Raw genomic sequence first — 144,179 nt, 5'->3', positions numbered from 1 at the left:
TAATGGAAGTGAAAGTGGATGAAAACACAACTTGCCGCAGGTGGGGAACGAGCCCACAACCTTCGCATTTCGCGTGCGATGCTCTTCTAATTGAGCTACCGCGGCGCCGTGTCCCCATCCACTTTCTTGGATATTCACGTTTTCTAGTAGAACTCTGGGAGTGTTAGCCAGCGCCACCACTCGCAGACCTTGGCGGAGGTTGTGGAACATCCTTTCTGCCGCAGGCGTCACGAGAACGGGACAATGCGAGGCGAGACAGACGGCACCAGACGGGACGGTGAACGCTTATTAGAAATCTTTCGGCGCAGCAGGAGAATGCACGCGTGCGCCCAAGACTTTCCGAAACCAGCAATAAAGAAAACAGGCGCAAAGCAAGGAGATGCGGCAAAACTTGCCAACGCGCGCACAATCTCTTCATGAAATGCGATAAATGAGAAGCATGCGCACTCTGTCAAATGGTGGGACATTCGAATATACAGCTCTAATGGCAGGCCACGAAAACATATTTCGCGCCTTTGAGATCAAAATGACGTCACTTCTGTTTTTATTGGATATGGCGTCACATTGTTTTTTCTTCCGCTGGAAGTGATCTCTCCTCGTACAGGTGGCGCTAAGCCCCATGAACGGCCGATTAACCGCCTTGTTTTGAACGTATGGGCTTCTATGGAAGCTTCGCTACCAGGTATATTTACCTTGGTATTTCCTTTCCCGATTACCCGTTACGCGTTTGCACAGTTGTGCCAACATACGTGGCGGAGAAAACACAAGCTCCACTCCATACTTCCCTGCGACTTTCCTTGAGCAGTACGAAACATCTTGCACATATGGCAGAACCTCGAGCAAACGCCTCTTCAGCGGGGTACCTCCAATGTTTCCCGCAGACTCTTTATGCAGCTGACTAAGCAGCATTTCTGCGACAGCTTGAAGAAGAGGACGCGAGAAACCAGCGGGCTGCAAGCTTTCTAATTTGTGACAGAAGCTTTCCGTACAGAAGCTTTCCGACAAAGAACAGCACAGCAGAGCAGTGGAGTGTAGTGCTGGAAAAGTTGGTACCTTTATTGACGAACATTGAAAAACCTTCATTTCAGTATTGCTGTGAGCTTGTGAGTGATTGGTTTTTGCCAAGCGTTCTATATCAATGGTTGGATTTTGTGTGGTGTAGCGGAACTTGCTTTGCAATGGTCGAGTGCCGAGAAAAACTTGTGCACAAGTTCTTCTAGATGATCGATAGCTGAAAATACCGAAAATAGCCTGCAGTAACCTAATTATCCTACGCTTCGCAACACCATTGGGAAATTACCGTACACCCTGTGAAAAATTGTCAGACATCCGTATGGCTCTACCAAGGCGTCAAAATGCGGAAAATAACCTGCAGTAGGGTAATTGCCCTACCGTTGGCAACGCTGTTTCAGGCTACCTATTTGTAAATTTGGCTTCATGATAAATTCGTACACTTAATACATTACCCTTAAGCTGGCGTACGGGACCGAGTAGCAACGTCCTACCACGTGTGAAAGACGGCCATAATCTCAGCGTGGAACCAGATGATAAATCAGGTTTCTTTCTGATCTGATGATACGTCACTGATTACAACATAATTATTCTGAATGTACACGTGCTTAATGTCAAACCTGTGCCTTTTTTCTGCGTCTTTCCGGCACCATCTTGTGGCGCAGCCAATTTCACAAAGGTTAGGTAATGTTCCTTTTAACGCGATAGCGTTAAGGAGCTCGTGTCGCAGAAAAGCCGGTGTCGTCGGCGTCGGTGTCGGCGTCCGTGGCGTTGGCCGTGAGCGATAAATCACGGCAGGCACTTCATAAATAAAAAGCAACTTCCAAGATGGGCTGGGTGGGAATCGCACCAGGGTCTCCGGAGTGTGAGACGGAGACGTTACCACTGAACCACGAGTTGGATGCTTCAAAGCGGTACGAAAGCACCTCTAGTGAACGCGGTGTTGCCTTAGAAACGAGCTGTTTCTAAGGCTCAGGCGTGCGTCGCTTGCTCAGGCGCACATTTCGTTGTCGCGCCGAACGCTGCGTTGCTCGACGCTCACCGCGTCCGATGCGGGGCGCGTAGTCGTTGCGCCGTAGCCCATTGTCTTACACCCCTTGGCGGGTCGACGGGAACGCTGTCGCGTTCCACTCTTGAAGGCGAAGCTTAAGCGTCCTCCAATTTTTTAACTTGTTTTCTCTAAAGCGGCTCAGTTGCCGCAACACAGTCTGGACTCTAATCCTGGCAGAGGAAAAAGAATAATTATGCACATCTGACCCAAATCTGGAAATCCAAGTGAAATGAAGCGTTCGTGAACCGGTTCATCAATTATGGCAAATGTGCCCATTTCATACCCTCGACTATGGCGTAAAGGAAAGTGGCGACCGCGCGTTTTACGCAATGCTACACACGCGCTGATCATCTCAACTAGCTAGTCGGCTTTGACATGCTATAATTAGGCGTGCGAGTATGGCCTAATATGTAGAGCACCAGGACGCTGTGCTGGAGGACTGAGGCTTGATCGCGCACGTAATTGACTTTTTTTAAGCGTGAGCTACTCGGCAGGACTACAGCAGCACTCGGCGTTACCGAGCAGCGACGGCCAGGAAGGTTCCGGGAGCGTTCGCAAAGGTAGCTTGACTGTTAACTTACTTTGTTACGAAATTTAAGCTGATGTATTGGTCTTGAAGTCTTACAAGTTTGCGAGATGTACACATTTATAGAAATTATCTTTGAATGCAACGTGCATGCGAAAGTATGTCACAAAATGTGTGACATCAGTTGAGCTGAGCTAAGTTTAACAAAATTCAGGTCAGATGTAAATATACTGGTTTGGCGAACGTCAACAGGTCGAAGTGCCTCTATCAGGCCATATGGCCTGTAACTGTTGGTAGTATTTCTGAATAAAACTATAAACTGCCCTACTAAAAAAACTCCGTATTCCCCATAACCCCCACATCCAGTGACATCATGACTTATGAGACAAACTGGTCTTTATATAGAATTCTACACTCATCAAATCGGAGTATTGGATAGGAGGCTTAGGGGGCATATGGTTTCTTTTTTTTTTCTCACTAAGGTCAACTGAAATAAATTGAATATATATGGCTAGAGTCTTCTGATATTGATTCAAATGAAGACTCAAAAACTAACCCACCTATCTTTTAAAATACGCGATATTGGCTTTGTTCCTCATTACCAAAATACTTATACATACTGTGGATAATCGTCTACCGCGTGTAACCTAATTTTCACTAGGTGCCTCTAACTCTACTGCTTGTTTTCACGTTCTCGTTTTTCCACAGCAGGACGTTTTGCGCCAATTTTACTGCATTATATTTGCTTGACTAAGAAGCAGCGAAGAAGTTCATGTGCATGCCAACAGCAAGTGTGATGCGTTCCACTGTGTCTACAGAGTTGTTTTTGAGGTACCAATAGAAAGCGTTCACGTGAATTCACTTGGAAAATAAAAGATAGTCATACAAATAGTATAACTTACAAGGATGACCACTGATACCGCAATGCCCTTTTATTTTGTTTGAAGAAGCTTCAGCACGGTAAATCTAAGAAATCGCCTGGATATAAATGCAGGCACGTGTGAGAGTACTGTGCACTCGTAATCAGCATGGGAAGTGACGTTTTGCATATTTATGCAATATATTCTTGGACTTCTCGTCCACTGGCCGAATAAAATGGGCCTATGCCAAGGTTCTCGCCTATACAATGCTTTATGCAACTGTATTAGCATTTACTGCATGGAAATGAGTTGTCAGCGCTGCAAGCTGTAAATGTATCATTATGCAAACATATCGGTTGCCGATAATTATAGCACCTCAAAACACACAGGCGCCTGCTGTGCACTGCCACCGAAAGGCAGAAAGAGACAATCTTTCTTCTGCAAATAAAATTTGTGTATAGTGGTTGTAATATAAGAAGCATAATAGGTTAGAGAGCGCAGGTGAACAAATAAATGGGAGTCCTGTCCTGAAATCGCGCGCGCATACTGTGCGGAATTGAAGCTCAAAGAAGGCTGTTAATGCCAAACCACGTTCTCAGCGTCGGTATATCGACGAACAAGGATACTGGGTTTCGTTTTCTTTGTGATTTTTTAGCGCCATTCGCCTTCTAGTTTGTAAGACCAAGCGTGGGCAGTCTGCCAAACGAGATCAAACGATGGTCGGAAAACCAATTTCTTTTATTAGACGCTCGTTCCGTCTACATGGCGCACTGTATCGTCCAAGTGTGCCTTTGAAGTTCAGGAAAGCCCACAAATTAGGCAAAAGCTGTTTGTACAGGCGCTGCAGTGCGAGGAAGCAGTCCTTCAGGTATTATCGCCGCAAAAAATTCAGCGAGAACCTACTCCAGAGGGAGAACATAATTTCACACTCATTGCAGCTACTCCGCCAAACAAATATTTAAAATAGCAAGAACCACAGCAAAGATACAAAGAAGTACAGAATAACAAATAATACTACGCTTACCTATAGCGTAAAATGCAAAGCAGGGTAATTGATCGTGTGGGAACCTTGGCCTCATTTAACTTATGAACTGTACCGCAGCCTTCGGTACACACTTCTCGAGCAGCCGCGACCTATTACTTTATCGAATTTAAGAATTATCCGATCTGATGGTCGCCCTTTAATAATATGGGAGTATTTGCATCGTTTAAATATTAAATTGATGCCAAAATAGGTGCAATAGATATCGCCTGGGAGCACTGAGCACATCGTGTTGTTGTTAAATTATTGTTGATCACAATCTTATGAAACATATAGACAATGAAATGAAGGGGCTGTATTGCTGCATTGCCGTGTAAGCGGACTATTTGGAAGGCCACAATCTATGAATGAACATAAATAAATTACTTGCTTCAAAATAGAGCGAGCCTCAAAAATTTGTATTGCCACCTCGCATATATATCGTCTAGTAACCATTTCATGCACACCTTCAATGATATTACGTTAAGCACAAGGTAGGAGTTCACCCGTTTATTGATTTATTATAACACTTAAAAGTATAACAACCTAAGCCCACATTTACATTCACTCTTGTATGTTTATCATCTTGTTGCTAATTTGCTCATGAAATGTAAAAACCCACACTGAAGCTTGATGCTAGAAATCACTTTGAGGACCTTAACGAATTACGGAAGTGTCTGAATGTCAATCATTTGGCACGTAGAGTTGATAAACAATAAGGTGAATTGCGAAAGAGGACTAAACAGTAAAAAAGAAAGGAGGCGCAGCAGGTATGCCTGGTGTCCCGGTTCATGATTCCGCTGTAAGTTTTGCAGACATAATATAGCTATGGAATTTTGCTGTAGCCGCCTCTGACCAGACGGTTTCGTAGAAGAGCTGCGAAAGACAACGGCATTAAGAAGCACTAATTTTTTTTTTCTACAGTGGTGTCCAGTGATGTTTCAGGTGAACTCTCGTGGCTGTGGCTGTTATAGAGTGAAAATTAAAGCAATCCACCTTTACGGAAAGCAACAAAGCAATGACGCATGTTCTATATTATTAAACAATTTATTTACTTTTATAGAGCATCATAAGCTTCATGGAGGGAAATAACGCCACGCAGGATCATCCTGCGCACATCCTCGGTGCTCTTACTTTTCGTGTTCTTTCCGCAGTTGTGTTGTGACACCGTAATACGATTTTCTAAATCAATGACATTCTGATGGTAGACACGCTGTCACCGCTCCGATAACACGTGACGCGGCTGACATCGATAGAGATAACATAAAAGACCACGCGTCGTACGGGATGTTTTCCCTTTTTGTTTTTTCATATCACACGTAGTAGCGTGCCCCGCCACAGAATCTAGCGCCGGAAATCAACTAAGAACTTGGAAAACAAACAAGTGCTGTAGCACTGTAAGTGAGCTATGCTTTCACTGTTCCCCAATTTCAATCGAAATAAAGACCTGGCATTTATATTAGCGTAAAAGAGCGAATCTTGTTGGGCAGAATCAGCGGCCCACTATACTTGGCGAACCATGTGAACCATAGCGTACCGCATGGGCAGGGTTGTTGAGCAATGTTCAAGAAACTTTTTGCGCTCCTTACAAGAAGGGTGCAGCAGTGGAAATTTGGTATGCGAATTCCTGAGTTTGAAATTAAAATATTGAGCGCACTCCAAATGCACCCACGGCGTCGATGCAAACGATGTGAGTAGGTGAGGTTGAGTAGATGGTGGCGCAGGTAAGAGAGAGTGCTCGATGACAGAGGCTACGGCAAGCAGCTCCGAGTTCGCATTGCCTGCTATTTCTTACTTTCCTGTCCTGAATTGCAGAGAGACCCGCATTACTTTGTGTGGCTACTAGCTCACATAATAAGGATTCTAAAGAAGAAAGTGAGCTCTTGAACATGAGATAAAATACCGCAACCACTGTGTTGTTTTCTCTAAACAGGGTACCAGGATTCCAGGAACATGAATTACTAAAATATCAAAATTAAAAGAAAAGTTGGTGCTTATTTGATCACATTGATCGCTGCACTTAAACGCATTCACGACCTCAGTATTGGAATTGGCCCCTGACATGAAGCGTCGGTTGAGGCCCTGGGAAGAATGCATGCTGTTTCAGTGAGTGTGAAGCGTCTTTGTGTTCGCTAGTTATTCCCGAATTTATCGAGAGCGAGTTTGGTCTAAGGACTACCTAAACTTTGGAATGGCTATCTCAAGAGTACATACTTCGAAGAGGCCGGCGGAAACCGATGAGGGGTGACAACAGCGCTACGACAATGAACGAAGCTGCCAGAGCGAACCTCAATGGTTTCATAATTGAAATAATCACGGAAGCAACAGAGAAATAACGTAAGAGCATTATAACACGTGCAAGGCTTCGTGAACAAAGAAATAGGATATAGCTTCAAGGGCTTGATGTTGACGCAACTGGCCAGAACAAGGAGGTGAAGAAATATTTGGCGGACCAAGCAACACACTATATGTTTACGACAGGGCGAAGATGGTGTGTGTTATACATTTTCTCGTTGTGGCCCTTGATGAAGAGGTATTCCTGGGCCCACGATGTCAAAGCTTTCGGGCAGCGCAGAACGTGTCTACCTTTAACACCTGCATTTCGAGGGACTTGAAATGCCAGCGCGTGTTCTAGTACATTACTCGCTAGATTTCAGGTAGACTGCTTGCTGCGCAACTTCTTTTGCCGAACCTTTGGCACATTTACTTTGACTTAAGTTTACTTTGACTTAAGCGTTACTTAGACCTAAGTGCAGAACGCAAGTGAAGAAGTACGACGTAGAGAAAATGCGAGGAGCAATCCGACAAGCTTTACTCTGTGTGTTTCTTCCTACTGCGAATATTCTCGTGTCAGAACTGTTATTAAAGGATCAATAAATCTTGTTTTATGCAAGGAGCAATGGGCTTGCTATAAAAATATCTTTCATAGCAACATTAAGAAAAAGAAGCGAACCATAATCTAAGCTTATTACGCGCGAATGGTATTAAGAAATGAGATAAATTAATTAGCGACAAGGTACCATTCAGAACTGGGATGTAATTGGCACAAGTAAATACCGTGAAAAAAGTGCAAAAGCCTTGTCGTGCATGTCTGTAATGAGACCCCTAACGCGATAGCGAAGCATATACAGCGACGAAAAAGTGATGGACGATGTCTCAATAGAACACAAACACAATGACCACCTGCCCACCACGGTGGTTTTACAGAAGTAAGTCTAGAATCTTTCTGATGTTGATGCTGCCTGCCTATTTCGTGTATCAGTGCTTCGAAATCCTCTTGGAAAAAGACCATGTAGAGCCAAAAACTAATGATATTTCGCATTGGGCTTGACATAAAACATAAGAGAGAGAGAGAGTAAATGATAAATGAAAAGGGGAGGCTAACCAGGACTGAGCCCGGTTGGCTACCCTACACTGGGAAAACGGAAAAAGGGACGGAAAGATTAAAAGAAGAAGAGGGAGTCCACTGCGGATATCGTTCAGTCACTCAATCAGGATCACAGACGCTGACTCAATCCTGTAGCTTTGAAATATCGCAGCAGCGCTTTTGTCGCCTTTTGTAGCTGCGATATGCGAGGCTATGGTCAAAGATCTTGTTCAAGGTGAACGGTTTCCTATCTAACTGGTTGAGAGCTGTGCAGAGATCTTATCTTTCATTTTCAAAAGATGGGCAGTAGCCCTGTAGAAGGTCTATAGTTTCCTCGACACCGCAGGCACTGCACTCGGTGCTATCAGCCATTCCAATCAAAAAACGTATATGCATTCGTGAATGCGACGCCCAAGCGTAAGCGGCACAGCATTCTTTCTTCATTACGCGGAAGCAATGGTAACAGCCGCGGTTGCATAGATGGATCGAGAAAATGCAATCGATGTTCAGTGAAATCAGGTGTGTGCCACTTCTCCATTGTCATACGGTGCGCTACCTTGCCTAAGTGTTGGGCTGCGTCAGTTCGCGATAAAGGTGTAGAAACAAGGGTTGCGCCTTCGTTTCGTTTCCTAGCAGCTTCGTCAGCGAGGTCGTTGCCGGAGAAACTGCAATGGCCAGGCAGCCACTGAAACACGACGTCGAGCCCTTTCGCGATCATACGATGGTGCATTTCTCGTATCTCCGACACGAGTTGTTCACAGGACCCGCGACGAAGAGATGACAGAAAACACTGTAAGGCCGCCTTCGAATCGCAGAATATTGCCCACCGATTAGCCGGTTGGTTAATATAATCAACGGTACCTCGGAGGCCAACAAGGTCCGAACCTTGTTGTCAAGTGTTCAAAATGTTGTCAAGTGAGAAATATTGTATCGGATGCTTAGTGATCGTGATGGTATAACCACTGCGCCGGTGGAGCAGGTCTGGGTGGAAGAGCCATCCGTATATATCTGGACTCGGTCAAAGTAGAAAGTGTGCAAACAATCCAGAGCTGCTTGCTTCAAGGCCAAGGTAGGCAGGTCGGTTTTCTTTCTTATCCCTGAAACCGTAAGACGCACTTGAGGTTGTTTTAAACAGCACAAAGCTGAGGTTTAACGTGCTGAGGGTGTGAAGCCCGATAGTAGGGACGCACGATGCTTGCTGACCTCGTTGGAGAAGGATGCCTGTGGTCGTCGTTCTGGAAAGCAGGCAAAACAGCTTGATTGCATCCGTGAAACATGACGAACATGGGCCCTAAGCGCGTCGGTGCTGATGTATGACGTGATCGGATGGTCTTGAGCCATTATAATGGTTCCTGCTGTGGAGGCGCTCCGCGGTAGGCCTAGGCAAACATGTAGTGCCTGTGCTTGCACGCTCTTAAGTTCTCGAAGACTTGACTTGCATGTTTTAGCAAGCACGGGAGAGCTATAGCGTAGGAATCCGATAAAAGTGCTTGATATAACTATAGCATGGAGCCCACTGACGATCCCCATGTTTTGCCGGCGATGAACTTGAAGACGTGAGCAATAGATGTGAGCCTCTTCTTCAAGTGGGCAACCTGAGGCCTCCAAGAGAGGTCCCGGCCAACAATGACACCCAAAAACCGATTATTTTTCTTGTAGCAGATAGGCTGGCCATTGATGCATACTGGATAAGCAGACATCGCTTTTCGCGTAAAAGCGACTAACGCACATTTTGTGTTGAGATGGTAAGGCCTTGTGTGTGAAGATAGTCAGATGCCTTTGTTGCTGCTTTCTGTAGCCTTGCGCGAACCTGCAGGCGAGTGACCGCTGATGTCCAGATGCAGATGTCGTCGGCGTAGATTGAAACACTCACTGTTTCCGGTAGGGATTCGGCCAGCCCAAGAAGCACGAGGTTGAAAAGGATAGTGCTTGGAACACCGCCTTGGGGTGCGCCTCGGCATGTGTAGTGGTCGGTAGTCAGACCATCTTCCGTACGCACGAACAAGGACCTTTGTGTCAAGTAGTGTTTCTGATCCATCGATATACTCGCCCTCCTAGTTCAACTGTGAGAAGTGCGTCTAGAATGGTTTGATGAGAAACGTTGTCGTAAGCGCCTTTCTCGTCAAGAAAGAGTGCTACTGATAATCGCTTCCGAGATTTTTGCTGTTCTACAGCTGATACTAGATCGATGACACTATCAATCGATGAACGGCCTCGTCGAAATCCCGCCATTGAGTCAGGGTAAATTTTGTTGTGTTGAAGGTACCATTCGAGAAGCATGAGGATCATACGTTCCATATGTTTTCCGACGCAGCTGGCAAGTGCTATAGGCCGATGCGATGCCAGTTCGAGCGGTGACTTTCCTGTTTTTAGTAGCGGTACCAGGTGGCTGCGTTTCCGTTCCTGTGGGACGACACAAGAATACCATGAATCTCGCCATGAACTATTAAAAAGGCTGAGGAGTTCTCTTCGTGCTTCTTGACCTAGGTGGCGCAAAGCAGTATATGTTATGCCATCGGGTCCTGGTGAAGATTAACAGCTAGAGAGCGCCATAGCAGCTTCTAACTCTTCCATAGAGAATGGAGCGTCCATACTTGTATCTCGTGTAGAGCTGTGCACGGGCTCGGGCCGGCCCAGAAGCCCGGACCCGGCCCGGCCCGCGGGCCGGCCTCGGGCCATTTGGAGATTCTCTCACTCGGGCTTGGGCCGGGCCAGGGCCAGGCTTTCTATGTCTCAGACGGACCGGTCGGGCTCCCCGATGTCGACTGCGTACCTTATGTGAAAGTATGCTTGTCGTCTCGCATGTAGGTACAGCAGGAAGTGCAATGTATTTATTCAGCAAAAATGGAATCTACAGGGACGGGAGAAAAGTACAAGCGCTAACAAAAGGCAAACGAAAGCTAGCGGGGGCTCAGAATGCGTTTTCGGTTCTACCAAGTACCGACCCTGTGGAAACGCCGCCACTTGCAGGCGCCTTTCAGTAAAAAGGCTGAGAAGGGAAGCGTTTTGGAAGCGAAGATAAGTCTGCGTACGGCGCACGCGGGGTCGTCTTTGCCACACATACAAATTAGCCAAGCGGCGGCGTATAGGGGACTCTTCCAATGGGCAGTGGTATTGCTTGAAGACTGGTCGTTGACCGAAGTCGACAGGAAGCAGACGTCGTCACTGCCCATGCTAGAAAGGTCACTGTTTTCTTTCAGCAGCACCTTAGAAACGTGTGAACTTCTTCAACTTGCCGCTGTCGGCACCCACAAAAGGGGACGATAGAGTGTTTTGTGGCATTCTCCGGCCGAGGCTTCACAAAGCTCCGAAGACGCGCGCTCCGGAAACGCTTGCCTTAACCCTTCAACAATGGACAACTTGTTGTTTTTGCACAATAACTTAGAATAACAATTGCGTGCGCGCGCTGCATCTGTATATATTCACGATTTTGTCATACGGAATGCTAGGGTTCAACATTATAAGGTCATTTAAATAATCTGATTTTCCTGATATTGTTTCTTTTTGTGTCGGCGTCGCTTTATTGCAGGTTAGGCCGGGCCCCGGCTCGGCCTTAACCCGGCCTAAGGCGGAGCCGGGCCGGGCTGGGCGAACTCAGGCTTCTTTAGCGTCGGGCCGAGCCGGGCCGCCTGTGGTAGTGTAGGGCCCGGGCCGGGCGCGGGCTCAGAATTGCGGCCCGTGCACAGCTCTAATCTCCTGGACCGGGAATGTCACCTAAAGTCATGTCAAAGACTGAAACTGTGCCGCCAGCGACTTTCGCACAATATTCCTCTGCAACTTCTATCTCACGGCGGTTTTGATAGAGAGCAAGGGCGTTGAAAGGGCGTCGTTGCTGGGGGCTTGAGCTAAGACCCCGTAGGGTACGCCACACACGGGATAATGGTTTGCGGGGGTCCAGAGACTCGCAAAAGCATTTCCATCTTTGATCCGCTAGTTTATCCATTCGGCGCTTTATCTTCTTTTGCACGCGCCGAGCTTCTCTGAGGTCAAGAATTGACTTCGTGCGCCTGTACCTCCTGTCAGCTCGGCGACGTAGTGCACGAAACCTTTCCAACTCAGTGTCATTCTCTCTGCGCTTTGATGAATGTGTGAAGTGAGCCTCTTCTTCAAGTGGGCAACCTGAGGCCTCCAAGAGAGGTCCCGGCCAACAATGACACCCAAAAACCGATTATTTTTCTTGTAGCAGATAGGCTGGCCATTGATGCATACTGGATAAGCAGACATCGCTTTTCGCGTAAAAGCGACTAACGCACATTTTGTGTTGAGATGGTAAGGCCTGTACGAGTGGCCTGCAATCTTGCATTGCGTCTGCAATTATGCCTTCTAATTTGCATGCGATATGTTTCTTGCATGTGCCTTCTACACGAGCTTGAAAGAATGACCAGCCGATTTGGAGAGATACATGTAATGGCGGCGTCTAGTCCACCGATTCTCACATAGGTCGGAATGTGATCACTTTCATGGGTTTCATTATGAGTGAACCACTACACGCTCGAAGCCAGGCAACGTGACACCAAAGTCAAGTCAAGGCAGCTGCTGTACGTTGTTCGTCGCAGAAATATCGGGCTTCCGTCATTTGGAAGGCACAGGTTGTGGCCTGATGCAAATGATATTAGTGACCTTCCCCTGCAATTTATCCTGGAGCTTCCCCGTATATGGTGGTGAGTGTTGAAGTCCCTTGTTATTATCCAAGGACCAAGAGTAGCAGCCATAATATCTTCTAGTCTTTTGCTATCAAACTGATTTGTTGGGGATAGGTAGACGCCAATAAGAGTAATAGAGATCTCTTCTTTTTCACAGTAACACAGACGTATTGGTTACCGTCGTGTGGCGCTACGGGTTGGGAAAAATACGTAAGCTCTTTGCGAATGGAAACCAGAATTTTACTACTACGGACACACGTGATCGAAACAAAAGGTTCATATCCTGATAGTCTTTTGGAGGCTGATAAGTTCGGTTCACAGATCACCAGTATAGGAAAGTGGTTGTCAAACACGAACTGTCGCAACTCCGAAATACGTGACCTCAGGCCTCTCGCATTTCATTGGAATATGCAGGCACTTATGACAACATCCCGGAACGATCGCTGTTGTTGTCGACGAGCCATGCTTCTGCTGTAGAAAGTCTCCAGCACTGGACTACTGAAGGCTCGCAAGAACCTGATTGATGGCATCCAGCACTTGCAATGCACTTCGAGCTGTTGGTGTCTAGCTTTCCTAGATATACTCTGCGGCGCAAAATACATTTCTTGAAAAGGGACAGAAGAAAGGAAGACAGTTGGCGCTTCACTGTCTTCCTTTCTTCTGTCCCTTTTCAAGAAATGTATTTTGCACCACAGAGTATACCTAGGGAATCTAAGCACCAACTTGCCCAAGAAGAAGTCCTTTTCGAATGTCTGTAGCTTGTTTAGAAGAACACGAATAGCACTCATCAGAGAGCTAATCATAACAACTTGTTGATCCTGGTCCGACAATTTATCAGGAACAGACGAGGTATCCCTTGCTTTGGAACTCTGATTTCGCCCAGTAGGGGCATGTAGCCTCGGGAGTGCCGGCCAAGCGTCAGCAGCCGTGCTGTTCGATGCACATGTGTCCTTTGAGCTGACTGCGTTTGGCCTGGGCGGAAAAGCGGGTGGTAATGTACGTGGCTGGCGTTTTGCTGAGGCTTTGGAGGTTCTTGAACGACGTCGGCGACGTGATCGCCGTCGCTTAATAGATGCTGCTGCTTCTCGGTGAGACGAGTGGTCTCTAACCATTTTTTTTTCAATATTGCCATTTCCTTTCGAATCAAAGAGGATTCCTTCGAGGATGCATCGTGAGGGCCGCTACAGTTTGTGCACTTAAGCACATTAGCCTCGCACGTGTTAGCGGTGTGGGGCCCAGTGCAGCGAGAACAGACGGTAGTGTTATTGCATACACTACTCACATGGCCAAGCTTAATGCACTTGCAGCACTGTAGTGGTTTTGGTATAAACGGGCGAACTGCATGTTGAAAGTGGCCCACTTTTACATGCGATGGGGGGGATTCGCCCTTAAATATGATCTTAACACACCGTGACGTGCCGAGACGAAACGCGTTTGTGATGGTGTTTTCTGTAGCCGGCTTGATTAAGGTCGACTGGTCAGAGTTGACAATGGTGTCGTCAACATCGTAAATTACGCCAGTACTGACTTGTTTGCCCAGCGGAATATGAGGGCGGACTTTCATCCCGTCAAGTTCCATGACTTTTCGCAAAGAATCCAACGCAGCCGCGTGTTCTACGTCAATCGCTAGGACGTTCTTACGGTTGTTCACTCTGATGTCTTTGATTTCATTCGGAACCAGCGCCTCTATATGTGAAGACACGGCTTGCCTGTTGAGGCGTCTCAGGTTGTCAGTGGCGAGAACTGGCGCGAATAGGATGGTGAGCTCCTCGGTATTGTGCGAAGATCACACGGTGGACTCACTCGAATTCGATGATGCTCTGAGAAATCTTCGCTTTGCTTTACGACTCCGCACCAGCTCGAAGGTGTCGTCGCAAGAATCTTCATTGCTGACATAGTACTGCATCGTGTCGTCGCTGTCAGTGTCGCTCGCGGTGCCGTTGCGCTTCCTGGAGGCACCGCCACGGGCACTGCCGAGTTCGGCGGACGCGCGTGAGACTCTATCTCCATCGCAGTTAAGGAGGAAACAGCAGTTCAAGGCAGAGTCTAAGAAATTCACAAAATGAGTAGAGCTGGATGACTCGGCGTTCTGCCTGAAAGGCACTTCGTCTTCTTCCGCAAGATCGACTTCGACGTAAAACATAAAGCAGCGAACAGAGCGTCATGTGTCAGGCGTTACCATGAAATGACTACAGCAGGATAGTGCGGTGAATTCGCATTGCTGACCCAAATTACACCGCCTGAGTGACATGCGTCATCGAGACTGACTGGGGTAGGTTCATACACGTGTGTTCCAGGCAGACAAAGTTGCCTTCGGTGATGGTAGATTACGGTAAAGTATGCCAGTTCGTAAACATGTACGTGTAAGTCGACATCAAATGCAAAGTGATGACAAATGTGCTGCTACTATGTTTGTAAGCACGAACGGGAAATGTGAGGGATTTTAATGAAGAAGCTTGTTACTTCGAACTTCGTGTATCTTGCCAATTAGTTGTTTTATTTTTTATTTGTTATTTTTCCGGTGGCAGTGCATCGTTAAAGGATAAGTATGTAGTAGACGAGGTTGAATACGTTTCTCGTCGGCTAATGTTGATCCTAATCTCGTGTGCAATGTGTCCTTATAAAACTAATACTATGCTTTCGACAACACTCAGCAGCTCAGTTGCAGTCAACCATTTCCTAGTGTTAATCTTTGTGGGTCACTCAGGTTACTAACGCCCCTGCTATCCGCTTGAGCATAATTTGTGGGTCCGTCGACTATTATGTAAACAGCTCATTTGCATCCAGGCGCATATACGTCTGAAGGTTGAATTAGGCGTCATATCGACGACTATTTGATGGGAAGCGGAACAAGCGTCGACAATACATTTTCTTCAATCTCATTGTGACGTTTTCTCTAAGACGGCCAACTGCATCTGCCGAACAGGGTGCTGTATTAATTGAGAATAAGTAAACTCAGGACACACAACAAAAAGACGTAGGATGCTGCGAATCTAGATCGAACATCGATATTGTGTAGTTTATAAAACCTTCAAGGGTTCAAAAAGAACCACTGTTCCGTGTCCGGTGTTTAGCGCGGCTTTCCCCCTAATTATCAACGAACTAGCTCACCTATAACAGTGTTATTGCTGTATTAATGATCTGCCGAGGAAGAGCCAAACATTCTTCTACACCGCGGACCCCTGACCCAGTGCGGCTGAAATGCGTGTTTGATAGGGCCTTTATTATTGGCCGCATTTGTTCGGCGAGACAGCTTCAAGAGGCGCATCAAACTAGGCTAGACATTGCACACGGCATAAATGAAATTACACGTATCACAAATGCATCCATGCATCTTACTGACAGAAAAATCGCATACATTTCCGATAAGTCCAGTCGCACTTACGCTATTTGCTATATGAAATTGTGCCTAATAGGGTTTTTACAGCTCTATTACTTTCTTATTTTTCATGCCCTTTTATAGTTTATATGCGATCTTGAATATAATAAATCTTTAAATTGGTTGTCAGCAGAGGGTCTTTTCTTTTTTTTTTCTCGTTCTGTGTCCAGCGTTTAGTGCGGATTCCCCCTAATTATGAAAAAACTAGCTCACCTATACCAGTGTTATTGCTGCACTAATGATCAGCCGAAGAAGAGCCAAAGATTCTTCTACAGCGGGGACACCTCACACAGTGCGGCTGAAATGCGTGTTTTGATAGGGCCTTTATTATTGGCCGCACTTGTTCGACGAGTCATCCAGACATTTTACAAGCATGCCACATTAGTAACTAACCTGACCTTTGGGTGCACCTCCCAGGAATCGAGATAAAAGTCTATTCCTACTCAAAAAGCGCGAGGGATGTTTTTGCAATCATTTGGGTGTGACTGCAGCGCGTGTTTCGCTTCCTTCCTACCAACTTTCGTTGAAAACATTTATGGCGTGTTTCATGCAGCCGCTATTTTGTTTCCTCGCTTGTTGTGTATCTTTCAGGGCTCCTTTTTACTGCCCTTCCTACATCCCTCACCAACACATATAGGTACTTTATTGCTCCTGCAGTTAAAACGCTTCAGCTGGGTTTGTTGTGTTCGCTCGTTCTTCATCGCTGGCGATGGCAGGCTTCGTCTTCAGGCCAGTTTCTTGTCATCAACTTGAACCTCGCCATAGAAAGAACAAAAAAACAAAAGACTGTCCACCACCACCAGTAAAATTCGAATTCATGCGCTTGCGGCAATCTGCGGTTGGGAGGTGGATGTGCTGGTCACGTGATACCGTCAAATTTGGTCCTGTGGTAATTCGACCCATGTTTTGCACCCCGCAGGGACTTTGAGAACTGTGGTGCCTCTGCATGTATTTCAGAGGCCGCAACGAGTAACACCGTGGCAGACGAGTACTACGTTTTGTGCATTGCAAATACACCTCTTGTCAGCAGCACTGACCTCAAGAAGAAAAAAAAAACACTTATTCACCTTACAAGCTAATAATATCACGTCAAAGAAATCCTCTTGGCAATTTATTTAGAGCTGCCTCCGTTCCTGGAGCTCATGGAAACAAACAGCGAAAGCTTCATACGAAGTGCTATTCAACACATTAGTCAAAGAAGTTTTGGTTGTTACCACGTCCTCATGACGCTACATCTTCAGCGAAAGTTTGGCAGTGGTGACGCATATTTCTGTTCCATTTCTGATCTTCTATTATCATGCGCACAGTAACGGCATTTATGACACCTGACTTCAAGTCTAACTTTTTGTTCCTTCTTAGCTTTCGTTCATGCAGTTCCGGCTTGCTATTTCATTTTTAGCAAAATTCAATTCAGGCCTAATTCTTTGACTGCTCTTTGCTCAGTGACTTCCGCGTTCGATATATTATTTGTCAAAGCTATGTACTTTTCGAATATTTCACATATACGTGTTTCCGTATTCGCTCTTGTTATCGTGTTCCGGTCGCTCTTCTGTGTGCGTTTTTGTGGGCGATGTTTGTTCTACCAACGAGCAAAACTCCGCGTGTAGGTGAATATTCATAGCCGAGTGCTTGGGAACTGCTGAGACACAGGTGCTTTTGCAGTGTGTATGCGTACAAAAGAAATTCCGCCTCTATAGTGTTCTTTTCGTTTACATTTCATGTGTATTGCTTTTCTTGAACACATTTATGAGATCACCCCTTACCGCAACGTGTATCATATATATAATAAGCATAGAACAACTTCTACAATACCAGGATAAAAAAGGAAAATTTTATATATTTACCGGGAATCTATATCCTTTCTAGCAGTGACATTCATAGCGACTTTAGCGCTAGAAATGTTGTTTGAGTCATATTTGCTTTGGAATATGTATGGAAATAGCTCCTAACACAGCATGCACGAAGTTGAAAATTAAGCAGGTTATTTAACAACTTGGTACGCTTGAATCAGTGCACAAAAATATCAGGGTGTTTGCTGACTTTTGATTAGCCTACTCTAGTATTTTTATTAAGAAATGGGTTCGTGTGCTTGTATGATGCAAGCAATAATTGCTGTAACATAAATGATACCGCATGCAGTCATGCGTTGTTCTGTGGAGGGCAGCAGAGATATGTTTCCTCGAGAAAGAACAAATTTGACAGGAAAACTTTTTTTGCACAAGAATTAAATTTTTTAATCATTATTGGGTAAAAATAGGTAATATAGTGAAAATACGAGCAGTTTTCACGATGAGCATAGCCTGGGGCCTGCCATGTTTCAGTATCTGATAACAATAAAGGAAGAAATGCGAAGGAAACTCATAGAGACTATGCAAAGCAGAAACCCGTATAACACCAAGGCCTACAAATAATCCGACCGATATAGGAGGTTATGAGTCAACCACCCGCCGTGGTTGCTTAGCGGCTATAATGTTGGGCTGCTAAGCACGAGGTCGTGGGATCGAATTCCGGTCACGGCGGCCTCATTTCACTGGGTGAGAAATGCGAAAACAGCCGTGCACTCAGATTTAGGTGCACGCTTCAAAACCCTTAGGTGGTAAAAATTATTCCACAGTCCCTCACTATGGCGTGCCTGATAATCAGATCGTGGTTATTGCACGTAAAACCCTATAATATAGCTTAATTTATTTTAGAATGAGTCAATCAGAAATGGCGTCATCCAATTATAATGAAACGTGCACTATTAATACTACTAATACAATCCATCTCTTAAAGCAATGTGTCAAGTTTTTTCAACGATTCAGATACTTTTGGGACTATTCTGCAATTTTAAGTCTCATTTTTTTGCGCTCCTCTCCTCAAGAAAGGAATACCGATTACCTTGCCCAGCAAACCATATGTCTTTTTGCATGACCAAAAATGTATATTTACGTGCAACCGCATGGTACAGGGTGTCCCAGCTAACTTTATCGAGAGTGTAAAAGCATGCCGATGCACTCGCGACGCCACCAAGTGGATGTTGCTGACTATTGTACGGAGTAATTCACACTATCTTTTTGTAGTCTGCTTAATTGCACAATCAGTCAATATTAATCAAGCAACTTCTGAAGCAACCAAGTTAGGCAAAAAATTCTAATCAGAACGTTGTAGAGCACTTTGTAAAACCTCTGAATAAAGAGTTTCTAACTTTATATCTATTAGGTATTAGCGTTTTTCCTCTTTCTGCAGATGCCCGCAAAATACAAAAGAATACAACGTGACATACGCGCTTGCATCTCTTGATTGCAGCGCTCTCAAGCGTTTCTCGTACAAACGAAGATAACATCTAGCAAGGTGTGCTTGCGCTTAAGAGGCTACAGCGCAGTGACGCAGGCGTTGGCTGTGCGATTTACGCCACCGATGTGTTTCCCTCGCGGCGGTTCATGATAGCGATAAGCAGGCGCAGCGGCAGCACACCCGGCTAAATGCTATGTTCGTTTGTACGCGGAGCGTTTGGGAGCGCTGCAATCACAGCGCGCAAGCGGACATGTCACGTGGTACTTTTTTGTATTTCGCGGTCACCTGCAATAAGGGCAAATACGCTAATGCCTAATATATAGAAAGTTGGAGTCGGACAGTTTGCAAAGCACCCTAAAACTTTCTAATCTGAATTTTTTGCCTAACTTAGTTGCTTCCTAAGTTGGTTAATTAATCTTCACTCATTATGTAATTAAGGCAAATACAAAATATAGTGTGAGTTATTCCATACTATAGAAAGCAACATGCATTTGGTAGCGTAGTCTCAGAGTGCAGCGGCTTATTTTTAAACTCTGGCTAAAGCTAGCTGGGACACCCTGTAAAGACGAGTATGACATGCGCGACGATTCTTGCTGATAAATTTTGCAACTAAGCGTTTATTTTAAAAAGCGACGTCGGTTTAGACATATCTGACTTATAGAAAAGCTTGTATAATTTTTTCACAAGAAAATATAAAAATTCACGCAGTGAAATGGCAACGCGAGTACCCACGCGGTGGAGTCTAACAGGCCCCGACATCTCCTTGAAATCATTGCATCAATAATGGTTTGACATCAATAATATACAAACAAGACCCCACATCTACGCATATTGGCTCTATATTTGAGACAAAGGCAAAAGCAGATATTTAAAACTGCTCAAGTAGCCAGCTGTGTTTTGTTGCTTTCGCGAATTTCAGTCAAACGCATGGCCAGAAGCAGGCTATTGCTTTAGTCGGTGAAATGCAAGCGAGGGGAACGCTTACACTTCCGGCTACCTGCAACAGTGCGCCCCAAGTTGTTTTTCTTACCTGGAATATTCGATTAGCGTGGAGCCACTATTCTAGTGAATGAGAAGGCAACAACTTTCGTACGCCTTGCACGCAACGACGCAATATCTTCAGAAACATCGAACAAGGCACTGACGCTCCGGGTGAGCTCCATGTGGTTTCCTTGGTGCACGTGTGCGTGCGGCGCGCTCGCCGCAGCGAAGAAGAAGCTGCAGCACATTTGTAGAAAGTTAACGCATGAGCTAATGCTAGCGTGCACTCCTGTTTCAGTGTGGTCTGTGATGTTTGTGCTTCGTGGACATCACCAGTCACATATGCAACGAGGCTACGGCGTGGCTCAGCTTACCATATGGTCCAACTCCTCTTTTCCCGGAAACGTCTCGATAATATGCACCCCCCTTTTCCAGTGTTTGACGTGTTCGCCTCAGCAGGTTCTCCCAGCGTACGTCATCACAGCAAACAACTACGACAAGGATCTGTTTCGTGTGCCTTCCCTCTAAAAATAAAAATAAAAGTCAGTGGCCTGCGCAGCACACGCTGCACAGTCACAGTGTAAGCTGGAGGACCGGCTCTACGGCAGCTCCATTTTTGGCAGCGCGCAGAGAGCCTTCGCGGCAAAGTCTCTTCGCGTCGTTCTAAAGAGAATGATCTGAACGGTCCTCCCCGCGTCGATAGTGAGTTGGAGCTGCGGCTTGTGCTGCTACCGGCACAGCGGCCTGCTGAGCATGTTTACACAAATATGCTAGAATGAAAAACATGGTATACACGTTTTGCATTCTAGAATTTTTGTATACATGCCCTTAATCTTATTTCTCTTCCTCAAGCCTTCTCTGTCTACCTTGCGCCACTACCTATGCAACTGCTACATGGCGTGCCACCTGGAGCAATAATATGCAACTGCAACGCAAAGTGTGCACGTATCGACGCTGCGCGGCGCGCATCTCACATCGCATGACAAGTGGCACAACACGATGCTAATGATGATGATGAGAGAAATCAAGGGAAATATAAGATAACATAGTGTGTTAGGAAGGTAAAAGAAATAATTATTAGCGCATGTTGTTTTGTCGGGAAGTAGAGTAGAGAAACTGAATAAGCGGAACGCAGACCGAAATGACGTTGTCAGAGTGGTTGACATTTAGGCTTCCACGCGGAATCTATGACCACTGAACTAAAATGCTCAAACATCAAGTATAAGTTCGCTTTAGTAATCTGTTCATGCATCTGGCGTAGACAGGCGAGAGATTACCGTTCTAGCAGCCGTTGTCATCTTCCTCGTCCGCTTTTTATTCATGGCGCACACCGACGCGTGTGTCTCGTGCCTCAAGCTGTGAGCTGCGACAGTAGAAAAAAGAAGTTAAGTAGAATAAAAGAGCTTTCTTCTGCTCAGAAAATAAAAGTTTTGCTCTCTCTCTCTCTCTCCTGCTATCGTCGGAACGGTACTCAGGTCTTTCGCTCGCCGACTCACTCATTGTTGTAGTGGACCTAAACTCGGTCCCTACAACGTGGTGACCAGGACGTGATTGTACGACGAGCACGATGTCATTGATGAGGACACGAACGAGAGACCGACGACCAGCATAGAGGGCCTCGCCACGGTGCGGATTCACCTGCCGTTCGTTTGGTCATCAAATAATGGAGCCTGGCTTACTCAGGCTGAGGCCATCTTCGACCTTCGGCGCATTATATACCTCGCAGTGCGCAAAGTTCCACCACGCTGTCTCGGTACTCCCTACAGAGGTGGTCGAGGAATCCCCAGACGTTACAGGGACCGAGGTTAAGTCCACTACAACAAGGAGTGAGTCGGCGAGCAAAAGGCCGGAGAACCGTTCGGACCGATAGCTGGAGTAGAAGCCCAGCCTCTCTGTTATTATTCTTCCTTCTTTCTTCTAATTTCGCAGCTCGCTGTAGGAGGCAAGACACACACGCGCCGGAGCGCGCCATATATAAAAGCGGCCGAGGAAGGTGATGATGGCTGCTAGACCATTGTTCCGATTGAGGCTCTTTTTTATTGTCTGGATAGTCAAAAATTCCAAAGTTTTTTTTCTGTATTTTGTTCTTTTCCCCTGTGATAATTGAAGCCTAGCCCCAGTTGATATGATGCGTGGCATCTGAGTTTCGAGCGAGGGCACTAGGGGCGAACTTCGTCGTCTTGACATTGTTGACATGCTGCTTCAAGCACCTCTCGAAATTTCCACTTTCACCAATCTAAACATAATCACCCTCCGTGCAGGGTATCGTACAGACCACGCCACGGAAATTCTCTTTCCTTGGATTGTCCTTGATGTTCATCAGCTCGGGGTGTAAACTAGCCCACGTGGGACGTTAGCTAAGCGCCTGCGGCGGCCCTAGGAGTTTCATCACGATCTCGGTACAACGCGCGTTATGTTATTCCGAACCACGCGCTTTCCCCGCGCCAACGACGCACCCCAATTTGTTATGTGCACATGTGCTGCGCCGCTATAACGTGCAAATAGCCCCACGTTACTTCCCGCAAGATACGCTACGAGTTCATGAACGTCACGGACAAAACCAAGAAAGTTTCCCTGTGTTGGTGTATAATATAGCCAACGCGACTGCGATTACGTTCGCATTGGTGAAAGTAGCGATTTCGAGAGATGCCTATAGAAGCAAATCAACAATGTCAAGATAGAATTATGGCAGAAACCATCTTAGATTGACTGTTGACGTTAATGCGATTAGCATCCTAGTAATGTAGCGAAAGGCCCCGTTGTCATCACCAAAACGCGTCCCGTATAGGCGCGTGCTGCATCCGTGCTCCTCTCTAATGTTGCCAAGCGGACACGCCGTGCCACCTAGTGGCGCCGCCGTCAACTCGGCACAAGGCGCGTGTTTTATCGCGTGTTTTAAAATTTATCAGGCAAGATTGTCTGAAAAGCCATTGCGCTACCGCTGATTCGTTAGGCGCCAGCTGCCAAGTGCACAATACCGAATGGTTACGAGTTCGAACCCCGATGACAGTAGCCGGCTAAGTTTTGTTTCTCTTCGCCCTACCATAACCGTGCCGCCGAGAAGAAGTGTGGCGAAAATGTCGCCTTGAAACACGCGACACAACGGAAGAGACCCGGAGACACAAGCGCCAATGCTTACAAAAGAGCTAATCTCACGGCGAAGGCACGTACGATAGCAAAGACAGAAACTGCGTAATGACGATAACAACTGCGTAATGACGATAAAAGCTGCGTAATGACAAAAGCTTACCAGTAAAAATGACCAAAGAGACGCATACAGCAAACCCAGTTTGCCGCTTTTTAACTGCTATCGCAACAAAATGACTATTAAGGAAATGGGCTCAAAGCTTGTAACTGTGTTATTTATTGCCCGGGGTATTACTTTATTGCAGCTGTGAGATTTGTCATTGAAAACGTAAAAAGATATGGTATGGTCCGACATTCAAGGAGTTATAAAACAAGCATTCACTGGCAAAATAGGAACGGGCAGGAATAATGATATTAATAATAATTATAATAATACTGAAGTGGTATGAACCTTCGAATAGAAGATCAAGAAGCGTGGGAACCGGGGGGGGACAGAGGAAGAGAAGAGAGAAGTGAGAAATAAATGTAGACGAGATGGACGCCAGTTCCGCAGCAATTCTTTACGTCTACTGTGTCCTTTAACTAGGAACTGTTTTGATCCGCACCGATGGTACGATCTGTTGGGAACTCGGCGCTGACGCCCGTGGTTGTACCTGGGTCGCAAGCCCCAAGGGTAGCGTTGGCCTGGCGGCCTGGGGTACAACTGGAAGCATCCGAAGGTCCCGGCAAAGCATGAGTCGACTGGTAACAACGAAACAACTTGTTTATTTTAACATTGCAAAGAGTTGGCGGTCAGGTTGACCGAAGTAGAGAGACGGGAGAGCACTTCACTCAACAGAAGAAATCGGAGCCCTCCTCTTGGCGTCCGGGGGCAGCTGTTTTTATACTCTCGCAGTTGAGGGCAAGAAGGAACCCCTCAAAAGACGAGCACGTGTATGTACAATGGGCTAATGGTGACGCACACTGTCGTAGCGATGCCGTAGCACCATGTCGAGCACGATCTCGTAGCACCCTGTCGTGGCGCTGCCGGTCGGACACAATGACTGTAATGAGAGGATGGTCCCTGCTTTGGCATCGCCTGTTTCGGGCACAATGACTGGAACGAGATCCCTGCTTTGGCATCGCCTGTTTCGGGCACAATGACTGGAATGAGATCCCTGCTTTGGCATCGCCTGTTTCGGGCACAATGACTGGAATGCGAGGATGATCCCTAGGCGGTCGCATCGCCGCAGTCGCGCCTGGAAACACCTGGCGATGAGTGTTGCGGCGACGACGATCGGGCCAAAATGTCTGCCGCCCCGCCGCAGTCGCGCCGGCAAAACCACGTGTCGCAGGCGAAACGCAACAGACCGCCCCGCCGGGGGAAGGAGATCCCGATGGACAGGGGACTGCATCCGCTGTCCGGAGGGATGTCGCTCGATGATGCTCATAACCGAAGTCGGGCGTCCCTCGACGTTTCTTGAGCGCAGCGCACAGAGAAGTCCTCGTTCTCTCGTTCAGGTTCGCACGGGACACTGCAAAGTGACCTCGGGAGAGTGCACATTTTTGTTCTCGTTCCCGGCAAGCGTTAGAACTACGCTGAAACTCAACCGCTCAGTCAGCAAGCACGGCACAACCCTCACTAAGCCCTGCCAGGCTCTTTCCCCTTTTTATACCACTGCCTAGTTCCTTACAGTAGTCTAGCATCACTCAGAACGCGTCCACAAATTGAAAAATTGCACTAGAAAGCATATCATCACTTTGAAACACTAAACAAAAGCAATATGTTAAAAAAATCCTGCCTCAGGAAGAAAAACACCAGTAACAAACAATTTTGAGGCTGATTCCTACGTTAGGGGCTTCGACTTAAGCCATCGGCGTTACCGTTGAGACTCCCCTTTTTGTAACGCACCTCAAAGGAATATTGTTGTAAAGCGAGGCTCCAGCGCAGGAGGCGGCCATTTTTGGGAGAGATGGTCTGCAGCCATTGGAGAGGGCAGTGATCCGTCTCAATGATAAACCTCGCTCACTAGCATCGCACTGAACAACGAACCCTTTTGTATAGTCTGGCGATCGTAGCACAGGCTGGTTTGTTAGGGCACTCTTTAGGGCGCTAAAAGCTCTTTCCTTGGTCTCGTCCCAGACGACTGTTTGAGGCTCTGTCTTTCTTAGAGCATCCGTCAGGGGAGCCGCGATATCAGAGTACCTAGGGATGTACCTCTGATAGTAGCCGGCGACACCCAAGAACGACCGAATATCGGTCTTTGTGCGCGGTTGCGGAAAGTCTCGCACAGCGGCCACTTTTATTTCAGAGGGGCGGCGACGACCCTGACCAATCACGTGACCGAGGTAGACAACCTCGGCCTGTGCTAACTGGCACTTAGGAGCCTTGACTGTCAAGCCCGCTTCGCGCAGGCGGGTTAGCACTGCCCGCAAGTGTGCCATATGCTCAGACCAGGATGCGGAGAATATCGCTACGTCGTCTAGATACGGTAAAGCGAATTCTTGCTGTCCCCGCAACACTTTATCCATGAGGCTTGAAAAACAGTATGGCGCGTTCTTCAAACCAAAACTCAACACTTTAGGACGGAATGTTCCCATTGGTGAAATGAACGCCGCATACCTACTAGCCTCTTCTGTGAGTGGAACCTGCCAATAACCCCTGACAAGATCTAGGGTGGAAATAAACTGAGCGCTACTAACTTTCTCAAGGCGCTCCTCGATGTTAGGGATCGGATAAATTTGATCCTTAGTGATGGAATTAAGCCTGCGGTAGTCGACGCAAGGACGAGGTTCCTTGCCCGGTACCTCAACTAAAATCAAAGGGGAGGTATAATCACTCTCACCTGCCTCAATAACACCGAGCTGTAGCATTTTCTTTACCTCAGCCTCCATAATATCGCTCTGGCGGGGTGACACCCGATACGCCTTGGATCGTACCGGCTCTGTGGAGGTAAGTTCTATATCATGAGTAAGTACAGAAGTCCTACCAGGCCTCTCAGAGAACAGACCTTGAAACTCTTGTAATAGCTGGTGTAGTTCGGTTTTCTGCTCAGGCGACAGCGGTGCTTTACTGATAAGGTCACTAATGACTTGACCGGTGTCTTCCCTGTTCGTCACTGAGCCTAGTCCCGGAAGCTCGACCGGAAGCTCTTCAGGAACGTTTACCATCATGCACACCACGGCTTCCCTTTGTCTATAAGGTTTGAGCAGATTACAGTGGTAAACTTGCTGTGCTTTCCGCTTTCCTGGCAGACTTACCACGTAGTTAACGTCCGACAGTTTCTGAACAATTCGCGCTGGGCCCTCCCACTGCACGTCTAGTTTGTTGTTTAGCGATGTGCGCAATATCATGACCTCATCGCCAACCTCAAAACGACGGGCCCTGGCTGTCCGATCATAATAAACCTTGGCCCTCTGCTGGGCCTTTGTCATTGCTTCACCTGACAACTCCTGTGCCCTTCTTAAGCGTTCGAGGAGCTTAAGCACGTACTCCACCACGACTGGGTCGTCGCCCCTACCTTCCCATGATTCTCGAAGCATGCGAAGCGGAGATCGAAGCGAGCGACCGTACACCAGTTCAGCTGGCGAAAACCCCGTAGCCGCATGCGGCGCGGTCCTTAAAGCAAACATCACCCCAGGCAGACACAGCTCCCAGGCAGTTGGATGTTCAAAACACAACGCTCTCAACACGCGCTTCATGACGGAGTGGAGCTTCTCAACGGAATTCGACTGTGGGTGGTACACTGAGCTGTGTAACAGCTTTACCCCACACCTTTCGAGAAAAGTTGTCGTCAAAGCGCTAGTAAACACTGTGCCCTGGTCTGATTGGATTTCCGCAGGGAAACCAACTCGCGCAAATATGGACAGTAGTGCATTAACTATCTCAACTGAGCTGAGTTCTTTAAGCGGCACTGCTTCAGGGAACTTTGTCGCTGGGCAGATCACAGTCAAAATGTGTCTGTACCCCGTGGCTGTTACCGGCAGAGGTCCCACAGTATCAATAACGAGCCGTCTAAAAGGCTCCGTAATGATAGGTACCAATTTCAACGGCGCCCTCGATTTGTCCCCTGGTTTGCCCACCCGCTGACAAGTGTCACATGTCCTCACGAAATGGTCTGCGTCCCGAAAACACCCTGGCCAATAGTACTCTTGCAAGAGACGGTCCTTAGTTTTCTTAACTCCTAGGTGTCCGGACCACGAACCCCCATGCGACAAGCGCAACAGATCCTGACGATAGCATTGAGGCACGATCAGCTGATCGAACTCCACTCCTCGGCGGTCTAGATACTTCCGGTACAGGACTCCACCTCTTTCCACAAAACGCGCAGTTTTCCTGGCGATACCTTCTTTGACATTGCAGCGAATGTTTTCTAGGCTGCCATCCTTCTTTTGCTCGGCTATCAAAGCCGACCGGCTGACTTTTAGCAACCTATCAAGTCCGTCTGACGTAGGCGCGATGAGCAAATCAGTAGATAGCTCTTCTAACTTTCCCGAATCGGGATTTTCCTCTCCAGTATCTGGCGCCTTCAACGCTACAGACTCAATTTTATTCAGTTCGGGCGTGCTCTGAATATCAGCTTGCTGCGCCTCTGACCCTTTTTCGTTGTTTGATAACGTCGGCCCCGCAACTACCGCCTTTGCAGCGAGCTCCCGAACCTTCGATCTGGTTAAGGCCTGAACACTAGCTTCACCAAACAAAAGCCCCTTCTCGCGCAGGAGGTGATCGGACCTGTTTGAAAATAGGTACGGGTACTGGGGGGGCAGCATAGATGACACTGCCGCCTCCGTCTCAAGCGCTCCGAAAGGTCCTTCAATAAGCACTTTTGCTACCGGCAGACACACGCTATGAGCTTCCACGGCTTGCTTGATCCATGCGCACTCGCCCGTGAACATATGGGGTTCTACGTAAGACGGGTGAACTACATCCATCGTTGCTGCGGAATCGCGAAGCACTCGGCACTCTTTCCCGTTCACGAGGAGGTCTCGCATGTAAGGCTCGAGAAGCTTCATGTTCTCGTCAGTGCTGCCTATTGAAAAAAAAACAACTTTTGGTGTTGTTTCCGGACACTGCGCCGAAAAGTGACCCGGCTTCTGGCACGTATAACACAAGCGCGCTCGCCTCATCTCGAACCGCTTTCTGCGTTTGGCTGCCGCCGTCTCTTTACGTTTGGTCGGACTGCTTTCGCTCGCATCCGCACTACGCGTGTCCCCCTTTGCTCTCATGGGTGTGAACTTCGGCCTCTCAAACTTCGAGCCAAATTCACCCTTTTGACCGTCCTTAGCTCCGCGAGCCCGACGCGTCACAAACTCCTCGGCTAGCTCAGCGGCTTTAGCCACCGTACAAACGTCTGGCCTATCCAAGACCCAGTATCGCACGTTCTCCGGTAACCGACTATAAAACTGTTCTAGCCCGAAACACTGCAGAACTTTATCGTGGTCACCAAACGCTTTCTCTTCTTTGAGCCACTCCTGCATGTTCGACATAAGCCTATACGCAAACTCTGTATATGACTCACTTTTGCCTTTCTCATTTTCCCGAAACTTCCGACGGAACGCCTCCGCAGACAGCCGGTACTTTTTTAGAAGACTCGATTTCACTGTGTCGAAATCCTCTGCCTCCTCTCTATCCAAGCGAGCGACTACGTCGGCCGCCTCGCCGGGTAACAAAGTGAGCAAGCGCTGTGGCCACGTTTCCCGAGAGAACCCCTGCTTCTCGCACGTTCGCTCAAAGTTAACCAGGAACAAACCAATGTCCTCTCCAAGCTTAAACGGCCGCATCAGGTCAGTCATTTTGAACAATACTCGTTCTCCTGCACCGTGTGCCTGACTTCCATTACGAGCGCGTTCCATCTCTACCTCGAGACGCTTCATTTCCAAAGCGTGTTGACGCTCTTCTTTCTCTTTCTGTTCTTTAAGTTCGCGCTCCTGTTTCTCTTTTTGCTCTCTAAGTTCGCGCTCATGTCTCTCTTTTTGCTCTTTAAGTTCGCGCTCCTGTCTTTTTGACCTCTCCTCAATAGTCTCAAGGCATTCCGACAGCTCGTCATCCTCAGCCTCTAACTCAAGAATAGCCTTTAGCAGTTCAGGTTTTCTTAGTTTGTCTGAGACATCCAGACCCAACTCTCTTGCAAGCTCCAACAATTTCGGTTTGCGCAACGACTTCAAATCCATGGCTGCTCTGAATGCTGCTTTCTCTACTGCTTACTATTGTCTTGCCGCAAACTAACCCGGCAGCAACGACAACCACAATTACCAGCTCTGTTTCTAACACTAACAAAAACCTGGCAAAGCTCAGAAGAAGAAAGTCCCGCACTCACCAAACCTCGCAGGCAGGAATTCCGCGCAGTCGTTCCGCTGCAGGCAACCAGTCGTCACACAGGGCTCGTTGCACTGCTCCCGGATCGTCGTTGAGCTGCTCAGCATACTGTCAACTGCATCTCTTTGCTGCTGGCCTCCGTTGTCGCGATCTCGCCGCTGGCAGACAGTTGTTTGAAGTCGGAGGCGATCTCACCGCTGCCAACCAGATGTTTGGATCCGACACTGCTGGTACGATCTGTTGGGAACTCGGCGCTGACGCCCGTGGTTGTACCTGGGTCGCAAGCCCCAAGGGTAGCGTTGGCCTGGCGGCCTGGGGTACAACTGGAAGCATCCGAAGGTCCCGGCAAAGCATGAGTCGACTGGTAACAACGAAACAACTTGTTTATTTTAACATTGCAAAGAGTTGGCGGTCAGGTTGACCGAAGTAGAGAGACGGGAGAGCACTTCACTCAACAGAAGAAATCGGAGCCCTCCTCTTGGCGTCCGGGGGCAGCTGTTTTTATACTCTCGCAGTTGAGGGCAAGAAGGAACCCCTCAAAAGACGAGCACGTGTATGTACAATGGGCTAATGGTGACGCACACTGTCGTAGCGATGCCGTAGCACCATGTCGAGCACGATCTCGTAGCACCCTGTCGTGGCGCTGCCGGTCGGACACAATGACTGTAATGAGAGGATGGTCCCTGCTTTGGCATCGCCTGTTTCGGGCACAATGACTGGAACGAGATCCCTGCTTTGGCATCGCCTGTTTCGGGCACAATGACTGGAATGAGATCCCTGCTTTGGCATCGCCTGTTTCGGGCACAATGACTGGAATGCGAGGATGATCCCTAGGCGGTCGCATCGCCGCAGTCGCGCCTGGAAACACCTGGCGATGAGTGTTGCGGCGACGACGATCGGGCCAAAATGTCTGCCGCCCCGCCGCAGTCGCGCCGGCAAAACCACGTGTCGCAGGCGAAACGCAACAGAACGCTACAAATAATAATAATAATAATAATAATAATAATAATAATAATAATAATAATAATAATAATAATAATAATAATAATAATAATAATAATAGTTGTGCATCAATGCGGCTCTGAATCTTCTTTTGCATCCGCCTTGCCTCTCGGAGGTCGTGAATGCATTTAGTTCGTCCATGCCTTCTTTCAGACCGTCGGCGAATCGTTCGTAATCGCTGCAGTTCAGCTTCAAAGACAACCATGATATGCTGATTGAGGCGGAGTTTCCACGTGTGTTTTCGCCAGGAAGCTGTGTTCTAGAGCGAACTTCGCGCTGCTTCCTGGCAAGAGCACGCGTAGAGGTTAGTGTATTTCCGCCGTTAATGGGGTCACGATAATAGGCCACAGGACGTGGAGTATTGCAACCACGCCAGCAAGAGCGCTATTACGATGGTGATGCGTTTCCTTACACACATTATAAATGCGGCTAGGAATAAAAAGAATATATTAGCTTTCATTGTGCTATTTCGCATGAACTGTGTTTGCATGCATGATATCTAGAACTCTGCAGCTAGCCCTCGTGCTGTAAGTTCTAGCGCACAAAGCTGCGCAACGCTAGAAAAATTTGAACGTTTAGCGCAGTCAAATACTGAGAGGTTTTTGGCAGCGAAAGCGTACAGTATTTAATGGCACATTGGCCCAAAATTACACGCGGCAGGAAAGGACGTGTACCAGCATTTCTGCTCTTTGTCCCTTTCTTTCGATCATTACTTTTTGTTCAATGGGAAGATATTTATTACTATTATTGCTATGATATTTATTTGGCAAGAAAGAAAGACAGGACCACGAAAGTGTAACTGTTAGCCGCAAAAACATGACTTCCGCCTGCCGCTGCTAAGTCATGTAATGGAAATGAACAAATGAACAGGTCTTACGTATAGTGCACTTTGATTATATTTTCGCGTACTTCCAGCTATAAGTGAAAAATGTTCGCTAATATTTTCCGCTTACGTATAATAAACGACGTTCCACATAAAATCACGATATATGTGGAACGGGGTTTCATATGTGGGATTTTGTTTCTTTTGAAGGACAGATAAAAGAAAATATGTGGAACTGTGTTCCAGTCGACCAGCCGCTGTAGGCGGCTATATCAAATTGATGCGGAATTATCGCAAATGCTGACGGCAATATTGCACTTGGGCGACTTCAACGCAGTTCTGCATGCGACTGACTTTAATGCAATAAATTAATATTGGCATGACAGATGAATATTTTGTATGGTTGCTTTCGAGGTAATCTCGAGAAGCATTAAATGCGAGACACCCAAGTGTGCAGCAATGGCCCAAATAGATTAATTGGCACATTGTGCTAAGCCGAGTAGCCTAAACGTCTCCTCATTGCTGGGCCGTTGCACATCACAGACCCGTAGAGATTGAGAACGCCGAAGCTGCTGCTACGAGTTATCAAAACCACGAAATAATCATTTTGTTAGCTCCGCAAATTTTAATCAGAGGGTCAGCTTAACTAATCTTTTTTTTTCTGTAAATAGTAATGACAGGGACAGGAAAGTCTACTCATCAGGCGTTCGCTGTCCCCATTAGCTTCAGTTCCTTTTGCTCACGTCTTCACGTGTTAGACACGTAGAGCAGTTGCAGTGTATCACTTCCTGACATGCGCATTTGAGACGTATGTGGGATCTCTCCAATGAGTGCTTCCAGCATCAAAGTATTTGAAGAGAGAGGATGGGTACACGCGATGCGGAAAAATACACATTCATGAAACAAATCTTACTACGTCCGCTTTTCCGCTCTCTCTCGGTTCGCGTCTGCTTTTTCCTGGAAAGACAGCAACACCTCCGACCTCTTTCTGGCAGCCAATACCACCTTCCTTTTCCTGTTTATTTTTTTAACACTCCGGCATCCTGCCGGATTGTTTCTCGGCATCCTGTCCCTGTTTAAAAATTATGGAGTTTTACGTGCCAAAACTACTTTCTGATTATGAGGCACGCCATAGTGGAGGACTCCGGAAACTTCGACCACCTGGGGTCCTTTAACGTTCACCTAAATCTAAGTAGACGGGTGTTTTCGCAATTCGCCCCCATCGAAATGCCGCCGCCGTGGCTGTGATCCGATCCCGCGACCTCGTGCTCAGCAGCCCAACACCATAGCCACTGAGCAACCACGGCGGGTCTCCTGTCCCTGTGAGTCAGGAAAGTGTAGCTGGAAGCCTTCGCCACAAATGCATCGAAATCTAAAAAAACTACAGGAAAGGACAGTATTTGAAATATATTTGAATAAGTTCAGTTGACGTGTAAAAATACAGATAATTAACTGTGGGGTTTAATCATCCCGAAATCGCACAGTGGTTTGTGACGGACGGCGTAGGGGAAACCTGTGGGTTCATTTTGACCAGCTGGGCCAGCTGCGCCGAAGTACACAGAACACGTGACTTTATTGCGTTTGGTTCCCGTCAAAATGCGGCCACTGCGTCTGCGAATTGAACTCACGACCTCGTGTTCAGCGGCAGAGCCACTGAGACACCACGGTGAAATAATAAAAAAGTGAGCAAGAAAACGCTACACTAGTCAAAGATAACCAAATCACTTCGGTGTGGACATCAGGAAATTGTGATGCGCCAAAACAATCTCAACTTTATCAATGGTAGTATGCAAGTACGTACCCGGAGGGGGGGGGGGGGAGAGGAGTGTAAAGGCCAGTTTTCTCGTCGATTAGGTGCCCGCGCGATTAACTCGAGGTGCGTTATGTTGTCACTATAAATTCAACGTTCGCGCGCTTCGCTGTTGCTTGGTTAGTTCAACCTTCTTTGTTGAGACTGATCCAGACACCAGGAAAGGGATTCAGTTCGTAGTTAGCTGATCTGTATGCTCGTAGAACGAGCTGCCGCCGGAAAAGACGCCAGTTGCGTTTGACTTTTCCTTTTGCTTTGTTATTTCCTCGAGTGATGCCGCAGGATCGAATTCCGCCCCCGGCGGCCGCATTTCGATGGAGGGGAAATGCGAAAACACCCGTGTACTTAGATTTGGGCGCACGTTAAAGAATCCCAGGTGGTCAAAATTTCCGGAGTCCTCCATGACGGCGTGCCTCATAATCAGAAAGTGGTTTTGGCACGTAAAACCCAATAATTTCAATTTCAATTTCATTTCCTCGAGTGAAGGCTCGCCGCGATGCTGCCAGATCCTCGGAACCATATAACCACAATATGGGTTATATAATCCGAAAAATAAAATAATACAAAATAGCGTCCATTATCAAACCCTGCAATAACCGCAAACCCATAAGCAACATGAATGTCATCCGCTATCTTGTCTGGTTTTTTCCAATTATACAGCACTTTTCGTACAAAATTAGCAGTTGGAAACTAGAGTTACAAGGAGTTGATAAATTAAGCTATCTCTAAGGGAGAGAGCAGAAGCAACAGTCAAAAAGGAATGAAAAGCGAAAATTAACCAAATACCTACGAATCAACATCTTATTTAACAAGGAAATAGAAAAAAATGGCGCCGGAAGTGGAGAATAATTCCGTGAATTTTGAATGACCCTTCCACAGTTATCAGGCGAGCCGCCTGACGTAGCCACTTCTCTGCTGTGCTTATGTTGGTGTTTTTCTAACTTTCTGCGTTGGGCACAGTGCGTCTGGAACCGCTGCGTCCAGCGCTCTACACGGTTATACGGGACTAGCGGCAACGCATTCTTACGCAACTTCCAAAATAACAGTACGAGTAGGTTTTGGCACTAAACTTGGTAGAGCAGTAAACGAGGGATACAAAAGAATTGTGATTGTTCCAGAAAAATATACTTCTCTATAATTCTTCCACAGCTAATTCAAAAACTCTACTAGAAATCTTAATTTTACACTTTCGCTTGTTTACTTGTTCTTGGCAGTGTTCTTCAGGTGCTTCTTTCCTGAGCGAGACCATTTGGTGGGGTTCCTTTTTTTTTGCCAAGTAAAGGCGAGGTGTATCTCACAGGCGTACCTGCATTATTCATATCTGTGCTAGTGGAGGTAACACCCCCCCCCCCACCTCATTGGCATCATTGGCATAGAAAAGTTGCCTTGAGTTGCCCCCCCCTCCCCCCTCCCCCCGAGCCTCCGAAAAGAAATCCCGGGTACGTGCCTGGCAGTATAAATTAACACACCTTTGACAATGCGAGAAAATTGTCGTAATACCAAGTTTTCTAGACAAAAGCATAAGCGCTTTAATCAAGTTAGTCTAGCTCCAAATAAGAAAAAAATTCTGAATATGCATATAACTTTCAAGCAATAAAATTCGGAAGAGGTCCTTGACATAAGAACGTACCAGGCTAGCATGCTTTCTGCTAGAGTCAAATGTACGTACCTCGTCAATTGTAAACCCATCTCACGATGACTGTCAACGTTAGCATTCAAGCAACGTGGCGACACACCGTATTGCCACCACCGAAAAGCATCATGCACTCGTGTGATCTGATTTATGATTTATTAACATCCCCCTTATGAAGGGGAAGTGACGATCACCTGCCCTGCTTGAGCTAATTGGGTATGCCACACATGCTTTCTGGTCTTGCATTTTGTGCACATCTCCTTAGTCTTTTTTCTCTTCATGAAATCTTCTACATATACCTTGTACCATTACCTGTGCCTTGTAACAGGTCGGGTCTATGAATCTCAGCTTTGTTTTTTTTCTACGAATACTCTAAACATCTCTTGGTCATCTCGACTTCTGACCGGTTGATGCTTGGGTATATTTTAACTCCCAGCGTTTCTGGAAGGCGTACGTGATGATGATGATGAAGTTTATCGGCATTATCTTTGAAATGGGGTGGGGCCATATAGTCTCCTAGCCTGCTAGATTTGATCAAATTTTACTATATCTACCGCTATATAGCCTTTTGCCTATCTGATCTCGATCTTAACTTTCGTATTTAAAACCTCTATTACTATACTGTACCATTACCTAAGCTTGCAATGACTCCGGTTCTATTAATCTCTTCCTTGGTTTTATCCCACCAATACTGTCATCGTTTCTCACTTATCTCGATAGCTAACCAGTTGACCCTTCCATGTTTAAGATTAGCCCAATGCTTCCGGAAGGTTCGCAACCAATGGGTCTCGCTGGATCAATATCTTGGCATTTTTTTTGCAATGTGCCTAGTCGTCCCCGAGATTTTTTTTAGGCACACACATGGCCCATCCTGTTTCGCATATTTATTCCGGTATGTCATTTTTCTTAGCTAACCAGCTTAGTCCTTAAATAGCAAGGTAATTCTTTTGAATTATCATACAGATTTTACTTCGGGACTTCTTTCTTGCCGCCTTTTGTAAATATCCACGATCTATTTTGTTTCCATCCTCCGCAGCCAATTCACCATCCTTATTTCTCTCTCTTTCCTTTTTTGTTACGCCTGCTTGCATATATACACTTTCAATCCCCCTGAACTTGGCTGGCAACTTTCTTGACCTCTTCCTCCATTATGCGTCTCCTTTTTTGACGTATACATAAATTTGTGCACATTAGCCGGCCATTTTTCATCCATGTTCTATAGTCTTTCTCCAAAACTAATCTTGCTCGGCGCTAATCTGGCTCCAAAAGAAGCCCAACCCCCGTCTTCTTGCGTTGCTTCAGTTGTGGTTTTACCATGGACCCCCAGAGGTAGTCGGCTCACCGCCCTCTCGCTAAACTTCACCGCCGGTAATATTTCTCATTTATACCACAGAATTACATTCGCGAACGCTAGCGTTAGAACGATTACACTTTTCTAAATTCCTTGCACCCCCGCATATTCGTCAAAGCCCCAAAATGGCTTTGTTTCATTGTTGCAACATTTCACTCACGTTTCATTATTAAATTATCTTCATGGACATTTGAGTAAGTCTTTCCTTTGTTTATGTGTGTGAACCCAGGTATTTACATTGCTTGACAACTGGTACGACTTCCTGTTGAAGCGATGTCGCTACTATTCTTCTCCTTTTATTAAAGATTATGATTTACGATTTCTCTGTGCTAAACTTAAGGCATAGATTCGCCATTGTACTGCCACTTATATTCGCTAGTCTCTGTATGTTCCTTGCATTCTCCGCTAGTAGCACAATGCCGTTGGCTTACATGAGTCCGAGGAACTTCTGTTGTACTTTTCGCCCATTACGGATGTAGCATAGATCAAAACCTAATTCACTGCATTCCAGCCGTCCCTCTATATCCCTTTCATAAAGCATGAAAAACAATGGACACAGGGGACAGCCTTGCTTCAGTCATCGACGAATTTCCACAACTCCATTGCATTTCCAGCCTTGCCACACGATTTGTACTTGGTTGTCCCCATATATCGTGCTCTACACCTCCACGAAATCGTTGTCCATTACATCTGGCTTGAGAACATCCCATAGCGATTCCCTGTCTACGTTGTTGTTGTCATTGTTGATGATGATGACGATTATTTATTGGCATCCCCTTCGAAACGGGGTGATGACAAATAGTCACTTAGCCTGCCAGGTCACATCCTGCAGCCGGGCTGCGCATCTAGCGGCGGGCGCCTGAGACCGCCTGATTTCATGGCCTCAGAGATGGCACCGGCGGCCCGCGGAGGCGCTCACGCTCAGGATTGATTCCTCGTTGCCTACGGGAACTCGTAGCCCAGCACCAAAGCGTTGAGCTTCCGGCTTCCAGGTGCACTGGCGTGTTTTCTGTAGTAAAGCACCCAAATGCAAATTCCAATGTAATATTCATTTCGGCCAAGCAGCTTATCGGAATCGCGCCTTCCGGTATGATAATTTTTTCCTCGATAAGCAATCATACTTTGCTTCGATTTCTATTAACGTAACTATGTTCGGTACGCTTGGCAATATTCAATTGAGTGGGAAGTAATCGGGAATGGTTTAATCTTACATTTAGTTAAACAAAATGTGCTGTAAACAAATTTATTATGTATACAGCAACACGGTGCAAACGCCACAAGTATCGCACAAGTTGTGTTTTGAAAGATTCATTTACGTGCTTTGTGTAAATACGATGACAATGTACGGCTATTTCATTTCATTTATTATACCCTAATAAAGACCACAAAGTATTACAGAGGGGAGTGGGGTAAAAAAATTATACACAAAAAAGAAACAAAGCAGGCAGCAAGTGACGTAGTCATAGACATGTGAAGCCCGAAGCGATGGTGTCGATTATGGCCGTACGAAATCGTAGGTGGTCTTCAATAGCCATCAACGCGCCAGCAAGGTGGTTCCATTCTTGACATGCTCTCATTTGATATGAGCGTCAGTTTTTAGATTAATCGAGAAGATGCCGAATATACATATAAATAAGCGCTGTTTTGTTGCATGCTACATTAGAAGCACATATAACCCTACGAAATGTATAGACACTACCCGGTATGTTGCTAATGACACGCAACAAGGGACGCAAATAAAATGAGCACGTGGCAGCACCCACAAAATTGTATCACTGGACGGCAATATGTCACTCACTGGGCATCAGCGCGTGCTCTATTTGGCATCAGCGCTTTTTGCATATAAATTGGTGTGTTTCCGGCGTGATCACTTGCAATCTTGCATTGCGATTCAGGTATTGGAACCAGTTCTTTCTTCCTTATATATCAAATGTGGACACATTTTCCGTCAATAAATTAACATTTTCAGAGCCAGTAGCGTATCGAAATTGCTTCTAGAAGCTTAGCACAATTAATTTCGAATGCAGCAGTGGCTGAGCTACTGAAGGAATACAAATTGTACACTGTAGCCTGCACGGAGTGAAACTCAAGCTTCAAACGAGCCTCGAGATCTCGGTGTTCAGTAGCTTTCCCAGTGCGACCGCTGCTTCGGTTTCGCATGCGTTGTCACAAACAATATGAAAGCAGAAGTAAATCGCGCCTGTCGCACTTCTCATTCAAACGACGACAAAATGATGTTGCGGGCAGCCGCGCACGGTGCGAACACAGTCAAAACTTGCTCGACTATGGGCTCGGCTGGTTTGCTCGCGATCGCCGCATCACATGGTATTCGCAAAGCTATATAGCGCTAATTCTTGGTTCTTCTTATTCCACATTTGATCAGACCTTGTGCAACAGAAGTTTATGAGGCGCGGAATCGCCAGCAGCGTACATTTTTTTTCAACGAAAGTATCGCTCTCGGCGCCTACTGCGGCGCCATCACTGGCGGGAACACGAAACTGGGCTCAGTGCACGGAGCCTGTCTCTGCGTCGAACTTAGCAGATTGCCTGTTCGACAGGTTATTCTGGAGGCGAGTGTCTGTGAGTGCAGAGTGAAGTGAGATGAGTTAGGTAAGCCTTTGTGGGCGTTCTTCAGGCGTTCCGTTACGCAAGGTTTGCAAACAATTAATGCTTACGCATTTCAGTTGGATCAACCAATTGATGGGTCATTAGTTTCTATGTCTAATAAATAGTTCCCCAAATCAATACTTCCAAAGTGGAACACACACACGCCCGCACCATATAAAAAAAGCTTACGCTCTTGGGGCGTATCTTGCCCCCAAACAATAGTCGTCATTGGCCTCTCGGGACATTCCTTTCTTTAGCACTGCGCGCCCAGTACATCCAGTTCACGGACGGAATGCGCGTTTCGAGCGTGAGATAGCATTCTTGACAGGACAGCAGCGAGCTTAAAGTTAGCAAAAAAAAAAAAGGATTTAAGGGAATCTGATGGCGATTATCGTTTCGGGACAACGTATGCCCCAAAGGGTGCCAACTTTCTTCAGAGTGTAATTGGGAGGATTAACGCCTCGAAACAGCACAGTGGATCATAACAGATGCCATGCAGGAGGGCTCACAATTTGTTTGTCCACTTGGCGTTCTATAACGCGCACGCAAAGCACGGTATACACCAACCTTCTTGCATTCCCCGCCCCCCCCCCTGTAATGTGACCACCGCGGCAGGGAAGCGAACCCCCGACCTCGTGCTAAGCAGCAAAATACCATACCGACTGTGCGGCGGCCTTTCCTTGGCCCTTGTGTTTTGGCTAATCTCAAACGGGCGTTAATGTAAATCAAGCGAATCGGATCCCCTGAATCTCCTTGTTGCCCAGAGGCAGCTTTGCATATGCCAGCTATAATGCCTCGAGGTAGCTTGCAAGGGCTCATCGGTCATGCTTGGGTCGTCGAGATCACGTACTACGTGACGTAGCGCTTCGTAGCACGTTGCACAACCGCTGCCAAGGTTCCAAACGCCTTCAACCGGCTAGAGTGGCATTGGCGACTATTCCGTGGGTAATTTTGTGAACACATCTTCACAAGTACCAAAAAAAAAAGTGCAGCGAAGGACAGTCATCGCCATAGCTCAGTTGCTATAGAATCACCGCAAGGCTCATGCGGGCATTGTGGGTTCGGACGCAAGCGGCGCCAAGTTGTTATTTCTCACATTTTTCAAAGCGAACCTTTCTTTGCAAACTATCCCAGATTTTCCTGACTGTGACTGCGGGGTCTCTGCATGGTGAAGCTGGTGTCTTGTTTTGCCAAGCAGTTCATACTTGAAGTTATATATATTTATTTATTTAAAGAATACTACAGTCATCAGGAGGCCCTAGCAGGAGTGGATATAAACACATTCGACTAATACCAAGATACATGCAAATGGATCACTACAAAAAGATGGAGTATTGTAACAGCAACGCCAACAAATAAGGTATAAAGTGTGATAACAGAAACAGAAGCTAAAAGAGGGTGCTTTTACACGCCCATAGGCTCAATAATAAATGCCAACGCGACCCCAACGCGCCAATGACAACGCGGCCACCACAACTATTCAAGCACCCAAAAGTTGCGTTAGGCTATACAATCAGACCAATAAGGAAATGCATGAAATACCACAACAAAAGCAAACCAACAACATACCAATCACAATCAAGCAAATGGAGACGCATATGCATAAGGTAACAAGGTACCAACAAAATGGAAGGGTACCAACATAAGTTACCAACAAAACAGAAAAGAAATAAAGGTACCATTACGCCCTATTCAACCATTTGCTCGATTATCTCAGTGCTGTGCAACCATGCCGATGGAATAACGTTCCAGTTATTTATCGTGCGTAGAAGAAAAGGTTGAGGACTGGGCGTGTTGGCATAGCATATTAGAGGTTGGATTGCGCAACATTTTGACGAGACACACAGAAGAGAAACACACACCACAGAGCGCTACTTGCAACTATCGTTTTATTCCCTTGTCAGTGAAGTAAATACAGGAAGATACTCAAGGGGGAAGGCGGTAGCGACAAAAAGGGGTAACAGACTCAGCATGGCGATGCCTTGTTTCTCTGGTGAATAGGGGCGATATATAATGATCCGGATTTAAAGCTAGTTTACTGTGCTTCAGCTGAAAAAGAAACTTCAATCTCTGAATCTTGCGCCGAAGCTGCAATGTTTTCGTGTGATGTTGACGCATTAAGATGGTCAGGGAGTCTGTCTGCAAATATTTTAAACGAATAAACCCAGGCTTTCTGCTGCATCCTTTCGAGTGCGCTGATATTAAGTTTTGTGCGTGGATATTAAACGATTCCAGCATATTCAAGCTTCGGTCGAATAAGCGATGAATATGCTAACCATCTTGCCCCAAATGGTGCTTGTTTCAATTTATGTCTGAGGAAACAGAATTTGCGGAAAGAAGAGGCACAAACATTCGATATGCGTGATTTCTATTTCAATGTGTTTGCTATAGTTACTCCTAGGTATTTGTAGCTTCTGACCTCAACTAGTGGCCGTGATACAAGCGAGTACAAAAAGGTAAAACAATAAAATTTTCTGGTTATATCCATGAAAACAGTTTTCTAGGCGTTAAGAACCATGTTCCATTGTTCACACCGTTTATGAATTTTCTGTAAATTGTGATTAAGCAATCCTTGATCCTCAGAACATCTCACTTCATTAAATATCAGGCAATCATCAGCGAGAAGTCACATACAATGAGGCGCACTAATTCCATCTACAAAATAATTCATACATACTGAGAACAACAAGGGACCAAGGACCCTTATTGTGGTAGACCTGATCTCATTAGTAGCTGCCGTGAGCAATGGCCATCAATATTTACAAACTGCACTCTCTCACTTAAATACGATGCAACCCAAAAAACTATAAATTCTTGTAAGCCTAGAGATCGAAGCTTTAAGAGGAGTTTTGCTTGCCATATAAAATTATATGCCTTCATAAAATCGAACAATATAATGTCAATCTGACCTCATTCATCAAGAACCGAGGCGAAGCTCTTAACAACTCTTGTCAACTGGGTGACTGTGGAGGGCCCCTTTATAAATCCATATTGAAACTGTCTTGTGTTATTATCAGTTAAAAACTTATGTAATTCGCCATGACATGCTCCACAATGTTACAGCGTGACGACGTTAAAGAGATTGGTTCATAATTTGTTAATATCATGCTGTCTCCTTTTTTGAAGACGGGAATGATTCGTGCAGTTTTCCAATCTGCAGGAATAGATGATAGGGAAGCACGAAAAATAACCAGAAATTTAGCAAGTACCTTGGTATACCGACGAAGAAAGGGGTTCGGTGTATTGTCAGGCTCAGGTGACGGATTAGTCTTTAAGTTTAGTAACATAAAAAACAACACCGGGTTCTGATATAAGGGCGGATATTTGATATAAGGACTGATTTTCAAAAAAGAAGAACACTGAAAGTATTCATTGAACTTTGCAGCTAAACTACGCTTGTCATCTATAGTCATGCCATCGTACATAATGCGATCAACTTCCTTATTTTTCGTGGACAAGTGTCACCAAAGCTTCTCAGGAGAGTTTTTAATAAAATTGGGGAACGTGTAGTTGAAATTATGGTGCTTAGCCTTACGGATTGCCTCGCTTAAACTTGTCAGTGCCATTTGCCCTGGGTTATTATTAAACGTTGCTTGCTTTAGTCTTTAAATTTTTCGTTGAGGTGCAGTATATCTCTCGTTATCAAAGGGTTGTTTTTGCTTGTTTTTTATTTTACTCGGCACGACATTATCAAGAGAATACGTGAAAGAAGCGTTCCACAGTGATTCGTCATCATGTCATTTAAAGTTCTCTAGGTTATGAAGCAGGTAACCCAGAATACTTGCGTCTTTAGCATGAGAGAAGTCTTTAATCAGAAATGGAGTGACAATTGTTTTTTGCACCCCGAGGGAACACGTAACACATTTCATGCGGTGGTAAGAGATACCTTCCTCTTGAGTTATACTGTAATTTTCAATCGAAAGGCTGATGAAGATAAAATCCAGTAGTGAAGCGGAATTGCTTTGGAAACGAGTTGGTTGATTAAAAATCTCTGAACGTTAGCACTCAGCATAATATCAGCCACGTAATCAAGATGCTCACATTTGTTACTGTACGAGAATGGGCGATTGTAATGATATTCCGAAGGTTAAAATCCCCAACTATACTAATTCTGTCATCCTTAAGGCTCGCCAAGTAATACCACAAAAGATGCCAAAATTCAGGGGGCGAATCGGGTGCACGATAAATTGCAATCGTAATTAAAGAGCGTTGCCGACATGATAACTTCAACGCGACACTTTAATGGTTATCAATTTGCTGCGTCAGTAAAGCCGGTATATCCGTTTTCACAAGCACTGCAACTCCCCTCTGGTCAACGTCTGTCTTTCCGAAAGACTTGGTATAAGTGGGGAAAAACTTTTACCATCAGTATCGCTGTGCAACCATCTTTCGGTGATTACAATAACGTGGAGAAGATAAATTAGAAGGATGGACTCAAGTTCCGTAACTTTGTTTACAAGACTGCGTGCATTTATGTTTATCAGCCGAAAGTCAGGTTCGTGGAGACTACTCTTGTCACTTTTCATAAGAACTTTTCTCGCGGCTCTACATTTTTACTCGGCAGTCCACAATTTCATCCCAATAATACAAATCGCCATCGATTCGTAGTTTATCATCTATAAGTCTTAATCTCCTGCTTTGTTCCTTTCCGCTTTTGGCGCTGTTCCATAAAATCTTTCCTTTCATGAATGTATTAGGCGAATAGTCATTTTGGATGGATAATTTTGTTCCTTTGAGCTTATGTGCATTTTCGAGTACTTGTTCTCTTTCATTATAATCCTGAAAGTATACTATCACAGGTCTCAACTTGCCGGCCTCTTTTAGGCGGTGAATTCTGCCCACTGATTTGCAGGACACATTTAGCTTCTCGCAAAAAACCTCAGAATTCACTTTTGTTTCAGGTCCTCATCTGTGTCTTTTGAATTTTGACGGTGAACGAATTTCTCACGATGAAAACTAGCCGCTTTTTTTCATGTTCATCAATACAGGCAGTTTTTTCTTTCTACTTCAATGAACCGGAGGTTAAATTAAGTAAACATGTTCTGCAAACTGGTCTGCTGGGTTCTTAGTGCTGCAAAGTCAGCAAGTAGTGGGTTCTGGCCTTCCAGCCACTGCCTTAGCATCTGTTGAGTAGTAGGGCCGGGATTTATTTCCACATCCCCGCATAAAAGCAGCCTGCACTCGCAAAACACTTCACGAGCAACGTCAATGCTCTACATGGGGCACGACAAGACCACAGCACCACAGAAGTCGCTACTAATAATAAGTTTCACCGACCTGCGCAAACGAAAATAGGTGCTCGTAAGGCAACATGCCGACGGTCAGCCCGCCGTGCCAGCTGAAGTGAATATTCGGCGATGCGGCTTTTATAAAAAGCTGATGGGACATGAACAGCTCAGGAGACGGCGCTTCAGCGATGCCGTCACAGGCCCAATGGAGATAGTGGCAACACCTCACCTGCACTTCTTAAAAAAATTAAATTATGGGGTTTTACGTGCCAAAACCACTTTCTGATTATGAGGCACGCCGTAGTGGAGGACTCCGGAAATTTTGACCACCTGGGGTTCTTTAACGTGCACCTAAATCTAAGTGTGTTTTCGCATTTCGCCCCTATCGAAATGCGGCCGCCGTGGCCGGGATTTGATCCCGCGACCTCGTGCTCAGCAGCCTAACACCATAGCCACTGAGCAAACACGGCGGGTACCGGTGCTTCTTGTTCGTAGCTGAACGTGTGAACATTGCCGTGGTAGACTGGTGAATCGAGATGCGCGGCAGTTCCAGCTTGAAAAAGTAAAGCCTGCGAAAACCAAAAAAGGTGCCCGCAAGGCAGCATGCCGATGGTTGGCCCGCCGTGCCAGCTGAAGTGAAGATTCTGCGATGCGGCTTTAAAAGAAAGTTGATGGGGCGTGAACAGCCCAGGAGAAGGCACTTCAGCGATGGCATCACAGGCGCAATGGAGATAGTGGCAACACCTCACCGGCGCTTCTTGTTCGTAGCTGAATGTGTCAACATTGCTGTGGTAGACTGGTGAATCCAGATGCGCGGCAGTTCCAACTTTAAAAAGTAAAGCCTGCGCAAACCAGAAAAGCTGCTCGTAAGGCAACATGCCGATGCTTGGCCTGCCGTGCACACAAGTTGAATTACGACACCGACGAAGTGGGTTATAACCTCGTTCCCCTAAGCGAGCCAGCCCGGTTCACCAACCAATAGGCTACAATTGCGCGCATACCAATGTCGATCCAAATAGGTCGCGAAGCTTCGGGCTGATAGCGGTTCAGCACAAATTGTCACCGACATCAGCAAGGATGGTTATGGGTGCAGCGTATGAAGCGCGACTATGTTTGGGGGGAACAAACATTGGCAAAAAAGTTAAATTATGGGGTTTTGCGTTCCAAAACCACTTTTTGATTATGAGGCACGCCGTAGTGGAGGACTCCGGAAATTTTTACCACCTAGGGTTCTTTAACGTGCACCTAAATTAGGTACACGGGTGTTTTCGCATTTCGCCCCCCTCGAAATGCGGCCGCCGTGGCCCTGATTTGATCCCGCGACCTCGTGCTCAGCAACCCAACACCATAGCCACCGAAACATTGGATAAGAAAAACGGCACTTTTATTTTCTATTTTTTTATTATTTAAGGCAAGGCACAGTTAAATTCATTCGACGAAAATAAGATTCCTAATCAATTTTACATATGCATGACGAGTATAGAAATTACATTTCTATTTTATTTTAGCATTATAAATAAATACCGTTTTTTTTTAAGCTTCGCTATCGCTTGCAAAGCGATGTAGCTTGTGAAGTGTGCAGAAAGGGGCGCTCCCAAAGTTTAGCTCTGACAATACGCCCCCCTCACACGTTGCGCTTTTTTTGCTTGTCAAAGTTTGTGTAAATTTGGTGACGCGGGCAGCTTCATCGCTTCTTAACATGTTCAGTGAAAAGTAGTGAGTTACAACCACCAGATAATCGTGTAGTTTTTTTATTGCGAAAGCAATACAGCTCGCACTTTCGGCCCATCGGTGGTCGTGGCGCCTCCTTACACAGCTGCGTGTCACGTGACCGTGTGACGTCAGGCCAGACCGATAGACGGGGCCCCAGCTCGCGGCATCGATGGTGGAGGCGAAGCCATGCGCGCCGCTGCTGCGGCGCTACCGAGAGAGGCCGCTCGCTGGTGTGACGTCACGCTAGGAGGATAAATTGGGCTACAGCTCGGCTCCTCGCAGTGGCCGGCGCGCTGCCTTGAGCTATGTCGGATGATGTACAGCCATAAGTTTAACAAAGGGCAACCATGTCCACACCATCAGCCGAACCAAGGCGCAGCCAAGGGTATTGCTTTCGCAATCTTCCAGGCTTAACCAAGCTAAGCCTTCAGCCAATTTTTTTTTCGTGCGACTGCGCTGGCCGACGGGCTTGGCATCCGACGATAGTATTAGCACTCTAGACCTAAAGCTTTCGTCGGCCTACAAAGAAAGCATGTTGTGTTCAGGGGTGCGATTTTGACACGCGTATGGCTGGCCTTTTCTTCCATCGCTTTTCGGGCTGAAATCTCGAAACGCCCATCAAGTCGAATGGCGGGGCATTCGAATATAGTGCTCTAATGGCAGGCCACCAAAACATATTTCGCGCCTTTGAGATCAAAATGACGTCGCTTCCGTTTTTAACGGATATAGCGCCACATTGTTTTGTTTTTTTTTCTTCGGCCGGATGTGTTGCCTCCTCGCACAGTTGTCCCTAAGTCCCATGAACGGCAGATGAACCGCCATGTTTAGAATGTATGGGCTCGTATGGAAGCTTCGCTACCAGGTATAATTATTTACCTTGCACATACGCTTCAACCGTGCCAACACCAAGTGACCCTTTGAGCGGGTCGCCGCATGCGTGACATAGCGTAGTGCGTGTGCGCAACCGTGCGTGCACACTCACCGGTTTTCTTTACAGCATAGGCGCATGAATGAAACGGACAAGTTTCAAGCAATTCCCTAACAGCTTCACGAAGGCTTCGCTACACATGTATTTCAATATGTCTGTTGGATTCACATGTTCTTTTGCTTCTCTTCTTCTCTATTAATATATGAAGTGTTTCCCAGATCTTCACCTTCGCCCAGAATCAGTTCTACAATTTATTATGAACATCGAGCTGAATGCACAAAGATTTTTCTTTGTAAGCATTTTTTGCCATTGACCGATTGCCGTAATTAATAACACGTTGTCTTTACGTTGCAATTAATTAATAATTGCCTGCAACGCGCAGTTTGTGCCTAAGAACACTTTTGTGAATGCGAGCCCAGATAATTTTCCCTATTCTTTCTTCTTTTGTCTTCATTGTCTATTGGCTTCGAAAGGTTGCCAGAAAGCATTTATTGCTCAGTAATATGTTACTCTACGCATTCTGACGCTGTCCATGTGGAATGAATCCTCGAGTATTTAGGATGAAGAATCTTCAATTTGCCTTCATTGCTCTCAGCCAGTGATAATCGTTCATGGTGTCTGGAGAGGAACCCCATAACATCAAAAAAAAAAAAAACATTTGTGTAAAATTTAAATACAATTCGCCGACGCAAACACAATCATACGCGAATGTATTCCTGCTCACCTTCCTTAGAAAAGAGAGCTGAAAACACTCTTGTTCACACAGAAAATAAGCTAATTTGTTTGTTCTTCAAGAGGAGTGAAAATATTATTAGAAATGAATGGTTAGTACCTATACGTTTCCCTCTATGCAGACGTTCTTCACGAATCGGCGGGAACGCAAGTGTTCATTCGCTCAGCGAGCATTTGATACCTCTGGAGAACGTAAAAACTCGGTCAACAAACACGTGCTCGTTGAATGGTGTGTCAGTCTATTGCCTCCCTCTTTCACGAGTCACGACACACGCGAGTGCCATATTTCCTCCGTATGAGTTTCAATTCCATCTCTCCTCTGTGCCCATTTTGCACTCAATTACGAGAACCAGCTGCGCATCGTTCACATCGGTCGCTTGGCGTCCCGAAGGCTTTCGTTCCTTTTTTCTCGTGGGTGTCCATGCAAGTGCGCATCGCTTCCCCGCGCGCTAAGCATGTTCCGCGCATATATAATCGACATACGACACTAGAAGAAAGGAGGAGAGCCGCGTAAAGGAGTCCGCACTCTGAGAACCGCGCACCGCAATTAGAGGCGGAGTCCCTTAAGCCGATTACGCCAGTCATGTGACCTGTCGTGCCCCCCCCCCCAGCTTCCCTCGCCCTTACCCCGTAGCCACCTTAGGGCCGAACGCCTTTCGCAAGCCTCGGAAACGCTTGTCAAGCTGCGTATCTCGGATCGTGGCGCACAAGGAGTCAGTCCAGTTGAACAGACCAGCCACTCGAAAAGGGAAAAAAACGACCGCTAAACTTGGAGCGGGGCGACAGAAGCGTTTCGCTCACCTCACAACGACAGAGTGCATCTCGAGCGGCGGCCGCGCGGCGTGCGCTACCGTCCTCCAGCCCGAGCGGGTGACGTTTCCTCGTCCAAAGGATTTCGTAGACTTGGAACAGGCGCTCGTTTTCAAAGGCCTGGCGTAGGTCCAGCTCAGAGGGACTCCCGCCTCGCGAGAGCTCTGTTCTCTCGGTTCAGAGAGCGCGCCGGATCGTTCTCGTCGGGGTTTTGGAACGACCAGGGCGGAGGACGGTCATGGCTCAGGTGGCCGAGTACGCGGTGTTCGGCGCTCTGATGGCGCTTAATTTTGGCATCGGACTCTACTTCTCGCTTCGGCGAAAGGCCCGCTCCGCGGACACCACGGCCGAAGTGTTCCTCGGTAGCCGCGCCCTGCGCTCGTTCCCGCTGGCGGCGTCGGTTGTGGCGAGCCTCATCTCCTCCACGGGACTCGTCGGTTTCACTGGACACTTCTACGCGTACGGCTTCCACCTGATGTGGAACGGCCTGAACACCATAGCTGTGGCCCCACTGGTGGCGTGCTTGTTCCTTCCAGTGTTCTACGCCCTGCGCATCACATCTGTGTTTGAGGTAAGCTGGGATGTAGCCCTTTCATTTTCACTGCGGTCACGTCAGGCTCTCACCCTATTAGGTAAACGCAGAAGCTTGGAGCTATTGGACGTTGTTCCGGATTCTTGCGTTAGCCATTCTTTTCCATAGCCAAACTATACGCATCAGACATTCCGAAACAATGACGATATGATTCTTCGCCTATAAATGTAACTTACAATTGCAGACTGCAGTCCAGACTTGGAAATGTAAATTTTTCAGTGCCCTCCTAATTTGGTTTGGTACTATGAACCAGGAATACAGTTTTTTCTTTCAGCGAACATGTTGTCCGTATAGCTGCGCTAGCAGTTGTGCGAATTTGGTGAACTCAGGTCAATCGGACTCTGGCCGCGCAACGTTGAGCGGATCAGTGCGATTCACTGATAGTAGGATGCTCCTGGAATTTCAGCTGATGAATAGTTTGACCCATGCTGGGTAACAGGGCCGCCGTTCTTCGTACTATCTTGATCTTTTTGAGCGTGAACACGGGTGGCCGTGGCATTCGGTACTATCAACATAGTCTAACGGTGGCGCCGAAATGTTTTGTGCATGCTCAGTGGGAGCGTAGTGCAAAGGAATCATCACTTCGCGCGCATGTCATCACGTCATCGCCCTCGTCGCGGGCTACGCCTAGTTTTGCGGCAGCGAAACAAAATATTAACTTCTGAAAACTATATATTGGGGAACTCGATCGGAGCCGTGGTGGATCGTCAATTTATTCTATGACTGCAGACTAGTGGTGCGTATTTGTTCGCGAAAAGTTGATAGATTTGAGAGCAAACATAAACTTCGTGCCTTCTCTCTACAATTTGCTCTAGTGTAGAATCACAGAAATTGTTCCGGCCAATGAGTATTTCAGCAAGGGTCGCGATGCAAGCAGTGGATAATTTTGTCCAGCGGCTTTTGCGTTAGTAATTGTGACTAAATTAGTTAAAAACGTGAAGTAAAGGAAGAAAATTGTCTGTAACTTCTTTCGGATGCCCTGCTTCTCTCTTGGTTTACAAAATTCATTATGAATAAATCTGCGGGCAGAACAGACAGCGAAATAATACGCTAAGGTGTTTAGGCCTGACCGCCATGTTGAGAAGCGCATCGTTTGACCTTGCGGTTGCGTAGTGTGGCCTATGACAACTGCGAGCCGCACTGACGGAAAGAAAAGCGCCTAGCAGGCGACATGGGAGAGCTCGGATAACGTAATGCGCGCGAAGGAAGGCTACTCTCATCACACATGCGCACATAAATTCTGCGGTGCCGCTATAGGCAGCGCTCGTAGTAGCGAAAGCGAAGTGATCCCGTGTTCACGTTCACGTTCAAAAATATCAATATAGTAGGTACGGGCAATGTTTCCTTACAGTGCGTTCTTTATCAACTTGCAAGTATCTCGAAAAAGTCTCTCACCACCCTGAAAAAGCTTCCTGAGCCCGAAGTTGCTTCAGGACATTCACAAATTGCTAAAGAACCCCAGGTGGTCAAAATTTCCGGAGTCTTCCACTACGGCGTGCCTCATAATCAGAAAGTGGTTTTGGCACGTGAAACCCCAAATATTATTATTATTATTACATTCACACATTGTGCCTTTCCGTTGTGCATCTCCACTGTTGCTCATTTACACGTTTCTTTCACCGTTGAGGCAAGGACTTCATTTATTAACTGCGGACTTCATTTATTAACTTGTAGACGTTTATGAGCCCCTTAGGGTGCATCCGATTAACAAGTAGTATTCATGAATGCCAAGCGAAGGAAATTTCAAAAATAATAGTTCTCTTTTCCTGATGCGATTAGCAGTCATAATGACCCTACACTCCAAAAAAGTTTGCACCCTTTGAGGCGTATCTTATTCCACAACAATAACCGTCTACCTTGCCCGAATTTCCTTTTTTTAACGCTGCGAGCCCGGTACTTTCAAGTCGCGAACGCATGCGCATTATCAGCGTGACATAGCATTGCGGCAGGAAAGTAGCGAGCGCATCGTTTTCAAGAAAGGAAACGCAAGCAAGGCACACGGCAATTACTGTTGTGGGACAAATATACACCCAAAAGGGTGCAAATGATTTAAGAGCGTATTGTTAAGAGGAAAAAAAAAACAGCTATTTGCAGGGGGCGGGGGGGGGGGGGATTGCAGTCTACCTAGAGTTGAAACCGACATGTGGGGTACGAAAATGATACGGAACGCAAATGAAATAAAAAATCTAAGCCGTCTCACGCATATTACTATGCGAATCGACCGCATAAGGGATGTGTAGCATTAATATCGGGGAAATTCAGGGTTTCTTTGATTCTGCGAACCAGAAGCTTCATGTAGTTAATGTACGTGCTTGTCGACCGGCCCGCTCAAGCGGCGAGGTGCGAGTCATTGCGAGCATAGATTTTATGCGAAGCATAATACGGGGAAAGCCCTCGGCAGCATCTGTATGCACCGCCATTCTTAAAAGCCTGGCTGGTAATTATGGGCAGAATATAGTCTTGCATAATTTTCTTTCTTCTGATTTTGAATTACGTTGTTGGTGTTTATATTGTCGTCAACCATTCTGCTTACTCTATATTTTTCGTAGAGCAAAAAGTTATCACTTATCCTATCGGTTCTACTATTTCATGGATTTCGGAACACTGTAAAGAGGAACACTATTTGAATTATAAAAACGAGTCCATAACGCATATATAGTTAAATATACGCTACTTGTTATGCATCCCGGTGATTCAGCGCATCAAGTGGCCATAAGTGCCGTGTTCTTTTAGGGCCCAAAAATGTTTAAAAAAGGAAAACAAACCAATGATATGGTTCTTACTGGTGTTCGAGTTATTCCTTGTATTCTTTACATAATGCACTGGTATCGCGACTGAGCCTGCTGAGCGTTTCAACTGAGCCTGCTCCTTATATAATTTGTCGAGGGATCAAATACTTGAATAATACCTGCATTGTCATTGTCAAAGGTGCTGCAAACGAATTCTTGAACGCTACGCACTGTCAAGACATGCAAAATTTGTATTTTTTTACTAAAGTAATATATGCGTATGTCCCCCCCCCCCCCCCAATTTGTGCGATAAATAACTGGTATCAATGCTCCCACCTTTTTCTCTATTTAATAAGTGAAGAAAATATTACGCGAACATTATAATTATATCATTTCGAAACCAGCAAAGCAGTGCATGCCGCTGATACGCAAAACGTGAAAGTCATGAAATGAACAAGTTGAGGACAAATATTCTAATGAAACTTTGTCATTCAAGAACCTTCTTTACATGTTTGTACATATTCAACTGCCAGGAAAAAAAATCTGTCACGCTGTCCTTTGCTACAATCTATTACGCATGAGCAGCTGTCACCGACCGCGTATTGTGAGTCATTTCACCAATACTATAATCGCAACAGAGTTCTGCAAGAGCAGGAGTTCTGTGAAATATACATTAGAAATGCGTAGATACAATAGATTATACAGATGCTAAGATGCAGCTTGATAAAGGGCAAAAGAAGTGTCGATGGAAACAAAGTTCACTGCATGTATACACAAAATCTCGCAACATGATTTTTAAATATACGTATAAGTCTGTAATAAATCTACGTATCCAAGCAAAAGTCACTGTATATAATGTGTCAAACAGGGCAAATAAACCTGTTGCGCAATCAGTCACAGATCACACAATGTTAGGGTCCACCCTCCTCCCTCAACTCCGCCTGACATATCGCGCACGACGGCTGGCGGCGCGCTTCCTCCCCGCTTTTCTCCCTTGCGCACACAAGAATGTGCCCCCATCATCCGCTCACTCATTCCCCCCCCCTTCGATTTCACTCGCACACACAGCAAGCGTCGCGCGGTGACGATGTTATCGTCCTTGGAGTTCATACCGGACGGGACGGCAGGAATGCGCCTGGAGAGTCCATATACTTGCTATCGCAACAATATAATAAGAATATCCGGCAACTGAAGTGTCCTGTGGCCAATTACTTTCTGCAAAAGAAGTAACAAAATCGAACTTTCGCCATGCGATAATTCGCTGCGCCGCAACAATGTTATTTTTTGTGGGACGGGGGCGCCAAAAAAAAAAGAAGGCAAAAACGCAAAGGAAGGCATGTTGAACGCGCCAAATTTGTGGAACGCGCCAAGAAATCTTGAATTATAACCTGCTTTAACGGGACCTCTTCGTAGTCTGTGCCAAATTGAAGCGCGGATTCTTAGCTTAGGTTTCTTTGCAAGTCATCGCTGCACGTCTCAAAAATCAGACGTAGTAGTAACAAAGCGCTGACACTAGTGCTGATCAGCCTGGTCCAATGGTAGCAAGTCAGAATGATCGTGTCCTGCCGAAAGTTGGACGCACCCCGCGTAATTTTCTTGTCCTTTCGAGCGAAGCTGTCTATGGCTAGGATCTGGGAAAAAATGTGTCCCCCCCCCCCCCCCCGAGATGCGGACACAAACAAATCATGATGTGCGCCGATCCTGGTGATAGTGCAGAAAGGGCAGGTACACCTGTGGGCTCGGTACACCAGTTGAGAAATACGCAAGCACTTTTCGCGAACACCACGGATACACTAAGTCTACAAAGACAGCTATAAACAAAAGAAAATCAGACTATAAGCTACAAAAGGCGGCTCATCTCTACCCGTTTTAAGAGTTCATGTACACTGTATATACTAGGACTATAAAACACAAAAGTGATCTCTCGTGCAGTGCCGCAAACAAACAGTCAATTCGCAGAGAGTTAATATATTTCTACAATTTAAAGTAAATAATAAGACTGCTGGTAACCAGAATATCTCATGCTCAGCAGAAGAAAGCCATAGTCACTCAGCCACATTCGTGCAGGCTCATCCGCGAAAGTACACAGCACCCGTCTAAGTCTCGGGTAAGGTCCTCATGGGAGCACGCGGGATAATTACGTGTACGTTATATAAACATATGAAGTTATATGCAGGGAGGAAGTCGTTGGAGGAGCGGGCCACCTGTCAGCACATTAGTAAATTTGTATTTTATTTAACAGGAGGGCGTGCAATATATGAGTATCATGTACCGGCTGCTTACTCGAAAATATAGTACCTGTTTACTCGGAATATGTACCGGAATACTTGGAAATACACTGAACCCGCTGCCACTGTGCACAGCTGTTTCGACGCACTTCATCGCCTAATGAGGTTAGCTAGCTGGGCATGGCTTTGGACCGCATGCTAAAGCAGCTGTCACAATCGCCGCTGTATCGCGCTATTCTAGCACAATGAATATGAACGGGATGTATGCATCATCCCGGTGAACGTTACAGCTTTCAATGTAACCTAATAACGCCGTCAGTGGCAGCGGCGTGCTCAAACGATTGTCTGATCACGGCAAGATTAAGACACCGTGCCTCGTATGTTTTTAAAAGTCAAAGAGTTTATTCGGACAACGTATGGCGCAGTCGCCTAGGGCGCAGACCAAAAGGCAAATGGTTGCCTGACAAGGAGTCTGAGCCCTTCTTGCTCCCATTCGAGAGCACAAGACATTCAGTGCATATAATAAACACTAAACGAGATAGAAATACAGAGTCGTTGGAAACATTGAAACGGGAGTTATTTCATATTGAACATTTATGTACAATTGGGGAAAATGCTGTAGGAAACAACAGAAAAAAACAAAACAAAAGGAGTGGTCACGCCTGCAGTGACAGTAGATACATAGATATGTTGTTTTTGAAAGCTTTGAATGATTTACTTTCCTGGATAATGTTTACAGCAGGATGGTGATCGTTTAAAAAACTGGAAGTTCTGTAGCTAAGTTTCTGGGTGCCGTAGTTCATACGTATTTTTTCCTTATTGTAACATATGTGCCGTGTGTTTTAGGTGTGTGTTTTTGTTAGATACTGTTGAAAAAAAGCCGTAGGATCGGAATGCATTTGTAGGTAACTAGCTAACGCTATCTTTTTGTTTATAACATTCCACAGTGTAGGCAGTTGATGTTTTCTAAACAGCGGGGCAGTGTGGCTAAGGTATGGTGCATTATCAGCTAGGCGCAAAAATTTATTTTGTAATAAACATATGTCTTCTATGCTAGTTTTAGGTGTTGTGCCCCAGACAAGAAGACAATAGTGGTAACGCGAATGCACCAGTGTGTAGTATAGTTGTTTCTTTAAGCAGATAAGCAAAAGGTCCTTTATTTTATACACGATACCAATGGACCTAGAGATACCAGTGCGAACTTTTTCCATGTGAGGTGACCAGTCAAGATGCTCGTGAAATATGACACCAAGAAATTTATGTGTTGCTACACGTTCGATAGATTCATCGCGAAATTGGATAAGTATTTCTTGTTTTATACACTTGTTACGAGCGCGGAATATGATGTACTTAGTTTTTTTAGTGTTTAACTCTAGTTCATTACCGTGGAGCCACGTGGACAAATTTTCCAGCCATACATTGATTTCTACTTGGAGGACTTCTAGGTCTTGTCCGCAGAAGAATACATTGGTGTCATCAGCGTACATTATTATTTCTGGTGTAGAGGGCACGTTAATTATATCATTTATATAAAGCTGAAATAACAGCGGCCCAAGGATTGATCCTTGTGGAACTCCATAATGTATCTGACCTAAGCTGGATTTTGCATTCGTAATATTCGTGTACAGGTGACGATTTAGGAGGTAATTCATTATTAATGTGAGGGCCGTTCCTCCAATGCCATATTTATATAACATGTACAGTAAAATAAGGTGCTTAATGGAGTCGAATGCCTTTTTAAAGTCTATAAAAACACCTATTGTATATATTTTCTGCTCAAAGTTGTCTATTATCTTGTCCTTAATTTTTATTAGCGCCATTTCAGTAGATTTCTCTTTCTGGAATCCGTATTGCTGCTCGGCGATGATATCGTTTCGCTTGCAGAAGTTTAGTAGCCTGATGTTTATAATTTGTTCAACTACTTTCGAGAGGACTGGTGAACTGAAATTGGCCTATAATTATTTATGTCATTTCTATCACCTCCCTTGTGTATGACAGAGATTCCTGCAATTTTTAATTTATCTGGAAATATTCCAGTACTCAAAATCAGGTTGCATATATGCGTAAGTGGCTGACTAATCATGTGACTGATGGATTTTATAGGTAGAACTTTAATGTCGTCAGCACCACATGCACTGTTATTTTTAGGTTTTTGATTACTGTACATATTTCTAATTCTGTAGTTGGAAACATGAAGATTGAGTTTTCGATGTTGGACGTGATATACGTTGTGAAATCACAATTACTTGCCTGACGTTTACTTGAAGCCCCTGATATAAGAAAGCGCTCATTAAGTTTGACGGCAAGCGACGCCCCTGTGTAAGGCACTCCATCTATAACGAGTTCAGAGATGCCGCCTCTTTTGTTGTTGGACATTAGCTTGTTTACAGTATTCCATACTTGTTTAGGGTTGTTGCAGATATCAGTAAACTTATGTTCGTAATAACTAGTCCTGGCTTTTTTTAATATCGGAGCTTAATTTATTACGAATTTGTTTGTATTCAGTCAAACAGTCCATATTTTTCGTTCTGATGAAAGAGGCAAATAGTCTGTCACGTTCTCTAATTCTTTTTAGAAGGTCGGCATTTATTCATGGCTTTCTGGCTTTTTTACACTTTTTGAATTCTACGGTATGGAAGGCTTGATTGTAGAGCTCAGTAATTGTTTTAATAAAGACGTCATATGCTGCGCCGGGGTCAGATAGTTGAAGAACATCTGCCCAGCTTGTTTCTGCTATTAAGTTTGTAAATATTGTGGTCTTAGCTTCATTAACGGTTCTGTATGTAATGGGTGCACATGTTCTGGAATGACTCTGTGGTGTACAGTAGGGTTTAAAGAACACAAAAATAGGTAAGTGGTCACTAATATTAGCTATTAGTACACCTGCTTGCACATCATCCTTTATGTAACTTGTAAAATACACATCTAATAAAGTATGGCACATGTATGTCACTCTAGTTGGCATATGTATTACATTTTCACAACCAAACGGGAGAAAAATACCTTGTCGAGCGAGGTGAGCCTCTCTCTGTATGGCTTTCATAGATTACGAAAAAGCATTTGATTCAGTAGAGATACCAGCAGTCATAGAGGCATCACGTAATCAAGGAGCACAGGAGGCTTACGTAAATGTCTTGGAAAATATCGACAGAGGTTCTACAGCTACCTTAATCCTTCACAAGAAAAGTAGAAAGATGCCTTTAAAGACAGAGGCCAGAGAGGGAGACAAAATCTCTGCAATGCTATTCACTGCGTGTTTGGAACAAGTATTCAAGCTATTAAATTGGGACGGCTTAGAAGTAAGGATCAACGGCAAATATCTGAGCAACTCTCGGTTTGCAGATGACATTGTCCTGTTCGGCAACAATCGGGACAGGTTACAACAAATGATTGAAGACCTTAAGAGAGAAAGTTCAATAGTGGGAGTGAAGATTAATGTGCAGAAGACAAATATAATGCTCAATAGCCTAGCAAGAAAACAAGAGCTCAGGACCCCTAGTCAGCCTCTGGTGTCTGCTAAGGAGTACGTTTGCCTAGGTGAAATACCCACAGGGGACCCTGAGCATGAGGAACCTTACATCAAAATAAAAATGGGTCGGAGTGTATACAGCAGACATTGCCTGATCCGGACTGGAAGCTTACCATTATCATTGGCGCCAAGAAAAAGGAAGCGTAGTCAAGGATAGACTATGTGGGTGATGAAATTAGGAAATTCGCAGGTGGTAGTTGGAATCGGTTGGCGCAGGATAGGGGAAATTGGAAATCGCAGGAAGGGGCCTTCGCCCTGCAGTGGACATAAAATGGGCTAGTGATGAAGAATTTAAACTCTGAAGAAATTACAAGGTTTAGCATGGTTTCGGCTTGCTTCAGCAAGCACCACATGAAATCTGCTTCTTCTCTCAGCCCAACCTGCTGTCTGCTCACATGTAGACGTTCGCGCGAAGAGATATGTGTATTCTTAACAGATAATGTAATTCTTTTTCGAAACATTTCGCCGAATATATTGGGCGATAAGCTTGTGCACGTGTCTTCCTTAACTTGTGCACGACGGCGAAATTGTTTGACACAATCTAATGTGCATATAATTTTCATGTGAATGTTCTGAAAACCATAAAAGCATGAAATCGTAGTCAACAACAGCTGATTTTCGGCCACTGGCTTCTTCTGTAAAGAACATTATTGCGCAAGTTATCCTAAAGGATATTGTTAGGTGGCAGAAACATTACAAGCCTGAAAATATAGATTGGACTAGTCAATGTACAATACCGATCAATCCCGAGATGGCCGAGCCGTCGTAGTAGCAGCCAACGCAAACGCAATGTAATAAACAGTTTGCGTATTCTATAAAGCCAAGCATGCGGACACGTCCGTGACAATGATTCTGAATAGGCGCCGGGGTGCCATCACCATTTTCACTCGTTATTCTGCGTGCCACGAGTCGAATAGACGATGTCGCAAACATAAAAGCAACACCGGGCAAGAAAACTAATAATCTTTCTTACAAAATTCATAAGCGCTTCAAGATATGCGAGCGAAATCTCGCGACACGTTGAAAGGAACATGCAAAGAAACGGCGTCTCATTCAAGGTTTCGTGTGTATATAAACGCGGTGATTGGGACAGCCGCGAGTGTGCTTATCGTTATCTTTTCTTTTTATTTTGTTCAATGAGCGCAGGTGCGCATCTGGCTTCCTCGGCTCATTATTAAACTGCTCGCGTGCATATCTAAAATAATTACGTAACGGGGTCGTGTTGAAACCTACGCGCGGTCTGATTTCCGGGAAGGCTGAGTGCCAGCATCGAGCACGCGTTTATTGCATGAAGAAGTACGCCAAATATTTTGTTTATCTTTCCAATCCCATTCGGACGCCAATAATTACTGTCCATTAAAAAATTTAGTGTGTATTTAGTTTGTTCATGAAAAGCTTAGCGCTCCGAGACGAGTTCTGAATTTTTAATTTATCACTGAGTTTTGACAATTTTGCTGAATGCGGACGCCTCGCGAAAGTTCTCAACAGGAACGTCAGACATTAAAAAAAATCTGCTATTTCATGTCTATAGCATGCTTAGAAAGCACCTATTTAGCCAGTGGAGAGAGAGAGAGAGAGAGAGAGAGAGAGAGAGAGAGAGAGAGAGAGAGAGTACTTTATTAGAACACAGATAATTCTACCGGCGTCTGTAAAGCCGTCTGTACATGCTCCTCTGCATGAGGGAGGAGAAGAGGGATCACGTAATGTTTAGTCTGCACGGAAATGAGACACTGTTTACCTCCCAAATGAAGCAGCTGTTGAGCTCAAGAGATATATAAAAAACATACTTTACTAAAAGTGGTGCATTGATGACGGTGAAAAGGAACTCTAGTGCAGTAGGAAACCGTGCCTGGACGCAATGAATTCACCAGCGTATACCTTTCCTCCACTGTGTATACCCGGACTTGAGTCGAAGCTTTTGGATTAACTTCCCCGCTAGCAAGAAACTTTGCATCATCGTCTTCGCCTGATCATTGCATTCACAAAGAGTTGTTTGCACCGCCTCGAACAATCTACCTATGCGTAATGCGACGCTTGTGGCGCTGTACAAGCGGTACAGCGCATCCGGTTAGGATGCCCGGCCTATACACATGAAATGACATTTCATGAAAACGGAATACATAAAGTTAGTCAGGCACCACTAATGCTAAAAAGCGTATTAGGTCCTATTCCTTGTCCTTCAAAGCTATTGGAAAAATTTGCACGATGGTAACAAGCCTTGTGCGTAGAAATGACAGATGAGAACAGAATACATCAAGAGAAACTGACAACGAACGCGCAAACGCCCAGCTGTATGACTTCCTGCTTACTGAAATGCAAGTAGTACTAAATCTTGTAGTACGGGTAAAATCACTTTGCGTTTCACAAAGAGACCCGATAGAAACATGTCACTATACACTGTAGAAATCGAGAGTGCTCACTGATGTGGGATTATTACGTTTTTTTTCCGAAATGGGGACATGTGCACGCGGTAGGTCACAGAACCAGCAGAAATTCATTCTGAAGAACAAAACTGCGTGAGAAGGTTTGGAGAAGAAGACTTCCTTGTCCTTTTTAAACTAATAAATTAGGTTTCTTTCCTACATGAGCCTTCTGGATATTATATTAAACGGTATACCGGGGTTCCCAAATAACTTTAGCCGAACTTCGAAATATACCGATGCACTCTAAGACGTCGCGACCACGCATGTTGTTGGCTGTTGTATGGAACATATTACACTATTTTTTATACTCTAACTGCACAATTAGACAATAATTATTGACTAACTTCGCGAGTATTAAGCTTAGAACAACAGTTTCTAGGAGAAAGTCGTAACTACCTCTCGGAAACATATAATCCAGCCGCGTTGAACGTCCTGCTTGTTTCGTAATTATTTTTGTTTCTGTGTTTTTTTAAAGAAAGTGCGCTAACTATAACGAAAACACACGTGAAATACCCGCTAGCACGCAGTCATTGAGCACTCAAACGTGAACGAAGGGTGCATTAAACTTGTCGCTTAAAAAGTCACAGGGCAGCGACGCAGGCATAGGCCGCTCGATTTACGCCAGTGGTGAGCGTCGGCTCATCGCAGCCATAGAGTTTCGTACTATTACAAGGGGGAACTAAGGCCGTTCAGCCACTATAGGATTGATACGTGGGTTTGCCTAATCTTTGTGCTTGGGCCTTCAGACTTTCTCGTGGCTTCGTTTATTACGCTTTATCTGGGCCTAAATTGGACTAGATTTCGGAGCAGTTTATACTCTTTTTTAATGCGGAAGGTAATAAGACTCTGGAAGAACGCAGTGTCGCTGCTAATTGCAGTGGTTCAGCTTTTCCATCCGTCCATGGAGCAATCGTTTTAGTATAGGGCTTCTGGGCTAAAGGTTCGGTGTTCAAATCCTGCCGTCTGACAATTTTAATACTGGTTATGTAATTATTGCCAACGCAGTACTTTCTTATAATTGATCTCTGAGCAATGTGGTGAAGTCATTTAAAGCCAGAAAGGCGAAGGTTAGGTGCAGTCATGTGCCACCCGTCTTTCCTATGCTAGCTGAACTGCCCTTCTTGCAGTTCCCGTAGACTCTAGCGCCACAGACCCCTCTATAGTAATTGTATGAAGCCCTATGATCGCCGCACTTAATGGACAGCGATAAGCAGACACCTGCTCCCTTGTCCCGCTTTTTGAGTGACAAGCTGAGTGTGCAGCACGTTCATAGGCAACCTGTTTGAGAGCACAGCAATTGTGGCGCGAAGCGGGAATGCCACGTGCTTTTGTTTTCATATAGAGCGGGTTTTCTTTTTGTCGCAAAAAAAATACTATTTCGAAATAACGAATTTAGAAGCTGTTGAATTGCATGTTTCAAAGAGAAGGCTCTACAACTTTACCATTGGGAGTTTCGCGCTAAAGCGAAGTCGGTTAACTAATCTTGAATAAATACGCACTTAAGCAGACTACAAAACTAATGCGACTTGCCCCATACAATCCCTAACAACCTTCATTTGGTCTTGTCCTCCTAGAGCGCTACGGCAAAGCTTAAACTCTCGGCTACGATTAGTCGGGATCTTCCGTATATTCTGTGACCTTTGGAAAAACGTTTGGTGGAAGGAGAGCCAAGTTTGTTGTACCTGCTTCTTTTCCTATGTCGCGTACATAACGCGCCCTTATCAATTCTGTAACAAGGTGTTGCTATTACCTGTTGCCATCTAGATAAGACATTTTTTTCGTGTAGGTACAAAGAGGGTATATCCTCTTTAGCTCACATAGCTCGTACCTTCCTTCTTTGTGTGGCAGTGACTCTCCCTGTTAGAGGACCGTGTAGTCTTCTCTCAGTGAAGGCCGTCCGGAGCTATTACAGAGCCGAAAATTGAACTCACAAATACGTGCTCGTTCTCGCCACACTATATACTCGCTGAGCTGCTGTAGCCAGTTTCATATGTTCTAACGGCGTTTTACGTGAGCAAGAATTTGGTTTGTTTCAAGTCATTACTTCTATCTTACCGAGATGTATTGTGATTCTCTCGTTGGCTTCCTCACTAGATTGGTAGAAGGGCTGGCAAAAAAATGCAGTTGCTTAGAAACAATGAATGTGAGTCCGATTTTACATTCAACTTTAATGTCGCGAGGATTCAGTGCTTATATTGCTTGGTATAGCGGCGGAGAACACATAAACACTGTCAATACTGTTACTTAAAACGTCAACTCACTATTGAGCGAACTTGTTCGCAGAAATAAAAGCACTACTTCGAATTATGAAAACACTAGCACAGCTTTTTGTCCTCGCAAAATATTCGACGGCCGTCGCCTGTGCTCGAGGCTATCGCTGTGATTTGGGTATTGCCGGTTTTTCTGTACACAAGTGTGGCCTAGTAAAGAGTTGTATATTTACCTTACAGTGCTGGAAATGTTTTGCTGTATACCATCGCTACAACGGGACAATACGAGTATCAACGAAGTGTTAGGGTTAACTAGTGTAGCAGGTTGCATTTCTTATTGTGTATCTAAAACTTTTTTTGCATCCTTAAGAGACTTGTTAGCTCGTTGACAAGCGCCCTTAACCGTAAGGGCTAAGAAAGAATCGTTGACGCAGAGAAATGAAGTTTCCCTTTCTTGAAGCCTTGTGGAGGTAAGTAGACATGATGATAGCTGCCACACATGACACGAATATTTCATAAAGTAAGCTTTCATAGCAATATACCTGTCAAACTACTGCGTTAGATGTGCGCACAGTAATTAGCATTCATACCGTTTTGGAATGCATGGTTTCCTACATAATATCCGTAGTTTAAGCGCGCTGTGGTGTATGTAGAGCGAACTTAGTTTACAGTCTTACTGATAAGGCTGTTAGGCATACGACAAAGTAACAACCTCAAAAACGCAAAGTTGTTTGCCGCATGCATGGAGTGGGCTCTCCTAGATGTGGGAACCCAATGCAAGCCGGTATTCGAACAAATATTACGGATATATTTGCGCACATCATTCATACGTCACTTAAATTCCCGGAACTGACTCCCATGTCACAGCCTATGCGACGCACAACGCGACTTTTGATGCTCGGTCACTTATGTTGCATCAGGCGGACCACTCATTCGAAGGACGCTATCACAAAGCACGCACCAACTCTGTGCGTGACGGTGTTCGTCAGTGTGACTACGTCGCAAACATGAGAGGAAAGATAGTGGAGGAGGTTACTGCAAGTTTCACAAAACTGGCACACGAAAAGTCGAAAACAAACAGGCAGGTCTGTACATATGTTGTCGCTACAAATCCTAAATGGCGGCGCAAGTCGGTACTTTTTGTTCGAGACAGAGGCATCAGAGACAGCTGCTCGTGCGTCGAGAACATTGTGTTCATTAGGTGCATGCGTTTCCGTCAGCTTTGCTTGAACTTTAGTGAAACGTTTGTAGCGCAAAATGACTCACACAACAGAGTCAATCAATATTAGGAACACATGTAACAGGCAGAGGCGTAGCTGCCCCACACAGTCATCAATCTTTCAAAATACCTAAAAGCGAACTCCCTCGTGTGTTATCAGGCAGTTGAAGTGTGCCTGACGGTGTGCATGACGGAAGTGTGCCTGACGGAATAGAAGGCATCCTAAGTGCAATGTGTCACAGAATGTTAGGGCTTCTGGCGTAACTAGGATGGCGTAAGAAATACGTATTGAACTCTTGCTTTTTTTTGTGTGTTTCTGTGTGGCACACGTCGTATGCCTGGTGATCTCAATGAACGAAGCGGGGTGCTATGTACGTGATTACTGAAAGTATGCGCCTGATATCTATTTGTGCGCCGGCAAAGTTCGAAGTGGGTGCGGAAATTGCAGCCTTTACAATAAATTTTGTATGCAAGCGCACCAAAGCGTTATTAGCATTTTAGGAGAGCGTTCGATTTGACGCCTTTTCCTGGCAAATTGACGCATGCCGCAGTCATAAAATTTAGCGCTAATCGGGGGAAAGGCGATGGTAAAGCTGCGTGAGAAGTAAAACGCTTGTGGAATTGCAACTGTCTTAAAGAAAGAATATGTTACGCAAATATTTGAAAGTATCATGCGGCCGTTATTTCCTATGCTTACTAATGTTCCGACACAATTTTACGTTACACCAAACCTACGTCTCGTGCAAAGGGGGTCTTGTTAGGTCCAGTATTCTTGGCTTGATTAGATGTGTTGCAGATATTTACTAACTCTCATCTTCTCTTTTTTATGCATTATGCGAGGTTCGTAGTACGTTTCCCCGGTGGTCTGCGTGAGCTAGGAAGGGAACTTGTTTATATTTGTTTCGATGAAGGGCAGATTTTGGAAAATATGTGGACGAAGTTAAAGCGCGAGGACAAATCACGGCCTTACTAATTAATTAACCGCGCAAGCTTTACGGAATGTACGGAGTGTGTGTGTTAAGAACAACACTGAATGCAGCCTCCTGACCTGGGAGAACTACAAATAATACTAGCATCACACCTTGTGAAAATTAAGGAACGTATTGGCCAGTGCTCTCACCATGTGAAATGTGTGTGGATGAATTATTGCCTTTGCAAAAATTAAAAAAAAAGAACTGTCCGAACGCACTATGGGGAAACGGAAAAGTTATAAAGAAGCAACGTTTTAATTGGTGGGATTTGAATACAAGCAACTGAATCTGTTATTGTAGCTAACTGAAAGGAACAACTTTGCTGGAATTTGGGTTGCGATTGTGCAAGGTCGAACATGTCTGTTGTCTTTTTACCTGACCAATAATTAACGTATACATGTGGTTGCAACAGTTATTCAAAGGTTACTAAATAAAAAAAAACGCGACACGACTGACTGCACGAAAATAGCAATTTAATTACCTAGTAATTACAATAATAGACTTATTAAAAAATGCGCGATGGATCTTTCTAAAATCTTTAATTTTGTTTAGTGGTGTCCACAGCACCTTGAAATAAAGGTGTGTAACTTTCGCTCATTTGTTAACAGCGTATATCATCATACGCGACTAAAGGGGATATTCTCTGTCGCCTATGGCGTAATATGTAGGGGTGTGCGAACAATTAAAACTTTCGAATAACAAATCGAATATTGGCCTAATCAATTAGGTCTTCGAATCGAATATTCACTTTTCATAATTTGAATATTTTTCAAATAGTTTTCGACGCTTGAAATCTCTAATTGGGCACGATCAGCATAAAATTAGCCCGCGATCAACATTAAGGCAGACCTGAATCCGAGAAGTTGCGCAGTGCAATCAATGAGGTCGCTCAAGGGCCGAGACTTTTACGGCTAAACCACCATCACGTGCACCAGCAATGAGTCCTGAATATGCAAATAACTGCTTGTTTGCTCCCAATGCTCCTTTGCGCTTTTATTGAACATCGCTATACGATTGCATTGTAATGACACAAGTTTGGTAACGGTGTGAATACGAGGATGCCAAAAATTTTTTACTGTTAGAAAAGCATACGATATTTGAACGTTTCGGTGTGGGCGAGGTGCAGAAAACACACGTCCACCAGGCACTTTATGAATAGCTACTTTATTAATTGATTTATTTGTAGTGGTGGTGATTTTTATATTTTATGTCATTCTTGTATATTTTTTTACGTTTAGCTGCACGATGTTGATCCCCGATGATTGCGCTCCTTGTAGTATGGATTTTGCTTCTACCGGAGGAGACGTAATTTAATGTCATTTCAATCTTAATTTATATTGTCCCTGTTCGGCAAAGATGGGCTACCCTCACTGGAGGTACTATCAAAAAACAAAAAGCAACGACAGTACAATATGGTGGACTGATAATTATCAAAATTCAGTTTGTTTGGAAGCGGCTGACTTCAAACAATCTTTCCTGTGAAACAAAACCTTAGGGCTTTCCAGTAGAGAGCACCGTTTCAATATCAGAGTCACTTTGTATCTCAGCCACTAATCTTCAAAATGCGCCAAAGTGTTATATCCAGGCGTTTACGTATTCACATCCGCCACAGGTAGCTCAGGAATAGGATAGTCTACGTGTGTGTCCGCGGGGATTCTCTCTTCTGTCTACTGAGAAAGCGACATATTATCAGTGCTAATTACTTCGCTTCCTTAATAATTCGGCATTGCAAAATAAAAAAACTGCCATAAAGGAACAAAGACGGCTTGCTTACGGGCCATGTACCGGCATAGTCATTGTATCTGTGACGAGCTAAAGGTATTACGCGCTTATTTCTCAGAATCTGCGCCGTATTTCTGTGTGTGCCTTTTCCAGAAAGAGAACAGTTCTTCCAACAGCCTGTTTCCTTTCATACATGTACATACAGGCAACTCTGCAAAGCGTACCCAGTAGAAGATTTCATTTACAGCAGAATGGGACCTTTCGCATGTTGTTGTCAGTGCTGTGGCGTCGGGTGAAGCTCTTGAAGGTGGGCGCTCTGGCCTTTTCAGAAGCAGGGTATGCAGGACTTGATGCGGATACTTAACTACGTGGGACGATCTCATCACATAAGTCTAATTTCGGGTACAGGTGGGTGGACAAAATGTTCCGGATATGGGCACGGGGAAGGCTTTCGCGTATAACTGTAGCCGTTTCACTGGACCACGTTTCGGCATATTTGCTGTTGTGCACATTTGAAAAGACGTTGAAACATATAAAGCGCTGCTCCATAAATTATCTGAATTCATGTGGAGAGCTATTCTATTTGGCTAAGTAAACGCGTTTGCTGTACATTTGCCGCTTATAGCTGGAACCTACATAGAACGAGATGAAGAGTGCATACTTCTGCAAAGTGGTCGAGAAACTAACACTTGTGTGACAGGCCCGTTTGCTTTCCCTGTCTTCGTTGAGGTATGATATATAGCGTCCTTCGGCCAAGTGTCGGTTCTACGAAAACGGACGTTACGTTCCCTTTGTAGGTTGTGGCATAAGAAAAAAAAAAGACAAATACCGCATTGCCTCTCGTTAACGGTCCTCGCTTCTCTGGAAAAAGTAAATGTCCGATAACTGAGTGGTTGATGACCTATTTTATGTGATACAACGCTCGGTCATTGCTCCTAATCGCGTGGCAAGTTGTGTCGTATTTTAGGACAGCCTGAAGAGCATGTAGCGTGCAGGGATGCAGTTGGTGATACGTTTACCGAGCGTGATGTCCTATAGTATTTATTTATTGATTTATGGTTGATATTCTGTGTTCCTTCGAGGTGGCTTTTACCCTTTTGCGTACGTAAAGTGCCGTTAACTTTTAAACAGAACACGCCCCGATTTGCGCCTGTCACTTTTCCTACACTACAGCTGGAAAGTCCGCTATAGTAGAAAGCTGACATCATTACCAACCACATGTTGTACTATGCGAAGGCGGTCATTTCCGCACTTGCTAGCAAAAAAAAAATTATATCAACACGTGCTGTGCTCTATTCACTCATGTGTTCCCTTTAACAGCCAAACACCCCGTAAAATTTCCTCTGTAGACATCACCTATGTTTCTGTGCTTGCTTTTTTATTATAGTTGCTTGCAGTTGCCCGTGTGCTCCAGTATACCAATCCCATCGAGGTTGTTTTTCATTTGAGCACAGCAAAATAATAATAATAATAATAATAATAATAATAATAATAATAATAATAATAATAATAATAATAATAATAATAATAATAATAATAATAATAATAATATAAGAAATAAAAACAAATAATGGGCGGAAGATGGAAAATAAGAACATTCTAGATATTTTGTAACACGTTTTAAATCAAGCAAGTTTACTGTCTCTCTAGAGAATCCAACCCCTTGGCTAAAGAGACAATACATTCACGTCGTCTGTAAGGGCACCTCCTCGCCACTACGTTTAGACGGCACTCGGCACCACGCGGATACGGAATGTTTTGGATGTTCAGAGATGCCAAGACGTTGCCATTTCAGGTCAATGAGAAGTCTGTGCTTTCAGGAAATATTGTCGCTGAAGAACAAGTAGAACATGCGTAATTGAAAGAAAATTAGTGCAATTGTGTGAAATAAGTATTTTGGTACAGTTTCATGTCCTTAGAAACGCGAAAATTGTTACCACACGGCTTTAGAGAGGGAAGCAACTGCATTAAAGAAAATTGAGTTATATTTCTGCCGAAACACCTCTCGTGCGCCTTTTTTCTGCTTCTTGAAGGGACACTAAATATGATAATCAATTTCTATTAGCTGATTAGCCCAAAGGGTAGAGGTTTAGGGGAGTTGAGAAGTGAAGTGGACAAGCAGTAGAGATAAGAAGAAATAAAGCAGACTTACTCTATCTGGTCGTGTTAGAGTCTCAGAAGAAACAACTTGTGGGAATTTTCACTTTACAAATGCAGAATTTGTTACTGGGTGAATATGAAAGGTACTTCCTTGGCGTTCGCTTAACACATGAACGGGTGCGTGGAGGGTAATTCAAATGCACTTTTCTGTTTCAGTACATTCGCCTGCGCTTCAACTCGGCGATATCGTTAACGGCCTGCGGAAGCTACCTGTTTCTGACGGTAAGAGAAATAAAATATTTGACCAGCATGCTGCGTATTCGTGTACCACCGGTTCTGGCTTACGTTACAGTCATCTTGAGCAACCTCTGGAGCAGAGTGAGACGTGCTTTTCAAGATTGTTAAAATACGGGCCCAACGAAGCAAGCATTATAGTTCTGTGCCCCCAGGTTTCTCAACTTTTCCGCACAGCACTCAGCCTCGTGTGCTTCTAATAAAACACGCGAGAAGAAAATGTTGGTTGCAACTATCAGAACTGCTATCAGATAGACATTACCTTAATGAAGCTGTCTATCTGCCTGTGTGTCAGCACCGGTATCAGCATATAACGGTGGGCGTTGCGTATTAACTTCAAGTTTGTTCCTTGGTGTCTGAGTCTGCAACGTGAATGTCTGTCAGTACGTCTCAATGAAATTTGCGCTAATTCTTTGTCTTCTTCGCGACTGAGAGGGTTTTACGAATAACACAACCAATGACTCTAAACATCTTTCCAGTATAGGGCGGCTATGAACTTCACTCAGAAAAGCACAAAAGACGCATGTCCAAAGGAAATCTTCATAAAAAGAAGCTTTTCCGAATTTTTTTTTTCACTGCTCATGCATATAGGAAAACTTCTATTTTTGTAGCATGAGTGCCGCAACCAATACCATAGTCATATAGATACTATATCATTCGCGTAAGCAAACAACGGTGGCACAAAATTCCATTTTGGACATAATTCGATCAATAGAATTATACTTGAAGAAATATTTCACTGTATTTCAGTGCGCCTAATAGTTTCCAATCGATAGAAGTATAAGAAAATGTCAATGAACACGTTGAAGCGAACGTACGCACGTGCTGCGCTGTAGTTCGGCCTTCAAGCGCTTATCAAAAAAAAAAAAGAAAACCCAGACAGCGCAAATAACCTTCGAGCAGAAAACACCCGTCACAAACACGCCGTACGTCGAAACGCTGCCTGACACGATGTCCTTTCTAATGTCGTCTATAAAGCGTCCGCGATTGTTTGGCGTGACCTTATATGTCAACCTGGTTCATTTTCTTGCGGAAGCAGTTGATAATGTAGCGACAGAAACAATCAGATGTTTTGATATGCCACTCCGAGTTCCCTAATATTTGCCGACTCGTCCTCCATATATATATATATATATATATATATATATATATATATATATATATATATATATCTTTGGTTTCATAGACTCATTTCATGTCTGAGCGGCTATCACCTGCTTCACGTCTTTCCCACTTGCCTCGGGCAACTCATTTCAGACGGGACACGTGCGGCGTAAGCGGCACTGTACGACGGTTCCGCCGCTGATAGCGATCCTTTTTTGTGGCAATGTCACTGGCCCTTCCAGCTAGTTTTCCTTTGCTTTCCCTCCCGACAAATGCCCTTCGAAATCAATCGGAGCATCGTTCCACAGCAATCTCGTTCTATCACCAGTGATTCGTGGGAGAATTGTCGTACATGCGATAAAGTAATATCATTTGCGTCAGAACAAAGAAGGCGAATAAAAAAAAAAAGGCCAACTAAGCACGTACACTGAGCCTCCTTTCCCATTTATCTACAATAATTAATCAAGAACAATACCATCGGAAAGAAGACTTTTGTCAGCTCATGCGTGTTTGTGTGCGGAGTGCGTTCGCGCGTGTGTCAGTGTCTATGTGTGTGTATGTGTGTGTGTCTGCATGCGTGCACGCACGTGCATGTTAGAGTCGCGTATATCTCAGGCCTAATTATGCTTTTCAGCGCAATAACGGGCGTGTTAATCAACGGTGAATGAAAATTACATGTCAGCGTGCATGGATGGAAGCAACATTATAGTGCTCAGTGGCTATGGTGTTGGGCTGCTGAGCACGAGGTCGCGGGATCGAATCCCGGCCACGGCGGCCGCATTTCGATGGGGGCGAAATGCGAAAACACCCGTGTGCTTAGATTTAGGTGCACGTTAAAGAACCCCAGGTGGTCAAAATTTCCGGAGTCCTCCACTACGGCATGCCTCATAATCAGAAAGTGGTTTTGGCACGTAAAACCCCAAATATTATTATTATTAAGCAACTTTATAGAAAATCCGCTGAAGTTTAACGACCCGGGCTCAGGTCCCCCATGAGGTAACTTCGAGGCCTTGCCTCGTCGCCGTCTGTCAGGCCCACTGGACTGCCCACTCTTGAGTCTTAAGGTTGAAGCTGCGCAGAGCGGCGGCCCACTTCGACACAAGAGCCTCCGGAGCTACTGCCATTTTAACCGCTATGATAGGACACTCTCACAACGTGTGTGAGAGAGTTGCTATAGTTGCCTGACATAGCTTGCATAGAGCACTCGGGTATTGCGCGGGTAAAATGCGCCGCAGTCACACCAGACTGGCGAAAGTGTGTGTCTGCAGCTATCGCCAGACATGTGTGTGTGTGTATATAGCTGTCACCAGGCGTCTGCCTGGCGATGTTTCAACTTAGGGTGACGTAGGGGCAATAACCGATTTGCCTATTTGGTAGTGCTTGGTGATGTCATTGTATCTGACCAAGCGTTCTCGTGTGTTTCACACGAGGAGGCCCGACCTCGAGGAAGGGGTCTCAGACTCTGCGCGGCGGGTCATTTCTCGCGCAGACCGGTGTGCTACCTCGTTCTAGTTAGGGGGACTCTCGTCGGTGGGGGAGGCGACGCGCGCTCGGAACCACGTGATTTCGGTGCTCTCGAAGTGCTGTCGACCAGCTTTCCTTAGGATCTGGCGAGCTTCAGAGGAAATGCGCCACCGCGCGTAGTTATAAACTGCGTATTGTGAGTCGCTAAGAACTACCTCGCAGAGGGGGTCGGTGAGCGCAAGCGCAATTGCAAACACTTTCACTGTTTCTGCGTATTCCTTGTTCACACTACGCGCGTGCGTAAGCCCAGAGTGAACGTTTACGACTAGAACAGTGAACTGGTGTACCAAAGCACCACCGTGAACCACAGCAGCGCTGCAGTGCCTTGACACGGGCCTGCCATCGGCCCCCATTATGTTCGCGACGCATGTTTCGAGGGATACGGGCGGCGATCAGCGTGCCGTTGATGTCGTGTGGGATGACCTGTTTCTGACCTTGTTAGGCGTGCTAATTGAAGCCGAGTTGTTGCAGGATGTACCGACCCGTGGCTGTCAGGGACATCCGTTCGAGTTGCGAGGCTCTTTGCGCACCCACGATTTCCTTAAGCGTGTTGTATACCCCCGCTGTAGCAGACGAGCAGTGCTCGTGGACTCGGGTGGGCCAAGGGCGATATTGTAACTCTTGCTTATAAGGTTGCTAGTTCCTCCCTTTCGGTGACATTCCAGTTGTGGAATGCAGCCACATAAGTAATGTGACTGATTGCGAAGGAGTGTATCAGGCGCATGACTCTGTCCTCCTTCGTGCCCGTGTCCTTGTTTGTAATGCGTTTGATCAGGCGGGTAGCCGCTGTAACCTTGCCTTGGATCTTGCGGATAGCTTCTGCATTTGACCCGTTGGCTGCTAGATACATTCTGAGGATGCGTATCTTCTGGACTCCGGGAATACAGGAGCCGTTTTCCGTGTACAGGAGTACTTCCTCACATTGGCGCGACTGGCCGGTATACGCTTGGGCCGGTGGCTTTGGCGGTTGAAGAGCAGCTCCGATTTGAGTGGAGATGGTGGAGACCGCCGCTTGTAAGGTACATTCTATCTGACCGTCACTACCCTTGTCGATACACAAGGAGATGTCGTCTACATATAAGGAGTGATGAAGGCCCCTCAATCTCGTCAAGGTGGGCCGGGAGACCCTGCATCATGACAATAATTTGGGATAATAATTTTGCAAGAGCGGTAATTAGACGATCGCTACGAGGCCAATTTTCTATGTTTATTACATACCGACTACTATAATTTATGTTATTCTGTTCCTTTTCTTATGTTACACATGTTTCTGTGCTGTTCAAGTCACATTACCATAGCTTGCACGTGGATCACGGCATAGGAATGTGTACATGGTATTAAATTGTTCGTATCAATTCGTGCTCCCCAAGCATGATAAATCGAGGTGATGAACACCGAGTACGTTCAATCTGTGGGTCGGAGAATACGTGCTGAGCCAAAGACGGGACGTCCTTCCGGCACATATTTAATATAATTCCACGGCGGCCGCATTTCGGTGGGGGTGAAATGCGAAAACACCTATGTACTTAGGTTTAGGTGCACGTTAAAGAATCGCAGGTGGTCAAAATTTCCGGAGTCCCCCACTACGGAGTGCCTCATAATCAGAAAGTGGTTTTGGCACGTAAAACTCCATAATTTATTTTTTTAAAAATAATTCCAAGTATTCGAGTAAACGAATTGACCATCAGTCGTTCCCGAACCACTGCTCTCTCTCTCTCTCTCTCTCTCTCTCTCTCTCTCTCTCACTGGCCTGAGGTGACTGTTAGAAAGATGACGGGCTTCATCGTGTCTTGATTTCCCTGCCCTCTTCAAGCTCTTACATGATTTTACACACGTGGGACTGTAAGCGCCTACAAAGAGGTGACACTGAAAATTGCGTTCCGCCGATTTAAGCCGGTGGCACGTCGTTGATCCATGCCGTAGTCGCGAAGACGATCGATTGACCGCCTCTTTTCTTTTTTTTGTTAAGATGTAATATCAAAACAAAACAAAGGTTGAAAAAAAAATATCGTGCAAGTTTAAAGGGGGCGCCGAAGCTGAAAAAGCATAAAAGCCGGTTGAAACGAGATAGAACAGCGGCACAAAGAAATGTAGAGCTTCGTAGGATCTTCGCCGCTTCCATAAAACATGCCGTTGTGCCACCATATGCCCTCATTATCTCATCACAAAGCCTGCGATCTAAATATTTCCGTAAAGCTACATCCAAAATACAAAGCTCTAGATTAGGTTTGCTCAGATCCCTCGAAATATACAGCGCACAGGTGCGATATCGCCACCCCTTTGCCCTTCCACATGTGTCTCTCATAAGCCGCAGCTGTTGGTTTTGGCAAAGGGGTCGCGATATGCCGTCAATGTCTACGCAGATTGCTTTTTTGTTCGCAATCCGCTCTCGCATTCGATTCGAGATCGTAGCGGCTATGTGTCGATATGAGTGGAATGAAAAGCGCTGACGAATGAGCCTATATATTCCGCGAGAGATAGCCGTCTTCGTCAAGAACATTCTTGACCCCCGCTAGGCTTTATCCACCCTCGCCGCGTCGCAATGCGGTGCTATGCTCTTTGTATACTCTGCTTTCACTATCTCTCAGTTGTCTCTCCCCCAGCTCGAAGATGCTGCGCACAAGAGAAACCCAGCGGGCTTCTAACAGCCCCACTGTAAAAATGCATATCCTTTGAAACTTTTCGCAGAAAAGGTCCTTTCGGCAGTGCTTTTCATACAACTCATATCGAAATTTATCACACCCTTACATCTATGAAAAGAAATCTGCTAGGGGTGAGTTATCGGCCATCGTAAACCCTTATTTACTCCTAAGTGTGTAAATTACTTTACAATATACGCTACCAATACTGCTTATTAAACAATGTGTAACTACATAGTTCATTGTCCTATCACATCCTCATGTATCATTTACCTCTCTCTTTTCCTGTTTGTTCGCCTTACCTCGATAAGAAGTATTACGATAGAGGCACACTTTTCCGGCTAACCGGTTATAATTTATGTTCAATGAAACCTCTATTTATCGATAACTTTTCCTGTGTGAGGCCAGCTTAGGCTCAACAGAGTGATTAGTGGGATTCCATGGAGATTTGTTAACGTAAGGGTTAGCGCAAGAACATTGTGCACACAGAAAAAGGCTGTGTAAGATTTCGGAGTTTCGTAAAAGCACCTAAGAGCACCAAATGTCATCTGGTGACCCCCTAAAGTGGTTCTGTCATAGCGCAAGTTCAACTGGGGCACATGCAACCCTTGGTTTGTTCGCTCCCGTTTCCCGTTTCCATGAAGACACCTGAGCTGCATGCATATATTTAGAGAGGAAACAAATGCCTCAGAGTTGGCCACGTGTCCTCAAACGGGATTAATCAACGACAATACTCATTCTGTTCTCAACAGCAATACAATTCATGTGACCGAAAAGCCTTTGTTTCAGGTTTTTGTGGCTTCTGTGTGTAATTTACGTTCACGTGTTTCATATTACCGCTCTAATATTTATTACGCGCCTTCATCAACCCAGCTTGTTACTTTCTATCAAGGAAACTTAAGCTCAAAATTCTGAGTTGGTGACGTAATTGGGCGGCATTCACGCTAATATATTTACTCATTCATCTACCTCTCAGGCTCTAGAAGGAATACTGCGTATGGGGGACGTTGTTACATAATAACAAAAAAAGGAGCAAAAAAGAAGTTATACAATGCTATATATTGACAATGGCGTCACCATTTGCTTTCCTACCTCACTTCAGTTATACCTGTGTATGTGTACATGTATTATTGGGTACATGGAACATGTGCGTATACATATATCCTTCGCTAAAAGTTTTAAATGCTGAGCACGAGGTCGCGGGATCGAATCCCGGCCACGGCGGCCGCATGTCGATGGGGGCGAAATGCGAAAACACCCGTGTGCTTAGATTTAGGTGCACGTTAAAGAACCCCAGGTGGTCAAAATTTCCGGAGTCCTCCACTACGGCGTGCCTCATAATCAGAAAGTGGTTTTGGCACGTAAAACCACAAATATTATTATTATTTTAAAAGTTTTAAAGCTGTTGTTGTTCCTGCCAGAGAAGCCGTCATCCCACGCACGTAGGTGTCCAGAAACATTTCTCTGGTCGGAAGTGCAGGGAGCCGAGAGATCGTAGTTACGCCTCCAATAAACATCAAAACACTTAAACCACAACAAATTGTGTTCCGCCGAGTGGCTTCAAAACATGTGAATTTAACTGCGCTACCATTGTAAGTCAGCACCGGGGCAATAAAATAGATACAATTGCGCGCACAGGGACACTGCGGGCTAAAATGCGGCCATCACCATCAACATCGGCCGTTTTATTCTTCTAAATACTGGCTCAATCGCCGCACTTTGCCAGTCGCATCACTCTATACCCAAGAAGAGACATGGTATAGCCTTATGCACTACCACTCAGAATTCACGTTAACTCTGCCGAAACCATCAATATCATGAAAATATTACCTTGAAATTTCGTGTTGCTTCCGTTAAGTGCGACCGCCAGCTTACGCTAAATTTCTGTTCACCCAAAGCTCCTACACACAGTCTCGAACACACAGGTTACTTGCGAGTGGTGTGTCTCTGTTCTTCACGTTAAATTGAAGTGGCCGCTTAATATTCAATCACGTCGAAGAACCAGCTGGCCCACTGCAGCGTCTTATCGTTTCCTTATTCTTGTTTTTGAATACTATTGGCTTCTAAACGTTCTCTATTGTCTTACTATTGAAACACTTATACTCTTCAGGTGCACTCCTAATCACTTGTTAGAACATGTATTTAAGTCTTAAAAAACAGGTCTGAAGATTATTGCCTTTTTATTTTCAGCAAAGCATAGGCGCACTGTCCATCTACGCAGCCAGCTTGACCATTGTCACAAGTAAGTGTTCACACTATAAGCACTAGAAGGCAAACCTGTTGGTTTAGTCGGTCTTGCATGGCTATGCAAAAAAATACATTACCGCAGAACCCATAAAGCGCCACAAACACAAGCGTCCTCATTCGTTGTGTGTTTAAGCCAGGGAATTTGTCACGTCATGAAGGTAGCATAAGTTATTCCTGTACAGTAAGCAGTTTCTCGAGTAAGCACGAACCAACAGGCATAAACTGTTCTAAGACTCGTACACGAGAGGAGTACAATATTACTACTGATAAAATGTGCGTACACTTTATTGAAAATATAATATTAGTCCCCTCATTGGGCCGTTACGGGGTATTTCCTTCATCTTACAGGCAATTTGGGTAAATCGAGCTGTGAGCAAAACCTTGTCACAGATCATTTATCATGCACATTACCAGCGTCTGCTGTACTAGCAAAAGCGACAGCGAATGACAGTAAAACGAAAACCTGACGCGTGTTGATGTTGGATCCTAAGGCCGAAATGCCCTGCTCGTAAGGTCATGAAGCTGACAATGTAGTTCTTCCGACGGGGAGTCGATAATCGAGGCTTAGGAATGCTCGGGGTTTTATTTCCTTTTTCATTACCCATGTTCATGAGATTTTTTTCTCCTAGCTTTGTAATCACTGTCATCCTATCATCTTGCGCCCCTCTCTATTAACTCGACGCTTAGTAATTCGCAAGAAGACCCTATTTTACGGTTATTTCTTACTTTTTTATTCCAATCTGGTTCTCTATCTGTTTCTCAGTTATTGTCTATATAGTAGACGGTTAATTTGACGAATACTAAGGTCTCCTGCTTTCTTGATGCCGACGCAATGCATGTTCCTGACTGGGAAAAGCGAGTGCATAATACCCGTGCAATGTTCTTTCGTTTGAGAGCTTTCCTTCTCATTTCAGTTTTTGGAGCACCCCTGATCTGGTGTAACATCGTAATCGGAGTATGCGGAACTCTCTACACGGCACTGGTGAGTGTTCCTGCACCGTAAAGCTAGCGCAATACTATCATCCTAACATGACCTGTCAAACTGTCACTTAATATCTCAGGAATAGTAGGCGCGTGGCATTATCTTGAAGTGATGTGGTGCAGAATTTCTTAAATTATGTTATTTAATAACCCAGTGGACAGGAGTAGCCGTCAGCAGCGTACGGAAACAAAGCCTCCTATATTTATTTTCGCCTCAATAAAACAAAAGCAAAAAAAAAAGCGAAGTAAGACTAGCGTGGTCAGAAGTATTAGCTCTGTGTTATGACACCCTAGGAGCTGCCGATTGTGCGTTGAGTGTAAGCCTTGACTTTCCTGTCGAATGCAAAGCAAGCTAGTGCAGTGATTTAAAAAATTCTGTATAAAATGGCACTCCGCTTTATTCGTCTTTTTGTAGTGCACCGCAAGAAATTGTGTTTATTTCCGTCTACAGTACCAGATATACATATACGTATAAAGTGCAAGAGTAAGTACGATCTGAATAGACAACGCGAGAAGTAAACAGCGGTTGGTGTTTTATGTTCTTGATGATGGACAAGTGCAAATGCGAGGTGTGCATTCAGGCACGCTCTGATTTCAGTCTATTGCCAGAAGAAGAAACGTGAAAGCTGGGGTGGAAACTGTTTGCCTTTATTTGTGCAGAAACGGCGCCATAATTTTAACCTTGAAAAATCGACACGCTGTAGAAATACCAGAGCAAAGCTTTCTATCTCTCTTTCCCCTAGTTTCGCCTGTCGTTCATTGGCTTGTTGTGCCGGGTAGCACCATGGGAGTTGGTGGTTTCGTATACAGCACACACAAAATAGTGTCATCTAGATTACCTCGGTTCTGCCTATTAAAACAATAAACAATAACACAAAACCCATACCTCTGATGCCGGTTTCTTTTAGGTATGATTAAAGCACAGAGAATACTTAGTAGAATAGCGCAATATATATATTTTTTTCTTAGAGCACACTATATTTGGCCTATACCATTCTTGGGCAACTGGGTATGTACCCATTCTCGGCCGATCCAACAGAATATTGGAATGTGCCACAGTGATACAGGGGCTATTGAGGCCCTAAATGTATTCAAACGTGTGTCGTACTTCTCTGTGCAAACACATCATCTCACTATGCTTCCATCGACAAGCATCAAACATCACCTTAGTTCTAGTGACATCGCTGCGTCCACCTCTAACAATATGCATCCACCTGGATCGGTGCTTGTATAACGGCATAGCGTAAGAATGGTGCAGTGGTCAAGCAGAAACACTGCGTTAGATAAGAGTTGACCAAGATTACTCGTGGCATAAGTTCAAAAAAAGAACCGCGTAATTTTACACGCATCTGATTACATTGCATAATAATTATGTAACCGCTTCATGAAGGCTTCCCTTAATATTATAACTGCGAGTCGGCCTAGTTGGAACAGATTCATCTTAACACTTTTTGTGCACAAACAAACAGGGACGAAGAATAGGGGCAACACAAGGACGAGTGCTTTCTAACAACTGGTTTTATTTTTGAAGAACTACCTGCTTAAATACCGCCAGATCTGCGCGATCTAGTCAACAAAGCACGCCTATAGCGCATATGATACCCGCAGATCTGCGCGATCAAGTGAAAAGAGCACGTCAATATTACATATAACACTTGCGATAAAAAGACGTGGACAAAAGCCACCCGGTCAAACTGAAAACAGCAAGGTGCATAAAACAACCACTTACAATAAAATGCGTTAAAGATGTGATGATAGAAGCGGATTTTCTTTATCTAACAATGAAACAGAAGGATGGCTGATGCATATTTCTTTTTGTTTTTCAATCCAGTGTGCTTCCACGATTTCCCTAGCGGTTTGATTCTTATGCCTATACAAAATGTCTGTGCTAGTAAGACAAGGGGAGCAATCATGTTCTTGGCAATGCATTGCCAAATGCGTACTAGGGCGACCTTTCAGACTACCACAAGTGCTCCCTTAACCTCGTCTTAATGCATCTCGCAGTCTGCCCTACGTACACATGACCACACGTCATAGGAATCTGATACACAACGTTCTTCGCGCAATCAACAAATTGGTTCTTGCGCGGATGTTTGACACTGCATTATTTCTTTACATCATCCTTACTTTCGAACTTCTTTTTAACCTTAGAACACACACTATCTATTTTGTTTTTTGCCGAAAATACCACTTTTACTGCATAACTACCAGCCACCTTTTTAAGTCTGTGTGAAAGGCCGTGCACATACGGAATCACTGAAACATTGGAAGCTACATCCTTCTGCCTTTGATTCTTTGTGCATTGTCCTTTATTCTTTGTAAGTTCTTTCATTAGTCTAGTGCTCGACGCCAGCATCACAGCGAGCGGGTACCCAGCCTTTCTCAACCTATCAACTTGCTCAAAAAATAAAATCTTTACAGTGTGGTGACATGACTTCAACAACGCTGACCGGAAACACGAAATGACTATCCCATTCTTCAAAGGCATGGAATGGTTTGAGGCATAGTTCATTAGCGGTTTTCCGCTAATGAACGGTTTTCCGCTAATTCCGTTTAGGCCGATTGTGTCCGAGCGAGGGTGTTGGCAAGTTCTGGTCGCGGAGTTCCTGCAAAAAATGTTGAATTCCCTAGAAGTGCAGGATCCGTACTTATTGAAAAACTCTGAAGGCCTTGTGAATTGTCTGGCATCAGATAGTACAAGCTGCAGCTGGGGATTCAGCATAGATGTTCAAGATCTTTACTATTCCTTACAGCATGGGCCCCTAATGTACAGTGTTAAAGATTGCATGACAAATGAGAATGACGAGGTGTCATTCCGCAATACTTGCGGCATGGCCATTGAATCCTTTCTTGAACTTCTGCATTTTTATTTAGCGAATACACATGTAGGGATTCTGTGGTGAAACGTATATACAGGCAAGGGGTGTGCGCATCGGGTCAAAGGCAGAAGGATGTTGCTTCCAAGGTTTCAGTGATTCCGTATGTGCACGGCCTTTCACACAGACTTAAAAAGGTGACTGGTAGTTATGCAGTAAAAGTGGTATTTTCGGCAAAAAACAAAATAGGTAGTGTGTGTTCTAAGGTTAAAAAGAAGTTCGAAAGTAAGGATGATGTAAAGAAAGAATGCAGTGTTAAACATCCGCGCAAGAACCAATTTGTTGATTGCGCGAAGAACGTTGTGTATCAGACTCCTATGACGTGTGGTCATGTGTACGTAGGGCAGACTGCGAGATGCATTAAGACGAGGTTAAGGGAGCACTTGTGGTAGTCTGAAAGGTCGCCCTAGTACGCATTTGGCAATGCATTGCCAAGAACATGATTGCTCCCCTTGTCTTACTAGCACAGACATTTTGTACAGGCATAAGAATCAAACCGCTAGGCAAATCGTAGAAGCACACTGGATTGAAAAACAAAAAGAAATATGCATCAGCCATCCTTCTGTTTCATTGTTAGATAAAGAAAATTCGCTTCTATCATCACATCGTTAACGCATTTTATTGTAAGTGGTTGTTTTATGCACCTTGCTGTTTTTAGTTTGACCGGGTGGCTTTTGTCCACGTCTTTTTATCACAAGTTTTATATGTAATATTGACGTGCTCTTTTCACTTGATCGCGCAGATCTGCGGGTATCATATGCGCTATAGGCGAGCTTTGTTGACTAGATCGCGCAGATCTGTGGGTATTTAAGCAGGTAGTTCTACAAAAATAAAACCAGTTGTTAGAAAGCGCTCGTCTTTGTGTTGCCCCTATTCTTCGTCCCTGTTTGTTTGCGCACAAAAAGCCTTAATATTAATTCTAAAATATGGTTTGCATTTGCATACTCTTAATTTTACTTATTTTTTACAGTAAGCTCTTATTGGTGCTTCTGTGACACGAACGAAGTAAACCATTTCATTATAAGTAAGCACAAGATAAAGATCGCGACATACAGCTAAATAATTACATTGACTATTGCAGCAGCGCACCAGCAAGGTCTTTCAACATATATAATTCGATTATCTGATCAAAATCTGCCACGGAATAGCGTCACGCCATGGTTTATCACCATCCACGCTTCGTCATTTGCCACTTCCTTAGCGTTAAAGTTTCTTTACCTTTCATACAGTAACAATAATGGCCGGAAAAATAACTTCGGCGGAGCCAAAATTTACGGGGAGATGCTTTCACTCTTGGGGAGCCAGCACTGCAATTATTGCGCTGAGCGCGTTGGTGCACTTTCAATGCAACTGAAAGCTGCAAAGCCACGAGCGGCAAAAGTGCCGGGGACAAGAACAGTGACTGTAGTAATCCTTTTGCGTCCCTTCACACAATTTTTCATTATCGTTAGTTTGTAAACGTTCTGTATGGCTGGTTGGTGCACCTTCATCAACGCGTCCATAGTATTCATATACCTCTTTGCCGTTGTCTGAGTTGTTCATGTTCTCCGCCCCATTTGATGCATGGGCTGTTAAGTACCTTTCAAGCTGCAGTTGTTTCATATGCCATTCTTCCTATCTTTCACCTCTCCCGGAAACCAACCATAGGGTGGATTGAGAGGCGTTGTTTGGACGGACTGCATGCAGCTAGTCTTCATTCTACTCGGGCCCACAACGGTCATCGCGAAGATTATCGTGGATTCTGCTAGTTCTAGAGGTGCCTCGCAGGCACTGCACGAACTGGATCTTCGCACTTACGTGGCGAAGTGAGTTTCTTGTTTCTTGTCCGAAATTTTCCTTGCAATCTCTGCAGTAGGGCTCACCGCTAAACGACGCCTACTTTGTTCTTTTCTTTTGCAATGTCATACCTTCCCGCTTACCTGCCGGCCTCTTCTTTCCCCTGAAAGCATAATAATGCGGCCGTCCTACCCGCGCAATACTGTAATGTTTTACTACAAAGTCCTAACAAAAGATGCCAGTATTTGCGACATGTTTGGCCTGTATAAAGAAGTAAACGGCAAAATAAATCAAACGAAGAATATAGGGTAACATAACGTCTAAACGTAGGTGCTAGGATCAAGGCTGCAGGCATATGAGCGATATGGGGTACATTAAGTAGAAAAATAAAGGAAAACACTGCTTTGCATCTGTAAACTTATGAAGGCAGGCTATGGAAAAGGAACCTCCAAGGGCAGTGTCAATTCGATAACAGCCCCAGGATCGCCTCGAATGCGGAGTCCTGAGAAAGCGGTCGGTCGCGGCCTGCTGAAATGAGCACCGGTAATTCGTTGGCGCAGTGAAAAGGAAAGTAGGGGAAGTTACGGGCACTTGACCAGAGAAATAGGCGCGATGTCGAGGCGCACGATGGAGGAGGAGAGGGATGACGTCACTGTGCGCGTTGAGAGTCTCGGTGGCGATGTAATGGTGCAGCCAGCGGGGTTCGCCCTTGCTGGATGGGAAGTGCCTAGCGAGGCTGCCGGCAAAAAAAAAATATATATATCAGCTTTCTTCGCCCTTCTTGCGAGTAAATTTGCTGGGCATGACTTTGCTGGACATACTTCTATTACAGGTGCCCTCTTGATATCCTGCCGAAAGCGCAGATAGTCGCCCATACTACGCAGTTGCAGGGAGGCCGTCCTGCTAGAAGCAGCGGCCAAAATTAGTGTTTGCTTGAACGAACGGGTAAATTCACTGTACATGAGCACCACCTTCATTTCGCCGCGTCTGTATAAGAAAAAATTGGTGTCACCGTAGCCGATGCAGCTATGCATACACGGTGCGCTTGTTGTTTGATGTACTTCTTGTACTGGACAGTGAACTCCTCGAAATGGCGCACATTTCTCAAGTGACCATGCCGGTCTCCATGACGCTGCACAATACAAACTGCCACGGATAGCCTGACTTCCCTGCGACGCTTACGCGGCTTTTGTGGCTTTTACAGTGCCGTCATGTGATCGGGAAGCCATTCTGTGTGCTCACACCACCATTGCAGACTAGTGTCAATTACTTTCTATTTGACCTCGCGTAAACATCTCATCACATTCACAGTATCAAAAGACTCACGACGAAAAAGTGTTTTACCATGCTTTAATATAGGTATCACACGGGCTATTTCCCAATAATCAAGGACACACTCGTTTATCCTCAAGTCACTCAGTTTGCAAGTGCGTATCCCCCATTAGGGCCGACGTTTTGGAACACAGTGTATGTAATGGAAGGTGGGCCTTAATATGCTGTAAGCGACACGCATATCAAATGAATAACTGTTCCCTAATGTCATTTCTTTTCAGCGTGGCGCTCGACATCACTCACGATGAGAACATCTGGTCTGCATTTGTAGCATCAACTACGGCTTCCATCTACCGAGTAGGTTTGGACCAAGTTGTTGTCCAGAGGTGCATGGCTTCACGAACTTTGGGCAGCGCCCAGAGGTATGTCCAAACGACCGACAAGTGTGGCTGAGGGTGCTTTCGAGATGGATACGCCTCATAAGGTGCTATGACTGTCGCAAGAAAACCTTATTGGAGTTATATTTGTACTAAACAGGTAAATTAGCGGCAAACGACGTGTTGAGCCTTTCGAGTTTTTTTTTCAGTTCCGCCGTTCCTGTCTCTTGAGGAGTGACTCTTGTGACTCGAATATGTTAGACGAAATAGAGGCTTGAAAGCGTTACTATAGCATGGCTTTACGGTAGAATAAAATCAGGCTATCGTCAGAATAAAAGTTGTGCTTCCTACAGAAAAAGTTCTCGCAACAAAGTGTTTTACCACCTTGTTTGGCGGGTACGGCTGTCCCTTCAAATTCATATCAAATTTCAAGGGTTTCGCATGCTCCTATTTCACAGGTTGATTCTGCTGTGTTATATGGGAATGCGTGAACTCGCCGCAAATTGAATTCGATATTTCACAGAAAGTTAGTCTCGTTTCAAATGCGGTCAGGACTTTCTTTTTTCTTTTTTTAGGCAAACCCGCTAACAATTAAGCTAACCTTTTTTTTTATGTAACATATATTGAGCAGTGGGTTGAAACAGAATAAACGAAAACGAAAAAAAAAGGAAACGATATTTTTGACCTCAAGAAGACCGTAACGGAGACTTTATTCATTATTTCGTTTTGGAGTGAAACCGAAATATTTTTATCGGTTTTCGGTTCAAGAGGAAAGCCGGCAATGCGAAACAACCGACCTCATGCAACGTCAGACGTAGCGCGTATCTCAGGGGTCCGCATAAATACGCATCTCTGGCAGGTATGATGGGAGCGATACCTGGCCGAGCGCTCCACTAGTCTAAGCCTGTCGCTCGGTGCTCTATCAGATCTGCGTCGTAGCAAAACCCAGGGCTTCGGCGCTGAAGAGCTTATCGTTTTGTTTTCTACGGGTACAACGCTTTCTTATGCGAGCTTTATCCTTCGTGTATGTTCGTTTAAGTTCGTTTTATCGTGACAACAGTCTCTCATTTCGGCGAGTGCCCTCGATGACGTGCTGCTTCTCAGACCATGCTCAGTACCTTGAGTCAAAGCACTGAGCATGATCTCTCAAATCATAATTCGCTTATTGGGAAAAAGAAACGCTACGTTCTTATCGTTAGTATGCAATGAAAATTTTTTCATGCGAACGGAAACCGTTATTAATCGTTATGAATAACTTTTTTTTATTGTCCTAGAGCAGAACTAGAACGGAATTTTTTAAGTGTAACGAAACCAAAACCAGAACGAAAAACACTTCGTCCCGGCAGACTGATATTGCCTAATTACAGGAGAAATAACTGCAAGGTCAAACATCAAGATATTCGATAAGATAAAAAAAAGAAAAAATAGAAAATCACATCCACAACGACCACACGGACTACATTTCCGCCGTATTCTAGGTCTTAGTAATCGAGGCACAATTTTCACACGGTGTTACTGTGTTTATTCGAGTAGCTGTACAATAAAATATTTTCCCTTCTTTTTTTTTCCTTTCAGAACCGTATTGATGGGATCACTGATGCTTGTTGCCGTGTATGCCACCAATTTAGCTGTCACTGTGGCCTTGATAGTGTGGTTTTGGGGCTGTGACCCGAAGTTGTCCGGCGCTATCGATAGCTATGATCAGGCAAGTTCATTTGTTCTGATTATTCCAAATAAAGTTTGCAATGCAAGAAAATGCAGCGTTTAAGTCGGCTTCAAAACTATATTTTCATGATGTGCAGCGCTGAGAACAGGAGCGCATGAAGGACACAGTGAGTGCAAATAGTGTGATAGGATAAGATAGGTTAGGATACACTGTATTGTACTAATTTACAGAGTCATTCAGCAGTCAGACTGGGTACTTCCAGCGGGAACTTACTAATTCCAAATTGTATTTTTTTCTAACAGTCGCCATAAATACTACTTAGACAAAGAAATTTAGAAGGAAGAACCACAGGTAATACAAAATAAGGTCATTTATCCCAAACACTGCCACATAACTGAGTTGCTCTGGAAGGCAAAAATTGAATTTTTTTATTGATGCGGACAAAAAACGAAAGCTTGTGCACTTATCGTCATACTTGGAAACTATTAGCCGACAATATTTTTTGTGAGTCTTCTTTTACTTCCCACCTAGACTGACAGCCTTGTCAACTTGTATTGTATTGCGCGGAGTAATATACCGACAATTAAGGAAAGATGCACCAGAGAAGGATGACAGTGCAATCCTTGTTTCGTGCGGGCAGACAAGGATTGCGTTGAGTCGTCCTTACCTGGTGAATCTATCAATACTTATCAATAGTTGTGCCCAGCGCTATACAACACAAACGAGCTTGCTATACTCAACCTGAGCTTGCTAACAAAATAATAATAATAATAATAAAAAATTGGCAGTCGTGCCTCCAAGTGCTCGTAGTTTTTAATCCTCTTCGACATCCTGGTAATTCACTTACAAATTTAATTTCGAGTGAGAAAAATAAAAGTTTGTAGAAGTTTAGGCTTTTAGTGCAGCCAGTCTGCGATCTTGAAAGAGAATGCGCCGCACTTAATTCCGACTCGGTAACATTACTGCGCTTGCTCTTTTAGCAGCGCTCCACATTTCCTCTAATATCAATGACTAGAAATGCAGTCCTTATTATGCGAGTATGCTCATTGTTGTAGGTTGTCTTCATGTTTTAGTTGCTTTTGCGCATGCCAGCAGTTTTCATTATATATGTTTCTTCATGAACCAATGAGAAAGCAAACTTATAGTAAATCTGGTTGCATTTATCCTGGCTTCTTCGTGGGGTCTCGTTTGTGCTCAACATGACCAAATGTTATCGCACGGCAGCTAATAAATCCCAATCCTATCCCAACAGATTTTACCGTATTATGTGAAAGCCTTCCTCGTGCACATTCCGGGATTTACTGGACTTTTCCTCGCAGCCGTTGTAAGTGCCGCAACAAGGTAAGACAAAACTACAGATCGAATCTATAATCAAACCGTTTTTCGATGTGTGTGCGTATGCGTGTCTGTGAGCTTTCTAGTGATTTAAATTTCTATTCCCGTTTCATTTGTCTAAAGTCTAGAACATTAGGAGAACAGCATCATTGCGATTAGTTCTAGTAATTTTTTTTGGGCCACACGTTCTCGACAACTGAACTGTCAACCTAACCAACTGGTCCATGCTTCAATCATAAGTAAAAGAAAGTATCTTGTCCTTACTGTTCAACCAAATGCTTCCAAACAATCCGGGCCAATAGGAGTGACTGGTCTTGAACTATTTATGCACATATTAGTACCAATTAGAGGACATCAAAAATAAACCCATGGCAATACTCGCAACGTCGTACCTTCATTTCTTTATTTCATCTCCTCGGAATCCAATTAAAAAAATATTAATTTCGTGCACTGTCCGACAAGGAAGTGCAACACTTCTGTTCATAACCTCGTTTAAACATTTATTGCATTACACATTACGTAAGCATTCATGCTAATTTTCGTCGTTGTCGTTGCTGTTGCTGTCACCGTGATGTTTTGTATAAAATACAAGTGTGATAAGAATGAGCGGCCATCTTGGCATTTTCTTCATTTGCCGCGGTCTGGCACCGGCTACTTCTCAAAAGCGGGTACATAACTTACGTCAGCCCTGGCACGCATCTACATCTTGGCACAAAGCCAAGAAGCACGAAAAGAGCAAGGTGCATGGCTATAGAAGCGTCAACCGCACGCATGGAAAATATTTGCGACGTATTGCCGGCGTCGCCATGCGCATTTTACAGTACTGACGGGCAGCGCTTTTGTGTGAATGGAAATGTGTGATGCGCATTGATGTTATTAAGAACTGACACGTCGTGGCACTCGTTTTGATCGTTGCAAGCGCGGCGCTTTTATGTCGCCTCAGGACCGAGGACTGCAAGCCGGGCGAGGGCCACCGTAGTTATCCAGTATGTACCGTATGAGCCAGTGCCTAAAGAAAATTACTGGAAGAGCTGGAGTTCGCGTTGCTTCTTCCGCACCGAGCAAGCTAGGCGCGTTGTACAGGAAAGACAACCAAACCCAGCCGAAACGCGAAGGTTCCGACAAGAAGCACGCGCAGCAGTTCGTCGCCTCTGCGGTTGGCGTCGTGCATGAAATTATGTGGTCCTGCGGCCGAAACTACGTATAGGACAGACGTGGCACGGTCCCTCAACGTACGCCTCCGAGAACATGTTAGCCCTCCACACACAGGACGCGCTATGCGCCGGGTCATTCTTGTAGCCTCGCGCGGCTGTCGGCCAGCATTCGACAAGCGCCGAATCCCGAGGCGACACAAGAGACCAAAGAAGGCGCGAAATTGTAGAAGCGTACACACGATAACACAGGAGGGGCCCTACTTCCGTAAGCGCGCCAGCACTAAGCTTTATCGATAAAGAGCTCATTTATCTTAAATGTTTGATTGTCGGATCGAGCGACATCGCCGTGGGCTCTAGTTACTGGATGCGCTGACCATTCGGCATCGCAGTCGAGAGTGGGAGCGTTAAACCAACTGGTGACGCCGCGGCCGCGGTGAGTTGATCTAGACGCCTGGTTGCGTGCGCGGTAATTGGCGGAAGCATGGCCTCAAGTGCCAAGTTCATGGGGTTGGGCTGCTGAGCACGAGGTCGCGGGATCGAATCCCGGCCACGGCGGCCGCATTTAGATGGGGGCGAAATGCGAAAACACCCGTGTGCTTATATTTAGGTGCACGTTAAAGAACCCCAGGTGGTCAAAATTTCCGGAGTCCTCCACTACGGTGTGCCTCATAATCAGAAAGTGGTTTTGGCACGTAAAACCCCAAATATTATTATTATTATTATTAAGTGCCAAGTTCAACCCGCGGCAACCATAGCGACGCAACTCGATACAGCGCTTCTGCCCTCACACGCGCACGGTGTCCACACCTTGTGCGTTTTTATCGAACGGCCGTGCTTGTGCTTTTACCTGGTTTGATTGAGAAATGCCGTTGTCTAGCTTATCTTCTTGTACATTCACTTTGTTAAACTGGCAAAGTCGCAATTTCTTTATGCGCACGGTCCTCTCATCTCATCTCGGCTTGGTGGCCTGTCTGCTTGCGCTCTAACGTTATGAAACGAGCACACTGCGTAGATACAGTTTTAAATTTGCTTTGTCCGTCTTTGCGCGCACTAGTTGCAAGTCGGCGCTCTGTGTTTTTATGCCACTCGTCTATCCTGTCTTTTGCGCTGTTCCCTTCAGAGCCGTTGCCTTAACTGTGTCGTATCCATACATCAAAGCCGCATTTAAATATATTTCACTTTTCTGCCTCAGCTTCGTTTCGCGGCTGAGTGACTAAACTGCACCATTCCTTTCTTACAGCACAATATCGTCAATCATCAACTCCCAGGCGGCGGTCCTCTACGTTGACGTGCTGTCCCCTAATATCAAAGGCGTGAATTCTCATGTCAAATGGATCACAAGAGGCACAGGTATGCAGCGAAACACTGTTAAGCGCTACTGCAAAACAGATTGCGCACATCGCTCATATACTTTGGGCTCGGTCGTTGCTTGTTAGCTGTCTGCATGCTCATTGTCAGCACTGTCCAATACGTTGTGGTTATCTCTGTTTCCAAATCGCAAAGTATTGTGCAGGATTGTATTCTTAATACTACATACATTTTTTGCAGCATTCCTTCTTGGAGCTATGATGACGCTGTACAGCTGTATCTGTGTCTACATGGGATCTATTACAAGGGCAAGTGTCTTTTGCAGTTATTCAAATGAAAACAAGAAACAAATTAGTCACTCTGTAATTTCAACGTAAACTCTTTTTCATAAAGTTATAATGATAATGATAATAATGAAAATAAAAAGAGAAATAAAAATATTGCAAGAGAACAAGAAACGTCACAGCTACGGAAAACCTAGACGGCAGTTAGGCAAACTGAGTAAAGAAAGTTCGCGTATACTGAAAGACACACTTAAACATACTAAGACAAAATTAGAGGACAAGTTGCCCTTAAGTCGCTTGTGAACTTTAATCTCGCTATTTCTCTGTATGCAGCAAAGTTCCGCAATTCAAATCACTTCCATTTTGTGAAGTGATCTATGCATAAATAACCAGACAAAAAACTCGTAGCTTGAAAAATCACGTGATTGTCAACTAACTGGCCATCACTTTTTCATGTAAAAGTTTGTTGCTTTTACATGAAAAAGTGAAAAAGACAAGCGTTCCGGGTTCATTTTAAGGACTATGTCGCGGCGCTGGTACGAGAGAGAAAAAAATTCAAACCGCGTTTGCCATAATTGGTGTGTCTGAGGAATACAATCTCTGACATCATTTCTGGCCGACGCTCAAGTTCAACAAAACAATATGCGTGTGAATAGGGCAGCATCTGTAACACTGCCATGTGCAAAGAGAGTCGTATGTCCTGTCATTCGTGACTTCGTCTATATATAAAGAGACATATATCCACGATACTACTTGTAACTGCTCTTGACGCGAAAACGTATCATTCCAACGCAGGAAACGCGACCGGTTGACAGCAATTTTCTTTATTTCGTATTTTTTAATTGGTTCAAGACACTCCACTGAGAGTTCCAGCTAGAAACTGGCATGCCTTTTCAGCTGATGAAAATAATGTATGCCACAATGCGCACACCCGATTGAAAACTATCGCGGTATTTATTTATTTATTTATTTATTTATTTATTTATTTATTTATTTATTTATTTATTTATTTATTTATTTATTTATTTATTTATTTCGAATACTGTTAGCCCTTTTCGAACTGGTACAGCGTGGGAGGATTGACACATTTTGTCAACACATCTAGCAATGAAACGAAATAAATGCATCCCGAGAGGTACATTTCCAGCTTCCGTTCAAATGATTGTAGAGTCATTGTGTCATCAAAAATCTGTGCATCAAGGGCATTCCAGTCTTCAATTGTCTTAACAAGGGGAGAATATTTAAAAACATCAATTCAGGCATTGTAAGGCATAAAAACATAAGGGTGATTCACACGGGGAGAGACTCTGACAGGACGTAACAAATAGCGCGACTGATCTAAGTTAAATTTATTAGTAGAGAGCTGGTATAAAAACTTCAGTCGTGCGATTTTTCTGCGTATTGTCAGTGTCGATAAATTTGCCCTAGCGAGCAAAGTGGTTAGGGACTGTGTTTTGTGATACGCTGAAAATATAAACCGTACTGCAAGTCTCTGAACGTGCTCAAGTCGTTTAATCTGATATTGCTGGTGAGGGTCCCATATAACACTAGCGTATTCCAAAGAAGGGCATACAACAGCTGTATACGCTTTAACTGCAGGCGTTGCATGCGCCAATTTTCTTTGCAAGAATTCAAGTTTTCGCTGAGCAGATCCACATATGTTATCTACATGATCCTTCCGATTGAGGTTATTTGAGATGGTGACACCAAGATACTTTAGTTTTGTCGTGCGGGCTGTTTGTTTGTTGCCTACAAAGCAATTAAAACACAATGTTATTTTCTTGTTCGAGACAGTCATACACGCGGTCTTTTAAAAAATTAATTTCCATATTCCTTTCGGAGCACCAATTGTGGATTCCTTCCAATGATTTATTCAGTAATTTTTGATCATCTATTGATTTCACTGGGCAGTACAATATAGAATCGTCCGCAAATAAACGAACCTCAACACTAGTATTTATATGCTCGGCTATATCATTACTATAAATCAAGAATAATATCGGCCCCAACACAGACCTTTGCGGTACACCAGAAGAAACGGGTAAACTTTGGGAGTGTTGGCCATGGATTTTAACAAATTCGAGCCGATTTGTCAAGTACGCCTGAATCCAATTAATAATTTGGGCGTGTACCCCAAAGTCATAAAGCTTGCTGATCAGCTAGCTGTGACAGACCTTATCGAATGCCTTTGACATATCAATTGAAATTACGTCAACTTGCGCTTTCGAGTTGACTGCCTCAGCAAAGCTGTGGATAGCTTCAAACAGTTGGGTCACAGTTGATAGACTTCTTCGAAAGCCATGCTGCTTACTGTAGAAAAGATTATTATTTTCTATGTACTGAACTAACTCCTTGGTAATTATGTGTTCCAGGGCCTTGCACATTGTGCGCGTAATAGAAGTCGGGCAATAATTTCCAATGGCAAGCTTGCTTCCAGATTTGAAAATTGGTTTTACCCTTGCCATCAGCCAGTCAGCAGGTATAATACCGCTATGAAGCGATAACGAAAAAAAGCTTTTCGAGAAAGCATGCCACCCACTCAGAATAACGTTTAAGAAAAGTGTTTGGAATCTTATCCGAGCCCGGTGACTTTTTGTCGTCTAGTCTTAGCAAGGCAGCATTATACCTTCTTTGGTGATAACAATATCGTTGCTGGAAAGATGTATGTCCGAGTGTTTTACGACAGTACTATCATCCTTTGAAGTGAATACAGAGCAGAAGTACTTGTTAAACGCTTCAGCAAGGAGGGAGGGTTCAGAACACCACATACCATCTACAAAAACTGCTTCGATTGTGTCTCTACTCCTTGACATCTACCTCCCAAATTTCTGCGGCGATTCTTGCATATATTTAGTCAACGTATTGGAAAGGAAAAAGCTTTTAGCTTTTTTTTTAACTCGCTACGCACTTGCGCACTGAGGTTACTGATAGCTCTCGCGTCTCTTTGAATTCTCTCACGTGCACGGCGCAGTCGCCGTTTTAGGTGAATAATATCTTGAACAATCCATCGGTTTGGCATATCTGTCCTTTTTGTTTTTTTGGGGAACGTATTTGAGTAAGCAATCATTTACGACTTCGAGGAAATTACGCCAAAGCCCATTTACGTCTTCATGATGTGGCATTTCATCGACACCGATTTCCAAGCGGTAGAGAATTGATGTGTCGTCGGCTAGAAAAAAATCAAATATTTTACTAGCCGATTTCTTAAGACTTTATTGCTGACATTAAGAGACGCAATTACTGCTGTCTGGTCGGATATTCCTTCTTCCACATCAATTTCATAATCAAACGTTCCCTCGGATAGAAACAATAAGTCCAAGGTCGTCGAACTTGCCGCACGTACTCGCGTTGGAGACGAGTACGTCTGAATACGACCGAGCTTAGCCATTGTTTCTAACATACTGTCTGCATGAATCCTATCAGTGGAACTTGGGATTCTTGCCTCCCAATCTAAACCAAGCAAATTGAAGTCACCAGTGATTATTATTCTCGCTTTCTTACTTAAAGTTGTTAGGTAATTATCAAGGCTTTCAAGGAATTCCACACAGCTGCCAGCATGCCTATAGATGACGCCCACTAACAATACGGTATTTCCAAGAAATAATCGACACTAAGCGTTTTTATGCCATGGTAAGGGCTCGTATTTTAGTGGTTTCTTTAACAATAGCGCAACGCACCCGCCTCTAGTTAATGGGTCATCTCGCAAGGCATTATAACAGGAAGCAAAAGCTTCATCACTCGCGATATCAACTCTCAACCATGTTTCTGTAATAGCCATTATGTCAGGGTCATGCGTTAAAGCCAATCCCTCCAGCAACTCAGTCTTATTCACAATGCTTTGGGCATTCAAATTCACGAGACTTTTCCTTCAACTTCAACGCTCTTTTGCGTTTGTACACTGGGGATAGTATACTGGTTGCTTTCCCCGCATGTTCTAGCCATCACTCTGCCCCCCCCTCCCCCTAGTTTTGCACTTGATCAAAATGAACGTAAAATTGATAATGAACTTACCAAGAAACGAAGAAAAAAGAATGCCATGGCAGTGTATGAGAATGGATCAGTAAACTCCTTGAGTGTCTGCCGTTCGCATTCGTTGAATCATAAAGCGTTCAAAACGGACGCAGCTAGTGTCTGCTTTTTACATCGCTGTGGGGATCATAAGTAAAGACTACGCTTCGAATGTGCAACAACGCTTGTTTAAGGATACATGAAGGCTGTGGTTATGCAAGGTGCATCAGAAAGCTCGTTTAAAATTTTTTGAGGTCAAACGTTCGACATTTAGACAATTTCCACAGAATGCATTTTTACCAGGAAAGCATGAATATCAAGAACACAAGTCGACCGCCACATCCCAACTGCGTTTAAAAGAGCCGCCACACCGCAAGCGTCAAGAAAAGCACCGCAAGGCAACGCTGGGCCGGTGCTGACAGACCGGCGGCTCGTGCGCGAGAATCGGACTGGCACGCGACAGCAGGCGACAAAGAGGAGAACGACGTTAGAAGTAGCGAAGCTCAAGGGACGTTTTGTTGACGGGCACAGGTTCGCCCAGAATAAACTAGTTTTCATAGAAACGGCCGTCGTAACTGTTGGTTACATATCTGGTGGAGGTGCGGGGTATGACTTCAAGCCCCACACGCGCCAGGGAAGGTAGCCCGGATCCCCGAAGTTTGGAGCCAACGGAATTAACGCCGGTCCACCAACGCACGAGCCGCCGCATACGAGGTGAGGCCCCCGAGTTTGGTTCTCTCGCCGATTCACCAAGGGCAGCAGCAGCAGTCAGCCTAGGTACCAGTGCGATGGCTACTCAAGTGATGCCTCCTCACGTAGTCGTTGATTCACCCCGGACGCCAGAATCCTTTCACGGAGACACATTCGAGGATGCCGAGGACTGGCTCGAAAACTTCGAGCGTGTCGCCAGATGTCACGGTTGGGCCGAAACAAGGACACTCCGGTATGTGTACTTCGCCCTGGAGGAATCTGCGCGCACGTGGTTTCAAAACCATGAAGCGTCGTTATCATCGTGGAACGACTTCCGACGAGAGCTGCTTGCTACGTACCCTAGTACGAACCGCAGAGAGAGGGCAGAAGCCGCTCTTCAGGCGAGGAACCAGAGAAACAACGAAAGTGTGACAATGTACATTGATGATATGACCCACCTCTTCCGCCGAGCTGATCCAAACATGGCTGAGGACAAGAAATTGCGGCACCTAATGCGCGGTGTGAAACAGGAGCTTTTTGCCGGCCTGGTTCGTAATCCGCCCCGCACTGTAGCCGAATTTCGATCAGAGGCGACGACGATGGAGAAGACGCTGCAGCAGCGTGCGAGGCAGTACAACAGAGATGTAAGCCTCGCATCATTTGACGTTGGGTCAGGAGCCCTCTCCAACAACATGGACATCCTACGCGAAATGGTGAGGTCCGTCGTAAGGGAAGAGCTGCAGAAACTGCAGCTGGCTCAAAGCCCTCCGCCAGTGTCCTCACTTGCCGATGTCATACGCGAAGCAGTCCGGCAAGTAATTTGTGAGCCAGAGCCTCAGGTACGGCCCCGCGCACAGCCAGAGCGTCAGCCGCGGATATCGTACGCCCAAGCTTTACGCCAGGACCTAGGCCGCGCCGACTTTGGACGAACGGCCACAATACCCCAGATACTTCCTCGCAATGTGCCGCCCATGGCAGAAGGAAGGCCACGTAAAAGCGATGTATGGCGCACTGCAGACCGGCGTCCCCTTTGCTACCACTGTGGAGAGGCTGGTAACCTATACCGGGAATGCCAGTATCGCCGAGTAGGACTGCGTGGTTTCTCTGTGAATGCACCTTGCCCTCGAAATGGTGAGCGCCCTGATGAAATCGAAGCATTTTTGTCCACACGCCAAACTATTCGAAACCCCCCGCAACATGAACCTCGATCGGCAGCGCCCATGCGTTATAGGTCGCCCAGTCCGCGCCCCTCTTCCATTTCACCGAGGCGTCGCTCACAAAGTCCGCGACGGGAAAACTAGAGCCAGCAACCTGTGAAGGCAAGGCCGCTGACTCCCGGAACACCGAATGCCCTCCATCGCCAATCCGACAAGACGACGGCAGTGACGAACCGACGAACCAGCGCAGTGATGAAGCCGTTACTTCTGAGTTGCGCGTCATCATCGACGACTTCGAAGTGACTGCGTTGATAGACACTGGTGCGGACTATTCAGTTATTAGCAGTGTACTCTCCAGAAAATTGAGAAAGGTATTGACCCATTGGACCGGACCCCCAATACGTACAGAGGGGGGACACTTAGTCGACCCCGTTGGAATGTGCACAGCAAGAATCGGCATTAGAGGCTTTACATACGTCAGCAGCTTTATTGTTCTCCCTGAGTGTTCCCGTGAGCTTATACTGGGCATGGACTTTTTGCAAACGAATGGCGCAATTTTCGACTTACAAGAATCACGCGTGTTGTTTTCCACAGAAAATGCTGTTACCATTTCTGATACAGAACAGCCACATATTTCCTCTCTCCGTATTGTGAATGAACACGTGACGGTGCCGGCACGGTGCAGTGTGACTGTCGTTGTAAGGAGCGACGTATCCCGTGACTATGAGGGACTTGCAGACGGAAATATCGGGCTGCTACTGGAAAAGCAAATATGCGTGGCAAGAGGCCTAGTTCACCTGCGTAACGGATGCGCGGACGTCCTCTTGACTAACTTTGGCAATGAGGCACAACACGTGGCGAAGGGAACAGTCATAGCGTCTCTTCATGACTATGTACAACTCGCGGATGTGTCAACCCTCCATGCAACATCACCAGCTTCTGTCACTTTTGACAGTGTCCTTACCTCCACCAGATATGTAACCAACAGTTACGACGGCCGTTTCTATGAAAACTAGTTTATTCTGGGCGAACCTGTGCCCGTCAACAAAACGTCCCTTGAGCTTCGCTACTTCTAACGTCGTTCTCCTCTTTGTCGCCTGCTGTCGCGTGCCAGTCCGATCCTCGCGCACGAGCCGCCGGTCTGTCAGCACCGGCCCAGCGTTGCCTTGCGGTGCTTTTCTTGACGCTTGCGGTGTGGCGGCTCTTTTAAACGCAGTTGGGATGTGGCGGTCGACTTGTGTTCTCGCAATGCTGGCGGCATTATTACGTTAGGCCATTACGTTACGCCATTGTATACAAAAGTACAAAAATTAGACAAACTTTTTTAACAGCACAGACAGACAACTTATCCTCATGCTGGACTTCAAGCCGACCATTCAACCAGTTCATAGCTGGTTCCGCGAATGCAAGATGTTGACACTGCTAATTTTTGCAGCGGCATGAAAGCCGACCAATTTCACCCTCAAAAGTGGCACTGAACCGCCGCTGAGCGCAACTGTGACGCTCTTAATAGATGCGCATAAGTGGCGTCAATGTTTACGTTTCATTGTTGGGCGAGTGTGCAGCGAGCCTTCTCAAAAGCTGCGATGCCGGTGCTTGTTGCAGGTTTTGCTTAAGTAACAGGCAAATAATGTTGCAAGTGTAAGGCTATACTGAACCGACTGCAATGTGCTGCCTCGGCACGAGATTTAGCTGAAATCAGTCAGCGGCTTAGCAATAGTACCACACTGGCGTAATATTTTTTCTGACAATGAAGGGAAAGCTACGAAGGCCTAGCGCCCACAAGTAAGAGCAATCTGAAAAAAAGTCACACATTCTAAAGCGCATTAGTTTAGGCTGAAGAAAAAAAAAACACGAATGCTTTATTTACAATTGAGAAATAAGATAAAAGCACTACTATGTGTTATAAGCGCTTATTCTCCTTTTATCTTCCCGGCTTCGTTTAGTACGAGACCGTTGCACGTGTCAGCTACGTTAATTCAGTATATGTTCCACGAAACGAAATGCGTTGTCAGATGCTGCCGGATCTATGGCGCAGTATCAAACGTACAAGCTGCACTCCTGCAGATTATTCTTCATTGCCACAGAAACATACCCGCTAGTATTAACGCAAACTGCACATACTAAAGCTTTTCTTTCCGGCTTCTTGCTTTCACGAGCTGAGCAGTAGAGTTGAAAGACTGTTGTCCTTCCTATTTCACGGAGAACAAAAAATACACTTTAAGCATGCGTCACACGTGGGAATTGTTCAGCTTTGTAGCTTCCTCCCGCTCCCTTTGTTTTGCCGCGTTCGCATGTCGCGCTGAGGACAATTATATAGGCGAATCAATATAAGCGATATTGTTGAGCTTGCTTGTCGCACAGTGTTATTTCCCTAGGACTTTCGCAGAAGCAATGATGTTTACATGGGTGCGTGTTTCTTTTCAACGCAGGTCATAATGATGGTGCTTTCTGCATCAACGGGACCCTTCGTAGGCTTGCTGTTATTGGCGATTGCGTTCCCATTCGTGCATACGAAGGTGAGTATGTGACCATTTTGTCGTCAGTCGTTTTATAGCTTTGGGTCTCTTTAGATAAACAGTACGCGAGTAATAGAACGATAGACTCCTGAAAACTAAGCAATGCTTTATCACGCCTTGTGGTGTCGTGTTCTGCCCGTTCCCTACCCTACAACATGTATGTGATGGCTGTGTGGGCTAATAATAGCTTACAGGTCTAAAGTTTCGATGCACTTCAACTGGTTTAATGCTTTTTCTGCACTACGTCATTTTTTCGCTTGCCAGCTCAACTTGCTAATCAACCGTTTTGTCTAGACATCAGACATTGAAACACGGCACGTTTGCATGAGCTTACAGTCAATAGGTATTATAGTATGGCGCAGAAACATTCTACCTGTTCATATAGTTGGACAGGCGTCAATGCACGAACAAAAAAAGCATGCAGATATTTATATTATGCCATAGAACTTCTTTTCAGATGCAGGGCTATTTCAGCGTGGGGAAATTAAAATTAGATTTGCTGATTCTGTGAAACGCGTTCATGAATTTGCGGCAATGGCTAGAACAGCAGCTTGGTGACTCAATCGTCTTGTCAAATTTCTCAAGGCCACTGGTAACTAAATCCTACTGAATCGTGCACGTTGGGAGGGCACTGTAGTTGTTAGTACGAAAATTGTTCATATGTGCCATGAAGTGATGACTTTGGGATTGTCTCAATAAATGAAATGCGTTTACTGTTCTGTAGAGTTAAAACAGTATTTTGGGCAACATTTTTTTTCATTTGGAAGGTCGAGTTGTTGGCTTGTCCTGTATATTAGGACCACTAACGCAGTTCATTTCTTTGTACCAAACCATATTTCCGTTCCTTACGTCTTAGGGTGCGGGAATTTCGACGCTTCTGCTCCTGGGATTCCAGCTACTGGTCATGTGGCAAGCAATCTACACTGGAGCCAAGCCACCGCTCATGCCGGTAACGCTCGACTACTGTCCGGAAAACAGTACCCACGTTCAAAGCAGCTCAAATTTTACAACGCTTCCACCTAGTGCAAGGTGAGGACTCAGTCACGGAAGTTTGCCGTGGTGCGAATCGTCACTCAGATCTGACTGACAACGCATCTCAGAGGCGCTTGTCAGAAATGCATAGCTTCTTCCACTTGCTTATTAAGTGTGATAAATAGAAAATTTTGTGAGAAGTAGGGCCGGCTATCGTACAATTATTGGTAGAGGACAGAGCAAAACTAAAGCAAAGAAAGATAACAAAACTACAAAACACTATCAAATGTCTATAACAAAGTCTCATAAGAACAGATAAATCAAATCCGGAGATCAAAGAGAAAAATAATGAATGTTATTATACAAGAATATCACGAACGTGTAAGCGTAGTGAGAACATGTAGGAAACAAAATGTACACGCCAACTATCGTTTACAAAGAATTTATTAATTCACCGTTCAAGAAAAAAATCTAGTAGAACCTAGAAAAGTAATCTTTCTTTGTTGCGCTAACTACAATTGAAGCACTTTGTGTACAGTGAAGGAACGCCTACCTAAAGTGTTCAGACGGCTGTGCAAGATCTTTCACTGCTTGTGCTACTGCAGGCACTCAACGCGAGAGTGCTCAACAGAAGCTTTTATTTCAATGCATTGCAGAAACTCAGCTAATGTCCTGTTTTGGATGTGTTACAAGAAATGAGGCGCATAGGCTCCCTCGAGGCGCATTTTGTGTAGGCGCACGTCCAGTGTGCAGTCCGTCTTGAGGTTTACAGAGTAGCGCATTCGAGGGCCAAGGTGATACTAAAAGGACGACTTTGCACGGTAATAAAAGTGTCTCCTCCCGCATAACTTGTTTCGCAGGCCACAACCGAGAGTTTAGCATCCGATGGCGACAAGGAAATCAGTGTTAGTTACTTGAAATATGTGCCTCAGATACCGGTTTATTTGCGACTTATTGCCTGCTATGCTAATATGGCTAATGTGCATTGTAAATCAATCGGAGTACAACAAAAGGCAGCGAAAGTTAATATAGCTTGGAAATCATATTTAGCCCCAGCGAACAAGGACAGAAGCGAGACGACACCAATGAGCTGTCTCCCTTCTGTCCTTGCTCGCTGGCGTTAAATATGCTTTCCAAATCTGTTTACCAACACGCCCAAGTAATCGCAATGGAGCGTTAATATTTGAGTAGTTTTATGCCACGGAAAGGAAGCGTCAAATTAGAAACAACAATGAATAAGTGCCTGCTCGATGGCTTCGGAATCCGAAAAGATGACCCATTTGCTCTTGTACGGACTTTCAGAAACAAATTGTGCAGTTTGAAGAATGCCTAGTATTGAAACTGCACAGTTGTGCAGATTCTCACGTTTTAACCTATGATCGCGCAGCCAGAACACGAGTAGACAAACGTTTTATCATTATGATACTGAATGGACTTATTTGGGAATTCAAAATTGTCCAGCCAACAAAAAGACAGACATGCTACGTATCACGCACTCGCCAAGATTAATCGTTGTTTCTGTTGAGTTCTTTACATTGCCCCTAAATCGAAAGTGAAAGGGCAATGCTCTCTTCAGGGATATGATGAAAAATGGATGGCTAGTGCGACGATAGCTCTGCTAATTTTTCAAGTCAAAAGAAGACTGATAGTTGAACGGCATGTCAAGTTACTTCAAGGCGAGTGGAATGTCAGGATTGAGGTCATGGTCAATCAAAGCTTTCTGAGTTTGGTAGGTTATGCTGCTGAATAGGTTGCATTGGAGCTCCTCATCGCTGTCTTGGTTGCGAAGTCTGTATCGTCTTTCTTTTCCTTTTTTATTGACGGGGAGAGAAAACACTTAGGCAAAGGACATTTTTCTCAGAAGTCGCAAAGCAAAGAAAATCAGCATGATTACACTGGAAGCATAGCGAGGGAAGGACGATCGACAAAGACTAGACAGGACAAGCGCTAACTAAATGCTTCCAGTGTAACTGTGTATTACCAGCCAGCCCAAGCCTATACTCTTCCATGCTTCCAGTGTAACTATGTATTACCAACCAGCCCAAGCCTATACGCTTCTCAATATGATTACTCCGAATTACTTTTAACAATATTTTTTTGCTATCTTTGGGCCCCTATGACTTAGGTATTGAAGAAGCGCCACACTCGTAAGGATTAACGCTCCACATTGTTTTTCCGGTACTGTTCTTAAATATTATTTGTCAAAACTCCAAGCTGTTAAACTTACCACGCAAATCTAATAGTTCGGCGAGTCAGTACGTTATCGAGCATCGAAAGACCTGGGCAAGAAAGTTGTATCATTCTTTTCTTGCTGCACAGTTTTTTTACACGAAAGTGTTTTATGCCGGGGTCCATCATCATCTTCCTATAGCTGACGTGACGTCGCGCGAACGTGTAAAATATGCAGTCTCAGCGCAGCGGAGGCTCTAACGCGGTGTAGCCTGGTGTAAGCGGTGTAGCCCTTCTGCTGAGGCCACGAGGCAGTTTCCACACATGGTTTGTATTTCGCGCCGCAGTAGTCTCTGACACGTTGTCGCATACGGAGTGCAGCTTCAACATGTATCAGCAGTGCTTACATGTCACCTAGTGCTTCGCTTGACATGGCACTAACTAACAAAACCACTGCGCTAAGCGGCGCAGAAAGGCAACGACGTCGCCTGACGAATCTCGTTTTGGTCCGGTGAGAGACACGACAGCGTAAAGCAGAAAATGTTTGGGCGTTCAGGGCGCACGCTGTGAACTCTGCCAGTAGCATTCCTGAGGCTGAGCGCGCCGCAACTCAACTGGTTGCCCAAGACACCACGGAGATGGACCAAAATGCTCGTACCTTCGCCGAAACGATTCGCTAGCAGGACGCCTCGGTCGCCGGCCGGTCGCAGGCCCACAAAATCGCCCTTCTTTCGCTGCAGCGGATCGTGAGTTCAGGAAGCAAACATGCAACATCTTCTGTGCAGACACGCTTCATTTTCGTGTTCCGCCTATTCCTAAGAAAGAGGGATCAACCATAAGTTTCTCATTGTAGATTGCTTGAAGCAGCCGCCCAAAATTTTGACCTGGCAACCTCGCCATATTACACAAGCAGGCACACAATTATATTTATACTCTGGCGTGCAAAGCCGGAAAAGTGCTGCTATGATTGTTGAGATTCTCGAGCGTATATGACCGTTGTGACTAAATGAAGCATAAACGCTTCACTGTGTGTGCGTACCTGCTTACTGTGCACTTTCTTTCTTTCATTCTTCACCTCTTGCAGTCCTCCTTCCCCCTTCCCCTGTGCGGGGTAGCGAACCAGACACAGCCTTGTCCCTCATACTTCCTCTCCGTTTATTTCTTCGCATGCTTAAGCCATCACACCTTGAGCTAACGAAAGCGACGCTTTCTGTACATTTTCCTTGCAGGACAGACACCTCCGATTCCTTTCACTTGTCTCCCTTTTGGAGTTGTCTCTTCAGCACCTGCGGCACAGTCGTGCTTGGAGTACTGATAAGCGTTGCAACAGGTACGTGATCGGTATTTGCATAAAATGTTTAATTCGAGCTTATCGCGAGGAGGAGAAGGATGCTGTTTGCTACAGGCGGATTTGGCCTTGTTCGAATTGCCGGAGGCACTTACACGTAGGAGATTTCTTGGGGTTGCTGTGGGATGAATATTGAGATGGCTCGGCAAGAGAAAAAGAAGCAATCAAACTGCGCGTGTACTAATTCGTGGCAACTTCTCAAATACCAAGGATTTCGGTGCACTTCACTGCATTGTGTAGCAGATGATTTTCTCTAACTATATTTTTCATATCGTGTTACAAACATTACGAATAAGCAGCGAAATAACATGTTCTCCGTGCTAGCGCGCACGTTTCTCCACTTCAACTCTTGCACTTCCAAGGTATAGTCCTGCATTTCTGAATATTAACACAAACTCTTTCGACAAGTTTTATGACGTTTTTACAAATTCGTCAGCCTGCCAAAGGAAAACGAGGGGGGAAAAAAACCAAAGGCACTCTTTCTTGCTTTTGTTTCACAATGCTGACGCTTTTTTTTACCAAGGACATTGCTTCATTCGCTAGAGTGACCGCACTTTGGCAGCTGAAGCGTCAAATGGCGGGTGTCCGATAAGGAAAATTGCTTGTACCATCTCGCAGGAATCTTAGAAAGAATTTCCTTATAAAGAGAAATTGTCGCTGTCTGAAACAGTTCGTTAGCTTTTGGAACGACCCATTTTCCTTCTCAAGCCATTTTCCTTAGAAATGCTGAAGACGTGCAGGCCTTGTACGTATTTCCCCTTCAGCCGCAATATACACATTTCTGCACACAGCATGTTCTTTACAGTTTAGTGCAGCAGTAGTAAGGAAAAAAGGACGGAGTATAAACTGCACTTAAGTTCAACCTCCTGCTTCTACAATGAGGATTTCACTTCAGTGGGTAGTGTTCTACAACATACAACCAGTCTATTTTCGGCACTGCCATGTTTTATGCGACGTACGACGTGCTGCGTTCAGTCCGCAATGGTGCGAGAGTGGTTTTTCGTTCCTTATAACCTATGGAAACAGTAAGTAATGTGCTCGCGTGATTTGAAAAAAGATACAATTCAAAAAGCAAGACTCACGACGTGGCTGTTCCTACCGTAAAGCAAAATTTATAAACTCCGTATTAGAACGACACAGTAGAAAGTGTACAAAAGGTCATCCTACCAACTTTACTTTCTTTTCATGGATTCCGTTACTAGATCATTTGAAAAAGTTATGTGCCGTCGGCATGTTTATGATAATCCATCATAAGCTGTGATAATGGCTTAATAACGTGATTGTACTAATGTGAGATTGCGATTTAGATAATGTGACGTTTCAGTTGAAGTTGTACAGTTGTGTGTGTATGTCCTTTCCCCGTTCGTTCTCGGCCTCTCGTTTCACGGTAACATATACAGCAAACTAGCTCCTGCTATCCACAGTCCTTCACGCTAGCTGGTCTGTTTACGCAGAAAAAGAAAGTGAAATTCTGGAATTTTACTCGCGATATCCACGATCTGATTATGAGGCACGCCTTAATTAGGGACTCTGGGTCAATTTCAACTACGTGGGGTCCTTTAACGAGCACTCAATGCCTGGTACAGGGGTGTTTTTGCATTTTGACCCCATTGAAATGACACTATTTACTCTGATCTAATGTGGTTCATATACAGGGAAGGTAGCCTGTCTAAAAGTTAACGAGGACAATGAAGTGAAGACGACGTTTTCAAGTTAAATTACTAGCGGAGGGACCGGGACAGAAAATCCAGTTTCGAGCTTTCCAACTGCCGCAACAGGAAAACATCTGTTTGTGCCTCCATTGAGCGATCGTTTAGTATTATCTATTTTATAAACGCATGCCCACGGGCGTACGTAGCTACTGCACCTATATATCTACCATTACGTGATTTTTAATTATAGATTTTCAGATCAAGAATTACTAAAATAGTGCCCACTGCGTCTGCAATTTTTTGAACTTGAGGTTTTATTGATTGTGTATGACCCAGAGCCTTCTTAACACAATTCTGATCCGCCAGCACCCGCTACTCAAGTGACGTCTGAATTAGGTTATTCGAATATTGCCTAGCAGTTCTCAACACGCGCAAAAGCTTCAAGAAATATTAAGCGGTACTTTACGCAAAATTCCAACGGCAAGTATTTATTTTCCTGCTATTAGCTCTAGTGTGGAAAAAAACACACTTGAAACCCGCAATAATATCCGAATGTTTCATGCTGTAATAAATTGATGCATAGATTTGAAACTTCACTCTCAGATGCTGTGTAAGGTGTGTGATGCAGTTTCATTCTGATTATAGTTCCCTCTTACCGATGCTCTCGTGACAATCACCTTAACTTTATGTTTCTTTCACTGCATGCTGCTCTTCTGTTTGTAGGTGAACACAAACAGCGGAAAGCTGAGGTGGCACACGTGAACAAATGGTTTGTTCACCTCTGGAGAAAGCTTGGATTTGTCGAATATGACATGAAAGAACTGGTGAGTTGGAGGCGGATCGCAGCGTTAATTATACTTCTTTGTTATAGCATTGGAGTACTTCCTCCATTTGATCACTTTTAGACATTCATTATTTCACTGAATTGCGAGCTATACCACAGTCAAGTTCAGCACATATTAGACTCTGTAGGGGTACTGAAAACCAGGAAAACAATGACTTTCCTCCAGGGACGCGACATCTGCAGCCAGCAAGGCAAATGATCTAAATAATAGCCTTTGGAGGGAGGCTCAAAAAATCGTGGGGCCACAACATTTACATTGGGACAGATTACCAGCGAAGCTGTTTAGGCTGCCTACATGGGCTGCCTACATGGGTTAGATAGGCTGCACACATTATAAAATTCTACATTTTTTTTTCACGCGGCACTGCACTACGCCGACACAAGCGCCGCCGCGGTCACCACACCTCCCATGCATCTGCCGCAACCGCTGCTGCAGCCACGCCGGCAACTCTGACGCGCGTGATGTTATAACCACAGAAGAGCAGGCCACATCCACAGGCGCTGTCGCCCACACTCTTTCCCCCTCTCCTCTACCCGTTTCAATTCCTGTCCACACACTGTGTCCCCGATATAGACGCAAGCCACCCCGGGTACCTGCCCTGGGAACGCATGCGGTGGATGCATACGGGGGTTAAAGGTAAACAGCTTCACTGTGAAAATATTACGTTAAGCTTTATTGAAAGCTTTGATTTCTGTAACAACGAATTCGTCACTCATAGCGAAAACACAGCTTTCTTGAACTACAAAATTATGAAAATGGGTAATTAGTCGTGCCACCTGTTCTGGACTATAGGGCCTCTCCTTTGACGTCAGCACTGGCTGGATTCACAGACAGTGCCATAAAAGTAAGTCATAAGGAAATAACTTCCACTAGCCTGTTACGGCGCGAGCGGTTCAAATCTAGTAGGCGCAGCAGCACCTTCGGCGGCAATTTTAGGTTAGATTAGATTAACTGGTTTTACGTGCCAAAACCATTTTATCATGAGGCACGACGCAGTGGGGGGACTCCGGGTTAATTTTGACCACCTGGGGTTTTCTAACGTGCACTTATTGCACGGTACACGGATTATTTTTACATTTAGCCCCATGCAGGCCAGCAATTTTCTACGCAACAGAGTGACGCGTTGGCACACAGAAAAAGATTGTATACTTCTACGCGAGTATTCTGTTTATCCAATTTCTCTTAAAGGGTCCCTGAACCACCCCTCGGGCTTAATGAAAAAATATAGTTCGCGGTTAGCATACGTCGCTGTGATCATCTCAGCTAAGGTTTGCAGTCGTGCGCGATGCGTGGAGCTCGCAAGCCGAGCGCAAGGACACCCTCCTCTCAAGCGCTCTCATTTCAACAGAAGCTTACTCCTCACTCTTTCCTGGACGCTTTATTTCGTAATATGGCCGATTGCCATGCGCAGCTACTATTGGCCAATACCTCACGTCAATCAAGAAGGCTGTCTGGACCAGTGTGCTTCTTGCTACTGTTACTGCTTACATTTATCAATGAAGTTCGATAAACAGGCTAAAGTAAGCGAAAACGAAAATGTACTTTCAAATTTCGATAATAGTTATGTACTTTCCGAAGACGCTAACTATAGTGTGCTCACGCTCGAGCCCGGGCACCAGTGCAGTAATTAAACTTTGGCCACCTTGCTAATCGGTGTCGTAGCCGTCGGGTCTCGTCAATTTCTATTAGTTTTTAGGGCTTAACTAACCTCGAACCATGCAAAACTGGTCAGACCACACGCACGCTTGCAAGCGCGCGCTCACTCCTGGTCTCTCCGGGTTAGACGCATCGGCATATTAACTGATAGCGCTTCAAAAATGCGGAAGTTGGACGGGGCTACTATCCATTGGTCAAGCAAGGTGGTGACGCGCAAAGCCGGTGCGCACCACGTAGCATGGTCAGACTAGCGCATAAGAGCACGAGCACGCACTTAATCCCTTTCGTGCTCAAAAGAGAACGCTGCGCTCACTCAACGCGGTTACTAAAGTTATTTCACTGACTCACTCACTCACCACAGTTGCCTGCAGCTGCGGTCGGCTACGTAGCGTAGATACCGGGGAAGCCGCGGGGTGCCGCCACGAGTCCACTGGCTAAGCGCACTTCGGCTCTCTGAGGACAACCGCGTTCGGCTTTTGGCGCGTCGTTGGAGCCAAAATGGGAAGCATCCAAAATGAAATTTGAACGGCGCGCAGCGGTGACATTCAGAAGGCATGGCGTTGTGGCCATGCCCCGCTCCGCCATAGCTTTCGCAGTGCAAGGCATTGAAGACGCAGTGGAGGCACCGCGAACTTCGTGTTTGGTTGCCAATAACTCCGCTTATGCTGAGCTGCGCATTGAACTACTTTTTGCGGCAAAGTATTTGTGAAATATTTTATTTTCGCTTCAAATGGGCTTTGCCGACTTTTATAAAAAGTGGTTCAGGACCCCTTTAAACGTTTGTTTAGTATCCCTTGAAGTAGGAGATTCTTTTTCGTCCCCGTATTACGGCAGTGCGGTACCAATAATTTGCTTACTTCAGCAAACGACAGCTCTGAGATAGCATAAACGCAATACTACACCTGTAAAACATTCCGACGTCTTCTTCGCCATCGCTTAGAGCAAGGAACAAGCACCGTCAATGTACATGGCATTACCGTGATGAAAGCGCGGTTCAACGCCCCAACGTCGTATTCAGAACACACAAAACGTGACACATTTAATTTATCTGGAAAGTTGTAACAAAACATCAGTTTAATGCAAAATGGGGATTCGAAGCGTACGTTACCGCCAGATGCACAAAGGTGCTATAATTTCGATTGCGATTATGAGCAGTGATTTATGATGAACCGTATCTATCTGTGCAAATCACTTGTCAACTTTCCAAAAAAGTATTTTGTTCCTTCAAGGCGGTGCACTAAGGGTTACGAGATAACATTTGCATTCCGCTTACATTTTCTCCTTGCAAAGTGTTTTATGAGGTGCTAGTTGAGCTGATTACTGTGACGTAGAATGATAACCTTTAGAGACGTGGCGGAAAGGGTAGGCGTTAGAAGACCTTTTTATGTTGCTTTATTAACCGAAGAACTTTCAAAGAAATGGTTTTGAATTTTTTGTAAGTCTGATGCATAAACCACAGGCAAATAATTCATCACCGCCTTATCAGATAACGTGGAAAATCGCGTATACGCTTTGTCACCTTCGATTCAGTGTGCAAATGCTCCGTACTCCAGTCGTACGGTGGTCTTCCTTGTGTTACCGTGAGAATGACTGAACAGCAAACTACAAGACATGCAATGTGCGCTGCCATGATATAGAGAATCGCGATCGCCACATTATGTTCAACTTACATGTTTGCCGGAACCATAAAAAATATATCCTGGCGTTAGCACAAGACAAAACTGTATGCACCGGAGTGCTATGCAAGTTACTGAAATAGTTCATCACAAATGCTCTAAGCTGAGCTAGCGTCCACTAAATACCTAAACATGCTCTCTTGCCTATGGCGATCTCACAGTGTACTCATCTCATTGCCAATAGTACCCAGACCAAAGTTCTGTTTGACTGGACGTCCTAATCTGTTTGTGGTTGTCCTTTTTTTGTTCTTTTCAGAATGGAGTGAACGAAAAAGACGCTGATCAAACAACCACAGCTTTATTACTTAACAGGGACGTGCACAAGCCTGAGACGACAATATGATTGACTGAATATTTAAGGAAAAAATGATCTCCGTATTTTTTCATCACGCACTGAACGGCTTCCGCCGTTCTCGAAAACCAGAGGTTAAAGATGATTTTAGTTTCGCTTGAGCATCACTGCCATCCTCTGTATTTCGAGCTCTCGTAGAAACGTTCGCTGACTGTATCAGGCTCACTTAACTCACTAGAGCAGGCGAATGTGGTTGTCTTCGAGTGCATCTGTAAACCCACCTTAATAGAGGCGCTTCAACGTAGAGGGAACACTACTTTCGTATAAATAAAGATCTGCATTGAGTGTTCTGCATTACGGCATGAGATTGCACCTCTTCCAGTCATCGTTATAAGAAATATCACCAATAATTCCATTCATTCACATCGCGTTCATCTTTGTGTATTGTGCAAGCGTGTAGGCATACTGAGTTAAATAAAGAAACGATTGCTTACCAATATTTTGTGTCAAGGTCTTCTACACAATAAACGTCAGCGTTCTATTGCTCACCACAGTATACTGCAAGCCGAAGTCTGAGAGGTTATTTGGTGCTGACAATAAAGGATATGCATGGCCAATCGCCGACAGTGAAGTCACCAAGAATACCGCTTGTCGTTCAAGAAGCATGTAATAAAGCAGGTTCTGAGGTTCCTATGAGATCCTTGTGTCAGAGGCCACTGTTACGTCCTAATACAACAGATTACATACGTGTTATGCAAGTTTAAGCATGGTATCTTCAATTACATAGCTATGGATAGTGTGTAGATATGTGTTGTTACGTTGATCAAGACATGTGAAAAAGTGTGCAAATATGCGCAGGATTTCGGACTCTTTCCCGTAGTTTAATTTGCCAGTGCAGATGTGCATACTAGTTCGTGTTCTTGCAAACTCTGAAAACATATTGCTGCGTTTGATATTCGATTATAGCTTCCAAATTACACCAAAGAACACGAAGGACAAATAAGGAGACATCCAGACAATCATAATGCGCCTTATTATCGTCTTGGTGATTCGAAATTAGTCCTAGTTCTTTGGCGCCATTTGTAAGCCAAATATTTTCACAAACCCATCAACCAGAATAACTATCACCAATTCGAAAACTGCAATCAAAGCCTATGACACCGGTAAGGTCTCCGAAGAGGCAGGCAAAATTCTGCAACCAGGCAAGGAGAACGTACCCAACGACCTAATTAGAATAATATGGGCGCCCGCGCATAGTGCACTCACAGGGAACGAGATCGCCAACGAGGTCGCCCGAGGACTCGCACACCAAGCCCCAGCGCAGGCAGACTACTCCCTGTCCAAAAAGCGAGACTTAACCACATATTGAGAAATTCTAGAACACTATGGAATGGGCAGGAGGACCCTCCGAGCCTCCCATAGATTTCTCACAAAGAAGGAAGAAGTAATCTGGCGAAAACTGCAGACGGGTATACCTTCCAAAACCCGTATATCCTACACAAATGGCACCCTGAGGTGCAGTCTTCCGAACGCAAAAACTGAAGGCATAGCGACCCTAAATCACATGCTCTGGGCTTTCCCGGAGCTAAACGGTCTACATCGGAACATAGAGTCATGGGTATCCTCCCTCCTTAGCCCGCAAGAACAAGCCCAAAAACAAGTCGTCGGTCAAGCGCAGGCCGCCGCCGGAAGCCCACTGATTCCGGCTGACGTCTAAGGGCGAGGTAGACGGTGAAAGGGGGAGCTGCGTCTCACCCCGATCACCCATACTCTCTTACGTGTGCAAATAAAGCGCCTTCTCTCTCTCTCTCTCATTGTCTCTCTTTCGCTTCCCATTTAGTTGTGTGCAGAACACTAGGAGTATTATAGCGACCATAGACTATCTTCAGCGTTGTCTAGCACATTTCTAAGTTTAAAGTTCTTATTTTTTTTCACGATGGTGAGAGCCATCGCACCACCTGAAGGAGTCAACCCCTCAAATAAATTTTTATTCATCACGCGGGCACTTGAGAAATAAGAACAATTGTGAAAAACCAACCGTGGCCGCTATTAAAGAATACGTTTAGCATGTTTTTGAAGGTGTTTATTTGTGACACCACGTTGCACTATGTGTTACGGTGGCACTCTCATCACCACCGTGTTTTTTCCATACCACAGCCGCACTGCAGCCAGCGACTCACGTTTGGGATAAGGCCTCCGCAATGGGTAGTTTGCCCGCGCCGGTCCACTTTGTCGGTGGCGACGATGATTGCCAAGATGAAAGCGCCCATGCTTGCCGCCTAACGAAATGGGTTCAGCGTGCAGCTGTCAGCCTTCAGCTTCGGTTCGCTTGCAATAATTCCGCCCGGTTTTTTTTGGGGTAATTAAAAATTATATTGACACAAACATGTGGGGCTCCCGCACCACAGGACGGCGCGCACAAAGGTCGGCGCCACGAAAGGCGATGAAGTGCGTAAGCTCAGCGCTCTTGTTCTGGCCCGCCATTAACGAGAAGCGGCTATATTGCAAGACACTGTCTTCAATCTACGGTACATTTTTCTGGTGGAGGCGCTGGGTACATGCTACCATTCCCAGATCGAACACCGTCTACAAGCCCAGTACGAAGTCCGGTTCCATCTTCTTCCTCGACCGCGCCGACCGAGGTCGTCCTCAACCAACTACGAATCGCCACGTCCTTCCATGGGGAGACTTTCGAGGATGTAGAGGACTGGCTCGATCACTTCGAGCATGTCGCAGAATTCAACGGCTGGACTCCAGAGCGCAAGCTACGCAACGCCTACTTTGCCCTCGAGGACTATGTGCGGACATGGTTTGAGAACCGTGAGGCGGCCCTATCGACATGGGACGAATTCCGACGGCAGCTAATCGGCACATACGCCAGCCTCGATCGCAAGGAGCGAGCTGAGTCTGCAATTCAGGGGAGAGTACAGAGGCCGAACGAAAGCGTCGCAATATTTGTCTAAGATATGTGCCGACTTTCCCGACGCGCGGATCCGTCCATGCCGGAAGAAAAGAAGCTCAGGAACTTGATGCACGGTGTCAATCAAGAGTTACTCGGTGCCCTAATACGTAATCCGCCAAAGACCGTTGCAGAGTTTCTCGCGGAAGCCGTACCACTGGAAAAGGCACTGCAGCAGTCAACAAGGCAGTACAACTGCGACGTATCGACCCTATCGCGTGACTCTCTCGCTATACCCCTGGACAATACTGACGCCTTGCGGGAGCTCATCAGGCTTATCGTTCGAGAAGAGCTCCAAAAGCGTCAAGTGGCTCCAGCATCGGTACAGCGACTTGCTCTGGCTGAGGTCGCCCGGGAGGAAATCAGGGAGGCAGTCCAAGTCCTAGAGCGAAGCGAGACACCACAGTACGAGGTACGGCAGCCACAACCTCGCATGTCGTATGCTGAAGCTGCGGCAAGTTCGTTGTCCCCGATTCTTCGCGATGTGAGCGACGTCCCGGACATTCATGGTGTGCGCGCCGTTGCAAAAGCAACTGGCGTCTTCAGGACTCGCCGCAAGCCATTCATGGCTGAAACACGACCACCCCGCAAGAGTGGCGTATAGCGCACCGCAGACTGGAGGCCCTTGTGTTTTCATTGCGGTGAAGCCAATCACCTCTACAGGGCGTGTCCTTACCGCCGAGCTTAGGTCCGTGGATTTTCACTGAATGCGCCTTGGCCGCGCAATGGTGAACGCCCCCTGGAGATTGAAGCATACTTCGCGGACGCCAGGACCTCGTTTGCCCCACGATTCCGTAAACCCCGGTCACCGTCACCCGCCCGAAACAGGTCTTCCAGACCCCTCTTCACGCCGAAAGCAACGAGGCGTCGCTCACCCAGCCGTGCCTCCCGGGATAACTGAGTCCAGCGACCTGCGGAGGTGAGGTCGCTGACGTTGCGAACGCTGAAGATCCTCCACTACGACGACTGCGATATGACGTAATTGAGACGCAGTGAAAGCACTGTAGTTCCGTGTCAGTATCCTGCAATGTACCAGTTACCATAGATGACCAAGAAGTCACGGCGTTAATCGACACGGGTACAGACACGTCTGTTATGAGCCAGAATCTCGCCCGTATACTGAACAAAGTTTCGACGCAATGGACCGGAACTCAGATTCGTACTGTAGGAGGGCATCTCATAACTCCAATGGACGGGTGCACGGCACGAGTCAACATTCCGGGCTTCACGTGCATCGGCGACTTCTTCGTTCTTCGTCAATGTTCAAAGGACCTTATACTCGGTATGGATTTCCTTCAGGTGAATGGTGTCATCATCGTCGTGCGAGAGTCTAGATGTCAGCTTCGATACTGCTCAAGCCATAGCGAACAGTAATGACAACGACCGTGACATCGCGCTTCGCGTAGCTGACGATCACATCACTTTAGCAGGGAAGAAGTTTGGGCGTGTTGGTGGGATACACTACCGCGCCCGTCCTGTGTTCTGCTTGTCCCTGTGTCATTTTTTGCCCTATGTATCCCAGTCTGTGAACATCACAACACGTTGCCACGCAAGAGCAGCGTGCTTACCCTTGTCCGATGCGACATGGAGGACGATGCCGAAGGAATTGCTGAGGCAAACGTGCCCCTGCTTCTTGAGCGCCACATTTGTATAGCCAGAGGGCCTCTTCAGGTGTGAAACAAATGTTCAGTCGTTTTGCTAACAAACATTAGCAATGAGTACCGGCATGTACCACGAGGAACGACAATCGCATTTCTTCGCGAAATCACTGATGTTACTGGCATTGCCACATTGGAAACGGCATCGTCTCAGAAATCTGAGTTACCCAGCCTAAAAGAACGGATTCACGTTAACGCCGCTTTGCCAGACCATCAGACAGACCATAAACCGATTCTCTTGAATGAATATACAGACTGATTTTCAACATCATCCAAAGTGCGGCGCACGTCCATCGCAAGGCACCGCATTATTACGGACGAGTCCCCACGTCCTGTTCGTCAGCATCCTTACAGAGGGTCTCCAGTGGAAAGGGAAGCAATCAAGTATCACGTGAAAGAGATGCTCCAAGACGACGTGATCCAACCATCCAGCAGCCCGTGGGCCTCCCCTGTAGTGTTAGTCAGAAAGAAAGGCAACACACTACTCTTCTGCGTAGATTACAGAAAGCTGAACCGTGTCACCAAGTGCGATGTTAACCTATAGCCACGCATCGACGACGCATTAGATTGTCTACAACATGCCAAGGTTTTTTCTTCGATTTGCCAATACGCTGATTTAAGATCCAACGAAGTTGATGAACAGGATCGGTAAAAAAGAACGTTTGTGGGACCTGATGGGCTTTATGAGTTCAAAGTTCTCCCCTTTGGTCTCGGTTCCGCACCTGCCACCTTTCAGCGGATGATGGATACCATGCTTTCTGAACTCAAACGGCAAACGTGCCCCGTATACTTGGACTACGTCGTCGTGTTCTCGAGCGCGTTTGACGAACATCTCAGAAGACTCGAGAGTGTCCTCGCTGCGATCCATACTGCCGGCCTCACCATCAAGACTGAAAAATGCTCCTTTGGGTTCCAAGAGCTCAAACTTCTTGGCCATGTCGTTGGTCCTCAAGGCGTCCGACCAGACCCCGACAAGTTAGCTGCCGTCACCGAGTTTTCACCAGCCACAGACAAGAAGGCTGTCCAACGCTGCCTTGGTTTGTGCGCATATTATAGGCGCTTAGTCGGGGGAGTCTGGGGATGCGCCTTTTATTTCGGCGGACGAGTATCAGAAATCGTTCGATGAATTGCGCAAGCGTTTGCAAGAGGCCCCAATACTTGCTCATTTCGACGAAGACGCTGACACTGAAATTCGTACTGATGCCAGCAATACGGGGCTCGGCGCAGTTCTTGTGCAGTGGCAAGCTGGTGCGGAACGCACCATTGGTTATAGAAGCGGCAGTCTCACGAATGCTGAGAAAAAGTACTCAACCACTGAACAAGAATGATTAGTGGTTGTATGGGCAATTGGTAAATTCCGAACCTACTTGTACGGTAGACCCTTTAAGGCTGTCATCGATCACCACGCCCTGTGCCGGCTTGCCAACCTCAAGAATCCTTCAGGCAGACTAGCCCGTTGGATCCTGCGCTTACAAGAGTACGATATTACAGTTGTCTAGCGATCTAGAAGGAAGCACAGCGACGCTGACTGTTTGTCACACGCACCACTCCCTACGGCGTCATTGTACCCTGACCATAACTTGCCATTTGTCGGCGTTATCGACGCCATAATATGGCTGAGCACGAGCGCGCTGACGCGGAGCTGCTGCCGCTGATCGAGCACCTCCAAGAAGCTGAAGATGTTTTATCCAGCTCACTCGTGCGCTGCTTATCAGCATACTACTGCACAACAACGTCCTTTACTGGAAAAACTGCGGAAGCTGTCCAAATATGTACCTCCTTGTCGTGCCGTCGGCGCTACGCCAAGACATTTTTCAAGCCTGCCACGATGAGCCATGCGCGGGACAGTTGGTATTCGCTGACATTAGCAAGGATATGACAGAAGTATTACTGGCCCCGGCTTTATTCTTCGGTGCACCGGTACGTGAAGACCTGCCGCGATTGTTAGCGACGCAAGAAACCATCAGTTAAACCGGCTGGCTTTCTGCATCCAGTGGACCCTCCTCAAGCACCGTTCCAACAAATAGGAATGGATCTACTTGGGCCATTCTCAGTGATCTGTTCGCGCAACAGATGAATAGTCGCCGCTACCGACTACTTAACCCGGTACGCCGAAACCGAAGATATTCCGCAAGCAAATTCGTACGAAGTGGCCAAGTTCTTTGTACGCCACATCGTTCTACGACATGGTGCACCGTTTGTTCTCATCACCGACCGCGGTACAACATTTACAGCGGAACTTATGCAGGACGTTTTCCAGCTGACGCATAGCTCTCATCGCAAAAGCACTGCGTAGCACCCTCAGACCAGTGGATTAATGGAACGTCTGAACAGAACGCTGGCTGATATGCTCTCCATGTATGTCGACGTAGAGCACAAGACGTGGGACGAGATCTTACCCTATGTGACTTTCGCGTATAACACTGCTGTACAGGAGACTACACAGTTTACGCCGTTCGAACTTGTATACGGGCGCCATGTCACGTTAACGCTTGACGCCATGTTACCTCTGGCTGACCAGCCCGACCAGCGAACACGCGGAAGAGTTCCTACAAAGAGCCGAGGAGGCACGCCAGCTTGCTCGGCATCGTATCCGGAGCCAACAGCACACCGACTCCCTTCGATACAACCAATGTCGACGCGACGTCCATTACAATACAGGCGCCTGCGTGTGGGTCTGGACGCCCGTTCGTCACCGTTTACTCTCAGAAAAGTTGATCCGCCGGTATTTGTGTCCATACAAGGTTACACGCCGCCTCAGTGACGTGACCTACGAAGTCGTCCCCTGCAGTCCCGACTCCGGTTCACTCCGTCGTCGTCCTCGCGCTGAAGTTGTTCACGTAGTGCGCATGAAACCATACTATGCGCGCACGTGAACGCCGAGATGCACCTGAGGAGCTCCATTTCTTATGTCGCTGAAAGAACTTCTTGACGCGACCGAGACGGTCGCTTTTCGCATGGGGGCAACTGACACAAAGATGTGGAGCTCCCGCACCGCAGGACGGCGCGCGCAAAGGTAGGCGCCCCGAAAGATGAAGTGCGTAAGCTGCACGCTCTTGTTCTGGCTCGCCATTAAAGAAAAGCGGCTATTTTGCAAGACTCCGTCTCCAATCTACGTTACAGTATATAGAATATGTCTCCTCGAATGGGTGTTTATTTTTCGCAAGTAATTAGAACCAGCATTGGCATCGTTTGTCTACACTGCATGCATTTTCTTGAATTTCTTGCAGTGGGCTTTTCTGTGCCTTCGCGTGTACAAAAAAAGAAGCGTCGACATGCCAGAGAGAGAGAGAGAGAGAACTTTAATGAGCACCAGCAGTTTAGTCGGCTGGGCCTAGGCCTCCCACTATGGGACGTCGAGGACTTGCCTCTTCGCCGCTTCGTAGGCCTGCTGGGCCGCCCAGAGTTGGTCGGCGAGATGGGAGCTGCGCAGAGCGGCGCGCCATTTCGACGAGAGGGTCAAGGGATTAAGGTCAGGCTATTGATGTTTGCACTCCATAGCATGTGGAGGAATGTTGCTGATTCAGTTTTACAGACCTTGCACGTCTGGCTCGGGTAGATGTCGGGTATATGGTGCGATAGCGTGTGAGAGAGGGGTATGTATTGGTCTGTAACAAGCGAAGGGTGGTTGTCTGTGCTCTGTTTAACTTGCGGTGAGGGGTGGGGAAGGTTCTTTTTGCGAGGTAAAATGACTTCACAAGGTCGTTGTATCTTGTAAGGCGGTCGCGTCCTGCGGGTGCATCTGCACCATCTCCGGCACGGTTGAATACTCGTCGTGCTACGGAGTGTGTAACCTCGTTGAGGTTGGTGAGGTGCGGGTGGACAACGCCGGCGTGTACTGGGATCCAGACGAGGGTGATTTGATTTTCAGACGAATGCGGGGCTGGTTGTAAGATGCGGAGTGATTGCTGATAAATACCACCCTTGATGTAGATGTTGATTGCTGCGCGAGAATCGCTCAGTATGGTGTGACAGGCTGGGTCAAGAGTGGCCAGGGCGATGACCACTTCCGCGGCCGTCTCGGCATTGTGGGTAGCGATGCTGGCAGCATGTCGGAGCAAGCCACCTGCTGTGGTAACCGTCGCAAAGCGCCGTCCATCTTGGTACTCAGCTGCGTCGACGAAGGTGGCGCCCGCGGTGTTGGTATGAGGGAGGTAGCTCGTGCTTTCATGCGTTCTTTGTTGTGGCTTGGTGCATGTTTTTGGGAATAGGGTCGGCGTGTATCCATTGCTGAATGTTGCGTGGTATTGGGTGTTTGTCTCCATGTTGACGGTGGTAGGCGATATCAAGCTTGGTTAGAATGCTGCGGCCCGTTTCCGTGAGGGTAAGCCATTCTAGTTGGGATCGACGCTGCGCTTCGATTAACTCGTCTAGTGTGTTGTGGATACCCAATTGTAGTAGAAGTTTCGTGCTGATGTGGTTAGGTAGTCCTAAGGCCTGCTTATCGGCTCCTCGGATGATGATGTCCAGTTTAGTCTCTTTAGCTTTGTAGCCGTTGAGAAAGGGCGCAACATAAGTAATGTGACAGATAATAAAGGATTGGACAAGGTGGATGCGGTTTTCTTCCTTCATACTCCCTCGTCGGTTGGTCACTCGTTTCAGCAGTCTGGATGCATTAGTGAACTGTCGAATGATCTTGGAGATAACCGCAGAGTTGGCTCCGTTGGCTTTTATGGTCCTACCAAGAACGTGCGTGCTAGGGCCCACAGGTATGGGTCTGCCATCCCTCAGGTGGAGTTCGATCTCCTCGTATTGGCGTTTATACGTGGAGCCCCGTGGGGGGCGTCCACGGAGTGTGGGCCGGTATAGGAGTAGCCCCGACTTTTCAGGGGAACAGCGGAGTCCCGTGCATTCGAGATAATTTTCTACGACGTCAATGGCGTCCTGTAGGGCAGTTCCGATTTGGCCGTCACGGCCCTTTGCAGCCCAGATTGCAACGTCATCGGCGTATATGGTGTGTTCAATGCCGTCGAGTTTTCGTAATTCTTGTGCTAATCCGAGCGTAACCATATTAAACAGTAATGGGGAAATGACAGAGCCTTGCGGTGGGCCCGTGCTGCCGAAGGAGAGTTCCTCCGATCGAATGTCCCCGACCGACAGGAAGGCCTTGCGATTGGATAGAAAGTCTCTTACGTAGTTGTAAGTGCGTTCTCCAAGGTTGAGCGAGGAGATGCGTTCGAGGATGGTGGAGCACCTGATGTTATCGAAGGCGCGCTCGAGGTCGAGGCCCAAGATCGCCTTCGTGTGACGGGATTTGCCATCTAGGATTTGATGCTGAAGTTGGAGCAAAGCGTCTTGGGTGGAAAGATGCTGTCTAAAGCCAATTATCGAGTGGGGGTAAACAGATGTATCTTCGAGGTGAGTGTTTACACGGGTTAGGAGTGCGTGCTCCATGACCTTGCCTACGCATGAAGTTAGCGAGATGGGCTGGAGATTGGCGAGGCTAGATGTCTTACCGTGTTTGGAGATGAGAAAAACTGTGGCCGTTTTCCATGTCGGAGGAATGGATCTTTGGCGCCAGCAGTTGTTGATGTATTCAGTGAGTTGTTGCGCCGAGGGGTCGTCTAGATTTGTTAGCGTTTTATTCGTAACACCATATGGGCCTGGCGCCGAACGGCTGTTCAGCTTGTGCAGGACAGCATGAATCTCTGCCACGCTGAAATCTCCATCAAGGGCAGGGCTGGAGGCCCCTGTGTATGGCCCGTGAGGTTGAGTGGGCCCAGATGAGATGTACTTTTGACATAAGGTGTTCTTAACGTGGTCCTGGCCATGCGTCTTGTTTTCTGTGAATAAAAGCTTGGTGAGGCGATCTTGTTGATATGAGCGGGTGGTGGTTCCGTCAATCAGATGTTTGAGGATTTTTCACGAGCGGGGGTGGTGGAGTTGCCTGTCTAGAGAGTGACAGAGCTCTGTCCATTGCTGTTGACTTGAAACGCAGCAGTGTGCTTCAATTTCCTTGTTGACAAGTGCGACCTTCCGTCTGAGTTTTCTATTGAGCCGTTGTCCCTTCCATCTAGAGAGGATGGATGATTTGGCCTCGATAAGGTGGGCAAGTCTGCTGTCCATGCGCTCAGACGGGGCATCTGTTGAGATAATGCGCGTGGGCAATTTAGTATCAGACAGTAGATCGCATGACCGTGATTCTATGTCGGTCATGGGAGCATCTGTCGTTGCTGTTACACGGCGTTTACAGAACGTATCCCAGTCCGTCCAAGTAAAGTCCCTTCTTCTCGTAACGGCTGTTAGGTGTGGGAGAGTAATTTCGATGATAGAGTTATCACTCCCAGGTCGTGTCGGGTGTTGCGCCAATGGGCGTTGTGTGCGTTTTTGGTGAAAGTAGTCTGGTGTCGTGTCTCGTTCAGTAGAAGTGCGGAGGCGAGTGGGGAAAGCTGGGTCAGTAATGAGTGTAAGCCCGATATCATGGGAGTCTTGCCATAAGTTACGACCTGCAGCAGAGCTGTGTCTGCAGCCCCATCTTGTGTGCGGGAAATTGAAGTCGCCTCCGATGATAAGGGGGCGGCTGTCTGCGATGTTAAGGGCCTTTTTGAAGAGGGTTAGAAATCGGCTATGGCGTTGAAATGGAGTCTTGTAAATATTGAGGATAAATATTCATTCCTTTCGTTTTCTGTGAGGGATGAGCTCAATCAAAAGAGGTGTTTGACGCGCCGATCATGGGGATCGTGTTCGATTGCGGTAATTCTTTTTCGAACGAGTGTGGAGACTCCCTCTGGAGCGTTGTTCGCGGTAAAAGGTTGATATCCTGGAAGGTTAACCGGAGTGTCGTGCGTTTCCTGGAGTAAGATTACGTTGGGTGGACATGAAACAGTACGGAGGTGTTGACGGAGAACGGGTCGTTTATGGAGGTAGTTCCACTGCCAGAATGTTGTGTCAGTGTCAATGTGGGCCATAATGAACGATAGAGGATGCCACAGGTGGCAGGGTGGCGGCGACGGTTCCTGTAGTGTCCATGGCTACGGTTTGAGCGATGGAAGCTGTTTGTGCAAAAAGGGCTTGAATATTATCTTCCATGGCGGTGACTCTGTGCATAAGGGCGATTAGAGAATTGTGCAAAGTTTCCACCATGTTTTGGAGTGTTACGAGCATGTCCTTGACTTCGGAGCGTACTTCGCCCTGAGTTCCTTCTTGGAGGGCTCGCTTTCTTGAGGCTGGTCTTGAGAGTTCTTCGGATTGGCTCTTGGTAGCGGGTTCTGGGGTGTTGGGTGTGGGTTGGGTTTTGGGTTGTTTGAGGCTTTGAACCTCCTGGGTAAGCTTTTGGATTAAATCACGCCCACTTGCGTTTTCTTTCTTAAGGTGTTCAATACCTGTGTTGTCTGTGTTGGGTTTAGGCAGTGTGGGCGACTTTACGTGACCCTCTCGCGAGACGCCTGTCGGAGCCTCTGCGAAGCTCACCTTTTCTGAGGTATATCTGGCTCCTGGCGTCGACGTGGCTCTTGATCTGGAACGGCCCGCCCTCGGTCTGGAGAGGGCGCGGGACCGGGACCGGTGCATGGTCTCCATGGACGGGAAATCTTCTGATTGAAGAGCTGAATGCTGTGCTACTCGGCGTTCTCCGAGGCGTCTTCGTATAACGTACGGCTTTTTGTATCTGGCAGTACAAGCTTTGTCCGCTGTGGGGTGGGGTCCCCCACACAACGTGCACTTGGGTGAACACTGATTTTCTTGATCTGGGTGGCGAGCTCCGCAGCCCCGGCAAATATTGTCATTAGGGAACGGGCAAACGTTCATGTGGTGCCCGAGACGGCCGCAGTGGTAACAGATATCGATCTGGTTGCGCTAGACGGAGCATGGTATTAGTGTTGTGCCATACCGAACCATGTATGGTACGTCAGGTCCGTCGAAGGCAAAGACGATGGTCGTGGTGGAACCGATTCGCTTGGCGGCTAGGGCTAGAGGATTATGATCATTTATGATGTTAGCGTCGACTTGTCTGGCGTAATCGGTGAGAGGAATGCCTCCGATGACTCCTTTGGTAGTATTATCTGGGGCGGCCTCGTACGCGCTGACCTTGTTGACTTGGATGGACTTGATTCTTACCTACCGGTCCGCATTTTGCGGGCTAGGCGTGCTGATCACCATGATGTTTTGCTGGTTGTTGGCAGATCGTGTCGTTTTGACTGTCTTCTGAGCTAAGTTGGGTTGCTTAAAGAATAGCTGCAGTCACTGTAGGGCTGCCGACCTTGGAAATATTGAGCGCTTGTTTGGGTCTAACGATGATCTTGATCTCATTTGCTGATAGTGGGAGCATGCGCCCGGCCTTGAGAGCCTGAGTCCTAACTTGCTGCCTGGGTCTATAGCAAGAGCGAGAGCCTTGCGTCCTGGGTTGTTGTTCTTGGGATAGTTTTGGGCCCCGTTGCTTGTCGGGGCGACGGGCGGTACACCGACGGGAACGGGCGGTACACCAGCCCATCTCGGCGGTTAACTCTTCTGGGAAAATATCTTTGCCACATACTTGGACTTCCATGCTTCGCGCATTTGGCCAGGGGCTTGTGCGTCGTAGCAGAGCTCGCACGGACGCGCGCGGGAACGCGCCAGGTAGTCTGGTAGGCCGAGCACCTGGCACACGCGCTTAGCCTTAGCGCGGCGACGGCGTGGTCGTCACAGAAAAGTGGTCGCAGTCCCGGAAAAATAAATGTCCCACCTGATAACTTGGTATCTACAGGGTCCTGGTGATCTCACGGCTCGAATGGTACAAAATTTGGGCTGGTATTCACAGAAAATCGCGGCGAAACATTTCAAGAAGGCAGAGCCGATGTGAACAGAAGCTATGGGCGTTGCACTTCTCTGTCTTCTTCTCGATACTCCAGAGAAAAAAGATCTTCCACAGTATTGTTATTCTGCAACAAAAATTGGACTCCTCGCCATGCAAGCCATACAGTAGAACATGGTACAGTTACTTGGCCAATCACAAATTCTACAGCCTCCAGTACTCGCGGAACATTATTACGAGCTTCTCGAGGTCGATCTCTTCGTTTTATTGGCAAGCACGAACCACACAACCTTCTTCTGTATGATAAGGTTCGCTAAGTATGGCATTGACAAAGACTTATTTCTGTGATTTTCCGCCTGGTTCAAGCGGAGTCGGCTAACTACCCCAGTTTTGATGCCTCAGCATCGCCTCTACAGCATTGTATTGTGCGTTGTTTACATAATATATCTAGGTAGCTCTTAAGATTGACTGCTGCAGTTTGCTTCCTTTAGTTGCCGAATGGACATGTCGGGGCACAGACGACCTATGGTTGCTGTGAGCCACGCGGCAATAGGGAGTGGAAATGCGGCCTGCGTCGACTTGTATTAGCTCGCATCGTTTGTGCTTGTAGTGTTTCTCTACATCCTATATCACTTGGAGCAAATTCGTCTGAATTGTTTCGATGGCGTGTCGTTTTGCTGCCCCAGGTGCAAATGGTTTCGCTTTAGCTGGTTACTTTCAGGGCTTCGCTACAGGTGGTATTTTCTATCATTAGTACCCAAGAAAAATGGTCAGATCACCTCTGCGTACAAGCTACGTCTACATCAAAGTTATTTCGGGATATGCTTGCCATTATTAGTAAGCGGGAAACTTGTAGAATGGGACGCCAGAAGAAAATTATGTGAAATCACACAGCGCGACGCAACTAGCAACAATTTATGGGCTGTGAAAGATTCAAAGCGCTAAATAAGCGTCAAACGGAAGTTTCGCACAAAAATCCTTCATGATGTTTTCAGCACAAGGGTAGTAAAAAACGAACGTGGTGATTGCGCGATAAATGGGAGAGAAATGAGAAATCGCACCTTTTTGAACTCCTGGATCTATGATTTGAAACAACTTCACCAAATTGAAAAGTGATATTCACGAGCTGACTCGCACAAGTTCTGCCTCATCGAGGAGCAAAGTGGTCCGGAGTAGACTACCATCAGTTGCACTGTATATACGTAGGGGGTACATATTGTTACGAGCACGGGCACAATGTTTATTTAGGTCATGAAGTCGGCTACGAACCGCAGAAATGGCCGCTGCATACTCTTCGCTCTCCTCCTCTTCTTTTATTTCAGACCACCACGTCTCATTTTCGCACTTGGACGAAACATACCTCTACTCACTGAGAAAGCCAACCGGGCAGGTCTACTGGCTTTTCGTGACGTGCATGAATTCAACCTGGCGACATGCTTCATAGTGTCTACCAGCCTTCGTGAGGCTCACGAGAGAATAGTTCATTTCGCTGAATTTGTCCAGGCCAACATAGGGTCCATCGTAGTTTGCCAGCAGCTTTTGGCACAAACCACGCTTCCTTGTCGGATTCCAAAGAGAAACTAGATCCCCAGGGTGATAAGTAACAGACTGATTTCGTGCTACGCAGAGTTCTTTAGACTTTCCTTGCAACACCAAAGTCTGCAGAAGCGCAAATCACTGAGCCTCTTCAGCTGTGCATGGAGTATCGGCGACCATATTATTGCCATGTTGGTAAAAAGGGAGGTGTCAAGCTTGTGCCGGGCGGGTGAGGATAAAAAAGAAAGAAGGGGCTGTAGTCGCTGGGCTTCCCAGGTAGCACAAAAGAGATACGTAACCTTTTCGTAGAGTTTATCCAAGACGATAAAAACGGGTTAAAGAAGACACGAATGAGAGAACTTCGGCGGGAAACCTTGGATATCTCTGCTAATGTCCGGCTTAATTACTTTCTTGAGACGATCTAGAACAGGTCTGCAAGACGTATTCGAAAAGCTGGTCTAGAAATAGGATTGGGAAAGACACAAGTAATCCCTGTGCCAAAACTATTCGTAACCAATTTCTAAACGTTTTTAAGACGTTATCAAAAAGCTGGTCTAGAAGCGGTCTTGAAAGGTTTACGATCATCTGAAGCTAATTTTCGCGGGTGACGGGCGCGATCAGACATCGTTGTTCAAAACACGCGTTTAGTTTCGCCTCACGCGACTGGCCTATGCCGCGCAGACGTCTTCAGCCGCACCCGTTGGCACGGCCTAGGCCATTCGCGTGAGGTGAAACTGATCGGGCGTTTCGAACAACCATCTCCAATCGCGCCCCAGATGAGTAGAAGCGTCGGTGTTGACTGTAAGAGCCATGGCGCAGTGCCAAGCACTGTTCCCCGCATGGCCGGCGCATCGTCTACCAAGTCGCACGAAAATGAGCCTGTTAGGAATAATAAATCCTTAATACCGCCTTTAGTAAGCTACGATGCTTACAACCACAATGGGAATGACATCCTGCAAAGAACAAATGGCCACATCTTGGCAGGTGGCCAGACCAAGCCCTTCATGCCAAGAGTGCATGAAATGAGAACATTGTGACAAAGCAAGAACACTTTATTAAAATGTAATGCTTATGCAAGGTTCGAACAAACTGTGTGAGAAATGCAAATAGAAATAAAAGTACATTAACAATGACAAAAGTCGCAGAAAGGATGCGTAATGAACTCGAAAGTGAACATTCACTAGCACATAAACAAAATTCCAAGTACACATACAAAAATGAACAGAAAAACCTGGAGTGTGCTAAAGTGTCTAATTTATCATAGTAAAGTGCGCGTGCTATTAGGTGGACTAGAGTTATGGAGAAGTGACATCGGAGCGAATGGAAGAAGTAGACTGAAAATGCAAGAGTATGAATTGGATGGTAACTGCCTCCAAGCAATGTTACCAATCATCTAGAAGCTTGAAAAGAGCACAAAAAGAAATACCACCGCATACCATCATAAAACAATCCTGTGACAGAAATAAAAAAAATGGGAACAATGCAAAATTGGAAATATTGCCTTTAGGATATATCAAAGAAGGTAATGGCGAGAAAAAATAACCATACAACAAAAAAGCAATAAAGTGAAATTAGTACAGAAAACTTAAACGGGGGATTCAGTGTAACAAGTGAACACTACTGTAGTACAGCGAACGATGAGACAGTAATGCTGCATCTTGCCACTCCAGAACGTGAGAAATGAATATGCAAGCCTCATATTAGAAACTTACATAAACATGGAAATAAACTGGAATGCACTGGAAGCTGCATTTCTGTAACAAAGGAAGCAATGGTCATAATAAATAGTAAGTGTTTTATCTAAAAAGCCCTTTACAAGAGGCAAAGTTGTACCTCTCTGGCAAAAATAAAGTTGCAACGAATAATTTCCAAACCAGCAAATACATTAATTAGCACACTGACATGTCACACTTTGCGCACATCTCCAGTCTCCTAAAGTAAAAATAAAGCACTCTGAATGAGAAAAACGTTTAACACATGTAGCCCAGAGCAAATTCTTTGCCAGTTCACTCACACTTTCACATCCAAAAACATTTGCCACAAAGTCCAGGCACAGTTCCACTGATGTTTACCAATTCACCCCAACTTTCATGTCCAAAAATATTTGGCACACAGTCCAGGCAGAGCTTCATAGATAAACAGCTTGAGATCACCCTACTGATTATTGTGCAGTCCCGCTGCTGGAAATAGAACTGCCGCACATGCTGGTAGTGGTTTCAATCTAGACACACTTGCTGCCCTGGACAGGTATGTTCAGATATCTGCACTGGTGCTCTATTTTGTCGAAGTAGACACATTGATGCACTACGCTGGTAATTGAAATGTTTTGAATGCACAAGTATTGGCTTCACCAGAAAGACTTGCCCACATACCACCACTGGCATATATATGCACTTGCTCTTCACTCAGTAGCATTGAACTTAAAGTGTTCCCTATGTGGGAGCCATCTGTAAAACCGGTGTCACACGACCACTCTCGATCGCGATCAAGCCCGATCCGGATCGAAATTATCGATGCGACTGGCTCACTCTCGTAGCTTGCGCAGAGGAGCCATCACGACCGAGAAATTCGATTTGTAACGGACTGGATAGCGGCTAAAAGAGCCCCGTGTGAAACCGGTACCAAATAATGCACAGACGTACGCTAGGAAAATGTGTTGCACAAGGACAAAGAACTGCGACATGCCCTGTTGTGCGAAGCGCGCGAACAGAACACATGTATATATATATTAAAAAAAACTGCGAGAGCGCTTCGCGAACTTCATGCGCACACATGGCACCCGCACGAACTCGGCAGGCCGCCGTAAAGCGCGAAGGGCGCACAGCGTACATTCCGACACATGTCCCAAACTGCAAACAATCGTACTACCTAAAGCATACAAGTTATTTTATACCAAGGGCATACTCGACTCACGTATGCAGTATGCACAAGCGAGTTATGCAGCGTACATGCTGTATCCATTCGCCAAATAGTAAAATTGATAACAAGCACAAAGCTACAAGGGACTCTATACATTACTACCATTTGAGGCGTCAAATAAAATCGAATTTGGCCGTTTCATATATTGGACACAATATATGGACACATGTGGTACACGGTAATACCATGAAATACCCATCACCTGGGTAAAGGGGGCGAAAACACAATCGAGAACCTGAAGCGCAAACGATAAAAGCACGGTATGGTGCACGCAAAATTCTGTCAGTGCGCTGTAGCGCGAGGGAAGAAAATAGGGTGAGCACTTGACCTCACCTTTTGGGATACCGCACTACTAGTGAATCATTAAAAAAAAGCCTGTTTGAACCAGTTCCCTTGTCTGCAACACTCTTGCTAAACGGGAGACTAAAATGCCACGATGATGGCTCTATTGCGGAGATCGGCAAGGTGCGCACAGACAGAAATTTTGCCGCCTTTCTTCGCATTCTGCAAAATGCTTTCTTGTTAGGATCACGCATAGCGGCCGACCCCGACGCTAGGGACACACAGGCACGATTTCGGCCCTCTAACTTTCGTCCTTATACTGCCCTTAAAGCCTTAATTACAGCGTCAGTGAAAAGGCGCCTCACATAACATGACAATGAACTTGAAGAGCTGATTAGTGCCCTCCACTCCGCGCCCTCCAATTGAAAACACTACTGATTTCCAAATTAAACTACACAAACAGATCGCACAACCCAAACTAATCACAGAACGTCGTTTTCTTGACGGCAAAACCCTGCAACACTTACATGACAAAGGGCAGCGGCAGCACATTCAGAACAGTCGCAAACAGACCATAGTGCCATGCGAGTGCGATAACGTAACTATGCCCGGCTTCACCAATAACTTGGCCGCCTTGATCCCATAATAATTGAAAACACTACTAATTTCCAAATTAAAACCACACAAACATATCGCACAACCCAAACTGATCACAGAATACCGTTTTCTTGACAGCAAAACACTGCAACACTTACATAGCAAAGGGCAGAGGCAGCACGTTCAGAATAGCCGCAAACACACCACAGCGCAATGCGAGTGCGGTGACGTGACGACGCCATGACGACGCGTATAGTGTACTAGAATAATGTCCTAGTGGCGCGAGCTAGAGGTAGTGACAATGCGCCGGCTGAAGCAAATGCCAGTAGCCGCCGTCGGTGGCGCTGCTGTGCTTTTTTCTAGCTGCTGGCGCGCGGTCGAGCCGGCTCAGACGCGCTCTGCGGCTGTTTGCTCCGTGTGTTTTCCGAGCCGTGTTACGTTCAACGTGGCCATGCTTGTGAAAAACAGTGGATGATTTGAAAAAAGAAGGCGTATCCCTGCATCTACTGCAGCACAGGAGGTTCGATGCCAAAAAGAAAGACGGACACCCATTTATACGCTCCGGGCATGCCGCAGCGATTATCAGGGCGCTCCTAAAGCGTCATTGTTCGCCGCACCAACGGAAAATGAACTTGGGAAGAAATGGGAGAGCGCAATCTGCGAACAGCAGACAAGCATCTCACGGAGTCTTCAGCGGTATTTCATTAAAACTTCTTTCTGGGCGAGTTGGTGCATACTTGACATAAGAATTCCGTGCTTGTGTCTCGTCCTTGTTACTTTGTGGTTGCATGTGTTTGCGTTGTTACAATTTTTTATGTTCAGTGGTATGTGAGCGCCACTTTCAGCCTCGATAAATTTGGAGGGATTACGTCGGCATCATCAATAGCACCGAAATGCGACTTCCACGTGGGAAGCTGTCGCTGGCGCCTGGCGCGGTGCCTACCCTTCTGCCCGACTGTACGTCCTACCTTTCTGTCGCACCTGTTGAAGAGAGGCCAGAAAGGAAGAGGCCAGCCGTAGAAAGTGCACTGATGGTAAGCACGAAGCCACGTAAGAGCGCACGCACCGCACAAAATGAAGAAAGAGCGGGAGAGCGTCAGCTCCGCCAACCACTTCGCGAGATACTGGTCGAGTCTGCGTAAGATGAAAACGGACAGTTTGCGGAGAATGAACCATTCGCAATTAGCTCGCTCCAAGTAGTGAATGTTCCCTCAAATTCTGGTGCCACTTTAACTGTGGCAACGACTCAACCGTAGTTTTCGCGACAACGTAGGTACAAAAGCAAGAAAGGCTCGAGATATTGCATGAGAAAGTTCTGCATTTCAGTGGGCATGAAGACGAAGTGTCTGCTCAACTGTACTTTAGAGGTGGGCTGTGCCAAGACATATTTGTACGCTCCCTTGCCGCTGCGAACCATTTGCTACATAAACATAAAAAACATAAAAATTGTAACAACGCAAACACATGCAACCACAAAGTAACAAGGACAAGGACTCTGAGAGCCGCATCATCTGCCAAGGAATAATGCCTGAAAGTGACTTTCATGACCTTTCACGTGTTTTAACTCGAGGTTGCAGCCTGCTGCTGTGGTATTTGGGACTACAGCATCCAGTGACAGCCGCCTAATTTTCTATATCGCTGGTTGTGGCGAGAAAGTGCATTTTAAAGACAGGCTGTGAAGCCTGCCTGAACTTACTATTTATCAGAAAATGGGCAGCAGGAAATTTGAGGCTTGCAGAGTTTGCCATAAGAAAGACAACGGTGGTTTGTCATATCCTGCCTCCCCTATATACAAGTTTATGATCAACTTGGACAAAGACTTCATAGTTTGTTTTAGTCTTCTTGAGTTGCACGCAGACCGTGTTTTAGATGTTTCGGCTAGGTGTTGTTAAAGCCAGGCAGCAGCATCAACTTGGCTGCCCTGTACACTTCGAATCCATCACAGCAGAACTCACTGCTTTCTACATCACAACCAGGCTACATTTCTTCACAAAAAGCGTGAAGAAGTGTAATGAAAGAAGGCGCCCTGCAGGCATCAAAATATATTAAGCTAAGTTGATGTTCCTAGAACTCCATGCTACAAGGTGTTTTTGGTCATGTGTTTTAACAGTAATAGTTACTTATAATGGGATTTGATGCTCGGTGTCTAGGGAAGGTACACTTTAGGGTTCCATTATAGCTGTGCTATTTTCATTGTGAATAAGTAAAAAAAGAGTAACCTGGATTTCTTTCGAGCGTCACTCTGACAGTATGTGCTGAAGATGCGGCGGATTTCTTAGGAGCTAAAATTTCGGGAGAAATTGTGAGTTTGTATGTGCGCAATTGCATAGTCAAAAATGAATTCATTCCGGGGTTTAATGTGTAAAACACACTAAGATCTAATTATTAGGCACGCAGTAAAGAGGGGGGGGGGGGAGGGACACATGAATAATTTTGACCAACTGGGGTTTTATAACCGGCAACACGGACATGTTTGCATTTTCCCGCTATGAAAGTGCAGCCAACGAGTCCGTTATTTAATCCTACGCCCTCGGGGTTAGCAGCGCAACGCCGAAGTCGCTACGAACTTTCCTGTCATTTGCGATAAGCACGCGATTTAAATGGGGTGGTAAATATAGCTCCACAGAAGCAAGGCAGGCCCAGATATATTGGCTTTCGAGCAGTAGATGAGCAACAAGAAGCTCAGTGAATTGCCAGCTGGCACATGCGATACGACGAGCGCAATGAAAGCGCCGGACTGTGCGAGAATACGCTAGCAGACGGCATTGTCGATACTATGGTCTCGATGTGGCCTTCAAGATCTTCCTTTACACAATACTTTGTTAAATACAATCCTGTTCTGTTATAATGAAAGAACCATGTCCGTAAAAAACACTTAATAACACGGACCGCCTCAATAGCAACGCATATGAGAGCAGCCGGTCTGCTAGAAAACGTCGCAGTGGCGACACCTGGTGGCGTCAACGGAAAGAGGCACGCGAGCCCCTTTCCGGTCGTGTCACTAGGACATTATTCTAGTACACTATAACGACGCGACTATGCCCCGGCTCGCCCGGCTGCCCGGCATCACGAATCACGTGGCCACCTTGGTCACATGATTTGACGACGGTATCGCCACCTTGCGCAAGGTTGGATCGCGTTGATGGGTTGTTGAATATTGTAGAAGCCGCTAAAGAGGCTGACGCGCCGTGGCGTGGCGGTGGCGTTTTGAGTCGTTTGCAAAACGTATTCACCCCTCGTTTTTAAGCTGTCTGGCTTCCAACGTTATCAAAACGTATTCACCCCTCGTTTTTAAGCTATCTTGTTTGGAACGTCTTTGATGCGTCGATTTTGGTCAGAAATCCGTTTCAGACGTTGAATCCATTAATACGACGTTTTTAAGACTTTGTGTGCTACCTGGGTTGTGCTGGGTGGTATTGTATGCCTAAGTTATAAAAGGTAGAACTTCATGCCAGTTCTTCTGATTGGACACAGCATACATGGAAATCATACCGGTGATCGTTCAATTAGAGCGCCCAGTAAGGCTGTTCGTTTCTGAATGGTATGGCGTCTAGGGCCCGAGGTGCGAGTCCTATCCGGGAAAGGCAGTCTTTGTCAACATGTCTTCGGCCACTCTTCTAGGAAACATTCAAGTTATATACCTGTAAACTCAAACCCCAGCTCCCAAGGCGCTGACGAGGGTAACAGAGCTCCACGAGCCCGAACAGAGAATGGTGGTCTGTGCCGACTACAAATGGGCGTCCGTACCAGTAAGAGCGAAATCTTTGAAGTGTAATTATTACAGCTAGGCGTTCTTGCTTTGTCCCTATGTAATTGCGTTCAGGTATGCTTAATGACAGGTTTGCATGAGCAATCACGCGCTGACTGTCGTCATAGCGTTGCACCATGACGGCGCCCAGACCAACGCCACTAGCGCATGTGTGGATTTCTGCCGGAGCTGTAGGATTGAAGTGGCGAAGGATGTAGGTCGGAGGTTATGCGGGAAGTTCAATTGACGAAATGCAGAACCTCACTCACCCAAGCAAAGAAATTTGCTCAGCAGGAGATCGGGCCGACGCCCATGGCCAGTTAAAAAGTGGACGGCCCGATCTCGGCCATCTGAGTGGGGCCGAGCTTGGTTTTTGCACGTGGCCAGCTGGTTTGCCGGCCACCTGCAGGCGGTTGGCAAATTTGTCAACATTGCAAAAAGTATTTCGTTTCCTTAAAGCGGTGCACTAAGAATTGCATGATAAGATTTGCATTCCGGTTACATTTTGTGATTGCAAAGTGTTTTATGAGGTGCTAGTTGAGTTAATCACTGGGACATAGAATGATAACCTTTAGAGACGTTCGGGAAAGGGGAGGGGTTAGGAACCCTTGTTATGTGGCTTTATTAACCGAAGAACTTAAAGGAAATTTTTCGGAATGTCTTGTAAGCCTGATGCACAAACCACAGCCGAATAATTCATCACCGCGTTATCGGATAACGTGGAAAATTGCGCATACCCTTTGTCATGTTCAGGTCATGTTCAACTTTGTCATGTAAGGCGATCGCGTGCCGGCGGTCGGCCGACGACACCGCGCTGGTGTCATGAAGACCGGTTAAATCATCGTGACCGCGTTCGGCCGACACACGGGCCGGCGACTTCGCCACGACGGCAACAGCATGACTTGTTCACGGCAAGCGCTCTTTTGCCGGCACTCATTTTTAGGTTTTCTTCTTATTCTTTTTTTGAGTCACGTATACGTGGAGCTTTTTCTTATGTCAGTTATTTAAGGCCTTTGTTGCAGGTACCAACGTGGTCCGCTTCTTAAACAGGGTTACCTTAAGTGGTGGACATTACATTCTGAATAAGTCGCAAGTCAGAAGCATCTAATTGAAAGAAATCGAACTATATTTTTAATTCATCACTTTAACACACGTGTTGTAATGGCCGAATTAGAGGCATTGAACGGGCTGGACCTATTCAATCGGAACCAATTTTGTAAGCAGCACGAATTTCGAGATATGTGAAGTCGGAGTCAGCAAAATAGGTTTCCCTTCTGATTACTTCCTACGATGATTGCATATGTTCGCAGCGCAACAAGAAAATAGCTATGAAACCAAGATATTTTACTGCATACTTTGACGTATATCTTAAACCAGGTTGGTTACAATTGAATAGGCCCTGCGCCTTAACGGACTCATTTCCATCATTGCAGTATGTGGACTAAAGTTAATAAAAGAGATAGTTGGCACGACTTTGTCAATTAAAAGCTTATGCACTACTACTGATTTCGAAAGTCCACCTGCTAAATGTCACTCAGATGAAGAAGCGGAATGCTGTTATCGGCAGCAGGAATTTTAAAAATGTGACGTAAAAAGACCCTGTATAATTCGCTGTTTAACTCCTACACGATTCTGGGTCTTAAGGCGCGCTACAGAAGGCTTTGTAAACACATTATCACTACAGCTCATTTTTTGCATCGAATTTGATTGAACTATTTATTGCAAACAAAAAAGAAATTGGAATATTTTGTTTTCAAATGCTGTAAAAATAGGTTGTTGTTTGAGCCATGAAATGTGAATTAATCGATGAAGGCTTGTATGGGTTCTTGAAAAGGTCTTTCTTTGAATGAGGTCAATTCACTAGAGAACTGTGCAGCCAGGTCTCAATTGACTGATTCTGCTATGGTCCCGCACTAGTATATGAAATAAAGACATGTACTATGTTAGTTCAAGAAATTGGACATCTATACATGTTGTTTGGGTGCTGAATGTTGGACCAGACGCTTTGTGGCCTCTCAAAAACTCTTAAGCATTGTACCCATGAACAGGTTCTGACAAATGCACAATTTTTCATGACAAACACTATATACGCAGCGCACATGCATACACAGTCTCACGTTATTTAACCCCAAAATATGCGTCGCAAAAATCTTACGCCAGCGGGGCAAAAGTCGCCTTTCTTCAAGTTATCTTACGCGTGTCACCACGACCGCAACGTACCTACATCCTGCGCACGACATACTCAGGGTGTCCAGAAAACGTTAGCCAGTTTAAAATATGCAAATGCCACGTCGCTGGGCAGAACAAAGGTAAACTTGTTTACCGTCGCTTGTAGATATTCAAACTATTTTTTCATTCCGCCAAGTTAAGTAATTGGGCCTAATTAATAATCAGCTTCTCGAATATTACAATTAGATGAAAAATGTGAATGAGGAAATTGCAGAGCCACCGGAAAAGCTTCCGATACAGCTTTCTAGCGCTCAGTACATGCTACATAAAAATGTTTTTCCGAGCCTGAAAGGAGCCCACAAATGCGTGCAAGATTACGGCGCGACTGGACCTTCGCGGCGTGTATTCGCGGGCTTCTTTCACGCCAGGGAAAACACTATTACGCACCACGTATTGAGAAACAGAAAGCTGTATCGGGAGTTTTTTATGTATCTCTACAATTTTCTCAGTGACACTTTTCACCTAATTATAACGTATGAGAAGTTGATAAATTATTTAAGACTAATTATCTAATTAGGCGGAATGAAACAAAGAACAGTTTGACTATCTCCAAATGACGAGAAACAATGTTACCTTTGTTCTGTCCAGTTACGTGGCATTGGTATATTTTTAAACTCTAGCTAAAATTAGCTAGGGTGCCCTGTATAGTCGTTGCGGACACTTCGTGCACAGATCGGTGCTCCATGCATATCGCGATGCACCCACAGTCTCTTAATACGCTTGCACAAGCTTTGGCATGCGAACTCTTGCACATTAAAAGCGGCTAGAAAGACCACAAGGCATTGCATTTAGGCCCGGCTATTAACGTTAACATGTCGGTTTCAACATACCGACAAGCGCAGACGAGCACTCGAAAAAAAAAAAAAGAAACGCGTCCTTACGCGCGCTCCTTCCACAAAGCTACAAAGGTTAGGTTCTAATAGCCTAAATAATACGTGTGACTTATTTGGAAATGTGGAGGTCCGTTGGATATGAAAATCTGCAGCCTGGAAATATGCATTTCTTGTGAACAAGCAGCGCAGCACCATAAGAACCCTGCGGGGCTGCGCCGGCCAAACAGCCACTGAACGCTTCTTCGCGCAAAAAGCTCCCCCAAACAGCCACCATTTGCGGTCCCGTCTCTTGCTAGTTCCTTCCCAGCGAATGCTGCCTGATCCAACTGCCACAGACGGTTCAAGTGGCAGACTTCGCTTCCTTCACCCCCCCCCCCCCCCCCCTACATGCTTCAGTCGCACAAGAAGTCGGTGCCGGCAGGCGTCATCTTTTCAGGCGTCGGCTAGGCGGCGGCGGCGGCGGCATCCCATGTGATCAGACAGCAGCGTCGCGCGAACTTGAAGCCGACGTCTCTGGCAAGCAAAAACTTTCGCGCTCGGTATTATGCAACCCTGCGCATCTGTGCCAGCATTCATGGCCGAGCCAGCGCTCACGGGCTCGGCAACATAGGTACGGCTTTTTACGGTCCAAGCTCTTCACGACATGATCGGCTCCCAGCGATCCTCCAAGCACCACCGCCCGATGGTTGGCCCTCAGCCAATTTCGCTTGGGCAGCTGCTTACTGACACCGTGTGTCTTTGTGCAGAAGACTTGTCAGAGAATAGGCAATGTCAACAAAACCAGGAAGAAATTGTGGAAAGAGAGAGTAAGGCCCCAAAAATACATGAAGTTGCTTCACTGACTGCGGTCAGCTCAGTGTCTCAACATCTGCCGTCTTTGTGGGATCAGGCCGGATATGCCGTCCTTGTCAACAAGATGACCCAGCACAAAGGTTCGATGGTTACCAAAGTGACGTTTACTGGAGTTAAAAACCAGCCCAGCGTTCTTGAACTAGTCCAGAATAATATCCAGGCACGTATAGCGCTCACTGAATGTGCGCCCGAAAGTAACAACGTCGTCAAGATAGCACATACACATCTCCCACTTTAACCCACGCAGAATTCTATCTATGACGCCTTCAAAGGTTGCTGGAACGATGCAGAACCCAAGTGGCATCACATTTAAATTAAACATTTCATCCAGTGTTGTGAAGGCTGTTTCCTCCCTTTCGGCAGGGTACGTCAGAATTTGACAATATCCCTTAAGCGCAGGTCCACTGAAGAAAAATAAACGGCCGAATGAAGGCATTCAACTGCATCATCATTCAGGGGTGGCGCGTAGACGTTCTTCTTGGTCATGGCATTCAATCGGTGATAAACGACGCTGAATTTCCAGTTACCACCTTAATTTCTGACACGCATGACCAGAGATGCACAAGGGCTTGATGACTTTTGTATTACTCCATTTTTCGTCAGGCCACTCACTTCTTCACCGATTATATTGCGCTCGTTAGTCGAGTCGCGAATAGGCTTATGTCTTATGGGGCGCACGGATACTGTATCGATAGTAAGACGTGTTCAAGACTCAGATATTGAGCCCATTTTGTCAGGCTACGCAAAGTTGAATACTTCAGAGGCTTAGAAAGCGTATCCACTAATGCATGGTGCTCCCTTGTGCTGCGCGATTTGTGTATTATGCAGAGAAGCTTCGTGTCTACGTTTCAAAGGACCGCAGGTTGACATGGGAGCTCTGTTAGTATAATCATTACTAGAACTAACTAAGTTTCGCAGCACCGGATATTGGCCAGTGCAAGCATGTGGCCCATGCAGTGGTCGCGAGAACAAACGGCGCTGCGATCGAGTCGGGCTACCGGTGGGCCGCGTGGGCTACTGCAGTGGCGCGGACGCTCGGTGTTGCATACACCTTCCTTCATCTGCGTCGATTTAATGTTCAAATGGAAAGCTATACTGCCTTCGTAATGAGAGTTCACGGTTATCATTATGAGTGACACCTTCGTAAGCGCAGTATCAATCCTAAGGGTGACGTGTAAGTTTTAATTTCAACGACTGCGCTATACTGCGAAGCTACTCCGATATCTATTGAGACTGGATGTGCCCGCCAGATAATATAGTTGTAATGAAGAAAGGAAGAGAATGATATACCGATCATCATCAAGAGCGGAGAGCACGAGACCGGCGTTCGAACACCACCATCTTGTTCTCCCTGCTCACTGTTACGAGCTACCGCCCGTTTGTTGGACTCGCCCAATAAACTTCCTTACATTTGGTGGATCGTGATGGGTACGCACTTCGCCGGCATCCTGGAACTCCGATCCCGCACGTTGCACGCGACCATGCAAGCTGACGCAGCCCAACAGCCGCCACCTCTCCCGGCCGCCGTTTGTCCCGGCCCGGTTCACCAGCGAGACCCCCCGGTATTTTCGAGTATGGAAGACCAGGACGTCGAGGACTGGCTGTCGTCATACGAAAAAGTTAGTGGACCCAACAAGTGGGATGACGCTGCCAAGTTGAGTACGGCGAACTTTTACTTGGCTGGCGTGGTGAAGCTGTGATATACGAACCACGAATCGGAATTTGAGAACAGGTCTGCTTTCAAGGAGGCAATATCTGCCGTTTTCGGTCGCCATGCCGTGTGGAAGTTACGCGCCGAGCAACGGCTGCGCACACGGGAACAGGAACCGAATGAAACTTTTACTGCCTACATTGAGGACGTAATTGATCTCTGCAGGCTCGCCGATGCCTCAATGAGCGAAAGTGCCAAACTACAGCATATTTTGAAGGGCGTCGACGACGATGTCTTTCAGATGCTTCTTGCGAAGTCTCCAGTCACTGTGTCTGAAGTTGTAACTCTGTACCACAGCTATGGCGAGTTGAGAAGGCAGCGGGCTCTCACCCGACGTTCATCTCCGACGTACAATCAACCGCTCGCTGCACTGGACATCATGTCTGACCAGTCGTGCCTTATCGCACAAATGAAAGAATTTGTGCGGGAGCAGGTGGCCTGTCAGTTGTCTTTCCTGCCGTTTGCTCAGCGTCAGGAGCTCCCACAACAGCAGCAACTGCAGCGACCAATCCCGTTGGCTCCCGTGCTTCGACACGTCATTCAAGAGCACATTTCCGAGACCATGCCGTGCCCATTCAGCAGCAACCTGTCGCCGCGCCTCTTAGTTACGCTGAGGTAGTAAAACGGCAGCAGCTTCAACAGCCCTCACCACCCCATGGTGTGTCGTATGCTGCAGCCCCGATTCAGCCGTCCGTGACATGGGCTGCTCCCATCCCTGCAGATCCTTGGCGAACCCGCGACAACCAGCCGATCTGTTTTGCATGCGGTGGCTCTGGTCATATCACCCGATTCTGCCACCGTCGCGCGCCAGGATACTTAGACGCCCGTTCACCGAACTACATGGATCGTCCCCGCTCTCGTTATGAAAGTCCGGGTCCCCAGACAAGCACGTCTTCACGTGACTATCCGCAACCCACGTCTCGTCGCTCACCTTCACCCCGTCGCCGCTCCTTGTCGCCCATGCGTCGTCGACCAGCCCCTGAAAATGAGGGAAACTAGCCCCCGCAGTTCGTGAGGCAAGAACTGCGCTGTCGAAATGCTCGATTCCTCGAACTTTGCCGTCGAATATTGTCGAAGTTTTCGTAGAAGGCACCCGTGCATATGCTCTTGTCGATACCGGTGCTGCCATTTCTGTTATAGACGCCACACTTTGCCGCAAGCTTCGGAAGGTGACCATGCCTCTTGAGATGATGCGCTTACATACAGCGAATGGAGACCCTGTTCGGCCTATAGCTGCCTGCACTGCTCGACTTATTATAGCTAAAGAGCACTACATTGTTGAGTTTATTGTCCTTTCATCCTGCTCGCACGATGTCATACTTGGCTGGGACTTTCTATCGTATAATCACGCCGTTATCAAGCTCAACCCCGCTCATCAAGCCGCACACAAAATAGTCTCACAGAAGACACAGAAATTCCGCCGACAGCAGCTGTTTTGCTCCCCGTGTTCTGCAACAGCATATGTGATGAAGCTGCATTCTTTGAACCATCTTACCTTCATCTAATTCGGAAGCCACTTCCTTTGCCTTATTCGACCCTCTCTATTTCGAATGGAACAAGCGCTCTCTGCCTCACAAATACTCTTCCATATCCCATCAGACTGCTTAAAGGTGAATCCCTTGGATGCGTGCAACCCATTGATATCGGCCAAACTTTTTCCGTGCAGCAAGATTCAGCTCGACGCGACCTCGACGTCATCAGTGCTCTTACTCCTTCTATGTACCAGCTACCGACCTATTCGATTCGTCGATCGCAGACGGACTGTCACCATTTGAACGCTCTGCTCTTCTCTAGCTGCTCTACCAGTTCCGCGACTCTTTCGATGTTGCCCAACTTCTACCATTGTTCACAACATCGACACTGGCTCCAACTCGCCAGTGCGACAACGCCCTTACCGCGTCTCCACCGCGGAACGTCAAGTTATAACCGACCAGGTTGACGATATGCTTAAAGGCGACGTTATTAGCCCTTCACAAAGTCCGTGGGCATCCCCTGTGGTTCTCGTAAAAAAAGATGGATCGATTCCCTTCTGCGTGCATTACCGGCGCCTAAACAAGGTCACTCGAAAAGACGTGTACCCTTTACCCAGAATTGACGATGCCCTTGATTGCCTACAAGGTGCCGAGTTTTTTTCGTCGTTACATTTGCGGTCCGGATATTGGCAGGTGCCTTTAGCAGAAGCCGACCGTTCAAAGACAGCCTTCGTCACGCCTGACGGTCTATATGAATTCAATGTCATGCCCTTCAGCCTCTGCAATGCGCCTGCCACCTTCGAACGCATGATGGAGTCGGTTCTGCCGGCTTTGAAGTGGCACATGTGTCTCTGCTATCTCGATGACGTTGTCTTTGCGCCAGATTTCGCAACCCATCTCGAACGCCTCAACCATGTCCTGACGTGTCTGAAGACCGCTCAGCTGCAACTAAATTTCAAAAAGTGCCGTTTTGCTGCGCGAGAACTTACAATTCTTGGTCACGTCGTATCAAAAGATGGTGTGCTTCCGGACCCAGCTAAACTACGTGCCGTAACTGACTTTCCCAAACCGATGACTCTAAAGCAGTTACGAAGCTTCATAGGGTTATGCTCCTACTTTCGTCGGTTTGTGCGCAACTTCGCCTCTATAATTGCGCCTTTGACCCAATTTCTAAGCAGCGCCTGCAATATCTCGTCATGGTCTTCTGAGTGTGACCAAGCCTTCTCCACCCTGCGCCGTCTCCTGACGTCACCACCTATACTGCGCCACTACGATCCTACGGCCGCAACTGAGGTGCACACAGACGCCAGCGGTGTCGGCCTCGGTGCTGGTCCCGCACAACGAAAGCCTGGGTTCGCAGAGTATGTCGTCGCATACGCCAGCAGAACGCTCACCAAGGCTGAGTCAAACTATAGCGTCACCGAGAAAGAATGCTTGGCAATAGTCTGGGCGCTTGTCAAGTTCTGCGCCTACTTATATGGCCGCACGTTTGATGTAGTTACGGACCATCATGCATTATGTTGGTTGTCTTCGTTGTAGGGTCCGTCAGGTCGCCTTGCCCGCTGGACTCTTCGAATTGAAGAGTTTGACATCCGCGTTATATATCGTTCCGGACGCAAGCATGCCGATGCTAATGCACTGTCGCGGTCACCACTCTCCACCGAAACTGCGTCCATATCCACTATAGACCACCCATTGTCAGCTCTTGACGTCGCCAGCGTCTCCTCTGCACAGCGCCACGATCCCTGGATCGCTTCGCTTCTTGACGTTTTATCCAAAGCACCCACTCTTTCGACCACTCGAACACTGCGACGCCAAGCTCCGCACTTCAGCATCCGTGATGGCCTCTTGTACCGGCGCAACTACTCGCCAAATGGTAGGAAGTGGCTCCTAGTTATCCCCCGAACGCTGCGCTTTACAATCTGCGCTTCCTTTCACTCTGACCCGCAGTGTGCTCACGGCGGTGTCTTCAAGAACTATGAACGCTTACGGAAAAGGTACTACTGGCGCGGAATGTTTCGTTTTGTCCGCAAGTTCATTCGCGGCTGCCACGAATGTCAGCGACGAAAAAAAACCACCGCATCCTGCCGCAGGTTCATTGCAGTCCCTTCCATGCCCAGACCGCCCATTCGACCGCGTTGGAATTTACCTTTATGGACCTTTACCTTTGACCAGGGCGGGAAACCGATGGGCTATCATTGCTGTCGACCACCTTACACGATACGCCGAAACCGATGCTCATCCCACGGCGACAGCACAGGACGTCGCCTCTTTCATCCTCAAGCGTTTTGTGCTTCGGCATGGTCCTCCTCGCGAACTTCTTAGTGACCGTGGCCGCGTATTTCTCTCCGATGTAATTCAGGCACTTCTCCACCAGTGCAGCATTGTACATCGGACGTGTACTGCCTACCACCCTCATAGGAACGGTCTCACTGAGCGGTTTAATCAGACTCTGGGCGACATGCTTGCGACACATGTTGCATCTTATCAATCAAACTGGGACCTGGTTCTGCCATTTGCGACATACGCGTATAACACTGCTACGCAAGTCACAACCGGGTTTTCCCCCTTCTTCCTTTTGTACGGTCGCCAGCCGACGCACACTATCGACACGTTGCTGCCATACGCACCAGATGCCTCAGAGTGCACGCCCGTGTCAGCAGCCGCCCGTTACACTGAAGATTGCCGACAACTAGCCAAGCGCTTTCCTACAGCCGACCAAGAACGCCAGAAAAACTCCCGCGATGATGGTCACTCTCCTGGCGCAACATTCGCTCCTGGAGCACTTGTGTGGCCTCTTGTACCACCCTGCGCCCCTGGCTTGTCGTGCAAACTGCTCCCAAATTATCATGGTCCCAACCACGTCGTCGAGCGTACTTCCCCCGTAAACTATGTAATTGAACTTCTTACGCTGCAAGGCGACCGTCGTCGACGTGGACGTGATGTTGCTCACGTAGCCCGCCTCAAGCCGTACTTCGACCCTCTTGTACCCACCTGTTAGATCGCCAGGATGGCTCCACCTTTCTCGACGGGGGCAATTTACAATTGCTCCCGTCGAGAAAGGTGGAGCCATCCAGGCGATCCTGAAGAAAGGAAGAGAATGACATACCGATCATCATCAAGAGCGGAGGGCACGAGACCGGCGCTCCAACACCACCATCTTGTTCTCCCTGCTCACTGTTCCGAGCTACCGCCCGTTTGTTGGACTCGCCCAATAAACTTCCTTACATAGTTAATAAGGAATCATTCAGTAAGGTGATAAAAGCAGGAGAGCTAATGAGGGAAGAAGCAAAAAAAGCTACCGGATAGCGTAAAAAACGGAAAACTATTGTTTATCGCACCACCAGTCAATGGAGAGCTCCCTTACATCCTATATAAGCTATGCGTTTCCTTGAAGAAACTTGCAATCGTATTGCGCGCTTGTCCACCATTTCATAACACAGAGATGCCCTTGACAGGTAGCGCAAGGCCTACGAGACATATTTTCTGGATATTATAAACCACATTACGAACTAGTAATGGTGCAGCAATCGTTATCGAAAGAGTGGTGTTCTGAATATACACTCAATAAATATACACTTGCGATTGTGGTCATAGAGTCGTCATCAAACAGTCGCCATTGTGCATTCGTTGATATACCGTTCTTGTGATGCCGTCGTGGTCATGCTATTGTAATTCGAGCTTCGTCATCCAGTTGCCGTCATATTGTCATCATGACCCCATCGTCGTCATACCATTGTTCTCAAGACGTCGAGTTCACGCTGTCGTCGTTATGCCTTCGTCGTCATTTAAGACTCATTTTATTGTCGTCGTACCTAAAATCCCTTGATAATTTGAAAGCAGCGACACTCTTTGAACTCTGCCGCCGCCGCGTGACCTCCTCGCCTCCTCCTCGCCCCTTGCGCACTCCCCCGCGTCTACCAGTTATGCCCCCCGTTTGAGAGCGCAGCTCTTTGGCGTCCGTTCCTGGGTTTCGCGTCGTCGTCGGCCTCGTAACCAGCTCCGCCCCCCTTTCATCCCCCCAGCGCTAGCAGCGACCGACTGATACCGCTGGATGCCGCTGACGCCGCTAGAGAGTCAAGATAACGTGACTGCATAGAACACCGTCGCCGCCATGCAGAAAGAGGAGGAAAGGCCCCCCCCCCCCCTGTATCAGCGTCAGCGGCATCAGTCAGTCGCTGCTATCTCTTCCCTCCTCCCTTTATCGTGTTGTCCGCTTGCTGCGCGTGCTTCTGCCCCCATCGTTTGCCGCTGGGTGTACACGCCGCCCCCCTCCCCCCTCTTCCTGCGAGTCTCCGGTTGTCAAAGCGCCGGCTCGAACTTAATTCCTTGCTTCGCTCCTCCTCCAATGCAACCCCTGTGCGGTGGCAATCAGAGAGCCAGATCGGTGGCGGCGGATCTGTATATGTGCACCGCCCGAGCCGAAATTGCCGCTGCCGTTCGCCCTGTGCGGTGGCAATCAGAGAGCCAGATCGGTGGCGGCGGATCTGTATATGTGCACCGCCCGAGCCGAAATTGCCGCTGCCGTTCGCCACTGCGAAATTATCTGCCAGTTCTTTCTGAGCCATGAGCGAGACGACCGATGGAAGTCCTCCGTCTGCTGCTGCTGCTGCTGCTGCTAAACGAGCTGCCAGAGCAGAGGCCCAGCGCCGTCGCCGTCAGAATCCAGAGGTGCATGCCGCCGAAGCAGAAGCTTACCGTCGCCGCCGTCGAGATGATCCAGGAGTACGGGAAATATAAAAAAAAATTCTGTGATAGCGCATACATGTGTTGCTCGATTTCTTTGCCTCAATCTATCGAAAAGGTGAAACAACTTATTTGCTGCGCTCAAATTTCGCATTAGGAAGTAACGTGATCGTCGGTAATTTTTTTCTGCACGACGATTGGTCTCCCTACCGTTGTCCTTGGAAACGCGCGGATCTTGAGTTTGGCTTCTGTTTTTCTTTTTCGTTCGCGCCATTTTCCTCCTGAGCACGGCTGGCTCGGCGCTTTAGCTCAGCGCAGCAAACGTTGTACGCTGTGTTTCCTGCTCTATGTGCTAGCGCTATGCCGGGCTTTTGCGCATATAACTGCAACAAGAAGCCTGAAGATGGTTATGCCGTTTTTATGATACCACTAGAAAGCGTGAGGGCTATCGCAGGAAGCAGTGGCTGCACGACAGTGGCCTAAAGAACTTTGTTCCGACAAAGAACATCGTTGTTTGCCAGCTGAGGCGCCTTTCTTATAGCTCGTAGCAAAGCATCCCGTAATGCTGCATTTTTTTTAATTCTTCCGGCCTGCTCACCAGCGTTTTCGTTGCGTTTTCCCTAGGTATGCTTAATGTTCTGGGGCGCCTTCGTCACCGTGCACGTCGCTGGCTGTTGTTATTCAGTCGGACGTGCAGCATTGTAGATTATGCTTTGCGCCGCGAAAAATTAATGGCAAGTATACCCGTGGTATCGCAGGTGATGAACGTTAGCTAGTAAATATTGAATTGTTTTCAGTTTTAAGGTGAAAGCCTTTAGATCTCTATGTTTTAAGGTCGCGTTGTAAACTGGAAGTATCACGTGACCCAAGGAAGGCCAGAGGTGACCCAAAGCATGTCCACCCCTGTATAAGAGAATGATTACCCAAGTTAATTAATGATTCATTAGTGATTGACATAAGGTGGATTAGGGTGGATTAAGGTGGATTAGAGTGTAATAAATAGGATTAAGCTTGATTACAGAGCATTAAGGAAGATTAAGATGTGCAAATAAAGATTAAGGTGGGTGGAGGAGGATTAAGGCTAATTATGGTGGATTAGGGTGAAGGGTTGATGAAAGGGTATTAAGACCGATTAGGGTGGATTAGGGCGCATGAATGGGGATTAAGGTGGACTAAGGTGGATAAAGGAAGATTAAGGTCGATTAACGTGGATTACGATGAATTAGGGTAGATAAAGGTGGATTAAGACCGATTAAGATGGATTAGAGTAGATTAAGGTGGATTAGAGACCATGGAGCTGGATTAGGTTTGATAAAGTTGGATTAGGGTGTATCCAGTTGAGTTCAGTTTATTGTCCATAAAGACCCCCGGAGGTGGTATTACATAAGGGGTGGGTTTAACGTAAGTTCCACATTTGGTACACTTCATGAGTTATATTCAAAGTGATCAATCACACGCTGTAGGAATGAAGACAGGCAAGTGATGCTAACAATGTCAGCAGGAAGGCATTAAGGTAGATTGGGACGGTTAAGCAGCATTAAGTAGGATTAAGGTGCATGAATAAGAATTAAGGTGAATGAAGGAGCATAGGGGTGGATTACGATGGATTAGGGTTGATAAAGGAGGATTAAGACCGTATAGGGTAGGCTAACGTGCATTAGGGGCGATGTAGGTTGATTAGGTTGTATTAAGGTGGATTAGTAGTATTAAGCTGAATTATGTGGATGAAGGAGCATTAAGGTGGATTAGGGTGGACTAAGGTCAATTAGCGTTCATTGACGATTAAGACTGATTAGTCTACCATAATCCTCCTAATGCACATTAATCCACCGAATCCACGTTCATTGACCTTAATCCTCTTTCATTCACTTTAATCCACCATAATCCACGATTACTTCTCAATGCACCCTAATCCACCTTCATCGACCTTAGTCTACTCTAACCCTCCTTAATCAACTCTAATGCTTCCTCATTCACTTTATTCCACCTTAATCCACTGTAATCGTCCTTAATTCTCCTTAATCCACCCGAATCTACATTCATCTACCTTAGCGCACCCTAATCCTCTTTAATCCATCCTAACACTCCTTCATGCACTTTAATTCACCCTAGCCCACCATAATCCTCCTTAATGCACCGTAATCCTTCTTAATCCGCCCTTATCCTTCTTCGTGCACTTTCATCCACCCTAATCCACTATAATCGTCCTTAATGCACCTCAATGCACCTTCATCCACCCTAATCTACCTTCATCGACCTTAATCCAACCGAGACCTCTTTTATGCACCTTA

The 144,179-nt window shown here is 46.1% G+C and overlaps 1 protein-coding gene across 1 annotated transcript; it reads left to right on the top strand.

Annotated features, from left to right (window-relative positions):
- The first annotated feature begins 47,991 nt into the window (after positions 1 to 47,991).
- LOC142586249 (sodium-coupled monocarboxylate transporter 2-like) lies at positions 47,992 to 108,035 on the top strand. Its single transcript, XM_075697498.1, has 15 exons — positions 47,992 to 48,705; positions 68,074 to 68,139; positions 75,609 to 75,660; positions 76,580 to 76,647; positions 81,170 to 81,327; positions 82,852 to 82,992; positions 84,523 to 84,652; positions 85,866 to 85,954; positions 88,343 to 88,452; positions 88,651 to 88,718; positions 96,982 to 97,068; positions 97,925 to 98,097; positions 101,439 to 101,539; positions 103,933 to 104,033; positions 107,643 to 108,035. The coding sequence occupies exons 1-15, from the start codon at positions 48,373 to 48,375 to the stop codon at positions 107,727 to 107,729; spliced, it is 1,764 nt and encodes a 587-aa protein (XP_075553613.1). The 5' UTR covers positions 47,992 to 48,372; the 3' UTR covers positions 107,730 to 108,035.
- The last annotated feature ends 36,144 nt before the right edge of the window (positions 108,036 to 144,179 follow it).

This window comes from Dermacentor variabilis, chromosome 6, assembly GCF_050947875.1.
Source record: "Dermacentor variabilis isolate Ectoservices chromosome 6, ASM5094787v1, whole genome shotgun sequence".
Classification (NCBI taxonomy): domain Eukaryota; kingdom Metazoa; phylum Arthropoda; class Arachnida; order Ixodida; family Ixodidae; genus Dermacentor; species Dermacentor variabilis.
Note: the sequence above shows the minus strand (reverse complement) of the source record. Positions and strands in the feature narration are given on the sequence as shown.

Bases quoted from the DNA above. Each gene is read 5' to 3' on its own strand.
- LOC142586249 (XM_075697498.1), top strand. From the start codon at position 48,373: ATGGCTCAGGTGGCCGAGTACGCGGTGTTCGGCGCTCTGATGGCGCTT. The intron at 88,719-96,981 runs GCAAGTGTCTTT...TTTTCAACGCAG, and splicing joins ACATGGGATCTATTACAAGG to GTCATAATGATGGTGCTTTC. The intron at 98,098-101,438 runs GTGAGGACTCAG...TTTTCCTTGCAG, and splicing joins ACGCTTCCACCTAGTGCAAG to GACAGACACCTCCGATTCCT.